The sequence below is a fragment of the Colletotrichum orchidophilum genome (assembly GCF_001831195.1).
Source record: "Colletotrichum orchidophilum strain IMI 309357 chromosome Unknown Scaffold_50.1, whole genome shotgun sequence".
NCBI classification, from domain to species: Eukaryota; Fungi; Ascomycota; class Sordariomycetes; order Glomerellales; family Glomerellaceae; genus Colletotrichum; species Colletotrichum orchidophilum.
Window position 1 is genome coordinate 1 of NW_019173006.1, and position 144179 is coordinate 144179.

The following is a 144179-nucleotide window of genomic DNA, read 5'->3' on the forward strand; positions in this document are numbered from 1 at the left end:
CCCTAACCCTAACCCTAACCCTAACCCTAACCCTAACCCTAACCCTAACCCTAACCCTAACCCTAACCCTAACCCTAACCCTAACCCTAACCCTAACCCTAACCCTAACCCTAACCCTAACCCTAAGTTTATTATTCTTAGGATATTTATTAATATATTTAGTTTAAAAATATTAATATTTTTATTAAAAAATATTAAGTCGTAGTATAAGTAATTAAAAGGGGGGAAAAAACGTAGAGCTATTAAGTTTTTAAAAAGGAGGAAAATATAATTAATATATAGTTCTTTAATTAAAAAGGTACCGTTTTTATATAACTTATATAAGGTAGTAAAAATAAATATTATTAATAGGATTTTAATTAAAGAGAATTTTAAAATAATAAAGGCTTTAAAATAGATTTATAAGGGAAAAACTAAAGAGGAGGTAATAGAGTTACTATTATTAACTTTTATAAAAAGGATTAAAATAGGGGATATTATTAAAATTAAATAAATAAAGGTTTCTAAGCGTTAAGGTCTTTTAATCGCTAATATTAATTAGAAGCGATTAAAACCTTAAGCCGTTAAAGTAGGCTATAGGTCTTTTAATTGCTAATATCGATCAAAAGCGATTAAAACCTTAGGGCGCTAAAATAAGCTATAGTTTATTTTTTATTATTATTAATTCTAAATAATTATAATTTTAAAATTTTAAATTAATACTAACTTTTTATATATAATTAAATATTTAATTTAATATTAATTTAAATTATATAAAAATTATTTTTTAATTTTTAATTTTTTTTGACTTTTATAAATTAATTTTTCTTTTTTTTTCTTAAAACCTAACCCTTTGGGTCTTAATTGATATACTACGGCGAATTAATGTATTTTATAAATAGTAACTAAGTACTCTTTATTAAATATAAACGGTTCTATTATATATAAAAATCCTATAGAAATATATAGCCTATTATATAATAATCGTAAGATAATACGATAATAAATAATATAAATCTTTAAAAATAATAAGCTATATTAATTATAATTAAAATTAAATACTATTAAGCGGGTAATTATCTTAGCTACGGCATTATATTAAACGTTAAAACTATTACTTTTCTTAATTATAATAGTAAGCGTTATTTAGTCTATAATACGTTAAGCCCGCACCCTATTGCAAAACCATAGCAATCTTAACTATTATTTTATAATAATAACTTAAAAAATAAATACTTATAACGTTATAAACGTTATAAGTTGATTAAAATAAATCGATATATATTAATTTCGTACTATTTACTCCGGAAAACGTTTATTAACTTTACCCTATATATTCTTTATTAACTCTACCCCTTTACTTTTACGCCCCATATTTATTTTATTAAGTATCTTTTACTAACTCTACTACAGTTCGTCGTATTCGCTATGTTAGGCGGCGAGGAGCCGCTCCCGCTAATGACTTTTCCACTAGAAGAGACGAACATATGGCCGCGCACGGTGGAGGGGGTTTGGGATGTAAGTTCAGCTTTTCGTGTTGTATATTCGATGTCTTGATGTCTAACATAACCGACCACCCTAGCTCAAAGCTCGTCGTAACTCCTACCGAGCCATGTATAACCAAGTTTGGCTCGACACCGGCAAGAATGACGGCCACCCGGTTGACGCGATACTGGGCCCCGTGGGCCCCGGCTGCGCACCGCCGCATGACCAGGCCAAGTACTGGAGCTATACGTCCCAATGGAACTTGTTAGAATATCCGGCCATCTCATTTCCAGTTAGCCATGTCGACCAGAATCTGGATCTTGCAGACGAATCTAATATTCCGAGTAATCCCGATGATGCGTTTAACCATGGGCTTTACACTGGCCCTGAGAGGTACAGAGACGCACCCATTTCGCTACAGCTGGTCACTCGGCGGTACCAGGACGAGAAATGCGTGGAGATCCTGCGAAAGGTCGAAATAGCTATGGGGAAAAGTCATTAACGTGTAGAGAGGTTGTATGGTACAGCAGAGACGTCTTCACATATAAAAGATTTCGGCGTGAGCTGCATATTTGGCACACAAAAGATGCAAGTGTAAATTGGGTGTCAAATCCATGTCAGTAAGAGATTTCAGTAGGAGGCTTATCTCCTCCTAGCCTCCCCGATTTGAACGCCGAGAGCGCGAATAGGAATTCAATGAGGTGCAGCGCAGTGATTCAGTCAGGTAATGTTCCCGTAGAAGTCAAGCGCGAGGGCGAGGCAAACAGCCACAGGCGGAGGCAGACACACTGTAAACGACAATAGCGGTAGCGGTTACGAAGAGAACAGAGCAACATGAGCGATAGACAGTATGATCGAACAAACTGAAAGTAAATACTGTAGAGATTGTTTGACTCGAAGGCCTGCATCAAATTACACAGATCCACGTCGCTCAGAAACCCGAGCAGTATGGCCTAGTTTGACCCGGATCGCATGGTTGGTTGGATTCAAGAGGAGATTCGAAGACACACATGATGAAAGATCAGCATGGAAGAAAAAGAAGGACATCTACGACGAGGTTTGATTTTCTCCAACTATTCTGACCAGATTCTCTGTCGTCCTCTGACAACTGTGCCTTTCATCCCTAGTTCAAACTCCGCAGATTGCATTGAGGGCCTGCGATTTCAAGCGAGATCTGGGGAGAAAGGTCGAAGTCTGAGAGCTTGACAGTGGACCAGACCACTGGAATTTATGAAAGCCGTGTGTTTAATTTCGAATTCATGGAAACAAACGCACCCCAAAGCCGAGACATGAGGCGTCTCCGCTTTAAGAACAACCACTCATGAGAAGCCAAATCCACTAATGGAATACACCGCATAGGTCGGCAGAACGCCTTGCGGCGACAGCTCTGCATGTCTCCAGCTTTCATCAGTGAGCTATCATCCGTGAGGCTCCTCTGGGATTTCGGCCAGAAATTCTTCAAGCCGTCTGTATGACTCTGCGCGCACCTCTGCCGCCTCCTCGACCTGGCCGGCGCGTACAAGCACGTCCTCAAATTGCCACATCTCATACACAATCTGGGAACCCAGGCGGCCTTGGCCGTACTCTCTGAGAGCCAAGATGGTTCTCATCTTGCCAGTTGGAGAATCGGCATCCTCCCTCCATTGAGTCTCAAAATCCATCATTACTCTGGTGATATAAGCCATGATACGGGCTTGCAAGCGAGGGATATCCATGCCGGGATGAACCGGCATTGAGGCGTCGTCTTGAAGCACTTGACTTTTCAACCAAGCCGAGAGGACACGCACCCTCATTGTCGAGTCCGCGGGGACCTCGTCGAGCATCTGGGTGACCCCTGCAAGACTTTCCTGCTTCAAGTGGTTGAAGCTAGCAGGCTGTGAAGTTCCATCGCCACGCATACCAATGCCGTTGAATATCAGCTCATGCTTCGGCCAGAGCTTGTCAGTTGCTACTTCGACGTCATTATGGACTAACGTTCTGTTGACCTTGTCATGGATTTTGGCGAACCATTTGTCCGAATGACGCGCGATCTCAGGATCAAGTTTGACAATATCTGAGTCCCAGACGAGCTGGTAGTAGAGCAATAGGTACTCCGGGTCGAAGCGGGTGAACGTCAGATCCGCGTTTATCGACCACGCTCGCTCGAGCACTTCCGGCCGGACAGGAATGCTGTCGTGCTGCCATGCCTGCAGCAGGTCTTGCAGTCGAAGCAGTACCTTTGACACCGGTCTCCTGCCAGCAAGACTTATGAGATGGTGCAAAAGTATATGGCCGAGATTTGCCTGGCGGAGGAGGGCGATATTGTGGAAGATCTCGAGGGTATTCCAAATGAAGAGCGGCCCTGCTGCGTCAAGCAGAGTTTCTGCCTGGAGGAACGCCTTGCGAGCTAGACGACCAGCCAAGACACCCTGATCGCGATCAAGAAGGCCCAGTATAAGTTTGAAAGCGAAACTCAGCTGCTCGGGGTTGTTTAAATCGCGTGGCGGGGGCTTAATTGACGATTCAGGCGAGAGACTTGATGCCCCTGGGGGTGATGGCAGCGAATGTTCAACCGTGCCAGGTTCGGCCCTGTCGAAAAAGGAAACAGTCCAATTTCTGATACTGGAAAGAAATGCTAGTTGGGCCGCATCAGAGGTACTTAGATGAAGGATACGAGGGGCCCTCGAGACTGTAGCAGCCTCGACCAGTGCAGTTGACGGCGGCCCAGAATCTCGCGGCAGTTGAGGACCGACATCCTTGCCTCGCCGGTCCCGACGAACATTCTTCTGGAATCCCCATTTGGTGAAGCGTTTTTTGTACATTTGCACTCTTTTTGTAGGACGCTTGTCAGCTCACATGGGGTCTCTTTGATGCCAGAAGCGGCAGACCAGTCGCAGGCATCCAACAAGGGCCCTGAAAAAGGTAATGTCCGCAACATGTGCGGGCGCAACTTACGTGGCTCTGAAATTGTAATTCTCCTCCATCGCTCTCATTAGATACTTGAGACTTCTGCGCTCTCTGACGTACATGCGCTCAATAATTGGGTATACGGCCGTCCATTCTCTTTCATCGTGTTGTATCGGCAATGCGGTGCATGCCGAAGCTGGGCGCAAGTGAGTATCTGACTGGGGCATTCTCGGGAGCAACGGTCGCTGGCCTGGAGCCATTGAAGCCGGGGCGGTCATCGTGATAATACGGTTATCGCAGCATCAAATCATGCCTCCGTCACAGAGGTCATGGACGAGATAAGACAGTCAGGTGTGTCAGGGAACTTTTCCAGAGAACACCATTCGTCCGCAGGGGGCGCAGCGAAGGATCCAAGCTAACGAATTTCAGAATGAATACCCATGTCAGCGCCACAGGAACTACGGTGAGCCTGTCCAATGACATTGTAAGAAAAAGTTCTTTGTCTCACGACGAAAAAGGTCCCCCGGACGCTGGGATCTACATAGCTTGGAGGTGACGAATGAGCGTAGTGGGAAAAGTTCCGCATCGTTGCCGGAACATTGCTCAGCGATCTCGGGATCCGTAGCTCTAAAGACGGGGACGAACGAGATGGACGAAAAAAGTTCCCGGTTGTTCCTATTTGTGTCATTGGAAGTTTTATCCAACGGACCATTGCAAAATATAAAAGGGTCGTGAGCCCTCATGTTGAAAGATGTCCCAGAAGAAGACATCTTATCAGCAGCATTATCCCCATCACCGCCACCATCAGCAGCAAATTTTTATCATTCGCAGCACCAAGCAAGAATTTCTTGTTCCAATTATTCCAATACACAATTGCTGCTGTTTTGGCTTTATTCGGCCTTCCCGATTCATAGTCGTCATGTCCGCGCAAATGCAAGACCAAGCCGCATCGGAGACGAGCCTTTTGACATCTTTCCGCAAAGCTGTATTCAGCTCCGTGCCCCCCATCCCCGGAGCCATCAACCTCAAAGGCCAGTCCGGCATTATTACTGGCTCTAATGCTGGTATTGGCCTCGAAGCCGCCCGACAATTTCTTCAAAAAGGCCTTACTCACATCATACTGGCAGTCCGCTCACGGAGCAAGGGCGAGAACGCGGCGGAGCTACTTGCACGCCAGTTTCCTGCAGCCGACATCCAAGTCTGGCTGCTAGATATGGAATCCGATGCATCAGTGCGAAGCTTCGCTCGCCGCTGCGAGTCTCTTGAGCGGATCGACTTTCTCATTCTCAATGCCGGTGTCGGTAAAATGACGTTCGAGAAGAGCAACGAAGGCAGGGGTCGCGAAGTGACTCTCCAAGTCAACTACATCAACACCATGCTTCTCGCCATCCTTATGGTTCCGGTTCTAAAGGCCAAGGCTCAAGGTCGGCCCAATCGCTTGACCGTTGTCGGCTCCGATATGTCCTACTGGGTTACATTGCCGGAGACATCTGGGTCTCTCCTCGATGCACTCGATACCAAGGAGGGATACAACGGAATGCAGCACTACGGCAAGACCAAATTGCTTTTAGTAATGGGAGTTGCCAAGCTAGCGCAGACCGTCACGGCAGACAAGGTCATTATCAACTACCTCAACCCTGGCGCTACCAAAGGCACCGGTCTAAACCGCGAGGCATCGGGTGTCTGGAAGATCGTCCCGTTCGTTATGGATCGCGTGATCGGGCGAGAAGTTATTGATAGTGCCAGGCAGTACCTTCACTCGGCAGTGGTTCTGGAAAAAGAGTCACATGGTTCCTTTACCGACTTTGTCATCCGGCCGTAAGTTCCTGCTCCACGAGACTTCGCGCCGAAGTCTTCCACATGTCTTATTAACGCAGCCACAGTTATCCTAAGCTCATGTACACTGAAGCTGGTCGAAATAAAATGAACCGTCTGTGGGAGGAGACTTTGTCGGAGCTTGGGTTGAGTACGCACTCCATCTAGTATTATTTTGAGGAACAGAGTGGCGAGGGTTACCGTTATCTCTGCATGCCGGTTCTAGAAAGATATCAACCGTAGGTTCTGGTGGAATACAAAGGCCTGGTTTGATCATGTGCACCATAGACTTCTGCTGCTTTTCAAACATCAAATATATTTAATTCTTACCTCAAGGCGTCCCGTCGTAATATCAGTTTTTCTTGTTGCAAAATTCCCCTAGTGATCTCTGGCAATTTATTTACACAAAGTGTAGGGATGCCGTTTTCGGAGCCATGCTGGTCTTAGGACCAATGCTTTCAGACTTCTGCGGCAGTTTTGAAAGAAATCTCAATCGAAGAACCAAGCGTATCAAAGTTACTTTCTAATGTGGTTTTGCTGTCGGGGTGGAAGGTGGGCACAGACGACGACGAGGGCGACGACGAGGGCGATGACGAGGGCGACAACGAGGGCGACAACGACGGTGCCAATCACGATAGTTGCGAAGCTAATAAGAGCGATCACGATAAGGATGACAGCGAGGGGGACGATAACGAAAAGTATATTACCTTATCGAAAGGAATTTACATATTATAAAGAGAAATGATGCTGTTAAAACAGGACGATAGGTGTTTGACTCAATATACATAGTTATCCGCCTGGACAGAAAAGGCTTTCTAATATTTGGCAGTTTCACACTTGCTTCGGCGGCGAATGTTTCGGCCGTACTTGAAAAATTCCCATGGCCCGGGAAGTAAGATGAGTCAGACGAACCCTAGAAGGCTCGTGGCCCAACCTATGCCGAGCCTCTGGTACACTACATGATACATGTATCAGTGGGAGGTCTTCAATGAAAATGAAGGAATGAGTGAGTACTCACTTTGGAGAGAAAAGAACGGGAAGGCGGCAGCAAGGGTATACCTTGCCAGGCTATTAGCACTCGCTGCAGTTGCGACATTGGTTCGATGATGTGTGTCTCCAAGATATTGAATTGAGCTGACGGTCAATGAATTATTACCCCAGCCAAAGACTGCAACTGCCACAATTGATAAGGCAACATGCACATCTGAGCGATCCGTCCATCCAATCCAAAACAAGCTGATAGGCAGGCCCAAAGATCCCATCATAGCAGGGTAAAGTCGAAGCTCTGGTGGTATCTCGCCTGGCGGAAAGCTTCGAGCTTTAGGCTGGTAGAGATATCGGTCGCAAAGGACCAAGGTCACACAACCAAGAACACACCCGAATGCAATGGCCTAGAAGACTAGACCTGACTCTGTGAGACTGAAGTTATGTGTCGCCCCGAAAACGTGGAAGAAAGCCCCAAAGAACATAAACAGTGTTCCGAACATGCAGCCACATACAAAGAAAGTATTGACACGATGGGTTCTGTGAAAAGCATCCGTAGGGGTCGAAATAGACGGACAGTGACGAATTGCCGAATTCATTGTTGAGGTGGGGATCGGTTCGGGTTTATCGAGGCCGAGTTGCTTTCGACGGCGTCGTAGTAAGACGGGGTGATACGACTCGCCAGCGACAAAAAGCCACATTGCCGAAAATACGGAGAAGAACACTATGGTATACTGTGTCCAGCGCCAATCTTTCCTGTCAACTATTAAAGACCCCAGAACTAGCCTTCGACCTATTATGTCAGCACCCCTCAAGTTCGCGAGTTTTGCTGCGTCTTACCCGAGGCCAGGTCCCAGAAACGGACTCAGGATGAAAATTGTTGATGGTAACCCCTCTCAACAGGCAAGTAAGTTTCATTCAAGACACCAGAGCCTACGGCCAAAACAGGCCCGTAGAAGAACCCAGACAAGAATCTGAGTATGCACAGCCCCGGTAAAGGTTTCGGTGAATCCTGCGCCCAGGGCGAAAAGACCGCCAAAGACTACGGCGATAATATGGACAGCCTGTCTACCGGCCGTTTCTGATAAGGGCCCGCCGAGTACGGGACCAAGTCCTAGTGCAAGCACGTAAAATGATAGTGGCAGGAAGGCAGCCGTGCTCGAGATATTGAACTCGTCCATGAACTGTGAACGAGCTGGGCTGACAATCGAGGTGCCTAAAGAACTAGAAAAATCAGTTAGGGAAAGGAAATTTGTAACCAAACATTGCTTCACCCACCAAGTAAAGCCAACGATGGAAATCATTGCAAGTTGCACATTCTTTTTCCACGAGGGCCAGTTGTATGGATTTGATGGGTTTTCTTCCCACTTCCATTTAGGAGATGCCTGCCTGCCCCCTTCGGGTTTGCCATCATCAGAGGTAGCTACGTTATCAGCCATTTCTGTCCTGTTAGAAGCGACAGAATCCGGTCGTATTATGATGGAAGGTATATCTAGCCCGAAAAACAGTTGTATGTCAAGACTTGTTTGTAGCAAAGAATGTCAGTCGATCTGGCGCAAGGACGTCATTAGCTTTCAACCCAACCCTGAACCAAAGTCGATGCCTTTGAATGATTGGGTCACACTGATCGTGTCTTCATACCATTTGATTATCAATCACCTTGATATGCAAGACTTGCCGTCAAAGACTACCGATTATGTCGACCGTTTAAACTTTATACGGTTGTCAGTAACCAAAGTCCAGGGTTAGGTACTAATAGAGCATGCATTTGACACTCCTGCCCAAGTGGGCTGCACCCCCACGCAGATATCAGTTCCCACCATCGGCACCCTGCCGTACTATTTCGAAGACACAACCCACTTCACGGTTATCCTGTCGCTTCAGCCAAGGAAATACGGCATCGTTTCTCGGACACACGTCTTGTTTAAACTCACAAGCGAATAGGCGCTCTCAGTAACCTTGAAAGAGGGACTCACAGGGGCCGCTTTCTCACAGGGTTGCAAGCCCTACAGTTCGGGGCAGCTACGTCAAAATTTCGTCTTGCGCCGTCTGAGTTGAATAAACATCGACACTGAATTTGTCAGCTTTGTATAACGGAGGGATTGATTGCTCCAGATACCATGAAGAGAAGCTGTATGTAAACCACTACCAATGACCCCCCAGCGACTATGAGAGCAAGCATTGCAGCAAGCCGTTCTATTATAACCACACGTTTCTGTCCTCCACTATCTTCTCCTTTACCTAGCGTACGAAAGGCGCCGCTAAGACTTTTTCGATATAGCGCATAAAGAAATACTGGAGTCGACAAAGATTCCGCCTTTTGCATCGACTCCTCTGGCAAGCATACCAGCTTCTGTCAGCGCGGCCAAGGCCACTTTCAAGTCTGGCAAGACAAGGAATGTGGAATACCGCCTTGTCCAACTTCGAAAATTGTACTGGGGACTTAAAGACAGAACTGACCTGTTTCGGAAGGCCCTCAAATACGATCTTAACCGCCCTCCCTACGACGTCCATGTTTCTGACATTGACTGAAGCATTTCCGACTGCATGTTCGCCATTCAGAACTTGACGACGTGAGTACAGGATGACAAGAACATTGACATGTTCCTTCCCTTTTCGCTTCTTCGACCGCGGATCAGAAAAGAACCCCTGGGCACGGTTCTTATTATCGGAACATACAACTTTCCGGTGCAGCTGAACATTTGTCCCCTCATTGGTGCGATAGCCGCCGGCTGCACCGCTGTTGTGAAACCTTCCGAGAACGCCCCCGCAACGGCTACGGTTCTCAAGGGTATCATCGACGACTACCTGGACACCGACTCTTACAAGGTCGTTAACGGTGCCGTGCCTGAGACCACTGCTCTCCTGGACCAGAAACGGGACAAGATTCTGTATACTGGCAAGGTCAACGTTGCCAAGATCATCTCCAGAAAGGCTTCAGAGACGCTTACGCCCGTGTGCCTCGAGCTTGGCGGCAAGAATCCAGCATTTGTCACCAGCAATGCAGACCTTCGTCTTGCTGCCCGAAGGCTCTTGTGGGGAAAGACGCTCAACGCCGGACAAGTATGTCTGTCCCACAATTACGTTCTCATCGAGAGAGGACTAGTCAAGAATTTTTTCAAGTTTGTACGAGAATCCTACGCCGAATTCTTCCCCAAAGGCGCCAAGGAGAACCCAGACTTCTGCCGCATCATCAAAACCCAACATTTCGATAGGATGAAGAGCATATTGGATATCACGCGCGGCCAGAAGGTTTTAGGGGGAGACACTGACCGCAATGACTTCTACATCGAGCCAACGGCCGTTCTCGTCGATGATTTCCATGACATCATGGTTCAGGAGGAATCCTTCGGTCCGATATGGGCGATCGTTCCATTCGATAGTCTTGAGGATGCGATTGCTATGGCAAATGAGACCGACTCTACGCCACTTGCACTGATGGCCTTTGGCAGTCCATCGGAAAGTGAGAAAGGTAAGCAATCGTGTCTATACTAGGAAAAGGTCTTGATGGACACAACTAATATGTTGAGAATAGTACTGTCCAGTGTTACATCTGGAGGGGCGACACCCAATAACGCCTTCATGCACGCCGCAGTCCACACCTTCCCCTTCGGCGGCGTAGGTTACTCTGGCTCTGGCTCTTACCGTGGGAAAGCGTCGTTTGAATGCTTCACACATCGTCGCAAAACCGCAGAGACTCCCAGCTGGGCGGACAAGATCTTTCGTGTTCGCTACATGCCCTGCTTGGAGTCGGAACTGAGGATGTCACAGTGGCTAAGTGATGTCAAGCCGGATTTCAATCGTCGCGGAAGACAGGTCTTGGGGTTGAGATCATGGGCTTGGAAGATATTCAGACTGGGAAGTGCTTCTGGCCGAGGTACACTGCTGCGCTGGATTATTGTTGCGGCGAGTTGCTTTGCTGCTGCCAATGCGACCGGTCTTGGGCCTAAATTTATAATCCCAAAGGTATCAATCGCATAGGATAAAATGCAGCAACGTGTCTTCGTCAAAGACATAACCCGCAGCCTAATTATCACGATTTGTTTGACATAGCTAGTCCGCTAGATTATCGACTGGTCTCAATTCCGTCGAAATACCCGCTCCACATTGTTCGTTGCAGAATTGCTGAGTTAAATTGCACCACATCTCAATTGAAATAAATTTTGATGCTATGAGAGGACCGACACAAGTGGGCCCAGAGTGTCGTTCATTCGATGAGAGCTGAGATAAAGTCATCGGAAGTTCTCATTCATGACTTTGAGGCGCTCAAGACATGTACCAGGGTATCACTTGCCGTGCAACAGTCCCGAAGATAGAGTCAGAACTTGGCAAACCCAAACGAAACTGACTCAACATGGTTTAGTGGCATGTAAAAAACTGATTTGACCCAGTAGATCCACGAGGCGAGTGGTCCTGGTCTAATGACCACCCTGGATACTACCGGGGTCCGGACAGCAGCATTGTTCGAGCCGACCCGCGATAAGTAGCTGCATGGTGCCAGATAGAGTTCGCTCGCTAGGTAATCACGACGGCTGAGCCCGTGGTTTCCCGTCCTTTCACGCGCTTTCTGATCGACTTGCCGTCCAAGTGTGCTTGGACAAGTAGCTCGGGACGAAGGCAGACCCCGAATATCCTGCTTGCCGCCCGCTTACATACGCTCTGAATTGACGAATTCGGACACGGTTCGGCATCGCATCACTACAAGCCATGATAATGCAAACTTATTACCTCGTTTCGTAGGCAATGCTCATCACGGAAACCATCGCGGTCGTGTCACAATCATGGTAGATACTGTACCCTGTCTTGCCCTGCAGAAGCAACGCGGTGTTATGGAGCCAGAGGAATCAATGCTCAGTGAGGGAGGAAAACAATATAAAATTTCATAAAACGCCCCTGAAGAGGAAGGGAAAGAAGAAAGGACAATTTCTTTGATCATCATTTCCTTTGGTCATCCTCCAAGCCATTATTGATACACTCCACGTACCCAAAATTCTTCATTATCCCCAGTCATCATGGGCTCTCTCCCAGTCAGTGCTGAGCTCCTCGTCATCGGCGCAGATCCTGTTGGCCTCTTTGCCGCCTTTTGTCTCGGTCAAATAGGGATTCGCGTCACCGTCCTAGAGAAGGAAAGCGGCCTCTCCCAGCTTCCTCGAGCCTGTATGTTCTATCCCCAGCCACAGTTCGCTCTGGCGGACGCTGGAATATGGAAAGCCATCATCAAAGGCGGCGGTTTTCGATCCACTGGGATTGACATACGTCTTCCGCCAACTCCAGATGGGAACGATCGAAAGGTTCCAGGCCAGATTGTTGGGTCTTTCCCCAAAGACCCGAACCATGACCCTCTTGGCACATCTGTCAGACCACCGGCAATCAGCATGCTCAACATGGCCCAACCCGAATTCACAAAGATCTTGATGCAAAGCGCTCTCGAGACTGGGTATGTGCAGATGGTCTTCAACAAAGAATTAGTTACAATTTTGGACGACGGCTCAACCGGTTCAAACGTGGTGGTTTCAGTCAAGGACATCTAGACGGGGCTTCTCGAGGAACAGACAGCATCTTTTCTTGTTGGATCGGATGGCGGCAGATCACGGATAAGATCCCTGCTCGGCATATCCTTTCCAGGCCACACCTGGCCCGAGAAGCTTATCGCGACTGATGTCTGGCTTAATAATACCGAAAATAGTCCTATAACAACCACTTTGCTGATGGAGCCGATACATTACACCATTATTACCCCATTTACGCCGCCTGTCATCGGCGAGGTGACCAAGTGGAGGCTGACCTTTGCCGTCGACCCGAAAGAGCTTACCCAAAAGACCGACTAAGAGCTGCTGTCGGAGGAATACATATCCTTTCACTACGACCCCGCTTTGGCCGGCCCACGCCCAATCGCTTACAAGATTGAAAGAGCAGCAACTTACACCATCCATCAACGCTTGGCTTCTAAATTGAGACATGGAAGGTGCCTCTTGGCCGGGGATGCGGTACATGTGAACAATGTAAGCAACACTCTTTCTGGGGGGGGGGACACAATACTGATTACCTTGTCTTCGAATAACAGGTTATTGGTGGTCTGGGGTTGAGCAACTGTCTGATGGAAGCTGTGGCTCTCAGCGATGCTCTCATCTTGGTCCTGGAGGAGGGCAAACCTGCCAATCCTGTGCTGACCATGCACTCTGACGAGCGTCGTCAGGTCTTTCAGTTCTTCATCGACCCCGTGTCGTCGTGGGTAGTTCCATCCACCTTTCTACCACATAAGATTTGTCAAAGTAGACTGACGGGAGTCATATACAGAGCAAACTTAGAATACAGGCAGGCGAGCATGATGACTGGTTCTTCCGCTGCTTGAAAGATACTTCGAGTGCTGCGTTCGAGAGATGGATCGATATGATGGAGAATTTCTGGCCCACGCGAATAAAAGATATGGCCAAGGTCATGTGACACCTCAGGCAGGTTTCAGATTATCTGTGAGAGACGGGCACAGTCAATCCGCATTTGGAGACACAAGGCACATACCACTACAGGCGGTTACACCAAATGCCTCCGTACTAAGAAGGCCCCTTGTATGATCCATTCGTCAGAGACCGCCTACTTGTGTTGTGCTATGGTCATCACCTTTTCTATAGATTGGGCATAATCTAGGTATGTAACCAGGATTGCCGTCGTCGTCGTCGTCTTCGTCGTCGCCGGTGTCGTCATCTAACCTTTCTCATTATTATTTTCCGTCCTTCTAATGTCGATAGCCATTTGATCGGAGTAATATTACACAGAAAATAGTATCACACTGACAGAAGAGAATTAGGTAGCCACATGTGTCAACCATGAACGTCCTGTAGGCCAGTCTAAGAACATAGTCTGGTCGAAAATCCGGGCGACAGGTTTAGGTTCACTTCAGAAGCATCAAATAACTTCAAGTCAAGATGCACTAAATAAACATGGGTACTCACTCCCTCAGGCTATGGCGAACTAACTCGAATTTTCTATCAAGACAACAAAGCCCACAAAGCATCCTCGGCATTCTCCTCCTTCACACCTCTAGGTTACCTGTCAATTCCGTAGTAATAATCCAACAGCGATCTCATCCGCCCAAGCTGAATTTCAAAACGATCGCCACTGACGGTGACGCAAGGGGCTGTGATTGTTCATTCCACCCAGAGACATGAGGCCCGACATATAAGGTAGTTCTTAACTTTGTCTGTTACTCGATTGACATTGTAGACGTCGCCGTCAACGTTGCCGCATCGTCGAGCCCTTAATATTTGGAAGCAGACATCCTCGACTATTCCCATCAGATCCGCCATGTTGCCGGTGTGAACCGGCAGCATGGGAGAACTGCCCATACCTCCGGCATTACAGGCGTCAATGATCGTTTTCACGCAGCTCACCTCACATCTTCCAGCCCTGGGCCTAGTGCACACAGAGTGCTGGCTAGCACGCGCCATGTCCTCGTGGAAGATGCGGTGTACGTAATCGACTCCTCTCTGCCTCAACTGCGAAATTGTTTCTGAGACCTTCGGTCAGAATGTGCCAAACGAGACACGACGTGGGTTCAAGGTTGAACTTACTCATGATCTCGTCGGTGTTCCAGGTACCTCGAAGTTGCAAGGGCAGACCATTCAGGCCCAACAGCTCACTTTTTTCGTTGACGCGATACCAGTAGCTCATTCATAACATGATGGTTTCGAAATCTGCCTTCGTCCGAGTTTCCCAAGCAAGCCAGAGGAGGAGATCCACGTTCGGCAGGCTCATGACAGACCACCCCCATGAATTCCACCAGGCAAACCGATGGTTGGCCGTCCAGTCCAAGTACCATGGTAGAAAGATTTCCATCATGTCGTACTTGTCTGCCGTAATTAGGAGGTCATGCAACTCGTCAATGGAAATTTCTTTCGGTATGTTCTCCCATCGGCCATGTATCATGGACAGGGGGAAGAAAAGCGGCTCCACGGGGTCATCTGGTAGGTTGACGACCCAGCCACCCTGGCTGTTGTTGACTTCCGATTTGCTTCTCACGCAAAATTGCCATGTGGTATACTTCGTCAGATGGCCCTATGAGTTGATCCAAGGATTGCCACATATCGTTGTCGTCGCTGTTTGGGGATCCGTTGCCATTGCTGTTGCCAGAGTTGGCGTGCGATGAAACAATCTCCGGCACGGCAGCGTCCTGAATGCTAACCATGCCGATAGTGGAGGTCGTAATGTCGATTGTGTCCCAAAACTTCCCCAAAAAACGATTCTTGGTTGACGGATTCATGCATGTGGTCGTCCTATGCTCGTCAGAATTAGAATGGGGAAAACGCGATGCCGCCTGCTGGATGCCTACCTTCGCATGGCTGGATCAATCTCCAAAGTGCAGGTACCGCTTTGTCGTCTGTGGGAACTGGAGTTGCTCCAATGCGTTCTGCGTTGTTTTGCGCAGAATGGAGATGTAGGCTGCCCAGCCCCAAAGTTCAACCACAGCCGTAATCACCCTTCCGGTCATTCCACCGCTTTCATAATGCCAATCCACTGATCAGTGCATTCTTTCGGAGGCGCTCTCGGATCCCTGGCTTCAAGGGTGAGCCAATGGTGCGCTAAACATTCCTAGTTAGTTCATCAATGTTGTAAAACGGGTTGGACCCATGTGTCGACACAACCGACTTGGATATCGTCTCAATGGTGTCAACGAGCTCCTTCACGGTGCCTAAGAATTGGGGTTCTCCAGATAATTGGGTCTCTCGAATAAGCATTAAAGATGATACAAAGTGTGTGATATTGGCGTCGTCGCAAGCCTCTATTAGAGATCCTACTATCATCGCGTGGCAATCCTTGTCATGGGTTTCGCACAAATTCCAGCCTCGAGACGTATGGACTTGAGACGTGTTGAGTGTTGAATTTAGATATGATATCAGCTGGGAGATGAACAGCCTTCTAGTACGCTTGATAAATTCTGTAAAGCATGTCAGCCTAGAGCTCGAATGGGGCTTGTCCAAAATCCATTAACCTTCCTGATCGAAGCCTTCAATAGTAGCGTAGTAGCATGGAGTGAGCGACAATTGGTTAGTGAGGTCTCCTCGTTCGTTGATGCAAGCAATTTCGCAATCCGCCTTGACGTGATCGGTGAGGATTTTTTCATGGCCAATGAGCCACGCAACATCTTGGCACAGAGACAGGTGGTCGGGACATTGGGAGATCCATTTCTGCAGCCAATGGGCCAGAATGAGCTTCACGACGTACTTGTCCATCAGACGTAACACCATGTAAAGCTCATCGGCGCTAAGGTGATCTGGCAGGTAGTTGGCGTGCCCATGAGCGGCTGCAATAATGAAGAACATGGCCCAAGGGTTGTCGTCGGGCAGGCTTACGACCCAAGCTGCGGCGGTGGTCCTACAACCAGCGTCAAGTCTCCCGCGTACTGCGAGAAGATCTCTGCGGTCGCCGCGGTCGGCGAGGTGGTCTTCTGCTTCAGGAACTGCCACATATTGTCTGCCCCGTGGTAGCTATGTTGGTCTGCATCGGAACTCTCGGATGCCATGATTATGACCTTCTGCGGCTCGTGTCAGCCTAAAGTCGACGATGCATGGAACGTTGACGAACCTTGGCTTCAAGCTGCTCTCTATGAAGGCTGTTTCTAACAAGACTTGGGATTTCTGTAGTCGTGGGAAGATAGGTCGTCCTGTGGTGGTGGGATTTTGCGAGTGGAAAGATGGAAGTTGAGGTGGACGAAAGGAATAAGCGCCTTCAATTTTTCGCATCAATACTCCGGCAAAAGGTGTTCAAACTTCCATTCTTTGTTATTCTTCACTGGTATATAAGAACATTGATCAATATTACCTGCGCACTCAATCGCGTTTAAATCCCGAATCCGCCACGCCGGGAGGTTTGCCGTCGTCAGGAGCCAACAGCCCAGCGCTTCGCGGATCCAAAGAATTAAACTATTCTCTCTCAATTTAAACTCTCAGAAACCTACAATCTCACACGCAGCGAAGACGGTTTGGCAGCTTCTGCGAAGAAACGTTAAACACCAGTTTTCTTCGCTTGGGCTCGCAAGTATTCCAAATGCTTATCAGTCACCGGGGAGTCGATATTGGCCACGAGACTCGTGACTTTATCCTTGATGTTTTGCAGGGGGTTGCAAGTATTGTGATTCGGATCGTCCAATGAGAACTTAATGGATTTGATCGCTGACAATAGGTCGTTGATACTTCCGAGATACTTAGGCGTGGCGCTTTGCAAAAGGGCCACATCCTGCAGGCCAATTTTGTGAACTTGCTGGATGAGGGAGCCGAGAACCAGCCTGATGCATTGATCCGGTGCCATTGAACGTCTATTATGAGAGCCGTAGCTGCCATAATAATCACATCCACCGTTATCTGGGCATTTGCACTTGCCATCCTTCAATGCGTTCTCGACGGCGTCATAAAGCATTCTGGTCATCTCGTGAATGACAGTTGCTCTGGTTGAGGCGATCGTTGCTATCGTCGTTGCGTATCAGCATACAACAACCCAAGAGCTCTGATCGTAACAAGCTACTTACCGAGGATTCCTGGAGGCTCCAGGAACGTGTAAGTGCTGAGAGCGATGCCATTGCCGTCAAGTGGCTCTCCCTCGTCATTGATCTTCGATTTGAGCAACAAGCTTTTCGCATGAATACGAAAGGTTTCCTCATGACCAAGTTCCCATGAGATCCACATGACGATCTCCTTGCCCTCGGTTGCCGATATTCCCGTGGCAGCGTATGGTCGGAACCATGTTGAAGCCCATGGACTCAGAGTCTGCGTCATGTCGTACTTCTCAGTCAACACCAACAACTGGTACAGGTGATCTTTTCCAAGGCTTTTGGGTATGTGTTGAAAGTGTCCATGTACAATACACAAGACCAGGAAGACGGGAGAAATAGAATCCTCCGGCATCTCAATTGTCCATGGAGCCTCATCCCTTGGCCTCGATTCAGCGAAACCAGTGAACAGCATCGCACGGAAGACGGATGACCACCGTGCAAGGGATCTCGAGCACACAACGGACTCGTACACACGCAGCTTCTCATCACTGCTGTCTCCAACCTTGAGAGTCAAATCACCACGAGAGTCAAATCACCACGAGAGTCAAAGTAGAAAGCAGGCCCGCCAGCGAGTGATTCCATTGCCGGTTTCATACATTCCCAGACGGCTGCATCTTTCGTATAACCACAGTCCACTGGCTTGTGTCTGGAAGATAAAAGGCATCAGCACTGTGTAACTCACGGCATTCCACGGTATTTGAGTACAGACGAGATGTTTCCGCCTGGCGGTATCTTTTCCACAGGGATGTAACAAAGTACACGCAACTTATTTTAGTACTACTTACGGAATCGATTTCTTCTTGCTCTTCTTACCCCTCGTGGAGGCTGATGGTGGAGCAGAGAAGATCCATTCGCCGACTTGACTCATGGTACCTGGTCGTACACCGGCAGCAGGAGTAGGATTCGGGAGATGTAGTAGTCCGTGCATCTCATGGCAGACTTGAGAATCATACAACAGTGACCATTTGCTCCTCTTTATATTATGCCGTAATCTTTGGGGCCCTTGCTGAGCAACCTGTTGGGAATAGGAGGGCTTGGTTCTATGAGCCAATCAATAGTTCCAAAACTAGATGGATTTTGAGCTAAAGCAGGAGGCCTACCATCGTTGATCAAGCTTTGTAATCGAGAGTGCGACAACCAATCGATTACAGTTCAATGATTAATCTTGTCCGTATAGGGGAACACGCATGCACTATGCTGTCATTCCCGCTGGGGAGGCTAAGCAGCCACAACATGCAATTCTACATTCGGCATCTGAGGCAGACCACAATGAGGTGCGTCTAATTCGCCCTTTGACATTTGCACTTTCCTAAGTACCACAGGGTGATGTATGCATTCTTCTCAAATCAAATCAGTGATGTGATCATGCAACTGAAGACTGGTCAGCTAAAGTTGTAGTTGTTGGATTTTAAATCAAAGGGTCTCATTAAAAAACGAGTATTAGTATAGAGAACACAGTGTATTTTCCCGCGTTGCTTTTACTAAGTAGCTCCCTCCTTGTTGAGAGCTACGGATGGGTCATCTTTACAGGTTTCTACTTATCCAGTCGGAGAATAACATTTATTGCTAGCTACAGAAATCAACGAGGGATATTCGCCCTGGTACTCGTCATTGTGATTCGTAGCGTCGGGGCAGAAAAAGGACTCCCTGGAGAGAAAGCAGCTAGCTGTATAGGCCTCTTGAAAGACGAAGCCAAGACGTTGTTATTCTCATTTTTCCATTGCTGCGATCCGTTTCTACCAAATTTCCTTTCTTGGACAAAGTCTACTCTGTGTTAACACTTGTCTGCTTGACCCGATTTCGTAGGTATTCAAGGTGCATCCCCGTGACCGGGGACGACAACTTGTCGAGCATCTCTCCTTGAATATCAATCCACGGGTCGCACATATCGTGACCATTAACGCAACCTTCGATGAGCTCGCTTTCGAACAAATTTGATAGATCATCAATACTTCCGAGATATGAGGAAGATGTGACCAACGGCAGAACAAACTCCTCCAAGCCCATGTTGCGAATGCGGCGAATAAACATGCCAAGGAAGAGGTCGTCGCAATTCTCTCTTGTTATGAAGTCGGATCGATCATGGAAGTCAACTTCAGAGTATCGGCGTATAATATCAGCATCTCCCAAGCAGCAGGCCCCTACGACGTATTTCTATATTTAAAATTTTCCTCGCAACTTGGTTAACATCATTTTTCAATATCATCACGAAACTAAAATCCTACTTGGTCAGTAGTTAGTGGCGAGCATTGTGGGGTAGCCGGCCAAAAACGAGTAACAATAGGCGGCCCGCGCAAATCGTTCCACGCGGAAGCTGTTCTTTAGTTTAGTACCAGCATAGCCGTGAATTACCACCGCCCAATTCAAAGGCCATAATGAACATAAGAAGCCCATATCGGCGTAGCCTGCGTTTTATCGTTCTCAATCCCCCCTTGCTTTCTTGGGGGGCTTCCTAGTCCGTCCTGCCAACCCAAAGTAGTCCTCTCTCGCTCATAAACTCATATGTCATCCTTGCCATGAAAACACACTGCGCATCGTCAATTTCCTCAAGCGCGCCTAGCACATGCCGGAACCCCGCGAACTGGAAACATACTTATGTGTTAAATACTCTCATCGACGAAATTATCATCAAGAATCTGGCCCATGCCTCAAGCTGAGAGGTAGGCGACAAACGGCGATTTGAATTGGATTGTAGGTTGAACTTGTCAAACATATACTCAACAGATAGTAAGTTATCTTGTCAATCCATAATAAACAAGTGATTCTACGGTGGATAGTTATTGCCTTTGGAAGCTTGAAACGACAAGCCTTGGAGGTAATATATTCGCGGGTAATTTGGTGCAACTCTAAAGCCCAGATATCGTGATGCTTACTGATGTTGATAATGATGATGGGGCCTTGTGCTGCAACCTCTTGCATCTGCGCCTCAGTCGCGGCCATGAGAAAAGTCTTGAAACCAGGCTGGCGGCGGATGTCGCAGAGCAGGGCGCCTACCTGGCTGCTTGCCTGGGGTGATATTAATTAGCTATGGCGGAGGCGGATGTCACTGGCGAAGTCGTATCAGGAGAACGAGATACTACGAACGGCCGAGCAAGTTAAAAAGGTCGGTTAACAAACGTTCCATCTCTGGATGCTCTTTTGCAGCACACAGGAGTTGAGGTAGCCGAAGCTTTGATTGCTGCTGTCTTTGGAATATGTCCTCAGCCCACACTTGATCAAGACGATTGCCAAGGTCGTAGCATCTCAGCGTAGTTATCTGGCTGTCTCTGGACACCCTGAATGAGTTTGATGGGGTACAATGGGCGGCCGCCGGTTCGTATGAGCTCGTGGTAAGTTTCGGTTTCGAGTTCCGTCGGGTCATAAGGTGGTGTAGGAGACCTGGATTGAGCCCTGATTCCGCTTTGTCGTCGCGATGAGAAACTTTCGTTGGGCGAAACTCGACGTAAGCGTACATTGAGGTCATTGAGATCAAGTGGTCGAGAGCACGCCGTAGGGCTCAAGCTCAGGCTGCCTTTCTTGAGTTCTATGGTGTTGTTAGTCGAAACCGGTGAGAGTGCGGGAAGAGCGTGCTAGCAAAAACTCACTCTAACCTTCCGGCGAGACGGCTGCGATCGTCTCTGCCTTCCGGCTAGATTCGTTGAAATTACCATAACTGATAAAGGCCTCATTTTCGGTTCAATCTCCAACCGCGACGTTGTTCTGTGCGCTCAAGGTGTCTCGAACATCCATTTTAGCCTGACATTTGACGTTTTCAACCGCCCCATCGTCGGCGGCCATCATATCCCTCAGGAGAAGAAAAGCATCATTGTCACGGTGCTGAACGCTGTGTCGTCATTCTACCTCACGACGTACGATCTTTAGAATACGTTGACAGCGTCAACAGGTTTCGTCAGGGAACCGCGACCACTGAGGATCTCCTCGAGAATCTATGTCTGTCATATCCGCCGACGAGAGGAGGCCAGACACCCGGCACTGGAGAGATCAACTTGCGAAAGAGACTTGGAGAGGCGGCTTATGGCGTCGTGACTCATCTCTAGAACGTCACCACAGGGGAGGAGCGCGTCGTGAAAACGCCTAGCCCCAGGACTGTTGCGGCATAGTTCTGAGTTGATGACTTTCTGTGGCACATACCTCTATCTCGCCCCGGACTTCTATATAGACATGCGATCACACGTTGGCTATACTGAGGCTGTTGATATCTGGTCTCTTGGTGTGGTGGCATGCTGAGTACTGTACGGTCTACCACGATACGAGGACGAGTACATGCAGAACGGAGTGGCTTGGTGTGAGAAGGTCATTACGGTAATGCAAAGGAATGTTGTTAGACAACCGATTGCGCTGGGATTGATTCCGGTGGAAAGTATGATGGTTTTATCCTTAGAGTCGCAATCTTCGGCTAGCGATTGCTACAACGTATCAGGAAATCTACTTGGATCTGAGCCGGAATCGTTTGATGGGCCGTCCTTATCTTCATACTCTGGGGAAGGAGACCAAGAGAGTTTCAGGTGTGCTCTGCAGAGCGACGATGCCGATAACTTGTCGACTGTTATCTACCGGCCAAGGTCTACGGGAGAGGCCACCCCCTCGCTAATGATCATACAGTACAACGACGGGGAATCGGACCATGAGTTGACCCATTTGGTGGAAGACTACTCGGCAGACCCGTTGAATCCCCCTTGCTTTGGATCGTCTTTAGCATCACAACTAGGTCGAGGCAACTCGAAAGAATGGGAAATCCAATTCCTGGCGGGCGCGTCTTGGGAGAATCAGGACAGGGCTGAGGGTCTGGAGAGTTTCACAATACTGAAATCGAATATCCCACGAAGCGAGAACGCAGGATGGCAAGCAGCTAGTGGACCTGGTCCAGTTGATGAAGGCAATGCAATCAACATTGGCGAACACAACAGCATGCTGCATTGTTGCTTCAGACTCTTGGCCAGGGGCAGTGGTAAAACAGTGGCTTGTTCAACTCAGCAGCACGAGTAACGGAATGTAAATGGTTGGGTTAGCTGTGACTGAGAAAGCGGGCCAAAGGCACAATGTTCGGTGAGGAGACTGAACCCTTAGTTACTACATGGCCGACCTATAACACACATTTGGATATCTGACTGCATCTCTGATCTAGCTCGTCGTCAAGAATGAAAGTCGTCGCGCCTAGGTTCGTTATCGTCCATATACGACACGTTCAAATACGGGTGCAGACAAGACTGATTTGGATTGGCAAGGTGTCCAAGAGTCGACTTATTAAGAAGACGGCTGTGCATCGAATCCATTCGATTCTCTCTACGTTAAAACTGCTTTGGTTTCGCCGTTAAGCGACGACGGGTAAGTAAGCGAGTTCTCGGGCCATATTACTAGACAGAACCAGGCCTGTTGTTTACAGGCCAACACAGGCTCACGAAGAGGAGAGACAAGCCTAGAACCGCGCGTCGCAAGAGAGGGTTCGGACATATCCAAGACTGCGAGTGAATTCAAGACAGTGCTTCTCCAGTTAACCGATTAATTCGAGTCAACGCAATGCCGCTTCTGCCATACAAAGGCGTTATTACATAGTGCAATAGGGTTGTCGCCCTTACTAACACCATTACTAGGATATCCCATATGCAGTTGGTAGTGTTAGAAGGGACTTAGCTTAAAAGAAACCTTTTACGAATTATCGACAGGGCTAAGTAGTGGGGGTGGGGGAGGAGTCCAAAGATCATTTGCTAAGTTAAGTCCCAATGCCGATGGATTAGCATAGAATCTATGGATCGTTATCAAACGCAATACGGTCGAGTGCGTATTCTATAGCGTCGGTAAAAGAAATTGTTTTTATAATAGACGTAAAAATCGTAGATAGGCCCCCCTAAGCTGTCCTAATAATGGCACTAAGGCTGAGGTAAGCGGCTTAGACATATCTTGGCCAATCAGCACAGCGTGCACATCTAGTCTAGGTGTGGTGGCACATCTGCCTAACGTACAGGCCATTAGATGTGGCGCCGCATCTGCACCCCACTCCTGCCCGGTTGGCACAAAACCAGATGTGCGCAGTGATTTGATTGGTGTACATCCGTCGTCTAAGCGGTGTGGTAATTAATCCCAAATTCAACCTACTGATAACAACACCTTACACTAACACAAATCCTCAATTAATTTAATTTAGCAGGTTTCGTTCGGAATCAAGCTAAGCCCGAGGCTTTCGTGCTAACGTAATGCGTTACTAAATAAACCGATAGGGAATTAACCTTAGTTCCGAGAGCGCCTTATTTGGTGCGAGTGAGGGTAAACGAAAATGCATGCAGCACGAACATCGGCAAGGAGATCGGAGACTAGCGCGTCTTGGCAAAATTGCCTACACCAAAAAGGCGTTAGCTCTATATAAGCTCACAATGCATACAGCATTCGCAGAGGGCTGCTAGATTTCTTCAAATTGATTTTACCTTCTCATAATCCGGATGCCTCTAATTTTTGTCACCAAAACGGCGGGAGCAAACCAGGAATATATCATCTTCAAGATATCACCATACAGCCTACCTCCAAAATCAAAGCCTACGTCGAGCCTCTCGGCTATGTTTTAAATAACATTCGCTAGAATACTATAAAACAAAGAACCGCTACTAAGAGTATACTTAATAAAAAAAACTTATTTATATATAAACATCTTAATAAATCGAGCGTATTTAAAGCCATTAAGAGACCTTAAATATAAATAAGAACAGGGATAAGAAGCCGCATTAAAAAGACTAACAAAACTTAAGAGTAGCTACGATACCGCTGTCCAGGAAAGGCATAAAATGTCAGCTTTGCCTAATACTCAAAGCCTAGTAGGTAGCGTTTATGTCGTTTTAGAAGTTAGCGTTAATACTTATTAGGTCGATTTTGTACATACGTGGGTGTCAATTTCATTGAGGCGCGGATCGCCAGCGCCGCCTCCTGCAGCACAGTTTTCTCCAGTCTTGCGCGAAGACGGGCAGATCTACTGAGCGACCGCTCTGTGCGACCCGGATCTCTTGCCCTCTCATCACGGAAGAGATCAGCTGAAGAGGAGCCTGAGATGTCGATAAAACGACCTTGCAGCAGGAGTCTCGCTATGAAGACCTCCAACAAGAACGCCGATGCGAACGAGATTGACGGCGGCGGAACCGCGAGATGCAAACGTGCAGTCAGCGAGCCTGGCGGTGCAGGCTTGATGTCGAGCTGCGATGGGCAAGGATGTCACGCCCCGTTGCAAGCAGTCACCGCGGCGCGGTCCGATCTAAGTCGCCGTGCTCACAACGGAGGACCTAAAGTGCCCCCTTCTAGGTGCGGACGGGCGGTGGCTGCTTTGTGGGTTCCTCTTGGAGCTCCTGACATTGCAACGCCTGGCTGCGACGAAGGCAATGCGAAAGCAAGGAATGGTGACTTCAGAAAGGTGCCGGGAAATGAAGAATCATCAGCCGCCGGCGACCACGACGCCGTGCATCAGCAGACCGATACGTAGTCTCAAAGCACCCTATCTAATAGTCAATAACTTATCCTCGCCATCAGGAGACAGCAGCGTGACTGAAGAGCCTGCAGTGACTTGTTCGAAAGGCTTCGGCTCGCTCTCAGACGTGTGCAAGAAGGCCATCACCTCGTCAAAGCCTATCTCGACACCAGATAACATTGCCAGTCCTCACGAGGAGGTGGTGGACGTCGCCTGTGCCCTGCAAACTGGCTCACGACGACATCCGGGCTCGCGCGGATTTCAGTTGAAGTCTATACCAGCGTCCGCCGCTCGCATCACGTTGCTGATTGCAGAGTGCAGACAAGGTTCCGAAGAACCCGCACCAAGACTTGGACGGAAATCGGCAGAATACGATGCCATCGTCTATCGTCAGGATGAAGGGGCTGGAGTAAGCCATGCTAGTCAAGACGACAATACTAGCGATCCGCAGCACACTCCCGGCCGCGATCCGACACAAACCCAACCGTCACCTCTACCATCTGCATCTAACGCGGGTCGCCATTTCAACGCCCTCCAATCCCCGGGACCGCTCTCAGCAACGTTGTCGCGTTTACGTGCTAGAAACGGCTGCGGCGACGAAAACAATTCGAACGGCACAGACTGTACTGCGGATGTCGCACATATGGATATTTTCAAGTTGCCGCATCTTTCAGACGTGCCGTTGCCCTCGCCAGATTGTTTGTATAGTCACCAGCGTGTTTCATAACGCATCTGCCCATTCTCATTCTACTCGTTGATCAATAACCCCAAAGATGGACATCACTATATTTCCGCATATTCCCAAACAGAAGAATCGTGCAATTTTCACATACGTCACTGGACTTTCCACACTATCCCTCCTGTCATCCTTCTTTTACATTACATCACGCCATGGCGAATGCTTGTTTCCTGTATCAGATGGCCCTTTGGGCTGTCAAGCAAACTTTGGCTGATCCAGAGGCACATAGCGCGGCCGCCGTTGCGGACCGATGCAATGGCAATGCCAACTCCATGGTTTTACATAAACGACCAAGAAGAACGGAGAGAGGACAGGACAGAGGCTCTGAAGGAGTTCGAATAACCTAATGTCGATCGAAAACCAACAACTGTCATCTCTTATGTCAATCCGCTCCCATGGCGAAACATTCTAGTTGCTCCGCATCACAGAGAGCGAGGTGGAAGTTGGATATAGTCCATTACTAGAGTCGCTGGTGGGGGCCTCCACTTTGTAGTGGGTAGGCATGGTCCACGTCTATGTTTTCTTCTCTCTGCTCGCCTTTGTACATGAAAATTGATACTGTCTTGGGCCCTAGTTCTCAGTCACACCGGAGTCTCACCAAAAATGCACCCTGAACAGTTCGGAACCATTTTACGCAAGACAAAGGATCTCACCACACTGTATCAAGACCTCAGCTCGGCCCTTGTGGGTCAATACTGGGCACCGAAGAGGTCTCAAGAGCATGCACCACGCGCACAGTGATTTTTGACCAGCTTATACAATTATTTAAACCAATGGATGGTCATGCTCCTCGTCCTGAATTCAATAGCGATCAGATCGATTTTTTGACATGTGTATATTTCTCAAATCCGAGTTCACTGTCTGTGGCTATGCGGAGGAACTCGTCATGATATGCCAGCGCGCCAAGCGGCTAGAGACAGACACCCGTTCACAAGCCCACAGATATCGTGAGCTCTATGGTACCCAGAGAAGAGGGCGGTTCCAGAGAGTAGGATTTTGTGCCATGTGCATCAAATTCTTTAAACCGTACGACATCAGTCACTCGGCCAGCATGGAGAAGTACCGGAGATACAAAGCGGAAAACGGATAGACCCAAGCCATTCACCCGTCCAGAATACCCCGCGACTATCTCTTTCCTTATAAAGTCATCGTGGTGCCCCGTTCAGCCCATGCTCTTAGCCCCCAATCTAGTGCGAAGCTGTAACTCATCTCTCAAAAATACTACAAAGGTATTCATGCACCGACGTCGACGGACTTTCGTCGCTACCTCGACATGTTTCACTCAGATGAGATTGTACTCCAGAGATCAATACCCAGGAGGCCACCAAAGGCGTTCACACCCGAAGTCTGTATAAAAGAACTCCCGCCCCTGCCAAAGAGTGAGGCCAATGGTTCAGTTCGTCCTTCACGGGTTTAGTGCTGAGGATGAGTTGATGTTTCTACACAACAGAGACGCCCTCTTCAATGATTTCATGCATAACGCGTCAGTGCAAGCAGGTTCCAGCTCGACACCTCTCTCTCCGAAAGGGCAGATAGTCCCGCCGAAGCTATGACTCAAAATACTAGCAGATATGCTCGAGGGAGCGGAATGAACAGAAAGGGCAACCTTGCCGCGAATTTGTAGTCTTAGCTGGTTTTTTTCATTTAGGTCGAGCAGTGATTTGATTATTACCATAGAGATATGGTGTGGCGACAATGAATGGAAATATATCGAGGCTGAGACGAAATTCTAGACCTTAGTTTGAGTGTATCCGAAAGGGCTTGCCAGGAGCCTATCAAGTGCGATCAGTCTATTTGGAAGTCCAGGACAGCTGCAAAGCGAAGCAGTAAACGCCCAGGCCCTTGTAATTATCACATTCGACTTCAGGACAGTGCGACATATTGTCAAGAGAATAAATGAGCGAAGGCTCTTCGGGCCAAAAAGATGTTACCAATTTAGACGCCACTTAGCTTCGTTACGCGGAAATAAACTAGAAACTTGTATAGCTGGGCCGCAACAGCTCGCCTCATTTCAGCACCAACAAATCATGACACTTTCCAAACGCACAACCTCGTAACGAAACCGTGACCTGCCCGGCGGTGTTCCGTACGATGTTGTTTTTCAGAAATGCCCTAACACCGTACGCCTCAGCGTACGCCTGGCCCGATGACGTGATTGTGGGCCCGTAAACGAATCGACCATCTCTGATCATGTAATAAACGTACCGCTCAAGGTAATCCATCGCGTCCAGATGTGGAAGGACGGCAGTAATGAACGCGACATGCTGCTCGTCGCTACCGTGGTCGACAGCAAACTCGGTAAGCCAGACGGGTTTACCGTGGCATATCTCGTAAACCGACGACACAAAATTCAAAAGACTTCCCACAGAATCACCATACCAGTAGGCAACGCAAAAATCATACTCGCAGCCCAGGCTATCGCATATCCACACCCATTACTTCAACCAGCTAGGACCTTAGCCGGCAACAGCGCTGTTGCTAATCGCGGGCGACCCGATATTGACTCGACCAGCGTACCAATTAACGAGTTTCACATGGGCGGCGGCGGCAGATTCAGCGTCCAGGTTGCACTGGTTGGGCCTGTCGCACTCGTTGAAACTGATGTGTATAGATCCACGCGATATCATTGCATCCGCGTTCTGCGGCCAGCGCCCGGTGTGTTCTGGGGCGGGGCTCCACAGCATCAGCACTTATTCAAGCGAAGGCTGGAGGAGTCCGTTATCGATGGAGTCCCAGTTATATACCCACGAACACTTAGAGCACTGCACGCTATCCGTAAATTTATTGACAAGGCTTGCGTCGTTATAGGCAAAACCGCATTTAGCTACTTAAGCGTCGACGCTGAATCGTGGAGGGTGGATGCTGTTTAAGTGAGCCACAGTAAGGCTGGTCGGCGCAGCCTCTTGTCCCGACGTGTACAAAGTAGCGGACAGCCCCTCTGATATGGGACAAGGATATTGATCGTGACTCGCCTTTTCATCTAGGAACGCAGAGTCATGGCACGTTTCCTTATCGCAAGCTGAGATATGCTTGTTAGGACTGAGAACAGTAAAAAATATGAGAAGACGTATCACGGTCATCTTGCTATGAAGATGGATAAGAGGGAAGATCTTAGGCACGCCGGATGTGAAATCATTGTACATATACGGTTGACATTGAGGCAATCAGGGTCGTTGGAAAAGCTGACTTCCTACCGAGCAATCTCACCAACTTGCGCTTAACCGTTCAAAAGCTATAACGAACCGCCGCACTTGTTCCACAACCTTTCACATCCCACTGGACTCACTACCTCAACCTCGTTAGATGTGACCAAACGATCCTTCGAGAAGGTTAGAGCGATGTGGAAAGACATATTGAGTTAGCGACAAGTAAAACTAAAGGCACGGATAAGCATCGCGTAAACTCGCGTGATTACAACTTTCATCTCTGCTTTGCTGGTTTATATGCTATTAGAAGCTTTAGCTCATATGCCGCACGTCGTAACAGTGGTATAGACTATGAAGACGGCCCATAGCAGAGGTACCTTCTTACCACAGCTTGTACGCTGCGATGCAATCGTCAAGACGCCTCAAAAGAAGAACCGAACTGAGACCAGGCGGCCTCGACGGTATTTGGCAGCCATACAAGTAGTTTCAACAGCGACATACAGAACTAGGCTCATTTCGACGAATGGGGCTTTCAACGACCTGACTCCCTCGTATTCCGTTGCATTTCCACAAACACTAGCAAGCTACAAGACGGAAGATGCCGTCGGTTGGCGTCGAATGGTTGGCAGTTTTGATATTGAGCGACCGTTCAGTCAGCTCCTATAGCCTCAGTCGCAGAATCGCTGGATGGGGATGGCATAAGGGTGCGTTGCGGAAATGGATCAGGGTCAGAGATCAACGAGGCGTGTTCAGGGGCATGTGCCGGTCTTGACTAAACAATAACAAGATGACCGAAAGGCGGAATGGTTCAAAAGTGGAGATAGTGGAGCAAATCTTTGGCAATGGCCTTACTGTAGCTCGTGCGTGGTCACTGTGGGTGCGGGGCCTAGGCAATTGCTTCGTCAAACAGTTAGCCACTTTGTACATGATCATGCTAACCAAAATTATAACATAACCTCAATGACATACCTAGCTAAGCCTGCTTACGTGAGACTTAATTGACGGCCGTTTTGTGGACTGCGAAGGACTGGAGCCCTGCCTCGATCCACCACCAGAGATTGACGCGCGAATCGCAGGGTTTATAATCAAAGCATTGGGAGCTGGTAGCCCCCTTCCTTGTCAAGATGTTCTTTGTCCTGCGTAAACAACTTCATGCGTGTCTGTTCTGTTTCTGATGATTTGATGGATAGTAAAGTCTTAGACTTAACTAGTCTCTCGTAAATGTCAATTTTATTTTCAGTTGACAACCCTCAGGTATCTCAAGGCGCGGACAGGCGACAGTGGACCGCGTTATTATTGTGAACGTGACAAAAGTTGCTTGCACCGAGTCACAGCTAAGATAACTAGCTAATAATTGCTGTTGTCTGTTGAACCATCTGAATTGCTTCTCTGAACAATAAAGAGATTGTATCGGGGACAATGACGTATGTTAGATATTAGCTTGGATTGTTTAGTGCTTTGACTATTACCCAGCCATTGTGTATCTTCCGGAAAGGTCCTCAAATATTGTATAGATCTACTTCATGTAAGCTTTTGATATGGCTAGTGTCGTGCTACCGAGACAGAACGGTCGCAACAGGCCCTGGTGCTCCGCTGTATCGATTACTCACTAGAGCTTAGACTTGCAGGTTGAGACAAATAGAGTGTTGTTGTGGTACTGATCAATACAATCTTATCCTTTCTACATTGAAATATTGGCCGGTGAAGATGAAACACAGAATTCCCGTTTGATACTGCCCGTAGCAGGAGAAACAAGCCAAAAAAAAAAACCTTGCTTGGAGTCTCGAGTATACCGTCGGTCGACGCGAGCGATCCATTTTGAAAAGACGCTAAATGGCTGTGACTTGGCTACGTTTGATCTAGATGAAAAGCTGGACTCGGCGGAGCTAAGATTTCTTGGTTGAGAAGGTCTTGGAATGGATGTTTGAGCATTTGAATCACGCCTTGGCGGTGTAGTCGCTGGCTGGTTTCGGGAGACGTAAGAGATGGTATTTCAGCGGAGAGATGCCAGGTCATTTTCGAAGCCAGTGGCGTCGATGATGCCTGAATGGACGCGCTGGGTGGCTCGTTGCCTTCGGGTTGGCATCCCAGCACCGCGATAGCATACTCGGCGCTATTAAAGCCAGGATGTATCAGATCATCGTAGCCGTCAATACATAGTCGGAGAGAACTCTCATCGGGCTGATAGAGTACTGAAGGATTAATACATATAGTTCCGCCTGGAAAAGCAGTCTCCCACCGTGCTGCGTAATCGAGGAAAGATCCCCGCGAACGGGTGACAAAGGAGGTAGAAGACAATAATCGTAGTCCAGAGTCTAAGGTTGCTGATACTCTGGCCCGGCCGACTCAGAGTCTAGAAGTGCCACATCGGATGAAAATACGATGGCGACTGTGGCTGGAGATGGAGGGAGGAGCCAAAGCAGGTCTTAGTGGGTTCCAAAGTCAAGAACGGAGGCCAATTCCTGACCATTAATTTCGGCCGGCCTGAATGACAAAGGTATTTCGTGGTGCCCCCCCATGTCGTAATAGGCTTCGTGAAAGCTGAAGATATTTTAACTGTTATACCAATTCCGTTCCTTCACAAACAAGGATGTCCACGCATTAGAACCCATCATGGTGAGACTATCAGTGTGTATCTGGTTATTATAGTCGACGAACGGCGGGAATATTTCAAGGCAAGACAGACCGCAGCCGCGTAAGTTGAGTATCTCGGCTAGGTGCGTTCTAAAAATTGGGGCGGCTTCCATTAGTTCTCGTTTAGCAGATTTCGTAGCCATACTAATTTGCTTAGAGTTCACCGCGTATAGCGCAAAATAATAGCGGGGAATGCAGGATTTCCTTTCCGAAAATATCGGTAATATTGGTGGCTGGCTTAAAGGTCTTAAGATTGGATGTGATCCTTATTACTTTGTTGTAGTTTCTTTGGTCGATGTCGCCTAGCGATGAATACAACGTCACGTGATATTACTCTGTCACTAGATATGAAGGAGGTGAATGCTGCCTGCGTTAGCGGTTTCATTTTTACGTCAAATATTCCGACGTCAAACTTCTGCAAAGTGCTCCACAGGGGACACGCCTGACTAGGAAATGACCGACAATGCGATAAGATCTCTGCGCTCATTATATGGCTTTAAGACCTACTACTCACACGCAATGTGGCTGCTTGAATTATCCTATGCTGTCGTTTAAATTTCCTGTCTTTGGTAATCAGATGCGTAAACGTAGACTGGTACATCGGATCTATTTGCCCAGCCAATCAGCGAATAATTGCGTATTAATTTGGACACTCTTGCATTCGTGTTGCCTACCGCGGTAAAGGTCTACAGCACTTGATGTTCATCATCATAACGAATTTCAGTATCGATAGAAACAATAATCATTTCTAATTTTTTGCTCATCTTTGAACCTTTTTCTACCACTCAACGAAAACGCATTGCATAATAGAGGTATGTTGGTGTCAGCTTGATGACGTGAGTTCTAGTTGATGGTGTCTTGCCGTACTGATTCACAAATAAGTAGTGCGTTCCTAACTGTTTATCAGCGGCAAATGGCTCGGAAAAGAAAGCTCCAGGATGACGGGCAGCTGGATGAGGAGGCATCAAAGCTGGCCGCAAACCGCAACCCAAAAAAACGACGAAATGTCTTCACTAAGTAAGGCTAACAGCCAAAGAGGAAATTAAGGAATGATCGAAATCAACAAGAACGCCGGAACGAAACAGGCCAGAAGCTGTCCGGCCCAATCATGAGTCTTCTATCGGAGAACATACAAGCGTTCCTGAAACAGGCGGAGCTCCTCAATGAGATAGACCGAGACGCTTAAAGAGACTTCGAGTAGAAAACCAGGAATCACATTGCCAACTTCAAACTAGAACGCCTGTTCATATGTGTTGTTGATATTGCACGACATATTTCACTTGAACACCTTCAGTCAATCGGATGGCAACCACCCGAGCTACTCGATATCGTGCTTTCGACTTCGAAAGAGGTACGAGAACATGAGGAAGTAAACTTAAACAGCAAGATTATATCCTTAGACCTGGAAGACACCGAGAATCTTATATGTGGAGATGACGAGTCGAATAGACTTGTTTTGCGGGCTTGGGACACATCTTTTCAGCATCGCGAACCGCTGAACGTCATGGGCACCGTAAAATCGTAGGCAATGCATGGCATCAACACACCACCAAAAGTGCAGAAACCTAGACAGATATGTTACGAAAAGCCTGACCCAGAAACCCAAGTCCAGACTCTACAAGCCTCAAAAGATCTCCAACTTCTTGTCACTCGTGAGATTTAATCCAAAACTACCGAGATGCAGGCTAAATTAGAAGAGAGTCTTACCAGGCGGATGGAGAAAAAGGAGTTTGTTTTGATGGAGACCATTAGGGACATTTGTATCTCAAGAAATCCATCAGGGCATTCAAAAGCAGATTCCGATCTTTGAAATAGCTGCAACCAAGGTTTCGATTATCCAGAGTTCGCAAAGCAATAGACTTGAGGCCATTGAGGACTCCATTGCCCATTTACAAAAGGAAATTAACGAATTCAGAAATCAAAACGCATCCTAGGCTTTGGACTACAAAAAATTCCAAGACGGTCAACACGATTGTCACAGTCAAATGAAACAGCTTGCGATACAAATAGGCGACCTCAATGAACTCCTTCATCGAACGAGACAGGTAGAACACAATCTACAGGAAATAGAGAGCGCACTTACGGAACGAATCGCCCAAGCTGTCCAGGATGTAACGTTCATGGTAGAGTCTCTTGGTTACAAAACAAAAAAAGATACGAGACTATAGCAAAAGGATATAGCCGAAGTACAAGATAAAACAGACCAGATAATAGCACGTATAAGCCAGGCAGACCTGGAGAGGCATATGGTTATGCAGCCGAAGGCAGCAAAAGTCCGAGCCAGACACGACGCCGAGATACAATATCTGAAGCTCATGGCCGAAGGAAAGGCAAAGGGTATCATGGAGCGATTGGACTTTGTCGAAAACACGAACAGTGCCCTTGAGGTGGGACTAGAAGAACAATCAGGAAAATTAGCGCACGTCACCATCGAGTTGGGTGAGCGTATAGAAAGAGGAAATGAATTTACTAAAATAGATCTTCAAACTAAGTTCGGCGGCAGCTAAGAAAAGTACAACGTTTAGATTATTAGAAGACTAGCGCTAACTATTTAGATCATAAAGGATCGACTTAGGTGCCTTGAATTTACGAAAATAAGTATAGAAAATAGTCTAGAGACGTAAATCGCGGAACTGCTATAATCTTTTAAGCTAAAGACGGTATAAAACGTTAAGTCTATAAAGGGTTTATATCGCAAGAAAATCACGACATTGAGCAAGGAGATACAAAGTCAGCTAGAGGAGTTTCAGCTACTAAAGCAAACCACTAAATTACTAGCTGGCAGGGCCGATACGATCCAGAAAACCGCCGAGGAGTAAACACAAGAACTACAAATTATCAAAGCTCAGTCGCAGGCATTTTTCCTCTAAACGGCCGAGCTTAAGGAACTAAAAACCACCGGAAACCTCTTAGAAGAAAGATCGATGGCGTCGCTGGCCAACATTGAGAAAGCAGGAACCCTGGCCTGGAGGACTTTATACGCTCAATTAAGCAGAATCCGGCGGCTATAAGAAATATTCACAGAGTCAGGGACCTTCAGAGTGAAGGAATTGAACTCGGAGACCACTCGAGAGAAACTAAGTGAGGAGAGTGCCAAAATAGACTTGTTCATTCAAGAGACAAGAAGGTCACTCGATGAACAACTAGGAGCGGTTCTACTGCGGTTGGCTAAGGCTCAAAAGGAGATTTAAGACTGGAGCGAAAACTTAAATGGAAGACGCAATGAAATTACCGAAGATATAGAAAGGTTCAAGCACGAAACCAACATGCAATGGACAAGTGCAGTAAAACGTCTAGACGATCTCGCTAATGAAACATCAATCCTCAAGCGGAATCTGCACAGCAAAGCAACTACAATTGAACCAATCTTGAGACACCATCAGGATGGTATGAGAAGAATCGCGAATGATTTAGAGCAGCTACGAAAAACAACCGAATCCCAGCCGTCAAGGCGGGAGGAGCTCCGAGACCAGTCGGGAAAGCTTGCGCTGCTTGGAGGACAGATGGAAAAGCTGGCCCAACAATTCAAAGACTTCGAAAGCAAAATTGAGACTCAACTACATCAGAATGAAAGTCTACGAGATCACGTTCAAGATCCGAAGAAATTAGCCCAAATCTCTCACGATATAAGTCAACTCAGGCTAGAACTCCAAGGTGTACAGAATACTTTGCAGGACGAACTTACTACGAGACTCAATATCGTTGAAAGTGGTGTGGAAAAGCTCAAGCATGTCACCGAAGCGGAAAATGAGACGACGAAGAGCCTGGGTCAGGATCTTCGCCACGCAGTGTTCAGCGTGGAGCACAGCTTCCGAAGCCAAACAAGCGCTCTAGAGGCCCTTTCGAGGCAGACCCATACTCGCATAAAACAGCTAGAAAATTAAACGACACATTCGATATCTACAGCAGACGAGCTCCGAGTTCGGTGCGAAAATCTGGAAATTACAATGGAGAGAATAGTAGACAAAGTCTTGACTTACTCCAATCCTTCAGTCAGCTCTCCGTACCTTGTGAAGGAAAGGAATACGGACTGTGGCCAGCTGGAGCAAGGAAGAAGCAACCCAGACAGCCAAGTAAAACGTCTAGAACCGAGAGGTGAATTCCACAATTACCGCGAAGGACAATTAGAAGCTCACAGTCGGAGTTCCAATGATACGACAGATTCAAGCGCCGATGCTGGTTCATCACCAGGTCAACTTCCAACATGTAATGTGAATGCAGCAGACCAAACCACTCGTTTGGAAGGTTGCCCAGCTACTAGTACTCCCCCAATGAGAGAACAACCAAGTAATGCGGAAAACCTGCGGAACAGGACTCACCAGCCGATGGGAGTGCGGGCAGAAGAGGAGACAATGTCAATAAACCATAGCAAGGCAGCCATAGAAATTCAAGCAGACGGGGTAACTACAGCCATGACCAAAGAATTGCAAAGCCCAGAACGACAAACGGAATCTTTGAATCTCAAAAAAGAAGTTTCGGACGAGCCAAACAAAACTACAAAGACTAAAGAAAGGGCAAGTAGCCACCCAACATCCAAGAGTGGAATCTACCCTCAAAGCGAGGATGAGGATACCCTAAAACAATTTTTTCCAAGAGTCAGTATGTTGGATTCATATGGGCTATCCAAAAGCTTAAGGGAAAAGACGACGAAATTGCACGCCTTATCAGCCACTACGAAAGGCAGCGATCGAAACACCTACAACAGTGCCAGGCTTATTTTGACCAAACAAAAGCAAAGAAAGAGCGTCTCGAAGACCAAGTCAGGCAATTGAATGAAGATTTGCAGCATGCTATTGGAGAAATCCAGGACAGGGACGACTATATTGCTTCCACCTTGAAGCCCGAGGATAGCTTCTCCTCGAACAGAGGAAAGGATCAAGACGGAAGCAACCAGGCCGCAATGGATTCTACACAATCTTCGAACAGGAAGCAGGCTATCTCAAAGCCGATGACTGATAAAACATGGTCTGAAATTGACATTGTAGAGACTAACCCTCGCTTGGAAGAAAACAATAATGCTGCGACCGCGACTAAGGTACTGCCTAGAACAAGGGTGGTCAAGCACACGCAGACATCACTTGAAAGCGCTTCACGAACCAGAACTAAAAAGTTCAAGCGCGAAAATGAGTCTCTGGGGACTTCGCGTTCTGTACCTTCGAGAAAATTAGTAATCACACCCCCTTTGGAGACCATCCCGAGCCTTAATAACAACGTCGATTCTCTCCAACCAGAATTCAATGCCAACTCCATCACTGTCAAAGAGTTGATAGAGATATTTGTTGCGTACAAAATTAAGTTCTACCACAATTCAAAGAAAGAATCTCTTATCGCTCTATTCGAAAAGGAAGTTGAACCCCGAGCTAGTGCTACATTAAGGGAACGTGCAAAAATAAAACGCTCGGCCGAGGGTATCGTTAATGTTAGATCCTACGAGCCCGTGTATCAAGAAACAAACCTGATCATGCATTAATTTGATGGGAAGTGCAGAGGCCCAATCAGACACTTCTCGACATCGTGGCCGAGCACAAAGTGAATAGAAGCGTTATACGTCAATGATCGAATTTGAGCCACACATAGGTCGAGATAGCATTGGCTGTTGTAGTAACTTAAGATACCTTACCATTGCTGTGTGCGTTACATTAACAAGGAAGCAAATCAAACTGCCAAATAGATACTATTCCCGCAGTGATGAACTACAAGATCTATCTTCTTGATGAAGGAAACTCTCTTTTGCCGTTTTGCCGTTTTGCCTAGCGTTCTGACAGGAATACCCCGATTTATTTCCTTAGTCCAGTCACAATTGAAAGACTCGGGACCTCACAAATAGTGATGCCCAAAACCTTCGATCCGGCTTCGAGAAGAGTCAAGGCCGCCCTACCGAGTCTTGCTCTCCTCCACATGAGACATTGTGCAACTTGCTCTTGAAATAGCCCAGAACGTTCTCGATAGCAGCGAATTTGGCATGAAATTTGGCATAAAGAATGAAGAGGCATACTCTGGCACTGTTTAGACCCGGGTTAGCGGGCCATCGGCTCCATAGACTTGATGCCTGGCTTAATTGCATCCTCTGCCACAAAATTTCCGGCCAGAGTTCAAGTATTCGTAGTTAGATTGCCAAGAGTTCAGTCTTAGAATCCACCAAGCTGCTTTTTCGCCAGGGATCTTCGGATTAGCGCTCGTATCAAAACTTCCCAATTTTATTAAGTTTGCTATATATATCTATTGTTCCTCCTTTTTGAGAACTGCTTGGAACCGACTCATAAATAAGGTTCAAAACGTTTCTTCACTACAAAAGATAGAAGTACTATTGCCACCAGTGAAACGACAGCACTTGAATTGATAAATTTTCTACTCAATAGCGTCCTTTCCACTTCATTACATACGCTTACATCCGTCTCTTTTTCCTCGGTCGAGGGAGCGACATATTTCTCACCCTAGAGCGCTTCATCTTTAGCGTTGGCAGGTCGCCAGCGATACTACTACAACTATGAGCTTGTAACTTAAGTAAGGCGTCGGCTATCTGCGGGAATCCCGTGATTAAAGAGGATGTATCATTATATTTTAGCCTCATGTCGAAAGGAGCACTCCATGATGGCAACGTAAAGTTCACGACGGTCCGCTCACCCGCAGCCGTATCATACTCACTGCCCGCTATTATGAATGAAACGCTTTCGAATCGAGCCGTAAGAACTTTCATAATCGATAAGTCGTCTTCGTACCGACATGCGACGAAGCCTTTGCATAGTAGCTTACCAAGTCTGGTTTTCCGGGGTGTGGTCTCGAATAAGAAATAGAACAAAGAGGTAACCAAAACCAGCGACAGCTCTTCTATCCGCTGATGTAGCTCTCGATTAACGATTAATTGCCGGTCCAACTGTCTGACCAGTCTGCCTATGGCATCTGCGTCGTACAGCGCCACCGCTTCCATATCAAGAGTGGGGTCGATGCGGAACTCATTAAAAACCTCGCCCGTCGACACACCAAGTCTCTGATACTGCCGGTGTCCCCACAGAGATTCCAGGCTAAAGTGGGCAAACCGAGATAGGGAGTTCGACATGGTGTTTAGGGTTGCCTTCATGATTCCGTTGCCGGCCGAGAGGATATAATCAGGAATCCTTTTGCGAGGACACAGCCGTAGCGCTTCGGACCGCGCGTGTAGTAATGGAATCTCTAGCCCATCATAGTATGACGATGTGGACTATCCAAGACGTTTGGCCGGAAAGTACCTGGCACATGTCAGCTCGTCTTTTACAATCTCTTTCACGATCTCCTGTGGGTACGACGTGCACTTATATAGGAGCGGCCGAAGTGATTTCGGCCCTATTTGTTGATCTAAGTCAGCTTGAATACTCTGTAGCAAAACTTTTGCAGATACTTACGCCTCTCGGACCAGGAAGGACCTCGACCTGCCGAACTCTGCCCGTCGATTCTCGTGGCCCGCATACGTGGTGAACAGCTTCGACATACTGGTTTTTGAGTCGATGGACGTTACAGCCACCTTCATCTGCTCGTATGGCTTCCGATCATGTAGCGACTTTCGCGGTCCTCTAAATCTCGCCTAGCCCGTAATGGAAGTCAAAATTGGTCCGCTGGGGCTGTAGATGCTGTCTTTGCACACAAAACGAATGCATTGCGACAGCTTCTGGCACCACTGTCCGATCTTCGTAGAAGCTTTGGGAAAGATCTTGCGCGCCAGCTGTATGAAGTTCTTTTCGCAGATATCCAGCGATGATTCCAGTACACCGATCGATAAGGCGTTGATGCCTCCTGAGAAGTCAATTCTGAAGCTGTCCTCTCTCGCGTGCATGATAGAGACAGCATACCGACGCTGGTCCCTACGGCCAAGTCAAAAAATATTTGAACAGGTAGTCCGGTCATCTTCTGAAGCATTTGCAGGATACGTAGCTGAATGATGCCCTTCACTCCGCCCCCATCAAGGGCTAGGACACGACATCCTGCCGCGGGCGGTTTGAGACGCACGGCGTATCCAGAAACAAACGCTGTCGCGCATAGAACGCATCTATCGAATATGATCACCGTTCCGGTCGTCTTCATATCGCCGTATCCGCGGTAGCACGTCTCACACAATGCACATTCACAAGGAAGAAACACCTCGGGAGACTGTACAAAATACACGAGACATTAACGGGAGGACCTGGTTACCGCGAGGCTGGCACTGTGCCGACTCAGGAACTTCACTCGGAATTTTCGCCTTTTTCTGGGTTTGTGAGACGGAGTCGGCCGACTACTACTTTTATCTCTGAGGTCACGAGTGCCTTTGCATCGGCCGTCGGCATTAGTTGTTGGTAGAAGAGCACTTTCGTTAATGCATTATGATATATTTTACTAAAAACTGTTTTTTGCAGAATCCTGTTTAGGCTAATTAGCTATAGGCACTAGAATGAGGAAGATAGTTAAATATTATCGTAAGAGGCCGCCATATCTAGTGAAAGGGCATTAGCTGGTATGGGCAATCTGATTTGTCGAAGATCGTCCATAGACGAAGCCTACTGGATCCACTCTCCCCAGACCTCTCTTAGCTAGGGTCTTATCTGCCTTAGAGGTTAGGGTAACCGGCTGATGTCGAATGCCGACGCGTAGCTGACGTCTAGATCGATGCCCGGTGTCGCCTCGGGCGCACTGGCTAACTGCCATAGAAGTCCGCGAGAGACCCGGAATAGCGTATATTAATCCTATAGTGTTTTTTTTATATTCCTCTTTTTTTTTCGTATCTTAAACCTAGGAGAGGACATTATCAGGGATCTTTCTAGACGTATTTCTATTTTGGTATACTTTTATATCGCCTAAATAGCAATAGGATTGATTTAGATGAATATATAGGCTAGATCCTTAAGATTAATGTTTTTACTAATGTTCCCGACTACGATATTTGTTACCGGATAGTGTATTGGTGGTAAGCCCTTGTATTCTGAGTTCTATATATAAAGGAGCCGACGCATAGACAGAACGTCTTTGGCGAAGAAATAAATGACGTCGCTTATAAGCATAGACCATCGATAAATCACTCTATCCGTGCTACTGCATCGCACCGGGTCCTTCTCATAGCCATGGACGCTGGCCGACTAGGTTTAAGAAAAGGTATTGTAATGGAAGTTGACTTTATTAATGATGATATGTTTCCTAGCGCGAATCACCTCGACTCCTTGACGCTTCCTAGGCGAGGGCTCGTTGTTAACTACATTAATCACGGAGGGCCTTTTTGATTGCTATATTGATGAAGGTAGACTGATGGCGGCCGACGGTGGATTTCCCTCGATAATTTGAACCCATGGGTACGGCATGCTATGTTAACATTAGTCGATCTTTGCTTTGTTTATATACACTAAAACGATAGACTCTCGCTTCTCTCTATGACTTATAGTGCGAGAGATTTGGTAACGGGAAAGGAAATTCGTAACGCAAAGTATACTTTTCCCCTGGGGCGCTGAGGATCGCAATGAACGTCGCTTCCGTTTGACTAATGCACAGACATACACAACGAGTTCTAACGAGTACCTGAGCGGGGCAGTAAGGGTCGAGGGATCTTTCCAACCAAATTGAACGCTCATATTATTTTACCGTCCTTATGTGCGCAGTATACCCAGTTTTTCCTTAATCTTCCAATCTTCTTGGCTTTCAACCCAGTGTTTGAAAGCTCTAGTCCAGGTAGGCCCAGGCTGAGCAATCATCGTCGGCGCGGGCAACTAAACATAATACTCATAATGCTGACGCAGGCGTCAGACGGGATGTAAAAGACAGATGATATGAAGGAATGGCAGACTGAAGCTAACGGTAGCCGCGTAATGACGACTAACCCAGGATGAATCTCAATACAAACCACTTACGTAATAACACAAGTGTGGTTCTACAAGCGAAACGGACATATAGAGGGGTTCAGAGGAAACCCCTATTGCGGATATCGAACTACGTGTTCTTCAACACCCTTCTTCCAAGACGTAATGAAACTATCAGATTTATGTAAATTTTGGGGGTAGCTGGAACACCACCGCTAAGTAGCGCCGGATTAGCAGGCGCTTTTGACGATTGACTCACAGTGGCTCCTGACCAAACTACAGGTGATTCTTTAATGCACTAACGAAACTGTTAACAATGCGTTGCTCAAAGTACAAACAAGATACAAAGTGAATTTATCAAACCGAATTCGGATCTATGATGTGGTAAACAGGGAGCCGTTTTAACTTTGCTTTTTGATCCTGGGTTGACTATTTCCTCATGGTGATAATCACCTAAGTACTCAAGAGTCTCTAATCTTTCCCTTTCTTTAACAATCATAGCTAGGCAAAGATTCTAGAACTATTGAAAATAGAAACACTACAACTACCTTCATCCCTTATCTTATGGGTCTTTCGTACGTGGGTGCTCAAGTAACACTACCGGAACTGACAAAGACTTAAGGGGAAGACATTAATATATCCAGCCATATTGAAACTTGCAGTTACGTTAACAAACGCCAGCATTTATCAACCATTAAAGGACACTGCCACTGCAATCTTATCTTTAAAAGAGCGGTCGAAATAAATTTAGTCGCGTTATAGCTCAAGAAATACCATGCTAGAAAGAACCAAGAAGCACCTTTCGGTTTAACGTTAAAGCTTCCTATTCCCGAGATGACGATTCCACGCAGCCCTCTTGGCATGTAGGCCCGTGCTTAATCTGGCACTGATCTCGTGCCTCTTGGGAGCAGTACGAGTGAGTATCACTTGTGACGGCTCTCAAGCGAAGCTCAGGTAGAATTGCATCATTGCGACTGTAAAGATATTTGCAATGACCCAAAGTGCTGTAGTCGAGTAGGAAGAACAAGACATCCGCAACCCCGCATCCTCTCCGCCGATGCCCCTGGGGTATTACTGATACAATCACTGATACACAACATGCAACATGGCATAATAACAATTGCCGCCACAAGCAAAAGCCGTCACCCGTAATCTCCATCGCACAGAGTTAACCCCCGCACTTGACTATGTTCAAACTGCAAATGTTAGCTCCAGCGGAAGTCGGGAGGACTTTGGGAGGCACGTCAATCATATCCAGGTACGTATAGCGACAGATCGACCATATCTTGGTCATAGGTTGGTTGAAGCGGAGGCAGTAAACTCGCCAGGCATACTGTGCCCGAAACATGATGCTTACCCCATTCTATAAAGCGTCGATCTAAGAAAGTGCTGTTGGGAACGCAGTTATCGGAACGCAGTATTTCCACTTTCTCTAGAACAGGGTGCGTCTCGCTGGTAGGATTCACTGCACGATGTCTCACATAAAAGACAAAGATCGAGGCACAAAAAGTACATAAGCCACTAAGCCACTTAACGTATTACAGCAGTCTTTTTGTTGGAATATTATGCAGAAATCTACGTCGACATTAGAGTTCAGAACATGAGTGAGTCCCCTCTATGCGGCCGACCTCAGCCGTCGACCTTTCCGGCCCGCGCCGCCGTGTGAGCGACAGGCAACCTACCTACGATCCCGTATTGCATCGTGTTTTTTAGATCAAAATCATTGTATTGAGTTGAGCGCGTGCTTGGGGCACATTGCGCGTACTGTATAGTTGAATTGTGTGCCGTATTGTGTGATTTCCCTTGCAAGCTTGATCCCGTTACGGTCTACAGGTTCTTGCACGCTGCAAACAGCGCAATCTCGACTTCTCCACAGTCCGATTTCACAATGTTCCCGTCAGCAGATTGTTGCGTCAGGATCGTTCCTACGACAGATTGTGGGACTATTACGAAAAACATGTCACTATCATGACTCCATTTCAATGCACTGTTTTAAAAGGACTCGACAGTACCGTTTGCCTTCTTCTGAAAAACGGATTCCAGAAGGGTAGTCTCCTCGATCGGTGTATCTGGAGATGTCTACTTTTCCTCAACGTGCAAATCGACGAGCCCGAACATGAAGCCGACGAAAATAATCACTCCTTCGACTGCGAACATATTGCAGCTGCTACCGGGCTTCTAACGGTCATGGTGCGCTATAGAGGGGTCTCCGTTGTCGAAGCCCACCCCTATGGACGGAAGCGTCGTCTCTAAGGATACCCTACCGGAGGGCCTCGCCCTATCAGCTAACTCAATAGTCAAAGTGGCCCTACCTCCAACAAACTGGTCCGATCGGCTCTGGACGCGCCACTACTGCTCCGCAGATAGAACAGGCTGTATTCCGAAGATTGTAGCGGTCAAAGCTGCTGGGGTCGGTCCTCGACGTTGACAGCATTATTCGAGCTGACGGTCCTCGGCGACCAGAATTTCTACGACGTCAGCCTCGGTGAGTAGAATGCGCGGTCTCTTTACTTGAGAACGACTTGTAAACGACGCTCGGTCGACGGATACAACTACGGGATCACAGTTAAGCCGGACGACAACGCCTGCGAGCCCATCACCTGTGTCGCTCCGCCTCATCTCGAGATAGAAGATCACCAGAACTGCACGGTGTGTTCCCAGTCCAATCTGATTGCTGACATGCGGACAGGTAGCGCCCCCATCGGCTATAAGTCTGACTATGCAGTGTACGAAATAGAGGAGTACTGTTGCAGGGGCGAGATTGACGCGGGCCGTTGTAGAGCAAGCAACCCTTGGTTCAAAAAGACGTGTCCGACGGCGTACAGCTTTGCGTTTGATGACAGAGACGCCACTTTCACGTGCATCTTAAGCAACATGACCATTCATTTTGATTGTGTAGATTCGGTGGCTCGATAATAAGCACGCGATTGTATTAACTACAAACACCGACAACGCACTCAGGCAGTTATGCGTACAGTGACCTAGGAAGAACGTACGTTCTTCGATCAGACACTGTGGGATCTCGATGCCTTCTTTCTAGCTGGAGAATGATGTGCCTATCTAGTAAACAACTTGTTGATCATGATCATTGTTATGGCTGTCCCTTTCCGTGCCATCTGTGGAGTTGCCTCCGACGTGGCTCACAACTTCCTTCACGCAACGCTCCTACTGCATTCCACGTGCTCGACTCCAAATTCTCACAATTGCCTCGAGGTCATTCGAGGCTATCATCCCGTCCGTCTGTGGCTGTATCAGGAAGTCGAGTAAAACGCTAGCCGCGATGATGGCTTTTTCTGCTGACGCGCGGTAGTGGGGCGTATTGCAATTACTGCATTGCGCTTTTTGTGCGTGCTCCGGAGGACTCTGGCTCCATTCCCATTGATGCCGTTCCCCGGCATCAACGTCTTCCATACACGTGGTCCCCTGACTGTCATGTCTGGGATCTCTGCGTTCCTTGAGAGGTTGTTTCGTCGGCGTTTCTGTGGGTAATGCCAAGAAACCTTGAGTCTCGATGATCAAGTCGATTTATTTCGTTTATCCAGACAGGGTTTGACGCAGACGTTGATGCGCCAGCAAACGGGACGCGCACAGTTGTTACGGTAGGCTGGTGTTGACCGTCCTGACCAGGCTCGACAGCTGCTCGGCCACGTTCGCCTGTGCCAGAATGACTGAGCAGCGATGGGTTGATGACTGGCTCCTCGATTGGAAGGGGGTTTTGGTGTTCAAGAAGGAGGACGTCGCCATTCAAGCTCAGACCCGTTGTGTCGGAAGCTTCGTACATTCCTCCGGTGTGAAAGAATTTTCCATGTTGACTGCCGTCGTGCTGACTTGGAAAGCCCTGTGACTGAGATGCAAAATGGTAGGAACGCTGTGGTAGAAGAATTGACCTTCATCATACTATCCGAAAATGGATTCCACCCCGCCTCTACCGATGGGGGTTTTTTCCCTCTGAGAATCTTGTCATTGCCTCTAGTCACTTACCGTTGCACGGCCTGATGGACCGAGACTAACCCTCTTAGCAAAAACCTCTCAGCAATCCACACGACAACATTAGCAGCAATTGGCCGGATTTCACTTATGGGACGCCGAGGCCGAGAAGGCTCTTGTTCTTTCTATTCTAAGCACTGCCCACAACAGCGCGGCTCCGAAGCCTGACTGGGCTCGCGTCACTCAGCGCATGAACCGTATTAGGTACGACTTCACAACCGCTGCTCTCAGGTAAGATACTACCTCTTCTTACCAGCTCTAACAGGACTAATGATAATGAACTTTCATAATCGGCGCTGCCAGAAGTCTGTTCTGAAGCCTTATGGTGCTCGTGTTAACAAGACCACTAAGCCGGGCTTACCGTATCGGATAGAAGCAGGTTACCTCTTTGGTCGTTAGTAGGGTAGAGGGCACTATTAAGGGGTACATAGTTAAATAGCAGACCGGGAAATCGGAGTAGATTGGCCATAGTCTGCAAGATGACATGCACAGCACGTAGCTCTTTGGTGACGAAGTAAAAACCGGAGAAGGTCAATAAGGGCACGCCATATTAAAAAAAAGAGAACAGAACGTTTAACAGGAATTAAATAAAAACTAAAAGTCGTCGTTATTTTGATCTCCTAAGCCAAGAAGCCGGACATTTTTCCAAAACATCATATCGACAGGCCGATTAAGATGTAAAAAGCCATACCCCACGGAATATTAAAGCCGGGCATAAACAATTCACTTCTCTATCTAATAATATAATTTCGGCAGCCTACATTCGTGGAGAAGTTCTTTAAGAAAAACCCCGATTTAAAAATGGAAAAAGTCCAAACTCTTAATCGACCAGGAAACCGAAAACAAACAGCCCATCTAAGACAATAATCGATCCACTAATAGGAATCAAAAAGACCCTTCTCACTAACAATCGATCTGTAACATAAAAGTCAACTTATTAATTTACGAGGTATCGATAGCTAAGTTTCAAGTAAGAGGATCAAGGAAGGAAATACCTACGGACATCTTATATTACTCTAATAATATATTATAAATTAAGTTTTATATCTTACTTTAAGTTACAAAAACTTACATTTTTTACTTCTTAAAATAAGGTTAATAATTTATAATACTTAAATTACTTTATAAAGCACACTTATTTTTTATAGAATTCTTATTATTAATAATTATTATTAAAAGCTTATATAGGACGCTAACCTCTACTATAGTTAGCGAGCTCTACTTTAATATTTCTAAACTAAAATCTATTAGCTATCGAAATTTAAATTTTATATTTCCTTTAACTAAGTCTAACTAAAGACTATATATTTTATGATATAAAAAAACTCTACGATATACTAAACTTCCTTTGAAAGATATGTTTTTAAAAGAGCGGGAATCTTATAAAAGTGGCACTTACCTCTAACTAACGCATGAGGAGGTATTTAAGATTCTCGATTAGCTAGGAAAAGGGGCATCAAGAGGATTATCAAGCTGAAGATACGAGATCGTCTAACCAACCCTACGATAACGCAGAAATAGCAAAAAGATTAAGCGAATTCCAAGTCAACATTCTTGACTAGAATATTCCCGATCTATCTACATCGGCTGTCGACAGAAACGTAAAGGAGAATATAAGAGGGCTATCCCTTTACTCCAGCGGCAATCTAGGCGTAGTAGAGCATCGGTTCAGCAACGACGGCATATCCTCGCTGAAAATGGTAAACGGAGTTCGATTGCCCGCAAGTATTTGACTGACCGTTTTCTGCAATAGCTCCAGCGCCTGGAGATCAAAGTTGTACGCGTATGTTATTATATGAAACTTCCCTCAGCTAGCATTGCACTGAATAGTACTGATCAAAGGCTCTAGTAGACATGTACTTTGAAGCGCTCTCGAACCATATGCAAGGAGATCAAGAGAAGATGCACGATTTTAGCCTCGTCAAGGAGGCCCCCTATTCGCATGCTATCTAGTGAGTAAACCGTTTCAATCTCATGGTTCCTCGCGGAAAAGTTTGCAGATTTGACGGAAATATGAGCAAATTTGGATCGGATTAAGTTTCTAAACAGATGGAGGGTCCAGGGGAACATCGAGCATAAAAGTAACCTTGGCCTATATACATAGCGGAAGCCGATTATCACTAAAGCTTGCTACATTTCTGAACCGTCTCAGAGGCCCTGTTGCTTCTCGCGAAGAAAGCCCGCAAAAAGACAAATTGAGACATACCAGGGTAGCTATTCTGCATAATGGTGTTCTGGACGTCTTTCCACAGTCTTTTCATAATAAGGAAGACATGAAAACCGGGATAACGGCATCTGGGACCCATCCCAGGGCTAACATTGACAGGGAAGGCCTCATAGATCGCATCAGAGAAGGTCATTTTTTCCATGGATGAAGGCGCTACACAGCGCTATTGGCTTTTCGCTTCCGATCCTCATGGGACGCAAATGGCTAATCTCCGTCCGGGTCATCGGCCGCACATCAGACGCACCGCCCTATTGCTTGGTAGGCCCCTTTTCTATGAACGTAGGGAGGGAGAAGAAGGAGGCAAGGGAGGGCTGTAAGCGTCGAAGATGAATCGTGCTTGGTAGAAAAAGCGCCACCATGCATTTTCGACGACGGTCTCCCGCATTATCACACCAGGTGCGGACTGGTGTCATTACAAAGAATTACGTACTTGTTTAGGGTAACGGCGAATGATACATTGATCCGTCTTCATTCGCTTATATCCTCGAATCAAATCATTGCGATGTTAGGAGAATTGGAGAAAACGGATAGTAGTGTACTTGTGTAGACATACTTGTCGCTATTCAGCACCTAATGGAACACGTAAGAGTTTTACCCGTTCAAGCTTCCAGTACTCTCTCTCTCTCTCTCCACACCATTAACGAGATACCTGATCCTTATACGGAACCTTATCAGAACTACAACTCTATATCACCACAGACGGCGCCGCCAGCACACCTTGCTATTATGCCGCGATAGAATCCAGCAATAGATTCATCAGCTACTTTGGCGGCGTATTCTAGTAAGACTGTACCTGCTCAAACGCTGTAGAGAATCGACTTCCTTGCAGTTGCCAAAACTATATACACCTGCTCTTCCCCAAGAATGAAACATGAGGATTTCAGCCATCAAACCTGCAAACGCGCTCCTCTCCAGCATTGCCCTCAAGCCACCCCATTAAATCATGCTTCCCAAGCATGAATTCGAAGAAGTCGTGCGCCCAGCATCTCCCCAAGAGGATGGAAACGTCGCCCCCGAAAGACAGTCCATCTTCCGCCGTAGTACCTATCACGGCGCACTCGCTTTCAATATTGCCGTGTTTGTGCTCCCCGCCCTCTACGGCACGCTTTCCAAGCTCTGGATTGTCAACGTCGACTCTTCCTTGGTTATTACCACGGATATGTACACTTACATTGGTGTTGTGGCCGAGGTCCTCAACGAAGGTCTTCCACGCGCGGCATGGGTAATAACTAGCGATAAGGCGTCCTGCTCCTTGGCGCAGAAGCTCTAATTAACGCATACATTGATTTTATTCCAGTCTATTCTAGGGCTTATCATAAGTATCGCATTCGTGACCGGCACAGAAACATTCGCCAGAGGCTTTATCCCAGCCGAAGTCCGCAACGTAAGCATCACCTACGTCCATATCGGAGCATTAAGCGCGCTAAGCAGTGCGATAAAAACTACTATCTCATCGGCCACGAGAGCACTGGATCTTCCTGACGTGCCCCTCATCATCAGCTCTATCAAGTTCGCCATCATCATCGTTCTGGACCTGCTGTTCATTCAATTCCAAGGTGCACGTTGGATCGCACTGGCCGACAGTCAATAAGCAGGCAGGGATCCAACTCGCATGCAACCTCGCCTCGGCTTTTCTCGGTCTTGCGTACTTCCTGTGGAAGAACAGCTTTTCTTTTCAAAAACGCAGGCGTAAGAACCACGATAAAAACGGGACGACATGCCCAAGTGCGAACGCGCTTTTCATCCTCCTCCGTTCCGGCGCCTTAACTTTTATCAAGTCGGCGATCCGCAACGCACTCTATTTCTAGCTAATTACTAATATCGTCTCCATAAGATCGACTTATATAACGGCGTAAGGCCTATTCAACACAACTCGATAGGGTCTCATGATGGTTCCCGTTTAAGCCATAGAACAGACGTCCTTAGCCTTTATCGGCTATACATAGGGCGCCTAGCGATCGAGCATAGGCGTTAAGACTATACAGCCAAAGGCAAAGAGGAGCACTATCCTTGAGATTACCAGACCGGCTTTTAATTCTCTCGCTATAATAACCGCTATTAAGGTATCCATGTGTTTGTTCCTGACATACTTCGGAGCTCGACCATTCGCGCGGTATTTCAGCGGCTCAGACGAAGTTGCTGGTGTGACTACGATGATATGGCGAACAATTGACTAGTGCTACATCTTCTACACCATGTCGAGGATGCTGGCGACCATCCCACTGGCTACTCGACCGCGATGGTATCTCTGGCAGAGTCTAGCTAGTAACATATTGTACGTGCTACCGTGGGCGATTGTGTGCCACATTTCTGCCGATCGAGCGCAGACAAATCACAGTCTAGTATTCGGCGGAAGTCTCGTGTTTAGTTTCGTTAATATCGTCATTGTTGATGGTCTCTGGGTCTGGACCCTGATAACGGGTTAGATAAAGCTTGATGTGTTCCGTGGGTGAGTGCCTGTTTCCTATTAATGTTGTATTCACCCCTGGGAGCCAAAATCTGAGTCCATATTATTGAAAGTAGTAATTGACCGTGGGTTTGCCGTGTCTCTCGAGCTCTGGTTTAAGGAGAATATTCTGGTCAGGTATATGTTCCCCCATGAATTATCAAAGGCCGAAAACGACTTTCTGCTCCCTCGACCCGCCACAATACTTCAATAATATGCACTGTAATATCTTGCCGGGCTTCTGGCCTTTAGCGCTGGAATCTTGTCTTCTAGGAGTTGTCAAGACCGATTCTAAAGTCTGCCAAAACAAATCGTTCGAAACTCTTGGCTGGTGAAGCTTCTCGTATACACACTATGTCATCTAAGGTAGGTCCTCGGCAATAATAGGATTCCTGTGCTATAGTGATTAAAGTCAGTAACAAGAGTAGTAAAGCACCGATTGTTACCTCACGACAGTTTCAGACTACTGTAGGAATGAGATCTATAATTAAATTTGCGAGACCGATTAATCTGGTGTGACTGAACTGTCTGGCGCGACTGAACTGTCTGGCGTGACTGGGCTGTCTGGCGTGGTATGCCAAATAAATTAGTTTATTACCGACTACAAGATAGCAATTGATGGAGCTGAAGAGATTTTGCATCGGTTCCAGTCGGGAGACGACTGGGTAGGAGCGTAGTAATTCGCTTCTACAAGCTCCCTTATGCACCACGTAAAACGTTGCTTTGTCGCCAACACCGGGCCAAGCAGCATTTCTAATACATCGTGCCAATTAAACACAGTCGTGATGCAGCAGACAAACAGCCGAGTTAGTCGCTCTTGAAATATTCATGTTAACTCGTCGGTCCCGCCACTTGCTACCGTTTTCCATATAGGCTATGCGAATCACACTTCACTAACTAACCACTGGCACGCTTTGCCCCAAGCCGGACGAGACCAAGATATCTTGCGTGTGCATCGGTGCATCTTCAAATAAACACAAAAGTGGCTCGAAGTTGACACGCCGATGATAACCTGTCCCGGAGCGAAGAATCTGCGCCTCTTGCGGTCGGTCTGGCTGGTATGTTCCTGGCAAAGACGTGATCGAAGTCGAGGCGGGGAGCTCTGCCGGGGTGGGGATAACGGGATAGTTTATTAAACTAGTTAGACGAATAGTCCTGTTGCATCATGCAACATGGTCATGCATCTATAGGGATAGAGGCCCGTGCTCACATAGGCACATAGCATTGCAATACTAGGGTGTGCACGGTAGAAAAAAATAGTAGAAATGGCGCGCTCAGCCACAGCCCAGTGGGCCCACGGGCCACATCAGGTGCCCAGCCACACTTGGCTTGACAAGGTCTTTGGCAGCATAGAAGTGATGGACAGTGGTTCGAGGCACTTGTAGCGCAAAAGCAAAGATAGCGGTGCCTTCATAACGTCATTGATGGGAATGGGTTGATCACACCAATCGCATACACTGCGAAATGTCATTAAGAGCATCTGTGGAGAGTGAAGAGGAACTCAGACCGACGGCGTGCTTTGAGGGCTAGCGTGCATCACACAGCGCGGCAGAGATAACGCACGGCGGAGGCAATGACTGAGAGAAGGGTGCGTTCACGGGTTCGTAATTGCTTCGCGTTCCCGGGAGTGGGCATGCTAAGGGTCCTCCGCACCTGAGTAGTGTAGACAACTTCAGCTCGGCAAACGAAAGACTGGAAAAACGTGCGAGATCTGCGAGCAGGTGGGGTGGGCAAAGGCAGGAGGTTGGATTGAATTCCAGAGCAAACTGTTATGGTGGGCCGAGCTCCAATGTCCTAGGTTGGTACAGTGGCACTTGTCCGCGTCGGAGTTTCCCAATCGAGGCAGGCCTCCATATGCGAGATCATAGTCACGTGCTGATACGATCGAAGGGATGGGTGCCTTTTTATCGATAAGCGATAAGGTCCGCTTTTGGGTAACTGGGCAATTGGTAACAAGATGGAACCCTCTTGTTCTTCAAACTTTGAAAGGTGTGTGCACTTGAGATGCTCATCTCATGAACATGCCTTGCACCCGGATCTCAAGTGTACGAAAATGAACCCGTTCGTTTCAACATCGGGATCTCGTGTGGAAGAATAGAATGGTGTGGTGCAGAAAGCCGAGCCTCCTGAATGCCTTCCAGGGCAGCGGGGGGCCGAGCTGGCGCTCCTGCGGCGCTCATTCAGTATTTGTAATCGCCACAAAGCACGCACACGCATCCAATTCCAGCATCACATCATCTTGCATTGCATTTCGTCCGCCATCTCTCTACCTCCTTCACAGATCGCGGACTTAAGAGCACTCATCTGACTTGAACTCCACCGCAGGCATCGACGACGGTGGAAAGGGGCCCTGCACTTAAGAACGACGAGCGCACCTTGAATGCAGGATAATCACTTCAAGTGGTCACAGTATTTGAACGCAGCGCATGCATCCCTCGGTGCTCAGACGCCCGTAATCAGGGGATCAAGTACCTACCAGGAGGCTCCTAGCTGGCCGTGGGGGGAAGGCGGTCGTGGACGGTAAAACCAGGCAGCATTCCGCTCAGCTCGACGTTTCTGGATGGCGAACCAGCACGGTTCATTTTGATGTGCCCTGATAAGATGTATTGAGATGTTCCACGCATCAACCTGAAGGAAAAGCAAACACACGTCGCGTACAAGCTTGTATCGAAGCTCTGAATTCAAGTACCGAGGCCTGTTGGAAGCGCCAGACGTTCCGGCCCCGGATCGGTACAAGCATGGGTCCACTATAAATCGGCACGGACTCACAGCCGCAGCATATGGCGCACACGGTACATGAACGGGCCGAACCGCACTAAGGTCGCGACTGAATCAAGGTGTTCGTCAGCCCTGAGGGACACGAATCCGAGTGCGTATGTTTATTCTGTCACAACACACCACACGAGAGCAGCGAAAGCCTATGTGACCCCCCTCAATCCCGCTCCTGTCATTAGCCAGAAGGCGCCCGTCTAGTTCAATAGATCAGGTCAAACTGGCTGGGTAGGGGAGTGTCCAAGGTCAACAACCAATTACACGCCCAGAGCCTACTCGAAGACAGGCTCCGAGTTCGAGTTCAATTCCAAGCATACGCACCAAGAGACGTGGCATACCTACCGAGGTGGAATTCTTTTTGCTCCGTCTTCATCTACCTTTCCCCCCCTGCCGCGACCAGCTTCTCCTGGACGCCACAGCCCACTTCATCACTGAAGCCGTCGCATCATAAACAGCTACCAAATCTGAAGACACATGCAACGACTTAATCTCCGGGCATCGGCCAAAACAGCATAAACAAGACATGTTGTCGTCTCCCTTGTGTTACGTCTGGACTCTCCTAGCGGGCACCCATCCCTCACTCACGGAATGAGTGGCAGCCAGTTTTTGACAGTCTCGCTCTATCACGTCTCTAGCTCACTTCTGCACGTCCGGTTCTTTGAAGTTTTTTTATCCATGTTTTGTCCATGTTTTGTCCAGAAGTGACCTAAGTAGGCTCGGCTATGTGATGGTAGATAATTGCTCCCAAGAGCAACGCGTTGATTTCTGCATTGAAATTGACGGGGCAATTAGATCAAGAAAATATGGCAGCTTCGAAATAAGCTGCTGCTTCCTCCTGATGGCCCAAAAGTCTCTGGTCTCTCCTACAGTTACCTGCCGAAGAATGAGAGACCTGAATACATCAAAGTGATACCACTCTATGGTGGGGTACCTCGAGCGAGCCATCCTCTTCCTGCACACTTTCCTGCAGCCTGCCATCGATCTTCTAGCCCCCTTCCTCTTGTGATTACAGCACCTTTCATCTTATCTTCTCAAAACCTGGAGCCTTAAATCTAAGCTGGAGTGTATCATGGGTGAGCATCTCTCAAAATCGATGCGCAATACTGTTCCAAGTTGTGTGCGGATGCGATGTTGGGGGGTAATGTTGGCCCAGGTGCAAAGGTGCAGGTAGTCTTACCTCTGTTTGGGCTCCTTACACCCATAATCTCAAGTCATGTTACTTACGACAAGAATAAATTTCATGAAATCCACCTCTAAGAAAGTGCCTGATGAATCGTTGGACTGTAATAGTCGCCAGAGGTTGGGGATTTGAAGAAATCCGGCCTCGAAAAGTGAGCGAATACTAGCCTCGATGTCGCAAAGAACAATGCATGAGAGCAGAGATTTTGTCTTTGTACCTCAATCCGGGTCTTAATACTGTTCGGCAAGGGAAGAAGGTAGGTAGAACATGATTCGAAACCGAGCCAGACATTCCGAGCCAGGGTAATCGGAAGCAGGCCTGGTTTCTCCTACCTTCTCAACAATACGCTACGAATAAGTAGAGCATTAGGTAGATCACTTAACACTTATCAAAGACTCAGTTTCTATGATCTGGACCAGTAGGTCGCCGTGGCTAGACGCAGGTCGCAGCATGCCGACTAACACGTGTTGATCACAATAGTTCGGCGGGGCTTGAGAGAACTTAGTCCCTATTTCATTGTCTTGTCTTCTGTACCAAGTTGTCAGTTTTTCTTCGTACAATGCAGTAGTCTTCCTTCAACATCGCAACTCCAAAGAGCCTGAGTCAAGTTACGTCATGATCTATAGTTCTTAATCTTGGCCGGCGTTCATAGTAGTCTCCAGTCCCATCCGGTCCCAACCCCAATCTTCTTTCTATGCTCTTTTCAATAATCTTGAAGTCACGATGGGAAAGAGATAATGACCTTGTTCATAAAGTATCAATACGAGTCGGCAGTTTCATCTTTTCTCAACGCCTTATAGGGGACGGGGAATACTCTGAAGGATGAGTAGGAAAGGGAAACAAATCATGAGGAATCTAGAGCTCGCACAGATAAAAAGATTCAAGAACGCGACAACATATGGTTCTTCCCTATAACTAGAGCTTTTTATAATGATTCGAGTTATGCTAATAGATGTTAAGTGAAATTGAACATAGGCCTCCCGTTTATTGCGCGTCTCGGCTCAGAGTGGAATTGGAATGCAGGATATGTCCCCGAAGTTGAGTCCGCTTATGCAGAGCAGCCGAACTCAAGTTCAGTCATATGGAGTCGAGTGGGAATGCTAAATATACGCTTGAACTCAAGCCCACTACTTGAACTCAAGTTCACTTATTTAGAGAGCCCGAAATCAAGTTTACTCTAAATGAGTGGACTTGAAATGCTGGGTGGATACCTAACTGTAGATTTACTTATTAAGAGTAGGTAAACTCAAGCTCACTCGTTTGGAGTGAACTTGAAATACCGCGTGTGGACTTGGACTCAAATCTACCCATTATGAGTGGACGTGAGAACTCGCCTGAACTCAAGTCCTCTTATATGGGATGGACTTGAAACCTTAGCTATGTGCCTGAATTTGGGGCTTATAAAGATTTAAGCCGAGCATCGGGCTATTAATGCGTTGCTATTATATGGTGGACTGTTATGTTTTATTTAAGATTCGGCTGCTCCTGTTGACGGCTGGCTGCGCGAGGCGAATGAGATTGAAATGTGGACCGTGATTTCTGTAAAAGCATTAGTTTGAAAGCCGATTGCGAGCGATTTTGTCATCCAAGAAAAAATTCCCTTACCACCTTGTATGAATTACTAAGTCATGGAAGTTCGAGTCACCCGACTGCCATCCCATAGAGTGTGTCGTCTTGGTTACGGAGACTTTTCCGGTCTGCTGCTTGGGTATTGAAAAGCTTGTATCTTAACCTTGTAGGTTTTGTAAGTGTGCAAGGCTTGGACCTCAGGGACAGCCATAGCTTTTCGTTGACTCGTCAATGTCCATTATAGCGGATCACATTCCACTATATCGTGCATTCGAAAACGGTGTCATCTGCGGTGATCGATCTTGGTAACTATGTTTTAATCCTTCCTAATTATGAAGCCACCCTTAAAGCCGAACGCTAAGTCGATCTTGTAATGCGACTGATTACCAAGCCAAGAGCGACCCCGAGATCGTCGAAAACTTGAAGATGATACTTCCAGCCCCCACCAAAAGTCCTAAACAGTTCATTAACCACTTCATCATGGCTTCTTCACCACTTCAAAACATCGTCGTCCTCGCCGCCAGCGGAAACATTAGCAAAGCCGTTGTCAGCTCTCTTGCTCAAGAAAACTTTGCGGTAACCGCTGTGACACGCATAGCCTCTACGGCCACGTTCAAGGAGCCTCAAAGTCAAGCACCTCGAGAGCAATTATTCCGAGGCATCGCTACTCCAGATTTTTAAATAACAGGATGCCGTTATCAGTAATCTTCCCAGTATCACTGCCGGGGAGGCACTATCGACTCAGAAATTTCTTATCGACTTGGCCATCAAAGCAAACGTCCGCTTTTTTTGTCCCCTCCGAATACGGGATCGATACTTCCACAGATTCCGCTGCCGAATATATTTCGTTTCTGCAAGACAAGATAGAGACTGTAAAGTACCTTCAAGCACGAGAGGAGAAATTTTCCTGGTTTGCTGTGATCTCTGGTGGCTTGTTCGATTGGGGTCTGAATATTCTTGGGTTTGGTGGTTGGAATGTTGCTGCCAGAACGGCGACAATTTTTAACGGCGGCAACATTTCTTTCGAAGCAACGACCGTATGTCAGGCCGGCAGAGCAGTTACTCTAGCTTTAAGACACCCCAAGCTAGTCCAGAACCAATTTATCTTCGTAAACAGCTTCACAACCACACAGAATGCTGTTTTGGAGTCTCTAGAGAGGCACATTGGTGCTCCGTTCGACGTTATTCCTAGAACTGTGGAAGAATTATAGGATTTAGGCCGAGCGCAGGTTCAAGTTGGCCAGTCCTACGGGGTATTAAGAATAATTGCGGGTGCCGTATACTGCAAGGGTGGCTTATATAAATACTCTACCTTGCAAGGCTTGTGGAAGGCGAAACTGGGCCTTGAGGGCGAAACCTAGATAAAGTCATCGGTAGCTTCCTCGCATACTATAATGAGAAGTGGTGTGGATTCCTCGTTAAAAACAATGAAGGGAATGTTGTCGGATGCCTGCATCACGAGTTACTGTAGTGCAAATAACCAGCATGACCTAGCATCCTCGCTCATAACCCTATTCCCCTTGGTGAGCCACAATGAAGCACATGCTACAGACTTATGAATGTCACAGTCGATTGCGGCTAGTATCAGGCTACCTAAAGTGGTGCCACGACAGGGCGGGCCTCTTTGCCTTCGCGTACCGACAACCTACATGCTATAAGGTATTTATGCATTATTACGATTGCAGAAGCGCCGTTGTTCCCTTTCCTCAAAATTCTCTATTGGTAGATGCTTACCACTAAACGACCTTGCTGATCCCATGAAATCTTTTCCGAAAACGTTCTCTGCACCAGCTACCTTCGATATGCTCTACTCGCATGTCATTGCTTTAGATGAAAGCCAGCAACGAAAAGCCGTCGAGAAAGCTCCAGCGACCAGTAGGGGCCGGCATTGTTCTAGAAATGACTGGACTGGAGTATGTCAAGAGCATGAAAGGAAGAGACATGTCAATAATGAACGCCAAGGCAGCAACTTGCTCAGAAGTTTTGTCCGGCACCTCCCTAAGCTTATTACAGTCTACAGAACATCGTTTCATGTAAGCCAAGTCATCTTGCGTAGTACGCGAAGCTTTGGAAAGGCCGATAAGGTTCTGGGTAGAGACACCCCCGGGCACACCTCTCTGCCCAAAGTACGTTGTAAGTGACAGAAAGACCTGCCGGTAGGATGGAGCCAGTTCAACCAATACGGCCCTGCGCGCGATAAAGTCCTCGAGAAGAAGATCCCAGTCTGGGCATTGTTCTGTAATCGAGAGAGAGTTGACTAGCGGTACAGAGTATACGAATAGCGACGACTTCGCGGCATGGAAATCGATGGGCCAATCGAGACAGTTCCCCGATTCTAACTTGGGAATAAGCTGGGTGACATACACACGGCGCGTTACTTAAGCTTTGAGTATGCTAGACATGACACCTTCGTCGTTTCGCTTTGGTGGCTGGCCCTAGATAATGTCCAAGATACCAGTAGAGTTTGAGCAAAGAAGGTATAGTGCACACGGCTGTATGTAAAATAACGCCGAGAATCGAACCCATAAACGCGATTAGTGCCGTATCCCCGAGGCGGAGAGGATTGCCAGTGGTGTCCTAAATATCGGGACTGACTTGTACAATTTCGAGCTGTACAGCCCCTGTGGGCACAAAGCCAGTGGTCTGTGGTTTAGTGAATCATGTCAACAATGAAGAGAACAAAATAGCTGGAGATAAGTTGTTTTGTGAATGAATATACGAAAACATGACGTAAGGGCGTTTCAGATGATAAAAAATTAAAAGCAGGCTGTTTCCGAGAAAGTTTATGGTAGCGGCATGCAAAAGAAAGCTTGAAACAAAGTCCTATTACTACAGTAAGTGTCATCTGCTACATGCTTCCTCACACATGATACCAGGGATGTTCGCATTGGTGGGTTGAACGAAAACAAACCGTCTGAAGGTAGTAGTGTGTCTCTATCGCCCGATTAGGTACAAGAAAGACCAGTGATACGTTAAGTATAGAGAATTGTGTTTCAGTTTACTCCAACTCAAGAGCACTTCAATTAGGTGGACTTGGGTTCGGTTTCAAGAGAGCTCCATTAAAATCCACTTGAGTCAGGTGAACTTGAGTTCGATTTAAGATAGTTAGGATACCTTAGATAAATTTGAGTTCGCTTAAGTCGGGTGGACTTGAGTTCAATATTTGAGGTGCTTAACTTTAGGAAATAATGACGCAAGTTCTCAGCTTGGTTTGGTATCTATTCACGTTCACCCGAGTAGTGATCTTGGGCTTTGGGATAGCTAGAACATGTAATCAACTATGACTACGCACATATTTGACAAGTCGTTGCGAAGGTGCCTCATTATACAGGAATAATATCCCCTATCAATTCACCTAAACCTGCCCAGGCGTTGACCCAAAATTTGAACGACAAAGGTAGAAACAAGCCTAGTGTCATTGATCTCCATCAGCTTCTCCAAGCTTAGGCTCCCCACGACTAAAAGAGCTTGCGTGGGCTTGATATCGAAAAACGCTTATTAGTACCTTGCTAAGATTGTTAGTACTGTTTTCCCTTTATAACATTAGGAAAGCTGGATATGTATAAATGGTACGGAATTGAAATAGAGTGTATCGAACTTATCCCTTGATAAGCGGTATCCGTGGGCTAATTATGACCTTCAGATTTGGCGTAGTAATTGCCCTATTAGAGACTGATGGCCAGCAGGCAAGTATAATGTCGATATAACAGAACGAGCTCAATGAGACTTACCATCATCAGCCAGGGGAGCTTATGGCTAACCCCGAGAAGTACCATTTTCTCCTTTAATCATGTGCCTCTGGAGCCAATATATCTATGACATTTTAGCTTATCGACTGCACCTATCCAGTCGCCTACAAGTTATTATGTGACCCCTGAGCCCATCTCAAGTGAGCCTCCATGACGCCTCCGGAGGTGCTGATACCTCACTCTACGGCCTGTGTTAATGCATCGACGGGGATTTGAACTTTTAGAATGGTTCTTAATTCTTTATTGATGTTGGTTAAAATCCAACTTTCTAAGCATGGCGTTGTTGACCAGGATCTATGCAAGATCAAACATAATCTTGCAAACTGCTTTTCATGTGGTGGCATACCTGAGAGTTTCAAGGCCGGATCATCAGGGGAGCTGTTGGTATTACTTTCATAGGGTAGTTGGTTCGAACCACGTGGTCGTCGAGGGAGACCACAGACGAAAGGTAATTGATCCACATTGAACTCTACGTAGTGAAAAGGAGAGTTGTAACCATAGGTCTGTTAGGCTGTTAGAAGTTGGTAAAAGGAACCGTTCGTGGCGCCGGTGGCGGCCCTGACTCACGATCGGCTCGGGCTTCTAATCCTATAGGAATCGTCAGGTCAGTGCTGCTGGTGGTATAGAATTTAAGAACGACTTTAAGACAATTATTGGTTTACATCTGGCCTCCGTTAGGCGCTGTTTTCGGGCAGTTCAACACCCATCTCGTAGTCCATTGGCCGATTGTGTCACCAATTGTCGCGGCCCGTAGCAGCTTGTAGCATTAGGCGGCCAAAGAGGAATCGCTGGTCGTGCGTCATATTATACTAGCAGTAGGCGGGGCTCTATATGGAATACAAGGAATCTCCATCGGGTGTTCAGTCATAGTGGAAGTCATCATCGGGTCATTGCCGTTGTGCGCCTTCATCTATCAAATCCTGCATTGAGACATTTTACACAACCCAAGAGGTCATCCAACTCTCGTCACGAGTTTTTCCCATTTCTTTCAAAAGGCTAAGCGCTTAGTCACGATCGGGCAGAGTCATCACGTCAAGCTTATTGTATGGACGGATATTATTAATCGAGTCCGGTCGGTTGCAGTTATGAAAGGATTGAGTTACTGGTCGGCACTAGCACATGGGTAGTCAAAACAGCCGGGCTCACCAGTGCACAAAAGTTAACTTTTGGCCGACTAAGCGGGGCCGCACCGGTGAACGGCACCGGTGAACGGATCGGCCCAATTGCACAAACTTTAACTTGGATACGGCCGACCACTGGCAGTTGCCCACTTGAGGCACGGGCTCCACTACACAACCACAGAGGGCTGTACTCCGTAGCATTTCCCAAAGAGTTGGCCTCGGCCACAACGCATGCTTATTACAACCATAATCATTTACCGCTCGTTCTGAGATTCCGCATGAATGAGAAACTAGCCTGAAAAGTTCTTGCTGTCATTTGCTGAACGTCATTCACATTGCGCTGAGGCAGGTGGGATGTTTGTTGTGCAAAAGTGAAGGAAGGAGAGGTGGAACGTGCCCCCAAAACTGCTTACATAATGTGGCTCAGGCGGTGCAGCCATAAGGCCCATAATTCAGGCCGTCAGCCACGTGCGCCACAATGCCATTGGTGCAGCTATGTAACCCGGCCAACGGCCCCGCGTCTGTCGCATGCTCCTTTATCCATACCTGAGTTAAGTCAGTTGTCACACTTCAGTAAGCCGCGTTGCAGGGCGCCCTCCACACATCTACTGCACGTCGTCTCCCGGAGCGTTTACTAACATATGCGTCGCAAATATTACAGTTTTTCTCGACACTCCTCAATTCTCAATCCTTCTCACACGCAGTCGCCGTCGTATTTACCATCGCCGTCGCTCATGCTAGAAAACAGCGTCATTCTCGATTGGCTGTGCACACTGCCACCAACTCCCGCTACTGCCCCTCTGCCTCTGCCTCTGCCAGAGCAGCCAGGCGTGATTAGCCGCAAACGCAAACGAAGCTCACTGCCTTCGTCCCCTCACCGTCTGCCGTCGCCGCCATTGAGCTTTTCTCAGAAAGAATCTTGCGCCGGCATCCATGTCCAGGGCACGATGGAGGTCTGTCCTGACCAAGGTGCCATGAGTTCCCACGAACCCGATATTTCTACCCCTCGTCGCAACTTGGCTACCCATTTACCACCGAACCCCGATGCCGATCCTCCCGATTCTGACCTCGAGCCGACCCCAAAGGCTCCGCGACTTAATACCTCCTCCCGAGCTACTCGCCAGATTCCCCAGTCCGACACAAGCAGCATTGCTTCTTCCTCCGCCGCCAGCCAGTTGTCATTCCAGACAACATCGTCGGCGTCCAACGCGTCAAAGCGGAAACGGCAAGCCAGTCCGCGGAAGCACTCGAACCTCATGGCCATCGAGAATTCCATCTCCGAAATGAGTTTCGACGGCCTCACCGTACCTCCGCCTGCGCTCAACAACATCCTCAACAGCATCGAGATTCTAGGTCGGGGCATTGGAATCGTTTCACGAACACAAGAGGTTGTTGATCCGCCCTGGACCTAACCCAGTCCTTTCCCAAGCTTCTTACTGACTTTGCGAATCGAAATAGGCAGCTCTTCGCTCCAAGGCCGAGTCAAACCGCCAGTTTCGTTGGGTCCGAGACGACACATTTGCCCCGGATCTGGCCAGCCCCACCTCGACATTACCCTCGTCCATCGGAGCTCAACCCCACCGCGACCAACTTGGTCCGACCCCCGACTTTGACACAATCAACGAGATCTGGTGGGAGGCCTTTGATGCAGAAACGGTCCGCCACGAGGAAGGCCAGTGGAACTCCGCGGTTCACCGACCGCTGCTACATAACGCGTTGAAACATATTCAAAGCATCGGGGTATGCAACTGGTAGGTTCGCCCTTGTTTATGACGTCCCAAGGCACTTGTCTCGTGGGCTCGGGCTTGACTGACAGCAAGCAGCACATCGGCGCAGATCCACTCTAGCTATACGAGATCCGATAAATCCGCCCATCATAACAAGAAGGTGGACTTTTGTGTGTATGTCAAGGAAGAGTCCGAGCAGCTCAAGGCCAAAATCCCAACAACGCCCGCGCAATCAATCAATCACACCGACTATCCCGGTCTTCTCCAGAGACCTATCGGGCTTTCAATTGAAACAAAAATCACCGGCCATGAGTGGGCCAAGGCCGTTAATCAGATTGCAGTCTGGCTCGTCGCCCAGTGGGATGCTTTAGACGACCTTGCAGCACCGTCAGACGGCAGCCATAGTACGCCTCGCAGCGTTTCTTCAGCAGCAGCAGCGGGTCTGGTCTTTCTCCCTGGCATTATTGTACAAGGCCACGAGTGGTGGTTCATTGCCGTCACAAGGAAGCCCGACGGCAAGACAGAACTATGGACCAAAACGCCGATCGGGTCGACTACCACCATGCAAGGCATCTACCAAATCTCGGCTGTGATCCAGCTCCTCGGACGCTGGATTGAGACGGAATATTGGCCATGGTTCCAACGCGCCATTCTTAAGCAAACATGATTTATTAGATACTCCTGTTTTCTTTTCAAAAAGAAAAAAAAAAAAAGTCTTAGATGCCAATTGGGTTTCTTTGCATTCTGGCTACGCATTCCATTGCGGAGTATCTTTTAGACATGGGCCCCAACTGTTCCTTCGTGCACATTGCGCATCTCTCTTTAGCATGCGTATGAACAAGGAAAATGCATCTGGGACAACCTATAAGTCGTTGTGATGCCTCCTGCACACACGCATGTGCTGACGCCATGCTGCACTCGATGAAATAAGGGTCTTCTTAGGAGCCCATGACGGAGTTGGTGATTACACTGTCGATGTCGGGGACCCGAATCATAATCGGTGCTGGTGGTGCGGGCCTCTGGCTGACGTTCTCTGGGCCGTCAAGATGCGCTCTATTCTCTCCTGCTTCATTCCTTTTCTCAGGTTCATGGCCGGACTAGACAGTTCTTAGCGCGTGGATTGGTGAGTACCATTATCAAGGGCAATATCAAGAGACGTTGGAATGTGACATTACTTTGTTTGATTCTATGATGCGTGACAAGACATCGAGATAAACTCAGTAAGACGCAGGCGCACCACCTACCGCAAGGAAGACCATTGCCGAAAATGACTAATTTCTATACTTTCAATTTTATCGCCGTCACGTATTGAACAATCGTCTTGGAAGAGCTTAAGAATCGTCTGAAAGGGTGGGGAAAGTGCCTTATTATGAGTTAATACCATTCCGGAATTGCCCCATATAAAAGGCGATGCAGGTTACGAGTACCGCTTAGCACAACTCAAAGTAAGCCATTCATATTAATTGAGGTTACGCCTCGAGCGATTTCTGGGAGGAACAGAACACGTAAACAGCCGCTAGAGAAAAGTAAAGATGAGCTTTATAGTACGCCATATTGGTTCCCATCGTTCAATGCACCGGCGGCTGACCTTAATGCTCTGAGCTCGCCTACCCATCACCCAGTGTCCAACCAGCATGCCAAAGGTAGGCACGGACAAAGGTGGAATTTATTCTCTAAGCGCAGCGCAAATTTAGATATGCTCGGAAAGGGGCATGCAAGGGCCATGAAAGACAAGAGGTGATTCTTCCATTTCCCATTGTGCGCAAGACACTCCTGTCTAGCCTTTCTAAATATCACTGGCACAGATTTTATCGCTGCGGCTCCAGAAGCTCCAAATACCTTTTAAGGTAGGAGCAGCTTCGCGAGTATGAATCTTCGAGTGGTATGTAAAGTCGATTGTTCTCGAGATGGCTCTCCTATAATAAAGTAATTAAGATCGCCGCTACTTAAGATATGCACCGGTCCAAACCACGAAGTAGCTAACTTCTGAGAAACTGTGACAGTGCCAGCAGACGCAGTAGCGTGATGACTGGATTATCTTCAGTAATAGAATTCGCACCGCGCCCAGTCAAGAACTCGAATGCATCCTCACGATTATAACCAAGAGCCAAATGAAATATAGCTTCACCACCTGGATCTGTCCCTCAATCTATTTGTGTCGTTGTCGAGAGACAGAGCTTGAAGATGGTAAGCGCGTCGTAGGCTGCTTGTATGGGCGCCCATTCGCTTTCGTTGTGTGGCTGAATGCTTCATAGGCGATTGAGTACGCAACGGCTACGTTGTGGTCGTGATATGCCAATGTATCCAAATATGAATTCGTCGCTACGCTTGCCTACTAGACTTCAGATATAAGCAGCCACAGACGCAAAAAGTTTCTCGATTACGTTTAGCTGACTATTACCTTCCACTGCCGCGTGCAGATATGTTTAGTGTTTTGTATTATGCTATACGGAACAACGGTAGAAATAGCCTTGTGGAAGGTTCTGCGCCGCTTTCTCTTATGCCCAAGCTGCGGTGAAAGCCTCAAGTTCGACTGGCTCTCCCAGTTCTGCTAGGGTGGTACGTTCAATACCCGGTCGTATCTTTTATTTTAGAGCGAACCTCGCTTCTATTTTACATTTTTAAAGAATAATCGATCTCTTTTACTTGTGTCGATGCTTATATTGTGATCTTACTACAGAGTACTAATGAGGTAGTTATTTAAGTTAAGTGAAATGTAGTTTAAATTGAAGATCTTCATTGATATTACTTTTTGAAGAATTTAACATCGTGGACACAGGAACCTAGACTGTACAATCTTATATAGATTAAGACGAAAGGATAGAGCATACCCTAGGCTGACTTTGCCTGTGCCTGACCACGTCGTCGAGCCCGTTGAGAATTAGGAAAAGTAGTCGCACCGGGATGATTAATTGATTCAATCAAAGCTGCAACGGCGGGATGCAAACCCGCTGCAATAGCCTTCCTGGTCCAATCTCCCATCAGAAGCATCTCATAGTCCTCGCCATTATCAGGCAACCGGTCCAGGGGCAGTACAAAATCACCAACATTGTTAGTATAGGTAACTTTGCGTTGAGACGGCTCATCGTCTTCCACTAAGGGGCGGATGATATCCGCGCAGATGGACCAGACGTAGACGAAATTGAAAGCGCCACGCGTGTGCTCGACCTGAGGGACAGCCTTGATGCGGTGCGCGTAGCGTAGGAGCGAGTTGACCCAGTCAAACTCGGCCTCGGCCGTTTCGTCGTCCGTGTCCTCTCGGAGGATAGTTGACGGACGATGGATGAAAAACGGTAGCCCGTACATCTCACTCGCGCGTTCCAACATGCATTCGCTGGCCCATTTCCCGCACCCGTAGCCGTGGGCACCGTCCGGAGCTGGGCGGGGCCGGCGCCAGCCCTCGCTACCGAGGACTCGGGGAAGTCAAATGGATCGGTTCGCCCTTGGCCTTCGAACAGGGCTATGCCGGCTGATGAGACGTAAAGGAACGGAATTCCACGCGGCAGACACAGGCGTAAGAGTTGATACGTGGACCCGACGTTGGCATCGCGGACAGAATGGTAATACTTGAAATGCGACGTGTCGGAGCCGTCATGGATCACCGCCTCTACTTCATCGAAAATGGCGTCTACAGCCTGTTGAGAGAGCCCTAGAAGGGGTTGTCGCAAGTCTCCCTCATAATAGCCCAGTCGTCCGCTGGGTGGTGGTAGTTTTCTGGTCTCCAGTCGTTCGGTCAGCCTCCGCACGGCCACACATATGATCTTGCTCGCCGGTAACGTCTCGAGTAGCGTGTCGAGTAAGTGATGCCCTAGCAGTCCAGTGCTGCCAGTAACGAGAATCCCCTTGGGTGAATTGCTGCGCGGCGTGCTGGAAGTGAGCTGAGTCGAATTGTCTGGCGGGCAAGACTCTGCTTCCCAATCAATATTGTCCATGGTGGTCTTGTCGGGTTTAGAACCATCCATCGACCTGTCATTGATAACCGTCAATGATCCAGTTGAGACAGAACCAGCCGTTCCAGTTTCCTCTGGTGCAGCTTGACTGCTTTGGCTGCTGGAATCTACCACGCTGTCCTTTGGTTGGTTCTCCTTCTCACCTTGTGTTACCCTTGGAATTGGCTCTTCCGGGATGCTTTCAGCTGCAAACTCGACCAAATGCATCATACCCTGATTGCCCATGATTTTCAATACAGGGATGCCGACCTGGAAATTCTTAAGAAACCAAGTTCGGATGTCCACCGATATAAGAGAATCGAACCCAAGTTCCTGACTGCGAGCGGACAACAACTCATCATCTAATGCCGATGTCAAGAGAACTTTGCTCAGCTGAGCGACGCAACATTCTCAATAAAATTCAGTGTTTTCTTCAAAGGCTACATAGTTGCAGAGGGGGAAAAAGAAAAAGGCTCAGCTGATCGACAGACCACGAGATAGAAGACATACCTTTTATAACCTTGACAACATCCTGTCGGGAACGACATCCTTGACGTTGATTTGGATAGTCGTCGCTGCTGTCTGTTCTTTTGTGTCCCTGTTGCTAGCGGTCTTATGGAAGACAAAATGTGAGAATTTGGGATGGGAGAACCATTTCGGAGTTGCAGTCGACTTTGGCACAATGTCGAGGAGCCCCGTTGATATCTCCGGCCCATCAGGAGAGTCCAGATTGCCGGTTTCTACCGCTTCCGCAAACATCTGGTGGAGGTCTTCCTCCGATAGCGGCATTATGGCTACTTTGTGCACTGTGGCACGGAGCGTGCTATCCCTCTGCCTCTGGAGGTAGCCAGCGCCGATGATAGCTCCTACGTTGGCAACGGACGATGCCAGGCCACGCTTCCTTCGATTAGAAGCGATGCCGCATAGGCCCAAGTAAGCCGCCCCGTAGTTAGCCTGCCCCGTATTTCCAAAAATATACGTGATGGATGAAAGGAGGACGAAGAAGTCGAGGTTGTTATCGTGGAAGATTCGATCAAGGTTCTCACTTCCTAAGACTTTCGGATAGATGACATCTGGTAGTTGCTCAAACGTCATGTTTGCAATTGAGACATCTCTCAACACCATTGCCCCGTTCAAAACCCCGACTATTTGCGGCAAAGCTATAATAATCTGTTGGGGAACGACTTTAAGAGATTTTTCGTTTGTTACGTCATTAAAATGAGCGTTAGTGTGATTTTGAGGAAATATATTATCATCTCTGCATACTTACTATGACATGAGCTTGATAGTAACTCTATTACGTTCGTGATCTTCTACCTAAGCACGGTCGATCTTCGGGTTCCTGCTGGTGATGATAAGATACTTACTTCCCCTCTCGATCATCTAGTCGTAAATCGAGATGCCCCACGGACCAGACATCCCACATACCTAATAGGTCTTGTCGCTTTTGAAAAGGGGCTTACTGTCGAGTCTGGTGACCCAAGCTGGCAACGATATCGCACTCGTCCAATTAATAATCGTCATAGGATCATCTGGCCAGCTGTTGCAACCAAATCTTTCGAGGCTAGCCACTGAAAGCTCGAATTGGGCATCTTGGCTTTGTCTGAGGGTGGAGCCTTTTGCGAAAGCAACAACATTTTTCAGGATCAGGCCGAGAATGCCAGCCGAGGTGACGGTGCAATCAACAGCATGTGAGCCAAAGAGAGTCTCGGCAGTTTCTCTGCGGCAGTGCAACGGAAGACTGGAGAGGACAAAGCGCTCGTTCTCTGCCAGAGAGAGAGGCAAAGCAAGCTATGCTGTCGGGAAAGATTTCTTTGAGTTGTGAACGACTCAGGTATGGTGCCAATGCGACATGATCCGGTCCTATGCGCCATGAAGCACCTTCAGGGTGATCATTTGTGCGTAGCACGCTTATGTTCTTGGCAAGAGCCTGTGCATCGATAGCTTGCGAGATGAGGTTTGGGAAGTTGTGAACCGCTGCTCGATGTCTAGCAACGAGAGGATCAAGAATCGCGAGAGCGACAAGCTGAGAAGCGGAATTACCGAGGAAGGCAATGGCATCTTGGAAGTCCGCCAAGTTGTAGGGTGCAGTCGAGGTCTTGGGAATGATTAAGCGTGACGTCACGGAGGAAGCGAGAGCTAGATGATGAGCGCCCCACGAGTCCACACCTAGAATTATTAGGAATTGATGTCCGATAGGTGTTCTGATAGTGGACAAGACGCTATGGGTGACTCGCAACTCCACCATTGTTGTGTCTTTCCCCTGCTTGAAAGCATCATAAAGTTCAAACCTCGACAGTTGTCTGACAGGGGAGCCACCATAGGGGTCTGGCTGTAATTCAACAACCGACTTGTCCATGTCAATCTGGTGGGTGATAGGGTGCTGAGCAGAGTTATAACGATCATTCATGGCACGGATGCCATGCAGCCGGGGCACATGCTGTCGGCCTTCGGCATCCATAATGATCTCGGGTTCAATGGTGGTCACCACTGTACTCCCATCATCAACGTGGGTTTCATGCAAACGAAGGAGGGTTTCGGCTATCATCCGAGGTTCGTAGTTCCCGACATCCGGGATATCCAGAAATTGAAGGCGGAGATCGGGTATCTCCTGCACCGCGGACCGGCCGAACCCCACCGTCATGTTCGACCACGGATTATCTTCCAGTCGACCACGAGTGACCCAAAGGAGAGTTTTCTCCTGTTCAAACATGCCCCTAAAGCCATACCATCAGTCCGGTGTGAGATTTTTGAATATCGGTGCGTCGAGCTCCGTCAAACTCACGACCACGGAACCAGGAGTGACGATATCATAATCGACTTGCTCGAGTGATGTGTATACAATAATCTCATTGGCTTCGTGGTGTAATAGCTCCTCGAGTTGTCGGATCACGGTGCTGACTGAATTCGTCTTACCCCCTACAATTACCAACTTTTCAAGTCCAGACCCGGCAGAAAGCGGTTCGCGAAGAAGCGTGATCCGGTTTTCAATGGCCTGTGACACAAAGAGGATGATGCCCAGGCTCTCTTGATACTCTGGTGGCGAGATTGTATCTATTCCCGAGAAGCCAGTGTTTTTGAGAATGCGTTCCCATTCATCAATGTTGACTAATGGCGTCAAGATACGGCCTTCATCAACTCCAAGCCACCAGCCTGGGAGGGAAGCGAAGATAAAACTATCTCTAGCTAGAAGCAGGCCGTCACTGCTACCCTCAGCGACAACCAGAAGACCGCCGGGCTTCATGAGCCTTCTAAGGTTGTGCATCGTGTTTTCCAGCCTGGTCGTGGCGTGTAAGACAAATGATGCAACCAAGAGGTCGAATGAACCTTCGGAAAACCCTTGTTGAGTAGGACTCTTCTCAGCATCCAAGACCTTGAAATCCATATGCTCTTTCCATTTGGAGAACAAATCACCAGCGTTCTCAAAAAAGCTGGATGATACGTCGGTGTACGTGTATCTGTTGAAACTTTGGTCTATGGCGTTAAGGATATGCTTCGTAGCACTCCCGGTGCCAGCACCTATTGAATGCGAAAAGAACGATCAGTGAGTGCGCAGGAGGAGAAGTGGTGCTACTACCAATCTCTAGGATGTCCACATGCGGATGGCGGTCAGTTATCTGTTTGACAACCTGACCGAGCCATCGGCAAGACTGGAACATGCCGAAACCATCAGCATAGTATTGATCTAACAGGCCCGATGAGCGCAGATGCTCTATCGCCGAAGTCTCCCCGGGAAAGACCTGGGGCATTTTTTCGCCTACAATGAACATAAGCTGCACGTCGGGGTTGTTCGATAGTCTGGCAAGAGTTAACTGTGTTAGATGTGAACGGATTTCGGGGGGTGAGGTGTAGAACGGTGAAATATTTGTCACATACCCTTTGATGTCGAGCTCCTTCTTAATCACAGCAGCAGTGTCATGAATCCAGTCTAGCTTGCCGTATTTGTGAGTACCCGCACGGAGCGATGCTGTCATGTGTCGAGCATAGGCAAGATAGTAGCGGAGGTATCCGTCGGACCTCACTGGTGAGTCCTCCGGGACTTCCTCGTCAAATTTTCTGAGGTAGTAAGCCGCAATCCGACTCAGCGCCCACGTCAGGTCATTATCTTGTTGCGTGACAGGAAAGTCCTTTGCTGCGATAGTCCCGTCAGGCTTGCTCAGAACCCAATGCAGCCTATAGAACACATTCCTATCTTCGTTGATGGCGCCGGCAAAAGGAACGAAGCTGATGCCATCTGCTTGGATAGCTGCAGATTGACGGCCTTCGCTATAGATTCTCACGTGGCCCGAAAAACCAAGACCTTGTTTTGACCGGTCTTCTCGTCTACAAAACAAGTCTGTTTCGAGCTGGGGCCTTTGAGACGTGCATAGGGCGGGGTTCAATCTAGGCGTTCTGATTCCTGTTGGTAGGTGCAATGTGCGTAATTGGCAATCTCCTGGGTAGCTATAGGCGAGCATAACCGATTGGAATGCGGCATCTAATTCTGCAGGATGAGCGAGTAGTGACTCGGGATCTTCAGCCGGTGCTTTGGTTAAACTGCAACATGCTTTGCCTAGCTTCCTTCTGAGCGTTTCCAGGGAACGGAACCGACCGGAGAAGTTATATCCCAGACTTGTCATGAAATCGTACAGTCGCCATGGCTCAACGTCTATCAGATGGGTCGGTGTTGCTTCACGTTTGGGAAGCAGGTCGAGCAATGGAGTTCCTAGCAGGACAACTACCTCTGCTTCAGCTGTAAGGGATAAATCTGCATCTTGACCTCCCACGTTGGCTGAGTACGTGAACCTGGCTTCGATCCGGTTGGTCTGAACTGTGGAAATATTTGAAAGTTCTATCAAGACATCAATTTCGGTGTCGCCTGCGTCGAACATGATGGCTTGATGAATCCTAAAATTGCGCAGTTCTATAAGCCGAATTGGCTACTCACTGTTTGCCAGAGAGCGGGCAGCTTCAAACACGGTAAAGGCGTATCCAGCGGCTGGAAAAACGACTTGGTTCTGGAGCTTATGGCCCTCCAACCAATCTATCTCATTGGGCTTCAAAACGTTCTTCCACCACAGGTTATGAGGCGCACTGTCTGGGCTGACATGTCCGAGCAGTGAATGGGAGGTTTGCTGTCGTTGGCTTATATGCCTGGATGTTCGAGACTCATGCCAGTACTTAGTCTCGTGCTTCCACTGGTAAGTTGGAAGACCTTTGATGAGATTGAGACGTTCTTTCTTTGTCTCTTTGCCACCCACGGCCGTGTTGTAGGTATCCAAGTCAACTGCTCCAACATCAAGATGAGACCACACAAAGCCAAGACTGGCAGAGACGGATTGGATAGCATCTGCGCCATGAAAGAGCGTTCCGTGGTAAACGATGGACTCTCCTAGCGTTTCGTCGATTGTTTGTGAAGCAGGTCCTTTGAGAGCCGGATGAGCGCCGAATTCGAGGACGGCGCGATACTCTGTGCTCGCGGATAGGGCACTCCCAAGTGCTGCGGAGAACAAGACCGAACTCGTCATATTCTCGGCCCAATACAAGTTACTCAAGACAACATCCGAAGAGCTAACAGGTTGGCCATCGTAGACAATAGAAAACCAACTGCACTGAGACGAATGTGACTGAGTTGTGACGCCTGCCTGCTGCATCGCCTCGACGTACCGGACGACACATGGGAGCATATGTTTGGAATGATACGCTTGATCGACCTTGAGGAGCCGATTGAACTTTTTCTCGTCATCCAAAATGACCTGTAGTTCCTCAATGGCGTCCTTGTCCCCTGAGATGGTTACGCTCGATGACGAGTTGACAGCGGCGATGCTGACACGACCTGCGAATTCTTCCATCTCACTCAGTGCCGTTGCATCCTCAAAAGTGGTTCCGACAGCCAGCATGGAACCCTTGATGGGGCCGTTGGGGCTTGCTGCGTATTGACAATGCAACCCGCGGTAATAGGCAACGCAAATGGCGTCGCGAGCTGAAAGATAGCCAGCGGCATATGCTGCGGCAATTTCGCCAGATGAATGTCCAATGACTGCATCAAACTCCACATGGGCCGCCCGCAAAAGATCAACCAGCATAATTTGAATAGCCGTACACAATGGTTGTGAAATGGCGGCCTCGTGTACGCGAGAAACTCCATCTCCAAAGAGCAGCTCAGACTGGAGCGACCATTTTGGGGCATCTTTGAGTTAAGAGAGATTGTACTCAAGTTTATGTATGATCTGCCTGGCGAACGGGGATTTTTCAATCATTTCAGACCCCATGCCAGCATATTGAGCTCCTTGACCGTTGAAGATTGCGAGTATTATGGACTTTCTTTGCGCCCTGGTACCGAGGGGACTTGCACCATCGTCATTGTCAAGTTTGGCGGTAATCTGAGATCTGAGATCCTCAGATGATGTTGCTGGGAACGAAATCCGGTATTTCAGGGCCGATCGCCTTTGCCGTAGTGTGTAAGAAAAATCCAGGGCAAGGGTCGCCGGATGTTCTTCCAGATACGCAGCATAAGCTAAAAATTTCGCTCGGAGGGAATGCTCGGACGAAGTAGAAAACGGGAAAGGAGTAGATAAACAATTCATAGAGGCCTCGCCAGCTGCGATGTCGGCCGCAAAGTCACGCGAGACGCTGTTCTCGTAGCTTTCCAGGATGGCGTGAGCTATGATATCGTCAGTTTCCCACGCTATGGTAGCCTCGGTCATTTGGAGACTTACCGTTGGTGCCTCCGAAACCGAAACTGTAACACTAGCTCGTTTGGGTTGTCCCGGGGCGACTTGCGGCCACGGTTTGGCTGTTTTTAGGATCTCGAGATTCTTATAGAGCGGTGCTACATCAGGGCTCAGATTATCGAAAAGAAGATTTGGCGGGAGATAGGCATTTTGGAGGGCCAGAGATGCTTTAAGAATAGCTGAAATGCCTGCGGTGCCTTCTGTATGTCCATGTGTCGTCTGTGATAGTTATGTTGGGTTAGACTATCATACAAGATACAGGGATAAGGCAAGGCTTACCTTTATCGATCCGATACCTTTATCGATCCGACATACAACGGCTCCTGAGATCTGTCGGGGGCTTCATTCCCAAAGAAGGACTTGCTGGTGGCCTCGGCTTCGGCAGGATCTCCCGCTGGCGTTCCCCTGCCGTGGGCCTCAAGAACTGAGGACGATGGACTGTAGCATCAAGACCTGCTCTGGCGTGTGTACTCCGAATCAGGTCTGCCTGTGCAGCGGCGCTGGGCATGGTAATGCCAGGAGTAGCGCCATTTTGATTGACTGCGGTCTGCTTGATCAGACACTCAATATGGTCACCATCAGCAAGCGCCTTGCTGAGAAGCTTGAGAACCACTGCTGCCACCCCTTCTCCTCGAGCGTACCCATTAGCATCCCTATCCCACATCTTCCCCACACCGTCAGAGGAAAGCATCTTCAGCTTGCTCTCAAGAATGTAGTTCTCGGGTCCGAGAATGACATTGGAGCCACATACTAGCACCATTGCCGTCTCTCCTGCGCGAAGTGCGTGGACTCCATGATGCATAGCAACGAGACTGGAAGAACACGCCGTATCAATGGTGACAGAAGGGCCGTGCCAGTCAAAGAAGTACGACACTCGGTTGGATAGTATCGCTCTCGATGTTCCCACGGCCGATTATGTGAGAATAGAATTTAGATCTCGAAGATTCATAGCCTCGAAATCACCACACATGACTCCAGCCTACACACTGGTATCACTTCCTTTGAGTCCCTCGATAGTCATGCCACCAGCTTCGATAGCCTCATACACCGTTTCCATGAGGATGCGTTGCTGCGGATCCATAGCTTTCGTCTCCATAGGTTTAATGTTGAAGAATTCTGCATCGAAAGCTCTGACATCTTCCTCCATAAAGTACGAATATTCGCATTACATTGCTATGCCCATGGTATGCTTGGGAATGGTGATAGAATGACTTGGCATTGAAACGACTGCTTTGGATCTCAGAGCGGATGTCTCGTGGATCGCGTAGGAGCTCCCACAGCTTCGAAGGTGAAGTGGCATCACCGGCAAGATGGCAAGCGCTGCCGACGATAGCGATCGGCTCGCCTTGGCCTGCATGGAGATACATGAGGTCTGTATACGGATTTGACACACAATGAGGTCGGAAAATAAAGCTAGAAGCTCTTCGTAAGTCAGAGATAATGATGGATGAGATGTTCTTATAGCTTTTCGACAGGATCCCGAGGACAGAGTAGCTCTATAAGTCTGGAACTGAGTCAAACCCTCAGCAAGTTGTTCCGAGTCTGATGTCTATTATGAAAGTCCATGCCGCTAGAGACGATAGAGTTAAGCGACTGCCCTTGTCCGAACTGCTCGGATCAAGGTCGGGAAACCTTATTGTGGGCTCGGAGACGATTTACAGACGTCTGGACAGATTACGAGGTCCGAGAACCTTGACGATTACGGAGTACTCCGAGATAATTGACTGAGGAAAGGCCACCAGGTCCGAAAGAACAGCGAATGCAACGAACGGAGGCTAATGCTAGCATGAATTTTAGGTAATTCCGCGGAAGGCAAGACGGTGAACTTGGGTTTGTCGTTTTCGAAATCATTAAACGGTAGAGCATTTCATGTTTTTCATGGTGTGCGAAACCTCAACACTATATTGAAGGGACACATGTGTAAATAATTATGGTCCGGTCTAAGCTTTGCTCAACGGCTGTGATGATTACAGTGTGAAGTAGGACCGAATGAACCAAGGAAAATCTGTTTTCATCGTCAAATACTACATTACTATCGACCCAGATCTCCCTGTATCTCTGGCTCGATCTATCTAATGCTAGCGATGGTGCAGAGCCTCCGCACGACTGGCTCTTCTTGACAGGCTGATATATAATGGCGACTTCTCCCAAGAGAGGTAGGATCGTTGTTCAGCGTTCTTCAATATTTATATTGAAGTTGAAAAGTAGGCGGGCAAGAATTAGGCGAAACTCAGCATATGCCAGGCTGCATTCATCAGCTCCGCCCAGGTCGCATCAGTCGTCCAGGTTGACTTACTTCATACCGAGGCAATTACGCGGTCCAACTCCGAATGGGTTGAAACAGTCTCGTCAATCAGATGCGAACTCGGGATCGTTCATCCAACGCTCTGGGATGAATTCATGGGCACGCTTGAAGTTTGCCTCGGTATAGTACATTGCATGATGTGGGATGCCGACCACAATCTGACGATTCAAATTGAAAAGTGGTTAGCAGGGCACATCTTGGATCCCTCCTTGGGACGTGGAAAAATCAAAGCAGCCCTTCCACTCACATTTCCTGGAATATGATCGCCAAGAATGACGTTTCCTTCTGAGGGTGTACTGCGTGGTTGTGTGTTCGTCCCGGGAGGAAAAGTGCGGAGCGACTCCTCCGTCACGGCACATAAATATGGAAGTCCGCCAGCACTGACTAGTGTAATTTCGCCTTCATTCTTGAAGGTTGCTATGATCTCGTCTACGAGTTTGGCCATTACCCTTGGATTTGTCGTGAGTTGGTACACTGCACCACCAAGTAGACTTGCTGTCGTTTCAGAGCCGGCCATGGTAATAAATTCACCGTTATTCTCGAGCTGTTCCCGACCAAGACGCTAAAAAGCCTACTTGTTAGTCCTCTGTTGTAGTTGAATAGCACTACACTAGAGGAGTTCTCGTACCCAATCACCTGTGCCGGTAATGAGGCCCTGGAAGAAATTCGGTCGGGGATCCTTGAGGGCAAGGCGTTTTCCAATTTTCTCTCGAGTCAGTCTCTTGTGCTCGAGGGCCTGTTGTTGCATTTCCGCGGGACAAAAAAGGGCAGGACAAGATGAAGGAGAGGAAAATGATTAAGTGCTATACCCAAAGACATGAACCTAATGTTCGCGAATAAAAGGTCCAAGGGTGTAGAGCTGAATCACGCAAGCATCTGAAGGGCTCGCCCAGAGCTAGGTCGCCTATGGTGTCAAAAGAACAGTACATGACCCAGGCACTGAGATCCACAACTGGTTCTCGAATGTCTGCATACTCACCAAGTCTTTTCATAACTAAATCGATATGTTTCCTTATCATAGGTTCCTGGTGACGCATCGCGACGGACGAGAATCCCTGTGACAGTAGACGGCGGATCCGTGTGTGTTCTTCACGGGGTGCTGTGAGGAGATTCTTGTCCTTTGGGTTACAGAACCATGGAGCTCTGAGATTTTCGGCCCGCCCCTTACGATAGCCCCATATTGGCTCCCAAGCTTCTGGAACAACGTATGGAAGCTCATTAGGACTGATTCGAATGATAGGCCCATATTTATTATGAAGCTCCAAGAGCTTGTAGTGAGATTTTTCCAGAGACGAACATCAAAGTCCATGGAATAATGGAGGCTTTCCAAAGTGCCGGGTCAGGATATTTTCATAATGGATGAAAAAAGATATTGTAGGTAGGGAGCAATAGGAGGTAATACGTAGGAATCTTGTGCGCTGGTCAACACTGAACGTTCCAAAAATGATCCAAGAGACCTACCAGTACGACCAGAATGGAGCCCAGTTCCATTAAAAGTGCTTTGGCTGTTATTGCGACCATCTTTGCAAGATGAAAAGACATGAAGGAGATAACTAAACACTGAATGGGTTGTGGCAATTCACCTATTACAAATGTATGTTGTCGGGCCTAATCAGCTTCAAGCGGTGCCTTTTGGCAACTGAAGTATTGCCAAAAAGTTTTGCTACTGTACGACTGCCGACAGTCGGCATGATGCTTTTTTCATGAAAGCTATCTGTGCGCTTATACTCAGGGGTTCACAGGTAATAAACTCTGAACTCCGAAAGCCTGCTATTCCGGCAAATGCCACTGTCCCTGAATGCTTCCCGGTCCGATAGGGTATGGCTCTGATTGGACGTCACTCCGAGACCTCGGGTGAACACGGATATGCTGTAGTACCAATAAACCTTGAGTTGATTTCAGCTCACATTCCCAGTAATGCCAAAATACACTTTTCGGTCTGGTTGGGACTGCGTCCTAACGCTGTTAGGAACTAGTCAACAATATTGGCTGGTAATATCACGGCATCAACCTATTCGGCGTGGCGAATTCTATAGTAGGATACCGGAACCGAGCTCAGGGCAGCCGCGATCACCGGGATCTCCGAGCCGATTCTTCAGCCGTTGTGGCGCGAGGGCGTGTAGCAGAATGGGTCCTACTGTAGATAATCAGATAGATTGCCCAAGACGTAGCTTGTGGCGCTTGAGCAGATGTGTACACTTATAAAGTGGCAGTACAGACTCCCAGTCTACAACTCCATTTTCAACTCCACAGCACCATTGCCTCAGATGTCCCCTAAAACTCAGACAGCCGTTTTATAATGCGCATCTGCAGCATCAGACGGAGGACTTCCCCTCGTCATTTCTTTTTCAGCGCCCGCAGTAACAGATTTGCCATCACCCCATCACGTTCTCGTGCGTGTCAAGGCAGTGGGCCTCAACCCAGTCGATCACAAGATGATCACGCACTTCTTCATGGACGGCTATCCTACCGGCTGCGACTTTTGTGGCGTCGTGGAATCAGCGGGATCATGCGCTGCTGTCTCGGTGGGTGATCGAGTCTGCGGCGGAGAGTTCCCCTACCATTCAGATAACCAGAGCAACGGCGCGTTCGCGCAGTGGAAAATTGCAGATTCACGCTCAATGCTGGTGATTCCGACTGGATGGAGCGAAACAGAAGGTGCCGCAGTCGGGGGTATCAGTTGGGGCATGGTAGCGATGGCCGCCTCGGATCCAGAAGCTCTTGGTCTCACCGGTACGCCATCGAAGCCCGTAACGAAGCCCGGTTCTATCTTGGTATACGGTGGTGGCACAGTCACTGCTAAAATGGTCATGCAGATATTCAAAATGTAAGCTGGCAACTCCTCGCTGTTCCCTCCCTGGTTTTGGGCGTGTGTCGATCACGAACCGAGGAATACTGATGAGATGCTGCTTTGTGTCCAAGGTCGGGCTACTCCCCTATCGCCGTATGTTCACCTGCTTCTGCACACTTGGCACTGAAATATGGTACTGTTGGGACGGCATCGTATACGTCGGCAAATTGCGTAGAGACAATCTTGTCAATCGCCGGTGGTGTACCTGTTAAGTATGCGCTTGACTGCATCACGGATGCTGATTCAGCCACCATCTGCTTCAGCGCTCTATCGAGAGCGGGGGGTCACTACGTCTTCCTGGAGAGGTTCGACGAGCGCTGGCGAACGCGACGCGCGGTCAAAGTGAAGGAGGTGATGGGCTTCGAAATGCAGGGCATCGATGTCGATCTGGGCGACCCTGTATACTCACGTGCTGCTGATCCAGTCAGAAAAGCAGACTGCGCCAGATGAACGAAGGAGGTACAGTCATTAATCAACTAGGGTTTGCTAAAGCCTCCGCCCATCTGTGAGATGGAGCAGCGCTGGGAAGGAATTTTAGATGGACTGGCTATGTTACAAAGAGGTGAAGTCAAAGGTCAAAAGTTAGTTATTAGGCTTCCTGCTTAATCTGACTAGAATATTTGCGGCAAGCTGATCCTGCTCTGAGTAATTCAATATTTTATGAGGTATCAGCACTTCAGATTCTGTCAGGAGTAAAACTGCGAAGCGCTTTAGGATTCTCGTGTTCAATGAACCTTAGGCAAGTCGCTGGTATTTGTATGTATCTTTTATCCTGACCCAAAGCTTCACAGCGGGCGCTAAGTTTGATCACGGTCCAGGTTTCCCCGAAAAACACAAGGCAAGGAGTAACAGGGATGTTGTTTAGACTCTCGCCGTACAGCTTGCGCGCTGCTAAGAAAATGAGATTTAAGATATCATAAGCTGGAAGGGCGGTGCGAAGCAGTCGACGTCATATTCTCGTCTGCAATCCAGGAATGAATCGAAGGGTGCCCAACAAGCAGCGACGGGTTGATAGCGGGAAAAGGACGCTATCTGGGCCTTGACATAGAATAAGCCTGCGTGATTAAGTTCACGACATTCATTCATATCAGTATCCCAGCAAGTTATCAACCGTGGAGCCACAACACTAGAACAGAGTTACCTGTACCGCAACCTGCCTCACGTGGAGAACCGAGCATGGAGTAAACTGGGAGTCAATGCCTTCTATTCTTGGCTATGACGTTGACTTTCTACATCTAGATCTGCAAAAGTTCCAGGCTCGCGCTTCCAGATGCATTCGTGCTCGAAGCCAAACCGGTCAATGAAACATCAAGGCAAGTCGTAGAAGTTCGATGAAAAAGAGGATGTGGACAATGCACCCATGTAACGTACGATAGCTATCACAGTGCTATGACCCTGCTGGCCAAGACGTGGGAACCAGCCAAACGTTGATACCGATCAGCCATTGAATCCGCAATGGCTCGTATTTAGATTACCTACGCTTGCCCCCCCCCCCCCCCCCCTCACCCCCCACCCCTCGGCCCCCCCCGCCTCCCCGCGCCCCTGCGCCCCCTCTTTCTTTTCCCCCCCTCACCCCCACCGACACAACTGCCTCTGTTTGCACCCCCCCCCCCCCCTGCATGACCCCTCACCCTGCGGCCCGTCCCGGCTGCACGTGCCTCTGTGCACGACTATTGATCTGCTCCCATAACCCCAGATGGCAATTTAGTCTGGATTGCAACCAGCTTCTTCGATGGGATCTACTGAAGAAGACCTTGAAAGTATCCTCAAAGGAATTGTGTTTTATAACCCTTATTGTGAGACCGTCATCATTGTCAAGAAAAGATGGCAACCCAGCCATCACCAATCAGAGACCGTCTTCTTAGCGAAGATAACAACGTCGATGCAATAGCTGAACTTGGCCAGCGCCTCAGAAAGGCTCGCCGGGATCCTTGTACACGCATTGCCAGCACAAATTGTCGCAGTAAAAAGGTGAGTGATTATTACGAATATATCGTCAGACATGGAACCATTAGGTTTCCGTGCAATTTCTTATACGACTGCCCACCCCCTCTTCCATATGGCTGACTTGGTTACAATATTCCATGCTAGTACAAGGAGTTCATCACAGCTAAAGTGCACGGGTGAACAAGAAGGCTGTCAACGTTGTCACTTTAAGGGACATGACTGTTTCTACGATGGCACAGGGTCTCGTTCTTCACCAATGGTCAACATGGAAAGAGTAGCGTCGTCTTCTCAGCGTCCAATATATCCTTCGCCACGAAGCACGTCGCGCGACATTCAAACGGAAAGTTTTAATTTTGCTTCCAGCGAAATGCATTGCCTGAACTTCGAACCTCGAGATTCCTCAACCGGTTCCCAGGCTCTAGATGCTTTACCCATGGAAGGGTTTGACGACTTCTTTTCCAGCTATATGTAGATCCGATTTTGAGGCAAGAGTAAACTACGAGGAGATTCCGTTGAAATACGTCTCGTGCATATTTATAGACATTCAGGAACCAGCAACATCATATTGCAACGATGCGATTGAGATTGATTCTGACCTTGCCACATCTTTCCTGTCAACAAGGCCCAGTTGTACTAGTTACGAGGGTACAGCTCAAAGTACGGGAGATATCTACCACTCTGGATCGGACCGCTCAAGAAATGGCGAGTGCGCGTGTTAGCGGAAAGAGATGCTGACACATGAGGATGTCTGCATCAATGTGCTTTGGAGGATGCGCAAGATCACCAAATCCCAATTGGAGGAAGCCCGAGATAGTGAGATCACTACATCAACGGTTGCTGAAATATTGCAATGCATCAAAAGAACAACGAGGAGCAACGAAGAGCTTCTTGGTTGCCACATTAGCTGCCAAAGCTTCATCATTCTAATCATTACGATATGCGAAATAATGCTTCATGGACTGGAAGGTTTGCTCCAGCAGCTTCACCACGACAATTCAAGTGGCGGCACGAAACACGACAAGCACAATTCTCACATCTACCGACGTTTCATCAGAGTCCCTGGATATTTAACAAAGAAGACGAGCTGCGAGTTATTCATAGCCTAACAGTTGCGCGGATAGACAATTTGAGTAGCTTCATTAGGAAGCTACGAGACGTTAGATATAGAAATCAACAGCAGGTCTGTAAAGAGACAGTTATCGACCTGTATAGGCGACTTTTAAGACTATACTCTAGACTGGCTAGTAATAGTTATATTGAAAGATAGATTTAAAATTACAACAAACATAGAATTATATTTCTCTAAATTCTTATAAAGAAAAGTATTAAAAATAATACATAGTCTAATAAACAAGTATTATAAAATATTATTTAAATAAAATATAAGTTTTTTAACTATTTTAGGTTTTTTTAATTATTATATAATCCTTTGTAAAATACTAAAAATTAATTTTACTTAAAGTTTAAGCTTAATATTATATTTAATTAATTCTTTTAATATGTTTATTTTATACCGCTAATAAAAGTATTATTTTAGGCTATAATATAAAATATATATTATATAACGTATTTATATAACGAGCAAGCTATTATAACAAACGGGCTATTTTTATTACTATTCATATTTCTTTTTTTTATAATAACTTTTTTTTATATATAATAATAGTTTTTTTTTTTTTAAAAAAAAGCCGTATTGTTTTTATATTTTAAACTATAAAAAGAAATTTGAAATTATTTATATAAAAAGCCGTTATTATAATATTCCTAAAATAATATTTTAATACCGACGTATCGGACGACTATTATAATAAAAGATTCATATAAATTTAATTAAAATAACTTTTTAAAAAGAAATTATAATTCTTAAATAAGTTTTTAATTTAATTAATTAAAAATTTTTATTACGGCTTAATAATATATAAAATATAATCAGTTACTTTTTTAATAAATACGATATAATATATATTAAATTATAATAAATAAAAGACTTTAAACGATATCAATTATCACTTAAAATACGTTTTTAATATAAAATTAATTATTAAAAAATATTAATTAAAGATTTTATGATTATTTTAATTTAGTTAGTTTCGTATGAAATATAATTATAAAATGTAAAGTATATAATAATAATATTTATAATTTTAATAAAATAGGCTTTTTAATAAAAATATTTTTATATATAAAAATTATTATAACTTTTAATTATTATAAAAGGCTTTGTACGAAATAGCTTAATAATATTATAGCTAACTAATTATAATAAAAGTTTATATTAACAAAAATCGGGGCTATAATACTTATAAACAATAATCGTTATTAAAATAGCTTTAAAAAAGCTATTATTTACAAATTATAAAATAAATAAAGCTTCGATAATTAATCGTAATCTTATCAAATAAGTTTTTAATAAAAATAATTAAAAACGATTATAAAATTTAATACGAAATTAATTATTAAAAAAGTTATAAAAGTCTAAATTTAAATTTAGTTTAAATTTATATTATATATAAATCCTATATATTATTTAAGAATTCTTTTATATTTTAAACCGATATTATAAAATCGGTTTTTTAAAAATAAACTTACTTTTATTTTATTAATCTATATTTAAAAACTATTTATCGTCCGTCGGTTCTTTTTATTATTATATAACTTTTTTATAATTTTTCTAATTTATTAAAATAATATATATATATTTATTAATTAATTATATATATAATAAAATAACCGCCGTAAAATAATAAGGTAAGTTTTTAATTTATTATATATATTAAATTATAATATTAAATTTCTTTTTTAGAAAGTCTAATTTTATAAACTTATAAATAAATAATTATAACCTAAGTTAAGGCTTATTAAGTTATTAATTCGTTATGTTTTATAATATTAATATTATATTAAATTGTATAAAAAAATTAAATATTAAAATAAAGTTTAAAAAAATCAAAATAAAAGATCGTAAGCGTTTAATATTTTTAAAATTTATTAAAACCTATTTAATTAATATCGATATATTTTAAACTTATTATTTTTGTATTAAATTTATATATTAATTTAATAAAAAGTCTTTTTATTATCGGATTTACGTAAAAATAAAAAAATTTTATAACGGGGTATTGATAATATTAATTTGTAAATTAATTTTTATTTGTTATTATATTTATGTGTTGTAAGCTAGGAGCGTAGAAACGTAGTTCTCATAGTCTAAAGTGTTTATCTTTCTGAGAGGATATTCTATAAACTAATTAAATAAATATACCGTTTAAGGGCGCTTAGGAAGTAAATTAATAAGCGTATTTAAATAAATATTACCTTAACTATACGTAGCTATACGCTAGACCTTTTATACCCTTCTAATTATAAAGCTATTTATAATTAAATCGCGTATATAAATCCTTTTTGTATTTTTTTTTAAATAAATATAAAAATAATTAATAAAAAAAAATAAGTTTAATAAAAAGAACTCATTAAGAATAATAATTTTATATTATTTTAAAAATAATAGTATTATAATATATTTATATAAACGTATTATTATTATTATTATATATATTTATTAATAAATAAATTATCGCGAGGTTGGTTATTAAATTATTATTTAAGTAGGCTAATAAATAATAAAAGCATTTTTTTTATTATTTGCCTTTTTATTAAATCTCTTTTTTTTTAACTTTTTTATAAATCGTTTTTATAAGTTTTTTAAATTAGTTTTTAATTTTATATAACCTTTTTTTAATACTAATAAATTATAATATAATAATTAAATATATATATATATATATATAATAGCCGGTATTACCCCTATTAAGAAGGGCGCCGCCGAGCGCGCTAAGGCCGCCTACGCCGCTAAGGCTAAAAAGGCCGTTATTTATATTACTGCCGCTATTAAATGTATTGCTAACGTTATTACCGTTAAAAAGTACGCCGCCGAGGCCGTTACTAAAGCTACCGCCGATAAAGAGGCTAATGAGCTTATTAATAAGGGCCTTAAGGACCCTAAAAAAGAAGTAAAAAAGGGGAAGGAGTTGAAAATTTTTAATAATCTTTTCGTTATCGATTTTAAAAATAAGGGAATTGATATACCGGCGTCGTAAATTAATACACCGGCGTCGCTTTTATACTAACGTCGCTATTCGGCTTCCTAATTAACTTAAAAAAATATTATTAATATAATCAAATTCTATTAAATACTTACAAAATATCTTAACCCTTTTATTCTATTAATCCCTTTATTTTAAAATTATATTATTAAGTTTTTAAATCTAATTTATATTATTTATTTCTAATAGCTTTTTTAACTAAAGTTAAAAATATTTTATAAGGCTAATTTTAAAGTAATACTTATATTAATAAACCTCCCCTTTTACGAAAGCGATTATTAATTAATTACGGCCTCTTATTATTATTTAACTAACTACTATTATTTCCCTTTTTAAAAAATAGCCGCCCGAGCGTTAATTAATTTTATAAAGTTAATAATTTTTAAAAGTAACGTAATTTTATTACCGAGCTCTTAGCCGGTATATTATAAAATACGCGACTTTTTATAAACGATTATTTTAATATAAAATCTAAATTATATTTTATTTATTATTTTTAAAAAAAAATAACGAAAACTTAATAAATTACTTTTTAATAATTTTTTTTAAAATATAGCCTTTTTTCTTTTAATAAATAATCTTAATAAACTTCTTATTTTATAATAAAATAATTTAAAAATACTTTTTAACTTATTTTATAAGTTATTAGAATTAATTAATAGTTAATAACGGTACTCTTTTAATAATAAAAATATATCTATTAATAATAAAAAATATAAAGTCTTTAAGTTAACCTATTATTTTATTTACCCCTACGCTAATCCTCTTTTTAAAACGAAGCGTTTTTTTAAATTATAGCTTTTTATTATATTTTAAATAACCGATCTTCTTCTTTTTTTATAATTAAAATCCTAAACCTATTCATTTTTAACGATTTAAAATAAACTTATAATACCCTCTTTAACCGAGTTAATATTTTTATAAAAATTAATAAATTTAATATTATAAAACGGAATAGGTATAAAGTTTAAAGCTAAATTATTTAATATATTTTTTAATATAATCGGTTTAATAAGCCTAGGCTTATATAAAATATTAGTATTTAATAACGTAAATCTTATAAATACGGTTATAAATAATAAATTATTACCGAAGTTTAAAAAAAAAGTAAGTAATTTTTATATTATTATTTAGACCTTTAGTATAATTAATAGAATTATAGCCTTAGTTTTAAAACCTTTATATATTTTTTATATTATAAGCTTATTTATATAGTTTAGGATATTATTAAAATTATAAACCGATAAGTTAGGATTTAGGCTTATAATATACGTATTATTATTTAAAAATAGTTTTTAAAATCCTTATTTACTTAGCGAGATATTTATAACGCTAAAGCTTATATAAATTAAAAAAAATTAATTAAATATTCGTTAATTATAGCGTTAATTAAGTTATTTAATAAACGAAACATTTTATATATAGTAAAATAAATAAACGACGAGCTCAACCGCTTTATTAGCTTTATCTAGACCTTTTTTTACTATTTCTAAATATAAAAGCGATTCTTTAAAGTAATTAGTTTTAATAATACTTATAATATTAATCGTTTTAAACTCTTTTTTTTTTTAAATTATTAGGTAGACCTACTTTAAATCTATTTATAACGCTACGTTTAGCCTTATTAATAATAAAAAATTAAAAGGTTTTTAATTTCTTTTAGTAAATATCCGCTAACTTATAAACTAACACTTAGTTTATTACTTTACTATTATTATTATAAATTATAATAAATAAATAAAATCTATACTAAATAAATAGTTCCTAAACGTTTAATAACAACTCTATATCTACTATATTAATTTTAATATTATATTTAAGGCGAAGTAAAAGTAGGTTAAGGAACGTAGCTATAATAATAACAATAATAGGTCTAATAATAAAGGATATTAACTATTAATATAAATAATAACTATACTAAGTGATAAGGATAAGGCCTATATTAACATACTTATTAATAAGCCCCCCTTTTATATATATTATAAGGTCTTTATAATATAAAAGTTTATTATTTTTATTAAAATTAAGTACGTTTTTAAAAAAGCCTAGATTAAGCTTTATAAAAAGTTTAATAATTAACGCCTAATCTTTTAATACTTTTATATAATATACTTACTTTTAAAAGTATAATAAGCCCGTTATTTTATTTAAAAATATTAAAACTTTAGTATTTATATTACCTTTAATATTAAATTAAATAATAATAATATTAAAAGTTATTTTTTAAATAGTTTTAATTATTTATATCGACTTATCGATATTATATAAAACATAATTAATAACTAAAAGATACGTTTTAAATAAGCTTATATTAAAAATAAAGTATTTATAAGCCGGGAGTATATAAATACTCGTTTTAAATACTTAAATAAACCTTTAATAATATTTTTTTTAAAATATTTTATATTAATTAAAAAGTAATATCGGTTAATAAAAAAAGTAATACCGTTTAATAAAAAGCTATTCTTAGCCCTTTTTAAAAACTATAATCTAAACTATATTATTTTAATTAAGTTAGGTATCTTATATTATTATTAGATCTATTTTAAAATAATAAATTTAATTATATTTAGTAAATAAAAGGTATACCCTTAGTAGCGTTTTTAAAAAACGTTTTTTTTAGATTTATATTAACGGATTTTTAATTTTAAAATTATTATATCTTTTTATAATAAGTTAAAAAATATAACGTAGCTTATCCTATTATAACTAGCTTTATTTAAAAAAGGCTAGTTAGTTAGTTAAGCTTATATTATTTATAATAACTAAGGCGTAAATAATAAATAACGAGGTCGCTTATTTAAAAATAAAAATAAATCAATATTAATTAAGCTTATATAAAAAATATATTAATTAAATTAAAACTAAATATTAAGTTTATTTTAGCGATAAATAAAGAGCTAGTTTAGCGTTTTTAATAAAGAGAGGATAATAAAGGATTATATAAATAAACGGCTAATATAGCTTAGTATTTAAAAAAAACGGAGTTAATAAAAAATAGTTTATAGTAACGATAAATCTTTATAATTACGTTATAAAAATAATTAAATAATAAGCTTTTTTAAAAATTATATAGTATTTATTTAAGATTTATAAGATTATAATATAAGTAAGCTATAATACGTATTTTTAAAAATCTTAAATGAAAGTTTAAATTAAAAAAAAGGTAAAAATAGTTATATTAATATAGTTATTTTTATCGTTTTTATAAAAAAGTATTGTTTTTTTAAGCTAATTAAAAAGCCGAATAGTGACGCCGATATAAGAGCGATGTTAGTATATTAATTTGCGACGCCGGTATATTAATTTTTAAAAATAAAAAGCTTTTATATTAATAATTTAAAAAATAAAAGGTTAAAAAAATAATTAATAAAGACGTTTTTAATAACGTTATTAAAGCCGCTATTATTAAATTTAATAAGTTTTTTTTTTAAAACTTTTTAAAATATTATTTTTAATATATTTAAATAATCCGTAAATAAAAAAATAGGGAATTAATATAAAAGCATACAGAATTAATATAGAGGCATACACCTTACAACGGCATACACATCTACCATCCTAATTAGCTTAAAATTTTATTATTAATACATCCAGATTCTACCGGTCTACTCTTATATATTCTCCTTATTTTAAATTTCCTTTATTATCGTAGTCTTTATACTTAATATTAATATATATTATTTTTAATAGCTAAACCCCGGCGTAATCTATATTACTAAATTATAAAATATAGCCCTAGTAACGTAATATATCTTTTAAAACACTATTATATAAATATATTATTATTTCCTTTTTTAATCGGTAGCTATTTTAATATTAGTTAATTTTATAAAATTAGCGATCTTTAATTATATAGTAATTTAATTAGCGATTTACTAACCGAGTTATTATAAAAAACACGACTATTATCTTATTATTAGCCTTATTACCTTAAAATTAAATTAAAACTTTACCTTAGGCGCCGTTTCTTTAATAAAACCGACTCCTTTTAACTTATTATATTACTTTAACTTTTATTTAACTATAGCGCCCCCCCTCTTAATATTAAATATTTTAAATCTACGCTTTATTTTATACGCCGTTTTTTAAAAAAAATATAAAATATTTAATATATTATTTTCTTTTATATCTCGTTAAAACGGAGTCTATTATCCTTTAATAATAATTATTAAAACCTTTAATAGCGTATTTTAAAATATTTTAATAATATTTTTAAACTTATTTAATAAGTTATTAATATTAATAAAAAGTTAACGACCGCCCTTTTTTAATAATATAAGCTAAGCCGTTATTAATAAAAAACATAAAGTTCTTAAATAAACTTATTACTTTTATATTTACTTTTATAATAAAACTTTTTTTTAAATTTATTATCTTTTTAAATTATAACTTTTTATTATATTTAATTTAAGAAATCCTCTTCCCCCTTTTTAAATGTTATCCTAAACCTATCGATCCTAAGTAGCCTAGAGCTTACCGTAAAAGCCTTTTTTAATTAATTTAATATATTTATAAAGGTTAACGGATTCGGTATTATAAAACGATATAAATATACCTTTTAAATAAATCGGCTTATATAATATTCGTTTTAATATAATTAATTTAATAAACCTAATCTTTTAAAAAGCATAGGTATCCGATAATAAAAGTCTTAAAAGTGCGGCTATTAATAATAAATAATTATAAAAGCGTAAAAGGAAAAAAAATAGTTTTTATATTATTTATTAGACCCTCGCTATAGTTAATATAATTATTAATTAAGCCTTAAGGTATTTACTTATCTTTTATACTAAAAGCTTACCTAACTTATTAAAAACTTTATTAAGAATATAAGCCGTCGTATTAATATTTAAGTACGTAACATTTATATTATTATATAAAAATAATTCCTAGATTCCGTATTTACTTAATACGATATTTATAATATTAAAATACGTTTAAATTAAAAAAAGCTAAATAATTATTTACTAACGGCCGTATTAATTAAATTATTTAATAAGCGATAGATTCTTTATGTTATTAAGTAAGTTAATAATAAGCCGGACCGCCTTATTAAGCTTATTTAAACTTTTCTTTATTATTTTTAAATATAAAAGCGATTTTTAAAAGTAATTAGCTTCGATAATACTTATAATATTAATCGCTTTAAACTTTTATTATTCTAAATAACTAAGTAGACGTGCTTTAAATCTATTTATAATATAGTATTTAGTCTTATTAATAACGAAAGGTTAAAAAGCTTCCGATTTCTTTCTAAAAGTATAAAATAACTAGTTAAATAATACTTAATTCGTTACCCTATAATTATTATTATAAACTATAATGAGTAAATAAAAACTATATTTAGTAAAGAGTTTTTAAATATTTAATAATAGCTTTGTATTTATTATATTAATTTTAACGTTTTATTTAAAATTAAATAGAAATAGATTAAAACCGGCGGTAATAATAATAATAATAATAGGTTTAATAAAAAGGATCTTTATTTAGTAATATAAATAGTAACGGAGCTTAATAAAAAAGACCGCGTTTATATTAATACGATAATAAATTAAACTATCTTATATACTTACCGTAAGGTATTTATTATATAAAAGCTTATTATTTTTATTAAAATAAAATAATTTTTTAAAAAAGTGTAAAAAAAGCTTTATAATAAGTTTAATAACTAACGCCCGATTTTATAATACTTATATTTAATATACTTACTTATAAAAATATAATAAGCTCGCTATTTTATCCGCTAATATTAAAACTTTAATATTTATATTATTTTTAATATTAAATTAAATAATAATAATATTAAAAGCTATTTTTTTAACGGTTTTAATTATTTAAATCGGCTCGTCGACGTTATATAAGATATAATTAATAATTAAAAGCTATACTTTTACTAAGCCTATATAAAAAATAAGGTATTTACCGACCGGGATTATCTTAACCTTTATTTAAAATACCTTAGTAAACTTTAAATTATAGTTTCGTTAAAATGTCTTAGATTAATTACTAAATAATACTAACTTATACGTAAAATAATACCCTTTAAAAAAAGGCCGTTTTTACCCCTTATCAAAAAGTATAGTAATAACTATTCTATATTAATTAAGTTAAATATCCCGTATTATTATAAGATTTTTTTAAAAATAACAAAATCGTCAATTTTTAATAAATAAAAGGTTTATTTACGGTAATAACTTTAAATAACGTCTTTTTTTAATCCTTACCGTCGGATTTTAAATTTAAAAATTATAACGTTTTTCTATAATAAATTAAAAAACGTAATATAATAAGTTCTTATAAAACTTACGCTATTTTAATAAAACTAATAATTTTAATATTAAATTATTGTAATACAGGATAGCTAAGGCTTAACCGGCCGTAAATAAAGCCGCCCGCCGGGAAGCCGTAATAAATTATTATTAATTCAAAACTTATAAAGGGCCGGCTATTTAATTTTTAATTAGGCTTTAAATTAATCTTAACGATAAATAAAAAGTTAGTTTAATATTTTTAATAAAAAAAAGATAATAAAGGGTCGTATAAATAAAAAGCTGTTATAATTTAATATTCAAAAATAATAAAATAAATAAAAAATAATATTAAATAATAGCGAATAAAAGAATTTACGATTATATTATTCTATTTATTATTTAAATAATTTATTATAAATTAACGCTATAATTAAGGTAAAAATAATTATTTATTTATTTTTTATTACCCTTAAGGACTTTATAAATATTTTATAAGGAATAACTTAAAATATATATTATTTAGTAAGAGTTTTAAAATTATTAAATTATCGAAATACTATTATAAACACCTTTACCGCTTTTATAGGAATATATTATAATTTTAAATTAATTAGGATAGTAAATGTGTATGCCGCTATAAGGTGTATACTTTTATATTAATTCTATATACCTTTATATTAATTCCCAAAAAATATATTAATATTTATAATATTTTTATTAAAATAATTAAATCTTTATTTAAATTTAAAATCAATACGGCTTTATTTATAATTATATTTAAAAATAAAATTAAAAATAAAATTAATACAATAAAAAAAAATATAAAAAAGGAATTTAATATTTTAAATTTTATTTTTTATATTTTTTATTTCGTTTTAGTAAAGTTGAATAAAAATACCGGCGTATATTATATATATTATATTATTATAAAAAAAGCCTTTTATATTAAAAATAAATTTACTAAATATTTTTAAAACGGTCGTATTTATATTATTAATTTATTTAATATTTATTTATTTATAATTTATTTAATAAGTTTATTAATTAAAAACCCTTTTTATAATTTTTATATAAGTTTTTAAAAATCTATTTTATAAATTTTAATTAATAATTTTAAGTTTTTATTTATATTTACTTTACCGTTTATAAAACTAAAAGCTTTAAATGTTTTTTTTATTTTTAAAAAAATTAAAGAAAAAGATAAGTTTACTATTATAAATAGTTTTTTTTAATAAAATAATAATAATAACGTTTTTATATACTTTATTTATTTTATTATTAAAAGCCGTTGTATTTTTAATAATATTAAAAAAGAGATTTTTTATTTATATTATTATTGATAATAATAATTAAATATACCTTTTAGGGCTATTATTTTTATTTTTATTATTTTTTATTTTTAATATAGTTTTATAAAATAGTTAATTTTTATTTAATATAGCTTTATAAGGTAAATTATTTTTTAATAAGTATTTTTTAAAGTTTAAATTATAATTAAATTATTAATTTTTTATACTTATATCTTTTTTATAATTATTTTTTTATATATTTATTAAATTTAAATAAGCTTTAAAATTTAGGAATTTTTTTTTAATTAAGTTCTTTATAAAACCGTTTATTAATATACTTTTTATAATTATATATTTAATTTCTAAATAGTTAATAATATATTTTTAACGGAGCTATATATTTTAAATATTTATATAATATAAATATATAAAAACCTTTTCCGTATTCATTATTATTAATTTAATTATTTATTTATTATTATAATAAATTATATAAAAAGCTTTTAAATTAAATACGAGGTTATAAAAAAGTTTTTATAACGTCATTATCTTTTTAATAATTTTTTATAAATAAAAAAGCTTTATTTTAATTATAAAGGTCGTTATTATTAATTATTTAAACGCCTTTTATTAAATTAAATTATTAAAAAGTATTATAATATATTTTTATAACGACTTTTTTATAATTTTATTATTTATAAAAAAGGTATTACCGGTTATAAATAAAAGTAAATTATAATTAAATTCTTAACTTATCTTATCTTTTTTTATATTATAATAAATCGTTAAATAACGTATTTTATATAAATATTTAATAACCTACTTTATTATTTAAAGATATTTAAAACTTAAGTTTTTAAAATATTTAAATAATATTAAAACTATTTATATATAATCCGGACGTATTAATATTAAAATATAAAAAACTAATTTTATTTTTTTTAATATATTTTTATTTATATAAGTATAAATTAATTTTTATACGCTTTTAAATCGCTCGTAAATAATAACGTAATTAAATAAATATTATTTATAAAATTAAACTTTTTAATTTTTTTTTATATAAACGTTATATATAAAATAAATTTTTCTATTTCTTTTATTTTATATAATCCGAACTTTTAAATAGTATTTTATAAATCTTTTATTTTATAATTAGTATATTATTTTTATAATATTAATAATAATAGCCGCGTATTATTTATAATCTTTATAAGAAAGTATAAAAATATTATTTATATAAAAAATAATAATAATTTTATAATTCGGATTTTAATATATTTAAAAATCCTTAGTTATTAAAAATAAGCCTAAACTTTTAAATATATTTAAAACCGTTTTATATTATAATTAATATACGTTATAAAGTTTATATAAAGCTTTTTTAAATTAAAAGTATTTTTTTTTGATTTTAAATTTATTTAAAAGTTTATAAATAATTAATTTATTATATTTATTAATTTCCGTATTTAAAAAAACGTTTATAATATCGTATTTAAATAATTTTAAATCGAATTATATTATTAAGGTTATTATTAATTTAAAATCTCAGTTATAAGCGTTATTACGTATATATTATAAATCGTAATTAGTTATAAATCGTTATAAATATAAATCCGCGCTTTATAATATTTAAATTTATTATATTAATCGAATTAATATATAAATATTTATTTTAATAAAAATAGCTTTATATATGCTTTTAAATAATTAATAACCGTTTAGGTTTTTTTTTTTAATTTTTTTAATTTATTATATATATTTTAGTAAAAAGCTCTTATAAATAGTTTAAAAATTTAAAAAGTTTTTTTTAATTTTTTAAAATATTTTTAAAAGATAGTTAATATATATTACTTTTTAATTAATAATTATATTACGTTAAACTTAATTATTTTATATTATAGTTTATAATATTTTATAAAATATATAATATATAGGATTATAATTATAATATTATATTTTTTAATTAAAAAAGTAAATTTATAAAAGATTTTAATTTAAACTATTTCAAAATCCGTTTTTTATATTTTTTAATTACTTAGCGAAATTATATATAATTATAAAGTTTATTATTATTTTTTAAATCCGTACGCTTTTATATATAAACGGCTTAGATATTTTTATTATTTTTTTTTACTTTTTTTTTAATATAATTTATTAAAATAATATTAATAATTATACTTTTAGTTTATTTAGTTTTTTTTATTATATTAAATCCGGGTGCTCGGCTTTATTATTATTATTAAATATTATTTTTAAATTATTAACTATTTATGTATTTTATAATTTAATTTTTAAGCTTTTAAATTCTATAATAATCCGTTTTTTATTTATAATTATCGATATATTTTTAATATTAAAAGTTTATTTAAAAGTTATTAATCTTTTTTTTTAAAGTTATTTTAAACGTTTTAACGTTTTTTAATATAAAGACTACGATTTAAATTAATTAAATAAATATTTTAAATTTAATAATTTTTTAAATAAAATCGCTTTTATTTATATTTAAAATATTTAAAAACTTAAAAATAATATTTATAATATTTATAAATTTTTAAATATTTTAAATAATTAAATTAATTATAATTATAATTAATATTTATTTAAATATAAAAATTTAAATTTTATATAAATTATAAATATTTATTATATATTTAATAAAATATTTAATATATTCTTACGGAAATATTTTATAATAATATTTTTTTATTTCTTTTTATAATCTTTTAAAAATAAATAAATTTTATAATTATAAATATAAAAAGTTTTTTTAATATAAATATAAGTTTTAAATTATTTTATAAATAAATTTAAATATTTATTATTTAAAATATTATTTAAATTACTTTTTTTTATTTAATTAAATGATTTTTAAATTATATTTTAATATAATAAATATTTTAAAAGAATATTTTTATTAATATATATTTATTTATAAGTTTTTTAAAAGTTTAATTATTAATTCATTTTAATACTTTTAATAATTACTTTTTTTTTATATATTTCCTTTTATTAATTCTTTTTTATATATATAAAAAAACTTAAAATCGATTTTTTTATTTTTTATTTATATTTAAAATAAGGTTTTTTTTATATATAACGATTATTATTTTTTTATTATTTATATAAATTTTATAAATTATTAAGCTTTTTTAATAATATATTTAAAATTTTATAATTTTAAAAATTAATTTTATTTATTTTTTTTAAAAAAACTTAAAAAGCTTTATAAAACACTTATTTTTAATTATAAATAATAAAAAAGAATTTTAAAAGTTTTTAAAAATTAAAAAAGTTTTAAAAGTTTTTAAAAATTAAAAAGGTTTTAAAATATATAGTAATATAATTTTAAAATTTAATTTTTTAAAAAAGATTTAAAAATTATTTTTTATATATATAAAGATATAATAATTATATTTTATTTTTAATAATTCTTTTATATTTATTTTTTAAATATTATAAATTAAATTTTAAAAAGTGTTTAATTTTAAATAATTAATTTAAAAATATTAAATTATTATATTATTTATTTTATTTATATAAATAATATTATAATTAGGTTTATAATATAATAAAATATTAAATTAAACTATTATTATAAAATATAAAAAGCTTATTAATATCAAAAAATAGATTATAAAATAATAAATAATAAATTAATATTAAAATAAATAAAAAATTTTTTTTAAATAGTTAAATTATTATTATCTTTTTATTTATATTTCTAAAATATAAAATTATATTAAAACTATAATATTAATTTTTAATTTTTAATAAATATATTTTAAAAATAATATTAATATAAAACCTTTTTATAATAATAACGTTTTTTAAAATAAAACTTTTAGTATTAAAATTTATTTTATTATAAAAAGCTTTTTTAAAAATTTTAATATTTATTTTTGTAATATTAATATAAATAATATTTATTTTTATAAAAGCTTTTTTAAATAAAATTTATAAAAACTTTTTTTAATAAAGTTTTAATATTAGTTAAATAACATATTTTATAATTATTATAAACTATATTATTTAATAAAATATAATATTTTTTAAAAATATTAAAAATAATAAAAAATTTATAAAACCGTTTTTTTAAAGTTTCTTATTATTATTAAAAAGAATAATTATTATGATTTTTTTAAAATAATTTTTTAAATAAGTTTTATTATTTTTTTAATTCTTTTAATATGTATTGTTAATATTATTAATTAATTAACTTTTTATAAAATATTTAATTTAAATATAATTAAAAATTAATAATATAATTCGATTTTTTATTTTAATTATTTTTTTATTTATAAGCTTTTTTATATATTTAAACGTTTTTATAAAAGCTTTTTAAAATTCTTTATAATTTTATAAAAATAAATAATAATTATTTTATATAAATAAATTTTAAATATTATTTTTAATTATTAAATTTATTTAAACGTTTTTTAAAAATAATAAAAAAGTTAAAGCCTTTATTATTACTTTTTAAAAAATAATTTTTTTAAAAAGAATTTTAAATATTTATTTATATTTTTTTAAAATTAAAATAAAATATTTAAAACTTTTATTTATAATAAATTTATTAAATATTTATATTATTTAAATCAATATAAAATCGGTTTTAATAGTTTTAAAAAGCTTTTTATTATTAAAATTCTTTAAATTTTAAATATATTATAAATTTAAAATTATTTATATATTTATATTAATTAAAATATTAAATAATTAAAAAAACGTTATTTTAAAAAGTTTTAAAAAATACGTTATTATATTTTTTATAAATTATTAAAAAAGTTATAAAGTTAAAAAATATTAAATTACGTTTTAATTTATATATAAATTTTTTAAAATTAATTTATTTTTATATAAGAATTTTATTTAAATATTTATAAACTTTTATAAATTAATTATTTAAAAAATCAAAGATTTAATTATTTAATAGTTTATTATAATCGTCATTTATATTTCGTTTTAATTAATATAATTTTTAATAAGTCGTTTATATTCGTTTTTAATATTATTAAATTTAATAAAATATAGTTTTATAAGTTTATTAATTAAAAGAATTTAAATTTAATCGATTTTATTATTATTAAATATTTAAATTTCGCTTTTATTATTATTATTTTTTAAAATAATTAATTATTTATAATAATTATTTTTTAATTTAATAATACGCTTAGCGATTAATTTAATAAAATTTAGTTTTTTTAATAATTATATATTATTATTATTAACGTTTTTTATATTTAAATTAATAAAATTTTAAATAAATACGTTTTTTATATATATTTAAAAATTAATATATTAAATTCGTTAGTTTATTTTTATATTAAAATATTAATTATTATTAAATATAAAAAATTAAACGGTTATTAATATTATTAATAAGTGTTTTATATTTTTATAAATTTTAAAATAATAAAAATACTTATCCGTTTTTATATTTTAAAAGAAAAGTTTATAAAAATTAAGTTTATAATTATTATAAGTTAAGAGCGTAAAAACGTAGTTTTTATAATTTAAAATATTTATTTTTTTAAAAAGATATTTTATAAATTAATTAAATAAATATACTGTTTAAAGGCGCTTAAGAAATAAATTAATAGGCGTATTTAAATAGGTATTACTTTAATTATACGTAGCTGTGCGCTAGACCTCCTGCGATATTATAATAATTAATAATTTATAATTCAAAAATTTAATATTTAATAAGAAAACTAAAATAAAAAAGAAAAAAGAAATAGGTAAAAAACTTTTAAAACCTTATAAAAGTTAGCCCGTTTTTAATTACTAATAACGATTATTATTAATTATTTATTTTATGTTAAAAAGTCTTGAAACTTAATATAAGATTATTAAATTAAAACTTTTTTTCTAAAAAATATAAAAAATAAATAAATCCGATATTTTAAAATTTATATTAAATATATATAAACATAAAATAGTTAAATAATTATAATTTATATAAGCTTTTAATAATATAAAGTAATTTTTATTTAAATTTAATAATAAGTTCGCGTTTTTAAAATTATTAATTCAGTTTTTTAATAATTTTTAAAAAGTTATTAAGAGTTTTAAAAGTTTATAACGGGTTTCTATATATAATCTTTATATTTATAATCTTTTTATTTAATACAATATTTTTATATTCTTTTTTAAACTCGGTAGTTAATAATATATTTAACCTCGTATTTTAATTTATTAAATTTAATAATAATATGATTCTTAATATATAGATTTTTAAATACTAATTTAAAAAATAAAATATAAAAAACTAAATAGTATTGTATTGTATTTAAAAGTTTTAATTTAAAACTAATTAATAAAACTTTCTTAACAATTTTAAAAAAGCTTATTTTTTTATAATTTAATTTATTATTTAATTACTTTATTTTAATATTATAATAAAGAAAGTATATATTATCCCCTATTTTGAAAAGTAATCCTTTTTAATTTTTAATTCATTAGCGTATTTCTTTATATATTATTAAATAGAATTTAAGAAATTTAAAACTTTATTTTTAAATTTTATTATCTTATTAATATTTATTATGACGTTTATGATTTTTAATTTTAATTTTAATTTTATTACAAAAGGTCCAGCGCATAGCTACGTATAGCTAAAATAATACCTACTTAAATACACTTACTAATCTATTTCTTAAACGCCTTTAAATAATATATCTATTTAATTAATTTATAAAAACTCCTTTTAAAAAGATAAATATTTTAAATTATAAAAACTATATTTTTATATTTTTAATTTATAATAATTATAAATTTAACTCTTATAAACCTTTTTTTTAAAATATAAAAACGGACGAGTATTTTTATTATTTTAAAATTTATAAAAACATAAAACGCTTATTAATAATATTAATAACTATTTAACTTTTTATATTTAATAATAATTAAATTTTTAATATAAAAATAGATTAATTAATTTAATATATAAACTTTTAAATACGTATAAAAAGCGTATTTATTTAAAATCTTATTAATTTAAATATAAAAAACGTTAATAATAACGATATATAATTATTAAAAAAACTTAACTTTATTAAATTAATCGCTGAGTATATTATTAAATTAAAAGATAATTATTATAAATAATTAATTATTTAAAAGAATAATAATAATAAAAATAAAATTTAAATATTTAATAACGATAAAGTCGTTTAAGTTTAAATTTTTATAATTAATAAGTTTATAAAATTATATTTTATTAAATTTAATAATATTAAAAGTAAATATAAATAATTTATTAAAAATTATATTAATTAAAATTAAATATAGATAACGACTATAACGAGCTATTATATAATTAAATCTTTTATTTTTTAAATAATTAATTTATAAAGATTTATAAATATTTAAATAAAACTTTTATATAAAAATAAAAATAATTTTTAAAAGTTTTTATATATATTAAAATATAATTTAATATTTTTTAAATTTACGATTTTTATAATAATTTATAAAAAATATAATAACGTATTTTTTAAAACTTTTTAAAATAACGTTTTTTTAATTATTTAATATTTTAATTAATATAAAATATATAAACGATTTTAAATTTATAATATATTTAAAATTTAAAAAGTTTCAATAAAAAAAAGCTTTTTAAAATTATTAAAATTTATTTTATATCGATATAAATAATTTAAATATTTAATAAATTTATTATAAATAAAAGTCTTAAATATTTATTTTAATTTTAAAAAAAATATAAATAAATATTTAAAATCTTTTATTAAAAAACTTAATTTTTAAAAAATAATAATAAAGATCTTAATCTTTTTATTATTTTTAAAAAGTATTTAAATAAATTTAATAATTGAAAAACGATATTTAAAACTTATTTATATAAAATAAATTATTATTAATTTTTATAAAATTATAAAAAAGTTTAAAAAACTTCTATAAAAATATTTAAATATATAAAACAACTTATAAATAAAAAAATAGTTAAAATAAAAAATTAAATTATATTATTAATTTTTAATTATATTTATATTAAAAATTTAAAAAAAAACAGAATTAATTAATAATATTAAAAACGTATATTAAAAAAATTAAAAAAATAATAAAACTTATTTAAAAACCTATTTTAAAAACGTTATAATAATTATTATTTTTAATAATAATAAAAAACTATAAAAAAACGGTTTTATAAACTTTTTAATATTTTTAATATTTTTTAAAAAGTCTTATATTTTATTAAATAATATAGTTTATAATAGTTATAAAGAATATTATTTAATTAATAATAAAACTTTATTAAAAAAGAGTTTTTATAAATTTTATTTAAAGAATCTTTTTATAAAAACGGGTATTATTTATATTTATATTATAAAAATAAATATTAAAGTTTTTAAAAAAGCTTTTTATAATAAAAAGAATTTTAATATTAAAAACCTTATTTTAAAAAACGTTACTATTATAAAAAGTTTTTATATTAATATCGGTTTTAAAATACATTTATTAAAAATTAAAATTTAATATTATAATATTAATACGATTTATATTTTAAAAATATAAATAAAAATATAATAATAATTTAATTATTTAAAGAAAAAACCCTTTATTTTTTATAATATAAATTTATTATTTATTATTTTATAGCTTGTTTTTTAATATTAATAAGCTTTTTATATTTTATAATAACGGTTTAATTTAATATTTTATTATATTATAAATTTAATTTTAATATTATTTATATAAATAAAATAAATAATATAATAATTTTAAATTTTTAAATTAATTATTAAAAATTAAAAGCTTTTTAAAATTTAATTTATAATATTTAAAAAAAAGATATAAAAAGATTATTAAAAATAAATATAAATATTATATTTTTATATATATATAAAAAATAATTTTTAAATCTTTTTTACAAAATTAAATTTTAAAACCGTATTATTATATATTTCAAAACTTTTTTTATTTTTTAAAAGTTTTTAAAAATTATTTTTAATTATTTATAATTAAAAAAAATATTTTATAAAGCTTTTTAAATTTCTTTAAAAAATAAATAAATAAAATTAGTTTTTAAAATTATAAAATTTTAAAATTTTAAATATATTATTAAAAAAGCTTAATAATTTATAAAATCTATATAAATAATAAAAAATAATAATTATTATACAATAAAAAGCTTTATTTTAAATATAAATAAAAAATAAAAAGATTAATTTTAAGCTTTTTTTTATATATATAAAAAAATTAATAAAAGGGAATAAATATATAAAAAAAAAAGTAATTATTAAAAATATTAAAATAAATTAATAATTAAACTTTTAAAAAGCTTATAAAATAAATATATATTAATAAAAATATTCTTTTATAATATCTTATTATATTAAAATATAATTTAAAAATTACTTAATTAAATAAAAGAAAATAATTTAAATAGTATTTTAAATAATAAATACTTAAATTTATTTATTAAATAATTTAAAACTTATATTTATATTAAAAAACCTTTTATATTTACGATTATAAAATTTATTTATTTTTAAAAAATTATAAAAAGAAAATTAAAAAAAAATATTATAAAATATTTTTATAAAAATATATTAAATATTTTGTTAAATATATAATAAATATTTATAATTTATATAAAATTTAAGTTTTTATATTTAAATAAATAATAATTATATATAATATATATTTTAATAAAATTATTTTTTATTTAAAAAAAATATTACGGAAATACTATTTATAATTATAATTAATTTAATTATTAATAATATTTAAAAGTTTGTAAATATTATAAATATTATTTTTAAGCTCTTAAGCGTTTTAAAAATAAATAAAAATAAGCTTATTTAAAAAACTATTAAATTTAAAATATTTATTTAATTAATTTAAATTATAATTTTTTATATTAAAAAATATCGAAATACTTAAAATAATTCTTTAAAAAAAAAGATTAATAACCTTTAAATAAACTTTTAATACCGAAAATATACTAATAATTATAAATAAAAAACTAATTATTATAAAATTTAAAAACTTAAGCACTATATTATAAAACGTATTAATAGTTAATAATTTAAAAATAATATTTAATAATAATAATAAAGCCGAGTACTTAAATTTTATATTATAAAAAAGGCCGAACGGGTTAAAAATATAATTATTAATATTACCTTAATAAACTATATTAAAAAAAAAACGAAAAAGGATAATAAAAATATATAAACTATTTATATATAAAAATATATAGATTTAAAAAACGATAATAAATTTTATAATTATATATAATTTCGCTAAATAATTAAAAAATATAAAAAACGGATTTTTAAACGGCCTAAGTTAAGATTTTTTATAAACTTACTTTTTTAATTAAAAAATACGATATTATAATTATAATCTTATATACTATATACTTTATAAAATATTATAAGTTATAATATAAAATAATTAAATTAAATATAATACGATTATTAATTAAAAAATTTTATATATTAATAATCTTTTAAAAGCTTTAAAAAGCTAAAAAAAACTTTTTAAATTTTTAAATTATTTATAAGAGTTTTAATTAAAATAGCTTATAAAGAATTAAAAAAGTTAAAAAAAAAAAAACTTAAATAGTTATTAATTATTTAAAAGCGTATATAAAACTATTTTTATTAAAATAAATATTTATATATAAACTTAATTAATATAATAAATTTAAATATTATAAAGCGCGGATTTTTATTTATAACGATTTATAATTAGTTACGATTTATAATATATATATAATAATATTTATAATTAAAACTTTTAAATTAATAATAATTTTAATAATGTAATTCGATTTAAAATTATTTTAATATAATATTATAAATGCTTTCCTAAACGTAAAAATTAATAAATACAACGAACTAATTATTTATAAACTTTTAAATAAATTTAAAATTAATAAGAAATATATTTAATTTAAAAAAGCTTTATATAAACTTTATAACGTACTTTATTTATAATATAAAACGTTTTTAAATATATTTAAAAACTTATTATAGGCTAGGAGCATAGAAACGTAGTTCTTATAATCTAAAATACTTATCTTTTTTCGAAAATATTCTATAAACCGATTAAATAAATATACCGTTTAAAAGCGCTTAAAAAGTAGGTTAGTAAGCGTACTTAAGCGGGTACTACCTTAACTATATATAATTATATACTAAACCTTTTATAATATACCCCCCTAATTATAAAGCTATTCGTAATTAAATCGTATATATAAATCCTTTTTATATCCTTTTTAAATAAATATAAAAATAATTAATAAAACAAAATAAGTTTAATAAAAAGAATTTATTAAAAATAGTAATCCTATATTATTTTATAAATAATAGCGTTATAATATATTTTTATAAGCGCGTTATTATTATTATTATATATATTTATTAGTAAATAAATTATCGTAAGGTCGGTCGTTAAGTTATTATTTAAACGGGCTAGTAAATAATAAAAATACCCTTTTTTATTACCTACCTTTTTATTAAATTTCTTGTTTTTTTTAAGTTTTTCGTAAGTCGTTTTTATAAGTTTTTTAAATTAGTTTTTAACTTTACATAACCTTTTTTTAACGCTAATAGATTATAATATAGTAATTAAATATATATATATATATATATAAATATATATATATATATAATAGCCGGCACTACCCCTATTAAAAAAGGTACTGCCGAGCGCGCTTAAGCCGCCTGCGCCGCTAAGTCTAAAAAAGCTATTATTTACGCCGCCGCCGTTATTAAATATATTATTAACGCCGCTACTGTTAAAAAAGCCGCCGACGCCGCCGCTAAGGCCGTTATTAAAAAAAAGGTTAATAAGCTTGTTAATAAAGGCCTTAAGGACCCTAAAAAGGAAATTTAAAAAAAAAAATTATAAACTTTTAATAACCTTTACCTTATTAATTTTAAAAAAAAAAAAGCTTTTATATTAATAATTTAAATAATAGGCTGAGAAAGCGAGCCGTAAAGCTATTTTTAATAACGCTTTTAAAAAGGCCGTTACTAAGGCTTATAAATTTTCTTTTTTTTAAATTTTTTAAAATATTATTTTTAATATATTTAAATAATTTATAAAAAAAAAGAAATTAATATTTATATTATTTTTATTAAAATAACTAAATCCCTGGTTAAATTTAAAATCGGTACGGCTTTATTTATAATTATATTTAAAAATAAAATTAAAAATAAAGCTATTATAATAAAAAAAATAAAAAAAAAAAGCTTAATATTTTAAATCCTATTTTTTATATCTTTTATTTTATTTTAATAAAGTTTAATAAAAGCATTGGAGCGTATTATATATATTTTATTATTATAAAAAAGGCCTTTTATATTAAAAATAAATACGCCGAATATTTTTAAAACGGTCGTAATTATATTATTATTTTATTTAATATCTGCCTTTTTATAGTTTATTTAATAAGTTTTTTAATTAACGACCCCCTTATTAACTCTTATATAAGTTTTTAAAAATCCGTTTTATAAACTTTTAATTAATAATATTAAATTCTTACCTATACTTATTTTATTATTTATAAAGCTAAAGGTTTTAAGTCCTCTCCCGTTTTTAAAAAAGTTAAAAAAAAGGCTAAGCCTATTATTATAAGCGGTTCTTTTTAATAAAATAATAATAATAACGCTTTTATATATTTATTAGTTTTATTATTAAGGGCCGTTATATTTTTAATATTATTAAAAAAGAGATTTTTTATTTACGCCGTTATTAATAATAGTAGTTAAGTACGCCCTCCGGGGCTATTATTTTCGTTTTTATTATTTTTTTTTTAATATAACCTTATAGGATAGTTAATTTTTATTTAATATAGCCTTATAAGGTAAGTTATTTTTTAATAAGCGCCCTTTAAGGTTCGGGTTATAATTAAATTATTAATTTCCTATACTTATATCTTCTTTATAATTATTTTTTATACGTTTATTAGATTTAAATAAGCTTTAAAACTTAAAAATTTCTTTTTAATTAAGTTCTTTATAAGACCGTTTATTAATATATTTTTTATAATTATATATTCGATTTTTAAATAACTAATAGCGTACTTTTAATAAAGCTATATATTTTAAATATTTATATAGTATAGGCGTATAAAAACCTTTTTTATATTTATTATAATTAATTTAATTATCTATTTATTATTATAATAAACTATATAAAGGGTTTTTAAATTAAATATAAGGTTATAAAAAAATCTTCGTAACGCTATTATTTTTTTAATAGTTTTTTATAAATAAAAAAGTTTTATTTTAGTTATAAAGGTCGTTATTATTAATTATTTAAACGCTTTTTATTAAATTAAATTATTAAAAAGTATTATAATATATTTTTATAACGACTTTTTTATAACTTTATTATTTATAAAAAAGGTATCGCCGGTTATAAATAAAGGTAGGTTATAATTAAATTCTTAATTTATTTTACTTTTTTATACGCCGTAATAAATCGCTAAATAGCGTATTTTATATAAATATTTAATAATTTAATTTACTATTTAAAAATATTTAAGATTTAGGTTTTTAAAATGTTTAAATAATAGTAAGACCGTTTATATATAATCTAAACGTATTAATATTAAAATATAAAAAACCGATTTTATTTTTTTTTAATATACTTTCGTTTATATAAATATTAATTAGTTTTTATATATTTTTAAATCGTTTATAAATAATAACGTAACTAAATAAATATTATTTATAAAATCGAACTTTTTAATTATATTTTTTATATAAATATTATATATAAAATAGATCTTTTTATTTTTTTTATTTTATATAATCCGAATTCTTAAATAATATTTTTTAAATCCTTTATTTTATAATTTATATATTATTTTTATAATATTAATAATAATAGCCGCGTACTACTTATAATTTTTATAAAAAAATATAAAAATATCGTTTATATAAAAAATAATAATAATTTTATAGTTCGGATTTTAATATATATAAAGATTTTTAGTTATTAAAAATAAGCCTAAGCTTTTAAATATATTTAAAAACGTTTTATATTATAAATAAAACGCGTCGCGAAGTTTATATAAAGCTCTTTTAAATTAAATATATTTCCTATCGATTTTAAATTTATTTAAAAATTTATAAATAATTAATTCGTTATATTTATTAACTTCTGCGTTTAGGAAGGCGTTTATAATATCGTATTAAAATAATTTTAAATTAAATTACGCTATTAAAGCTATTATTAATTTAAAAGTCTTAACTATAAGCGTTATTATATATATATTATAAATCGTAATTAATTATAAATCGTTATGAATATAGATCCGCGCTTTATAACGTTTAAATTTATTATATTAATCAAGCTTATATATAAATACTTATTTTAATAAAAATAGCTTCGTACGCGCTTTTAAATAGTTAATAACTATTTAAATTTCTTTTTTTTTTTAGTTTTTTATAAACTACTTTAATAAAAGGCTTTTATAAATAATTTAAAAATTTAAAAAGTTCTTTTTAACTTTTTAAAGTTTTTAAAAGATTATTAATATATCTTACTTTTTAGTTAATAATCGTATTATATTTAATTTAATTATTTTATATTATAGTTTATAATATTTTATAAAGTATACGGTATATAAAATTATAGTTATAATATCGTATTTTTTAATTAAAAAAGTAAATTTATAAAAGATTTTAATTTAAGTTATTTAGAAGTCCGTTTTTTATATCTTTTAATTATTTAAGGAAATTATATATAATTATAAAATTTATTATCGTTTTTTAAGTCCGTACGCTTTTATATATAAGCGGCTTATAAATTTTTATTATCCCTCTTCGCTTTTTTTTTAATATAGTTTATTAAAATAATATTAATAATTACGCCTCCGGTCCGCCCTGCCTTTTTTATAATATTAAATCTAAATACTCGGCTTTATTATTATTATTAAATATTATTTTTAAATTATTAACTATTTATACGTTTTATAATATAGTTCTTAAGCTTTTAAATTCCGTAATAATCGGTTTTTTATTTATAATTATCGATATATTTTTAATATTAAGGGTTTATTTAAGGGTTATTAATTTCTTTTTTTTTAAAACTATTTTAAACGTTTCGACGTTTTTTAATATACGGACTACGGTTTAAATTAATTAAATAAGTATTTTAAATTTAATAGTTATTTAAATAAGCTCGTTTTTATTTATATTTAAAACGCTTAAAAGTTTAAAAACCGTACTTATAATATTTATAAGTTTTTAAATATTTTTAATAATTAAACTAGCCGTGGCTATAAATAATATTTTTATAATTTCTTTTTTTTAATAAAAGGTAGTTTTATTAAAATATGTATTACGTATAACGTATATATATAGCGAGTCGCTTATTATAGCGAGTTACCTACTTTCTTTTTTTTTTATATTTTCTATCTTAATAACTATTTTTCTTTACGTACGATTATAAATTCTTTTTTAAATAAAAATCGTATTATCTTTATATTTTAAATTATTAAAAAAGACCTAAATTTATTTATATAAAAAATAACTTTTATTTATAATATTTTAAAAATAATATTTTATAACCGACGTATTAATTTATTACCTTAATATAAAACTCGTACGAATTTAAAAAAAAATAACTTTTTTAAAAAAAACCATAATTTTTGAATAAATTATTAACTTAATTAATTAAGGATTTTATTATAATTTAATAACGTATAAAATATAGCCGATTACTTTTTTACTAAATACGATATAACGTATATTAAACCGCAATAAGTAAAGAACTTTATATAACGTTAATTATAACTAAAGACGTGTTTTTAATATAAAATTAATTATTAAAAAGTATTAACTAAGGATCTTATAATTATTTAAACTTAGTTTATTTTTATATAAAATACGATTACGAAATACGGAATATATAATTATGATATTTATAATTTTAATAAAACGGGCTTTTTAATAAGAATATTTTTATACGTAAAGGTTATTATAACTTTTAATTATTATAAAAAGCTTTGTACGAAATAGTTTAATAATTAAGAATAGGTTTTTATTGTTTAAAGTATATATATAGATAATTAAGCGCTATTTTTATACGTTATTATAAAAAGTAAATATTTTTTTTTATAATATATTAATAGCTAATTCCCCCCTAAATAGCGTATCTACTTTAATAAAAATAAATAAATTATAAATAAAATTAGCTTAAATTAGTTAAAATATTTTAAAAAATATATAAAGTTTCGTACGAAAGGTATTAAACGGCTTTTAATCCTCGATAGCTATAATAATTATAAATTAACTAAATTCGATAATTATTATAAAAAGCGTAATATTATCGCTTTTTATATACCTCCCTATTTATTATACGAGCTTTAACTTTTTAATATTAGTTATTTTAGTTTATTAAAAGCTTTAACTAGTAAAAAAATTAAAAAGATAATACGGATATAAATTACGTATATTATTAAAAACGACTTTTTTTTTATTTTTAAAATAGCCTTTTTTATTTTAATAAATAAAAAAAACGTATAAATTAGTTTTAAATAGGCTAGAATTATATCTTTTAATCTAAAAATAATTATTTCTCGTTTAAATTTTAAGTTAAAAATGTTAATATTATTTAACTTACGCCTAAATAGCTAGGGCTCTTAAGACTTAAAAATATTAATTATAATATATAACGCTATACGAAGCTTTATTTTATTTAAGAAACGGATTTATAGCTATTAATATAGCTTATTAATATATTTATACGAAATTATTAATTTATAAACTAAAAGTATTAATAAATTAATATATAAATTAACTCTTATTAAAACTAAATACCGCGGGCTTTATATAATAAATAAAATATTAAATAAGCGCTAAAGGGTTAAAAAAACACAATTACGTTTTAAAAACTTATTTAATATTATTAAGGCTGAGGTAATTTAAATAAAAAAAAAGGTTATTAATATTAAAAACGAAAATATATATTAAAAGGATATTTGTATAAAAGGAGTTAAATCGCGCAGGCGGTAATATAATAACTACGGAAAAATTAAATATAATACATAAATATATTAAATAGTTTAAGAGACTTCTAAAGAAAAGGCTAATAAGTAATTTTAATTAATTTCGTACGATATAGCTTAATTAATTTATATAAATAGTAGGAGGGTATTTAAAAGTAGGCGACTCGTTATAATAGGCGACTCGCTATGTATATACGTTAATTATTATTTATTTAAATATAAAAACCTAGATCTTATATAAGTTATAAATATTTATTATATATTTAATAAAGTATTTAATATACCTTTATAAAAATATTTTATAATATTTTTTTTAATTCTTTTTTTATAGTTTTTTAAAAGTAGGTAAGTTTTATAATCGTAAATATAAAAGCCTTTTTAATATAAATATAGGTCTTAAGTTATTTTATAAATAAAATTAAGCGCTTACTATTTAAAATACTATTTAAACTATTATTTTTTTATTTAGTTAAGCGATTTTTAAATTATATTTTAATATAGTAAAATATTATAAAATATTTTTATTAACGTATACTTATCTTATAAGCTTTTTAAAAGTCTAATTATTAATTTTATTTTAATATTTTTAATAATTTCTTTTTTTTTATACGCTTACCCTTTTTTATTAATTTTTTTATATACGTAAAAGGGAGCTTAAAATCGATCTTTTTATTTTTTATTTATATTTAAAATAGGGTTTTTTTACGTATAGCGATTACTATTTTTTTATTATTTATACGGATTTTATAAATTATTAAGCTTTTTTAACGGCGTATTTAAAATTTAAAAACTTTTATAATTTTAAAAATTAATTTTATTTATTTATTTTTTAAAAGGAATTTAAAAAGCTTTATAAAGTATTTATTTTTAATTATAAATAATTAAGAATAGCTTTTAAAAGATTTTAAAAAATCGAAAAGGTTTTAAAATATATAATAGTACGGTTTTAAAGCTCGATCTTTTAAAAAGAATTTAAAAATTACTTTTTATATATATATAAAAGCGTAATATTCGTATTTTATTTTTAATAACTTTTTTATAATTACTTTTCAAATGTTATAAATTAAATTTTAAAAAGCTTTTAATTTTAAATAGTTGATTTAAAAATATTAAACTATCGCGTTGTCTATTTTATTTATATAAACCATATTAAATCGGGTTTATAATATAATAAAATATTAAATTAAACCGTTATTATAAAATATAAAAAACTTATTAATATTAAAAAGTAGGTTATAATATAATAAATAATAAGCTTATATTAAAAAAAAAAGAATTTTTAAATAATTAAGTTATTATTACATTTTTATTTATATTTTTAAAACGTAAAGTCGTATTAAAGCCGTAATATTAAATTCTAGTTTTTAATAAACGTATTTTAAAAACGATATTAATATAAAAGCCTTTTATAATAGCGACGTTTTTTAAAATAAAGTCCTTAATATTAAAGCCTTTTTTATTATAAAAAGCTTTTTTAAGGACTTTAATTTTAATTTTTATAATATAAATATAGGTAATACCTGCTTTTATAAACTCGCTTTTTAAATAAAATTTATAAAAACCCTTTTTTAATAAAGCTTTCTTATTAATTAAATAATATCTTTTATAACTATTATAAATCGTATTATTTAATAAAGTATAGCGTTTTTTAAAAAGTATTAAAAATATTAAAAAGCTTATAAAACCGTTTTTTTATAATTTTTTATTATTATTAAAAATAATAATCGTTACGACGTTTTTAAAATAGTTTTTTAAACGGGTTTTGCCGTCCCTTCGGTTCTTTTAATATACGTTTTTAATATTACTAATTAACTACCCTTTTTTTTAATATTTAGCTTAAATATAATCGAAAATTAATAATATTATTTAATCTTTAATTTTAACTGCTTTTTTATTCGTAAGCTTTTTTATATATTTAAACGTTTTTATAAAAGCTTTTCGAACTTTTTTTTAATTTTATAAGGACTAATAATAATCTTTTTTATATAAATAGGCCCTAAACGTCGTTTTTTAATTATTAAACTTATTTAAACGTTTTAAAAATAATAAAAAGGTTAAGGCTTTTATTATCGCTTTTTAAAAATTAATTTTTTTAATAAAGGATTTTAAAAGTCCGTTCGTATTTTTTTAAAATTAAAATAAGGCGCCTAAATCTCTTATTTATAATAAGCTTATTAAGTATTTATGTTACTTAAATCGGTATAAAGCGGGTTTTAATAACTTTAAAAAAGCTTTTTATTATTAAAACCTTTTAAAGCTTAAGTATATTATAAACTTAAGATCGCTTATATACCTTATATTAATCAGAATATTAAATAGTTAAAAAGACGTTACTTTAAAAAGTTTAAAAAAGTACGTTATTATACTTTTTACAAATTATTAAAAAAATCATAAATTTAAAAAGTATTAAATTATACTTTAATATATATATAAACTTTTAAAAATTAGTTTAATTTTTATATAAAAATTCTATTTAAGTATTTATAAGCTTTTATAAATTAATTATTTTAAAAATAAAAAATTCGATCGTGCGATAGCTCGCTATAATCGTTATTTATATTTAATTTTAATTAATATAATTTTTAATAAGTCGTTTATATTTATTTTTAATATTATTAAACTTAATAAGACGTAGTTTCGTAAGCTTATTAATTAAAAAAATTTAAATTTAGTCGACTTTATCGTTATTAAACGTTTAGATTTCGTTTTTATTATTATCGTTTTTTTAAACAATTAATTATTTATAATAATTATTTTTTAATTCGATAGTACGCTCGGCGATTAATTTAATAAAGTCTAATCCTTTTAATAATCGTATATTATCGTTATTAACGTTCTTTATATTTAAATTAATAAGATTTTAAATAAATACGGTTTTTATACATATTTAAAAGCTAATATACTAAATTAATTAATCTACTTTTATATTAAAGCGTTAGCTATTATTAAATATAAAAAGTTAAACGGTTATTAATATCGTCAATAAACGTTTTATACTTTTATAAATTTCAAAATAATAAAAATACTTATCCGTTTTTATATTTTAAAAAAAAAGTCTGTAAAAACTAAGTTTATAATTATTATAAATTAAAAACGTAAAAATATAGTTCTTGTAATTTAAAATACTTATCTTTTCTTAAAAATATTTTATAAATTAATTAAATAAATATACCGACTAAAGGCGCTTAGGAAATAAGTTAATAAGCGTACTTAAGCGGGTACTACCTTAGCTACACGTGGCTGTGCGCTGGACCTCTTACGATAAAACGTAAGCCTATTTTTAATAACTAAAAATCCTTATATATACTAAAATCCGAATTATAAAATTATTATTATTTTTTATATAAATAATATTTTTATACTTTTTTATAAAAATTATAAATAATATACGGCTATTATTATTAATATTATAAAAGTAATATTTAAATTATAAAATAAAAAACTTATAAAATATTATTTAAAAGTTCGGATTATATAAAATAAAAAAAATAAAAATATCTATTTTATATACGATATTTATATAAAAAATATAATTTAAAAGTTCGATTTTATAAATAATATTTATTTAATTATATTATTATTTATAAATAATTTAAGAATATATAAAAACTAATTTATATTTATATAAATAAAAATATATTAAAAAAATAAAATCGGTTTTTTATATTTTAATATTAATACGTCTCGATTATATATAAATAGTCTTACTATTATTTAAATATTTTAAAAACTAAAGTTTTAAATATTTTTAAATAATAAATTAAATTATTAAATATTTATATAAAATACGCTATTTAATAATTTATTATAACGTATAAAAAGGTAAAATAAACTAAAGACTTAACTATAATTTACCTTTATTTATAACTAACGATACCTTTTTTATAAATAATAAAATTATAAAAAAGTCGTTATAAAAATATATTATAATACTTTTTAATAATTTAATTTAATAAAAGGCGTCTAAATAATTAATAATAACGACTTTTATAATTAAAATAAAGCTTTTTTATTTATAAAAAATTATTAAAAAGATAATAACGTTATAAAAGCTTTTTTATAACCTCGTATTTAATTTAAAAGCTTTTTATATAATTTATTATAATAATAAATAAATAATTCAATTAATAATAACGAATACGGAAAAGGTTTTTATATATTTATATTATATAAATATTTAAAATATATAGCTCCGTTAAAAATATATTATTAACTATTTAGAAATTAAATATATAATTATAAAAAGTATATTAATAAACGGTTTTATAAAGAACTTAATTAAAAAAAAATTCCTAAATTTTAAAGCTTATTTAAATTTAATAAATATATAAAAAAATAATTATAAAAAAGATATAAGTATAAAAAACTAATAATTTAATTATAGCCCGAATTTTAAAGGGCGTTTATTAGAAAATAACTTACTTTATAAAATTATATTAAATAAAAATCAACTACTTTATAAAACTATATTAAATAAAAATTAACTATTTTATAAAACTATACTAAAAATAAAAATAATAAAAATAAAAATAATAAAAACAAAAATAATAGCCTTAAAGGGCGTATTTAATTATTATTATTAATAATAATATAAATAAAAAATCTCTTTTTTAATAATATTAAAAATATAACGACTTTTAATAATAAAGCTAATAAATATATAAAAATATTATTATTATTATTTTATTAAAAAGAACCGTTTATAATAATAAGCTTAGCCTTTTTTTTAACTTTTTTAAAAAATAAAAAAAGATTTAAAACTCTTAGCTTTATAAAAGACGGAGCAAATATAAATAAAAGTTTAATATTATTAATTAAAAGCTTATAAAACGAATTTTTAAAAATTTATATAAGAGTTAATAAGGGGGTTATTAATTAAAAAGCTTATTAAATAAACTATAAAAAAACGAATATTAAAAAAAATAATAATATAAATATAACCGTTTTAAAAGTATTTAGCGTATTTATTTTTAATATAAAAGGCCTTTTTTATAATAATAAAATATATATAATACGCTTTAATACCTTTATTAAATTTTATTAAAACGAAATAAAAAATATAAAAAATAAGATTTAAAATACTAAGCTTTTTTTTTATATTTTTTTTATTATAATAACTTTACTTTTAGCTTTATTTTTTAATATAACTATAAATAAAGCTATATTAATCTTAAATTTAACTAAGGATTTAATTATTTTAATAAAAATAATATAAGTATTAATACTTTTTTTTTATAGACTATTTAAATATATTAAAAATAATATTTTAAAAAGTTTAAAAAAAAAAAAACTTATAGGCTTTAACAACGGCTTTTTTAAAAGCGTTATTAAAAACGGTTTTATAATTAGTTTTTTTAATTTATTATTTAAGCTATTAATATAAAAACTTTTTTTTTTAAAAATTAATAAAATAAAAATTATTAAAAGTTTATAATTCTTTTTTTTTTTTACCTCCTTTTTTAAGTTTTTAAGACTTTTATTAACGAGCTTATTAGCCTCTTCCTCGATAGCGGCCTTAGTAACGGCGTTAATAGTTTTTTTAATAACGGCGGTATTAGTGATATGTCTAGCGGCGGCGGTGGTATAAGTAGCGGCCTTCTTGGTTTTAGCGGCGTAGGCGGCGTAGGCGCGCTCGGCAGCGCCTTTTTTAATAAGGGTAGTACCGGCTATTATATATATATAAATATAACGTACTTTATTAATTAGCCGCGCATGTTAATTAGCCGCGCACTTTTTCTAACTTTTTAAATATTTTATAAATTTATATAATTATAATATAAAATACTAATTAACTTTTATTAATATTTAAATTATTAAATAATTTTATATTTTTAAAATACGTTTATATATTATAACTTATTTTATTATATATATTATAACGCCGTTAAGCCGACCGACTTTTTTTTAATAGACTTTTTTTTTTATTTTTTTAAAATATTAAATATTTCTTTTTACCTTTTTTTTTTAATATAATTTAGGATTTTTTTATATTAAATACTCTTTTAAATTAAACGAATATCCTTTTCGCTTTTTAGTATTTAATAAATATTATATTAATATTTTAAAATATATATATTTAATTTATTAAAATTATAATTAAGTGCGTTATTTTTTACGTATTTTTTATTAACCGGTCAACTATTTTAATTATTAATATTAAAAAGCTTTTTTAATAAGCCAAGATCCGAGTTTTAATAAAATTAAATTATAAAAGCGTTTTATAATAATTAAAAAGTGTTTACGATTATTAAATTAATAATATTAAAAAGTCGGTTATAAAAAGTATAAACGTCCGTATATATATATCGAGTTTTTTAATTATATAATTTAGGTTTTATAATAAAATTTTAACTCTATAGAAAACGGATTTAATATTTCTATTTAAAAAGATTTTATTATAAGCTTTATAGAAAATAATAAAAAATTCGGATTTTATAATATAATTAACAAAAGATTTAATAAATAGGTTAATTTTATCTCTATATATATATTTTAAAATCGAGTAAAACGTAATATTTAATAACTAAAATAAATAAGATGAATATGGGGGTATATTAACGGTTATGATATTATTTTATTTATAGTATTTATCGAATTCGGCTAATAAATAGTTTTCATACTTATTGATTATAAATATTCGATAGATATTTTTTATATAGGCCTAAGTATATTTATTAAAATACTTAATCTAGTTTAGGCTAGTTTTATTATCGATCTATTTATTAATAATCGGTTTAATTACTTAGTCGTTTAAGAAACCGGATTCTATCGATTAATTAGTAAAATAATAAGACCTTCAAATAATTACGAAAAGTAAAATATATTACCTTTTTAAATTAATATATTTAATAATTATAGCCTATTTATAGTTATTAAACTAGACGGATTTCGCTTTTTTATATTTATTAATATACATAACGACTATTAACTTAATAATAACGCTTATTATAAAACTAGTCTCGTTAAAGTTATATAAATCCTTATTATTAATACCGTATTTAATTATTATATTATTTAATAACGTGAATTATTTCGAAATAATTTTTAGATCTTTTTAAAAAGCTTTTTAATAATTATATAAACGATTAAATTTAATCTTTAAAGTCGGCTATAAGTCGATAAACTTTTTAATTTAATACTTTTTAACGGGCGTCCTATTTCATATTTAAAATAAAAGATTAATTATATTTTTTATATTAATAAGTTATAAAGGAAATTTTTTAAAATCTTATTTAATAACGTATTAAAAAAGTATTTTTTTTAATTAAATCGAGTTTATATCGTTAAAGCTAGATTTAATCGCGGCGTAGTTAATTATTTGTTTTATTATATAAAGTGCTTTTAAGGATATTATATATTTTTATAGCGCGTTATATATTAAATTTTTAATTTATAATGTATATAGCTCGGATCGCTTTAATAATAAGAATAATTTAATTTTTTTAAATATAGATTAGTATTATAGTTATTAAGTTATTATGTATTAAAGGTTTAAATGGTTAGGAATAAAGCGCGTTGTGGAAAAAGTGCGCGGCTGATTGATATACACGGCTAATTAGTAAAGTTCGTTATATATATTTATATATATATATTTAATTATTATATTATAATTTATTAATATTAAAAAAGGGTTACGTAAAACTAAAAACTAGCCTAAAAGATTTATAAAAACGATTTATAATAAGATTAAAAAAAAGAATTTAATAAAAAGGTAAATAATAAAAAAAAAGTATTTTTATTACTTATTAACCTACTTAAATAATAACTTAATAACCGACTTTACGATAATTTATTTATTAACAAATACGTATAATAATAATAATAACGCGCTTATACGGGCATATTATAACGCTATAATTTATAAAATAATATAAAATTATTATTTTTAACGAATTCCTTTTATTGAATTTATTTTTTTATTAATTATTTTTATATTTATTTAAAAAATATATAAAAAGGAATTTATATATGCGATCTAATTACGAATAGCTTCGTAATTAAGGGGGTATATTATAAAAAGTTTAACGTATAGCTATAAATAGCTAAAGTAATACCCGTTTAAGTACGCTTATTAATTTACTTCTTAGGCGCCTTTAGACGGTATATTTATTTAATCGGTCTATAGAATATCTTCTAAAAAAAAAATAAGCACTCTAAACTATAAGAACTACGTTTCTACGCTCCTGGCTTGTAATAGTAATCTTATAAAAATTAATAATAATTTTCTTTATATAAATAAGCTTTAAATATCGGTTTTTAATTATTAAATTTATTTAAACGTCTTTTAAAAATAATAAAAAAGCTAAGGCTTTTATTATTATTTTTCAAAACTAATTTTTTTAATAATAAATTCCGAAAATCCGTTTATAGTCTTTTAAAATTAAAATAAAGCGTTTAAAACTCTTATTTATAATAAGCTTATTAAATATTTACGTTATTAAGTCGGTATAAAACGAGCTTTAATCGTTTTAAAAAAGCTCTTAATTATTAAAACCTTTTAAATTTTAAATATATTATAAATCTAAGATCGCTTATATATTTTAAATTAATTGGAATATTAAATAAAAAAAAAACGTAACTTTAAAAAGCCTTCAAAAATATATTATTATACTCTTTATAAATTACTAAAAGAATCGTAAATTTCAAAAGTATCAACTTATATTTTAATATATATATAAAGTTTTAAAAATTAACTTTATTTTTATATAAAACCTTTATTTAAATATTTATAAGCTTTTACGAATTAATTATTCAAAAAATATAAAATTCGATCGTTTAATAGCTTATTATAATCGTTATTTATATTTAATTTCGATTAATATAATCTTTAATAAATCGTTTATATTTATTTTTAATATTATAAAACTTAACAAAATATAATTTTATAAATTTATTAATTAAAAAAACTTAAATTTAATTGACTTTATCGTTATTAAGTATTTAAATCTCGCTTTTATTACTACTATTTTTTTAAATAATTAATTATTTATAATAATTATTTTTTAATTTAATAATACGCTCGGCGATTAGTTTAATAAAATTTAATCTTTTTAATAATTATATATTATTATTATTAACTTCTTTTATATTTAAATTAATAAAATCTTAAATAAACGCGTTTCTTATATATATTAAAAAACTAATATACTAAGCTATTTAATCTATTCTCGTCTTAAAACGTTAATTATTATTAAATATAAAAAGTTAAACAGTTATTAATATTATTAATAAACACTATATATTCTTATAAATTTTAAAATAATAAAAACACTCGTCCGTTTTTATATTTTAAAAAGGGGTTTTTAAAAGTTAAATTTATAATTATAATAAATTAAAATTGTAAAAATATAGTTCTTTTAATCTATAATATTTATCTTTTTAAAAGATATTTTATAAATTAATTAAGTAAATATATTACTTAAAGGCGCTTACGAAGTGGGTTAATAAGCGTACTTAAACCGGTACTACCTCGGCCATACGTAGTTATGCGCTAGACCTCCTGCGACAAAAGATTACTTTTTTAAACGTATTAACGTATCGTTATCGCTTTTAAAGCTCTAAGTACGGTATAAATTTCAATTAATATTTATATTAAAAACCTCTTTTTTAATATAAATAAAGCGTATTCTAAATAAATTATAGTTTAAAAAACAATATTTATTTAAAAATATTTAATATTTTTAATTTAAATATTTATAAATTTATTTAATAAGCTCCCCGTATATATTCGCTATTAATTTTTATTTAAGTCGGTATAATAACTAATCTTTAAAAAATTACTAACCGGCTAGTTTTTATATAATTAATTTATTTCTAAAATAATAATAAAACTTTTATTTTATTTAAAAATATTAACCGATATTATTACTAATAAGTTTTATTTTCGGAATTTTAAAAGTAAAACTATATATTTATTACTACGATTTAAAACTAAAGCTATTCTTTATATTATTATCGCCGACTATTTTAATAATTAAATTCTGATTTATATTATAATAATTATTAACTCCGTTTTTATTTTTTATAATATTTATACTTAAACCTTTTAAAATATATAAAACGTTAAATAAAATCCAATTTTAATAATAATACCGTTGTCAAAAAGCCGGTATTTAAACATTAATATAAGGCTTTTAATATAATCTCGTTTTATTAAAATATATTTAATAATAAAGATTTGTTTAATAATAAAATATCTTTTATTAAACCCGATAAATCGAATTTTTATAATATTTTTATTGACCACGTTATTAACTTTCTTTTAAATTAAAACATTAATAACCTACTTTAATATAATTTTACTATCGGTCTTAATAATAATTTTTTATTAAACGCTCGGTAGTCCATTATATAGCCCCTTTTCATTATTTTTATTAATTTTAGCGAAATTTATAATAATAATTTCGACGTATTTACTTTTAATATTATCGTCTTTAATAATCTTTTTCCTTAGGCCGCTATTCCCTTTTTTAAAAAGAATTTACGCCTTTATTTATCCTATTAAGCGTTTTATATTAACTATTAAATTAATTAATAATATTATAACGGGATTTAAAAAGCCCTATTCCTATGGCCTTTTTATTAAAACTTTTATTAAACGCCGCTATGTTAATTTTATTAACTTACTTTTAGGCGTTACTTTTAATTATAATATGTTTTTTAATAAACTATATAAAATTAATATAACTCTTGTTATTATTACGTTTATAAATAATCGTTATAAAAAATACTTAGCTATTATATATTTTATTAATATATTGTCGTAAGAGGTCTAGCGTATAGTTACGTATAGCTAAGGTAATACCTGCTTAAATACGCCCACTAACTCACTTCCTAAACGCCTTTAAATAATATATTTATTTAATTAATCTATAAAATATCTTTTAAAAAAGATAAATATTTTAAATTATAAGAACTATATTTTTATATTTTTAATTTATTATAATTATAAACTTAGTTTTTATAAACCTTTTTTTTAAAATATAAAAACGGATAAGTATTTTTATTATTTTAAAATTTATAAAAACGTAAAGCGCTTATTAATAATATTAATAACTATTTAACTTTTTATATTTAATAATAATTAAATTTTTAATATAAAAATAGATTGATTAATTTAATATATAAACCTTTAAATACGTATAAAAAGCGTATTTATTTAAAATCTTATTAATTTAAATATAAAAAACGTTAATAATAACGATATATAATTATTAAAAAAACTAAATTTTATTAAACTAATCGCCGAGCGTATTATTAAATTAAAAAATAATTATTATAAATAGTTAACTATTTAAAAAAACGGTAATAATAAAAGCGAAATTTAAATATTTAATAACGATAAAATCGATTAAATTTAAATTTTTTTAATTAATAAGCTTACGAAATTATATTTTATTAAGTTCGATAATATTAAAAACGAGTATAAACGACTTATTAAAAACTATATTAATTAAAATTAAATATAAATAACGATTATAATAAGCTATCGAACGATCGAATTTTTTATTTTTTAAATAATTAATTTATAAAAACTTAAGAACGTTTAAATAAAACTCCTATATAAAAATAAAATTAACTTTTAAAAGCTTATATATATATTAAAATATAATTTAATACTTTTTAAATTTACGATTTTTTTAATAATTTATAAAGAATATAATAACGTATTTTTTAAAGCTTTTTAAAGTAATGTTTTTTTAATTATTTAGTATTTTAATTAATATAAAATATATAAGCGATCTCGGGTTTATAATATACTTAAGGTTTAAAAGGTTTTAATAATAAAAAGCTTTTTTAAAATTATTAAAACCCGCCTCGTATCGACCTAAGTAATATAAATACTTAATAAGTTTATTATAAATATAAATCTTAAGCGCTTTATTTTAATTTTAAAAGAATATAAATAAATCTTTAGAATCTTTTATTAAAAAAATTAGTTTTTAAAAAGCGGTAATAAAAACCTTAGCTTTTTTATTACTTTTAAAAGACGCTCGAATAGGCTTAATAATTAAAAAACAATATTTAGGGCTTATTTATATAGAAAAAATTATCGTTAATTTTTATAAAACTATAAAAAGGTCTAAAAAGCTTTTATAAAAGCGTTTAAATATATAAAAAAGCTTATAAACGAAAAAACGGTTAAAATAAAAACTAAATAATATTATTAATTTTTAATTATATTTAAGCTAAATATTAAAAAAAAGGGTAATTAAGTAATAACGTTAAAAGCGCGTATTAAAAAAATTAAAAAAATAATAAAACCTATTTAAAAAACTATTTTAAAAGCGTTATAATAGTTATTATATTTAATAATAATAAAAAACTATAAAAAAGCGGTTTTATAAGCTTTTTAATATTTTTAATATTTTTTAAAAAACGTTACGCCTTATTAAATAGTATAGTTTATAATAGTTATAAAAGTTATTATTTAGTTAATAATAAGGCCTTATTAAAAAAGGGTTTTTATAAACCTTATTTAAAAAGAGAATTTATAAAAGCGGGTATTATCCGTATTTATATTATAAAAATAAATATTAAAATCCTTAAGAAAGCTTTTTATAATAAAAAAGGTTTTAATATTAAAGACTTTGTTTTAAAAAACGTTATTATTATAAAAAGGTTCTACGTTAATATCGTTTTTAAAACGTACTTATTAAAAACTAAAATTTAATATTATAGTTTTAATATAAATTTACGTTTTAAAAATATAAATAAAAATATAATAATAACTTAACTATTTAAAAAAGATAATTTTATTTTTTTTAATATAAGCTTATTATTTATTACTTTATAACCCGCTTTTTAATATTAAAAAGTTTTTCATATTTTATAATAACGGTCTAATTTAATATTTTATTATATTATAAACCCGATTTTAATATTATTTATATAAATAAAATAAACGATATAATAATTTAATATTTCTAAACTAATTATTTAAAATTAAAATTTTTTTAAAATTTAATTTATAACGCTCGGGGGGTAAATATAAAAAAATTATTAAAAATAAAATACGAGTATTACGCTTTTATATATATATAAAAAATAATTTTAAAATCCATTTTAAAAAATCGAGTTTTAAAACCGTATTATTATATATTTTAAACCCTTTTTAATTTCTTAAAATCTTTTAAAAACTATTCTTAACTATTTATAATTAAAAATAAATATTTTATAAAGCTTTTTAAATTCCTTTTAAAAAGTAAATAAATAAAATTAATTTTTAAAATTATAAAAGTTTTTAAATTCTAAATACGCCGTTAAAAAGGCTTAATAATTTATAAAATCTATATAAATAATAAAAAAGTAATGATTGCTATACGTAAAAAAACCCTATTTTAAATATAAATAAAAAATAAAAGGATCGATCTTAAGCTCCCTTTTGTATATATAAAAGAACTAATAGGAAGGGGTAAATATATAAAGAAAAAAGCGATTATTAAAAATATTAAAATAAAGCTGATAACTAGACTTTTAAAAGGTTTATAAGATAAATATATATTAATAAGAATATTCTTTTATAATATTTTATTATATTAAAATATAGTTTAAAAATCGCTTAATTAAATAAAAAAAGAGTAATTTAAATAGTATTTTAAATAGTAAATACCTAAGTTTATTTATAAAATAACTCAAAACTTATATTTATATTAAAAAAGCCTTTATACTTACGGTTATAAAGCTTACCTACTTTTAAAAGACTATAAAAAAGGAATAAAAAAAACATTATAAAGTATTTCCGTAGGGGTATATCGGATACTTTATTAAATACGTAATAAATATTTATAACCTATATAAAATCTAGGTTCTTATGTTTAAATAAGTAATAATTATATATAATATATATTTTAATAAGATTATTTTTTATTTAAAAAAGGATATTATAAAAATATTACCTATAGCCACGGCCAGCTTAGTTATCGAAAATATTTAAAAGCTTATAAATACTATAAGTACTATTTTTAAACTCTTAAGCGTTTTAAACGTAAGCGAAAACGAGCTTATTTAAAAAATTATTAAATTTAAAATATTTATTTAATTAATTCAAACCGTAGTTTTTATATTAAGAAACGTTAAAGCGTTTAAAATAGTTTTTTTTAAAAAAAAAGAGGATTAATAACCCTTAAATAAACCTTTAACACCGAAAATATACCGATAATTATAAATAAAAAACCGATTATTATAAAATCTAAAAGCTTAAGAATTATATTATAAAGCGTATAAATAGCTAATAATTTAAAAGTAATATTTAATAATAATAACGGAGCCGAGCACCCGGATTTAATATAATAAAAAGGGTTAAGTAGACCGGAGGCGTAGTTATTAATATTATTTTAATAAATTATATTAAAAAAAAAGCAAAAAAAGAAAATAAAAATATATAAGCCGCTTATATATAAAAACGTACGGACTTAAAAAATAATATTAAATTTAATAATTATATATAATTTCGTTAAGTAATTAAAAAATATAAAAAACGGACTTTTAAATAGCTTAAGCTAAGATCTTTTATAAACTTATTTTTTTAATTAAAAAATATGATATTACGATTATAATCCTATATATTATATACTTTATAAAATATTATAAATTATAATATAAAGTAATTAAATTAAACGTAATACGATTATTAATTAAAAAACAATATTTATTAATTATCTTTTAAAAGTTTTAAAACGTTAAAAGGAACTTTTTAAGTTTTTAAATTATTTACGGGAGCTTTCAATTAAAATAGCTTATAAAAAATTAAAAAAGCTTTAAAATTTTTTTTTTTAAATAGTTATTAACTATTTAAAAACGCGTACAAAACTATTTTTATTAAAATAGGTATTTATATATAAGCTCAATTAATATAATAAATTTAAACGTTATAAAGCGCGGATTTACGTTCGTAGCGATTTATAATTAATTACGATTTATAATATATATATAATAACGTTTATAATTAAGATTTTTAAATTAGTAATAGGCTTAATAACGTAATTTAATTTAGAATTATTTTAATATAATATTATAAACGCTTTTTTAAATACGGAAGTTAATAAATATAATAAACTAATTACTTATAAGCTTTTAAATAAATTTAAAATCGATAAGAAATACGTTTAACTTAAAAAAACTTTATATAGACTTCATAACGCGCCTTATTTATAATATAAAACGTTTTTAAATATATTTAAAAGCCTAGGCCTACTTTTAATAACTAAAGATCTTTATATATATTAAAATCTAAACTATAAGATTATTATTATCTTTCATATAAACGATATTTTTATATTTTTTTATAAAGATTATAAATAATACGCGGCTATTATTATTAATATTATAAAAATAATATATAAATTATTAAATAAAAGATTTATAAAGTATTATTTAAAAGTTCGGATTATATAAAATAAGAAAAATAAAAAGATTTATTTTATATATAATACTTATATAAAAAATTTAATTAAAAAATTTAATTTTATAAATAATATTTATCTAATTATATTATTATTTATAAGCGATTTAAAAGTATATAGAGATTAATTTATATTTATATAAATAAAAGTATATTAAAAGAAAATAAAATCGGTTTTTAATATTTCGATATTAATACGTCCGGACTATATATAAATGGTTTTAATATTATTTAAATATTTTAAAAACCTAAATCTTAAATACTTTTAAATAATAGATTAAGTTATTAAATCTTTATATAAAATACGCTATTTAATAATTTATTATAACGTATAAAGGGGTAAAATAAACTAAAAATTTAATTATAATTTATTTTTATTTATAACCGGCGATACCTTTTTTATAAATAATAAAATTATAAGAAAGTTATTATAAAAATATATCGTAATACTTTTTAATAACTTAATTTAATAAAAGGCGTTTAAATAATTACTAATAACGACTTTTATAACTAAAATAAAGCTTTTTTATTTATAAAAAACTATTAAAAAAATAATAATGTTATGAAGACTTTTTTATAACTTTATATTTAATTTAAAAGCCTTTTATATAATTTATTACGATAATAAATAAATAATTAAATTAATAATAACGGATACGAAAAAGGTTTTTATATACCTATATTATATAAATATCTAAAATATATAATTCCGTTAATAGTACGCTATTAATTATTTAGAAATTAAATATATAATTATAAAAAATATATTAATAAACGGTTTTATAAAAAATTTAATTAAAAAAAAGTTCTTAAGCTTTAAAGTTTATTTAAATTTAATAAACGTATAAAGAATAGTTATAAAAAAAATATAAATATAAGAAATTAATAGTTTAATTATAATCCAAATTTTAAAAGGCGCCTATTAAAAAATAACTTACCTTATAGGGCTATATTAAATAAAAATTAACTACCCTATAAGGCTATATTAAAAATAAAAATAATAAAAACAAAAATAATAGCCTTAAAAAGCGTATTTAATTATTATTATTAACGGTAATATAAATAAAAAATCTTTTTTTTAATATCATTAAAAATATAATAGCCTTTAATAATAAAATAAATAAAATATATAAAAGCGTTATTATTATTATTTTATTAAAAAGAACCGTTTTTAATAATAAGCTTAGCCTTTTTTTTAACTTTTTTAAAAATAAAAAAAGTTTAAAATTTTTAATTTTATAAATAGCAGAACGAATATAAAAAAAAGCTTAAGGTTATTAATTAAAAGCTTATAAAACGGATTTTTAAAAATTTATATAGGAGTTAATAAAGGGGTCGTTAATTAAAAAGCTTATTAAACGAACCGTAAATAACTAAATATTAAATAAAATAATAATATAAATACGACCGTTTTAAAAATATTTAATATATTTATTTTTAATATAAAAGGCCTTTTTTATAATAATAAAATATATATAATACGTTTTAATACCCTTATTAAACTTTATTAAAATAAAATAAAAAATATAAAAAACGGGAATTAAAATACTAAGCTCTTTTTTTATATTCTTTTTTATTATAATAGTTTTAATTTTAATTTTAATTTTAAATATAATTATAAATAAAGCCGTATTAATTTTAAATTTAAATAAGGATTTAACCGTTTTAATAAAAATAATATAAATATTAATACTTTTTTTTTATTTATAAACTATTTAAATACGTTAATAATAACGTTTTAAAAAGTTTTTAAAAAAAAAAAACCTATTAAGCTCGGTAGCGGCGGCCTTAATAGCGTTATTAAAAGCGGTCTTATTAACTATCCTCTCGGCCTTTTGCTTTTTAAACTACTAACGTAGGAGCTCCTCGCCTTCGGAGTCGGTAGCGAAGGGATTATTAAAGTCTCTCGACTCCTCCCCCTCCTCTACCTCCTCCTTAGGGTCCTCAGGGCCCTCACTAGCGAGCTCGTCAGCCTCCTCGTCGGCGGCGGCCTTGGCAGCGGCCTCGGCGGCGCGCTTCTTAGCGGCGGCGGCGGCGGCGGCGGCGCGGACAGCGGCCTTCTCGGCCTTGGCGGCGCAGGCGGCCTTAGCGCGCTCGGCGGCGCCCTTCTTAGTAGGGGTGGTGCCGGCCATTGTGTGTGTGTATGTGTGTGTATATGTATATAAGTATATGTGTATTTATATATATATATATATATATATTTAATTATTATATTATAATCTATTAGCGTTAAAAAAGGGTTACGTAAGGTTAAAAACTAGCCTAAAAGATTTATAAAAACGATTTATAAAAGGGTTAAAAAAAAGAAAAGATTTAATAAAAGGGCGGGTAATAAAAAAAAGGTATTTTTATTATTTATTAACTTATCTAAATAATAGCTTAACGACCGACTTTATAATAATTTATTTACTAATAAATATATATAATAATAATAATAACGCGCTTATATAAATATATTATAACGCTATTATTTATAAAATAATATAAGATTATTATTTTTAATAAGTTCTTTTTATTAAACTTATTTTTTTTATTAATTATTTTTATATTTATTTAAAAAAGATATAAAAGGGATTTATATACGCGATTTAGTTACGAATAGTTTTATAATTAGGGGGGTATATTATAAAAGGTCTAATATATAACTATATATAGCTAAGGTAATACCCGTTTAAGTACGTTTATTAATTTATTTTTTAAGCGCTTTTAAACGGTATATTTATTTAATCGGTTTATAAAATATTTTTAAAAAAGAATAAGCACTTTAGACTATAAGAACTACGTTTCTACGCTCCTGGCCTGTTATATATATTTAATACGTTTTTTATTATAACTATAAACGCTTATATTTCGTTTATTTTAAATTAGCTTTTTACACTTAGTACACCTCTTTTTAATATATTTAGAAAGAATGTTAATTATATTTACTATTTTATTAAGTATTATACTTTTCTTAAAAAGTATTATATTAATATTAATAATATTATTAAGTATTTTTAATAGCTCGTCGTAACATTTAATCAAAATAACGTAATATATTAAATATTTAATAATATATCGGTATAAGCTTATTATATCGCCGCCTTATATATCAAAATTGAGGCTAATACTATTTATAAATATAAACGTCGCCGTATTTTACTACGTAATCTAAATCGATTAATTAATTAATAAAAAAGATTTTTATATTTTTAATATCATTAAGGGTTTTCTTTTACCATAATACCGACGTATTTCTATTATTTTTATTACATTATTATTTTTAACCGTACTTTATTTATTAATTATCCTATTTATTATAAAGTTTATATACTTATTTTTGAAACTCTTAGACGTTTTTATCGTGTTAATTAAATATAATAAAGGCTTTTATATATTATATTTTATTAATTAACCTTCTTATTTAATTAAATAATATCCTTAGTTTTTTTAATTTTATTTATTTATAATTTCTTTTTATTTTTTTAAATCGTTTTTTAACTTAGATAGTTTTATATTATCGCCGCCGATATTTTAATAAGCGTTTCAAAACTCAATTGATATTATTAAAAAAACGTTATATATTCTTTAATTATTAGACGGACTAGGGGGGGATATATATACAGATCCCGGTAATAAGTTAGTAATCAAAGAAGTAATTCTATTCTATAATACTCTTCCTAAGCTCGTATAATAAAGAAGGCGTTTCGAAATATATCCTAATACGTAACTAGAGCTAATTACGTGTCGGAATATCTACGTAACTAAATAAAAGTTTAGTTACTCTTATTATACCGTACGTTTAATCCCAGTTATTATTATTCTAATATTAGGAACTTTTTTTTTATTAATAAACGTACGCTATCCCTTAAGTTAATAACTAAGTTAAATTAATTATTATTTTATAAAGTTAATTAATAAACTAAATAAATAAGTTATTGTACGACGATAGTTACTTATTTTTTAAAATAATAAACTAAACTCCTACGCCTTTAACTTAAATAAATATAATAATAATCCGTTATATAATTAGATAAAAATAAAATAGTTATTTATTAACTAATAGATAAATCGATATTAAGATTAAACTTATTAATAAATTATATATACGATTATCGTATTAATTTACTTAATCCGAAGTAGTTATAATAAATCACCCGTACGGACCTTCTATATTGATTTACTATTTTTATAAATACTTATTTAAGTATTTGTATAAAAGGGTATATAAAAGCAACCTTTACCCCCCTTTTAGCCCTTTATTTTCTTATTTTTATATTAATTCCATAAATAACCTAAATAACAAAGCTTTTTCTATTATATATCAATAATAACTTTTTATATTAACTTTATATAAATTAATATATTTTTTATTTTTATTAACTAGCTCGTTCCCGATAATTAAAATACTCGGTTTATTATTTTAATAAGAGCTATTAAAGTTCGTACGGATCTTTAAAGTATTCGTTACGTCATTTTACTTATTAGGTTTAGTCCGAATCGTAACTTTATAATCTCTCTTTATATTAATATTTATACGGTTTTTTTTTTATTATTTTTTAACTTATATTAATATCTTTTTAAAATTAAAAACGTTAGGTTATTTAAATACCCTCGTACGATATTTAAATACGTTTTTTTATTAATAAGGATCTTTATTTCTTATTTATTCGTATTATTTATCGTAAGGGTTATTTCTAAGCTATTTTAGTTTAGTCCCGTGGCTTTATCGTACGAGGTTATATTTAAAAATATTAATAATTTAATACTTAATTCTATAAGTATATACGAGTCTATAATTATTAAAACGGAGTTTATATTAAATACGTTTAGTAATTTTATAATACTCGTTGCGAGTATATTAATCGTAATTTATATAAAAATAATAATAATAATAAAGGTAGCGGTCTTAATAGAGGTCGTTTTAGTAGAGGTCGGTCTAATAGAGGTCGGTTTAGTAAAGGTTAGTTTAGTAATAATCGTCTTTATAGTGCGATTAAGGGTCGTCTTGCGATTAAAGGTGTTAGAATTACTAAAGAGTATCTTATTATATTAGAGTAAGGGATCTAAAGTTTTTAATTTAGTTCGTATAATAAAAAAATAATAAGAAAGGATTGATAAAACAAATATATATTTAGGCATACAATATAAATAATAAAATAATTTTTAATTAAAATAAAAATAATTTCTATATATATTAGTTATATCGTATGACTAATAGTATATTCTTCCTCTTTTTTTACCTTATCTACGTATACCTTAATTTTAATCTTTAAATAGTTAGTTAAAATAAGTCGTTTAAATACTATATTTAAAAACTTCTTTATAAAAGCGTTTAACGGATTATCTTTCCTATTAATCTATCTCACTTTTAAGATTTTTTTTTTCGTACGATTCCCTTAATAATATTATATCAATTATAAATCTTTTTTTATTTATAATACCTAGTTTAACTAAGCATTCGTATAGCGACCGAGAATTAAAATAAATAACAAAAAGAATCTTAAAATACATAAAAGTATCTAGGATATTATTTAATATCGTACGAATAGTAATAGTACTATCGAACCTAGCTATTATTCTATAAAACTCATTTATTAAAACGCTTTATATAACATATTTATATTTTATAAAGCTCTAATAAATAATATTCCTTTTAATTTCAAACTCTATCGTCGTACAAGAAGTTTCTTTATTAAAAATAATTAGAAATTTAAGTTAAAAAGAGAAGTTAAAGTTATTAATAAATAATCCATCGGTAAAGACATAGATATTTATACGAAATATATCTAATAGTATATATTTTAACCTTCGGTCTAGGTTATTAATTTACTATTATAATTATATATTTAAATCGTTTATATTTTTTAACGTTAGTTTTTTAAATTAAGCCGCTATTAAGAAGTCGTATATAGCTTTAGGTTAATATATAAAAGATATATATACCCTTCTTACTTACTATATAATATATTATTATAAAGCATCGGGTACTATCCTATCGATCGTATAAAGCTATTTAATCTATCCCTTTTAGCTAAATAAAATATTTTTATTTAAAATTAAAATACGGCCTTTATTAAATTCGATCGGTTAGTCCTAAACTAGAATTATTTTAAACTTTATATAAAGGTTATAAAATTTAAATTATTCCTCTTCCTTTTCTAAAAATCGTATAATAACAAAACTAAAAATATTATTAGTTTATATTATTATAAGCCTAAAATCCTTTAAGTTTTTTATTATGTAAAGTAAATATAGGTCGTACAATAATTATATTATATTAAGATTATCGATATGATAAGTATAGTAAGTTTTATATTAATATAGCCTTAACTTTATTAATTTGTATAAGGGTTTAAAGATATATAATAGCGTTCCTTTAAGGTATTTATTTTAAAGTTCTTTAAAGAGTTAGGCGACGATAGTCTTACTAAGCTTATCATACGATTACGTATAAACTTAAATAATATTTCGTAATGCGCTTTATATTTCGAAATCTCGTACGAAAGTAAAATTAAAAACTAAAACTAATTTTTAATTTATTCTCTAAACGGTAAGTATTTATATAAAAATACTTTTCTTTTCTTCGTCCCTATACCCTTAAATAACTAATCTCGATTTTTTAATTAGTTTTATAGATTTATTTTTAATCTTTTATACTATTTTAGTTTTATAAATATAAAAAAATCTATATTATTTTTAGTCGTATCGTATAAAAGTAAAGACCTTTTAAGTAATAAGGGCGTCGATTTTAATAGTATTAGATTCTTTATACGGTCCTTTAAAAGTCGTAATAATATTATTTTATTATAATTTAATAATTAAATCGTAATTAACGTACATGCATAGCGAGTCGCCTATTATAACGAGTCGCCTACTTTTAAATACCCTCCTACTATTTGTATAAGTTAATTAAGCTATATCGTACGAAATTAATTAAAACTACTTATTAGCCTCTTTTTCAGAAATCTCCTAAATTATTTAATATATTCGTATATTATATTTAGTTTTTTTATAGTTATTATATTATCGCCCGTGCGATTTAACCCCCTTTGTATGAGCATCCTATTAATATATATTTTTACTTTTAATATTAATAACCCCTTTTTTTATTTAGATTATTTTAGCCTTAGTAGTATTAAATAAGCTTTTAAGACGTAGTTATGTTTTTTTAGCCCTTTGGCGCTTATTTAATATTTTATTTATTGTACAAAGCCCGCGGTATTTAGTTTTAATAAAAGCTAGTTTATATACTAATTTATTAATACCTTTAGTTTATAAGTTAATAACTTCGTATAAATATATTAATAAATTATATTAATAGTTATAAATCCGTTTCTTAAGTAAAACAGAGCTTCGTACGGCGTTATATATTATAATTAATATCTTTAGGTCTTAAGAGCCTTAGCTATTTAAACGTAAATTAAATAGTATTAGCGTTTTTAATTTAAAATCTAAACGGGAAATAACTATTTTTAAATTAAAAAGTATAATTTTAGCCTATTTAAAACTAGCTCGTACGTTTTTTTCGCTTATTAAAATAAAAAAAGCTATTTTAAAAGTAAGAAAGAAGTCGTCTTTAGTAATATACGTAATTTATATTTATATTATTTTCTCGATTTTTTTATTATATAAAGCCTTTAATAAGCTAAAATAACTAATATTAAAAAGCTAAAGCTCGTATAATAAATAAAGAGGTATATAAAAAGCGATAATATTACGCTCTTTATAATAATTATCGAATTTAATCGATTTATAACTATTATAACTATTAAGGATTAAGAGCCGCTTAACACTTTTCGTATAAAATTTTATATATTTTTTAAAATATTTTAGTTAATTTAAGCCGATCTTATTTATAATCTATCTATTTTTACTAAAATAGATACGCTATTTAAAAGGGAATTAGTTATTAATATACTACGAAAAAAGGTAATATTTACTTTTTATAATAACGTATAAAAGCAGCGCCTAGCTATCCGTATATATATTTTAAATAATAAAAACCTATTTTCGATTACTAAGCTATTTTATATAAGGCCTTTTACGACGATTAAAAGTTATAATAACCTTTATATATAAAAATATTCTTATTAAAAAGCCCGTTTTATTAAAATTATAAATATTATAATCGTATATTTTATACTTCGTAATCGTGTTTCATACGAAAATAAACTAAGCTTAGATAATTATAAAATCCTTAATTAATACCTTTTAATAATTAATTCTACATTAAAAACGCATCTTTAATTATAATTAACGTCATATAAAGTTCTTTACCTATCGCGGTCCGATATATATCGCGTTATATTTAGTAAAAAAATAATCGGCTATATTTTATATATCGTTAAGTCGTAGTAAAAATCTTTAATTAATTAGGTTAATAACTTATTCGAAAATTACGGCTTTTTTTAAAAAAAATTATTTTTTTAAAATTCGTATAAGTTTTATATCGAGGTAATAAGCTAACGTATCGGTCGCGAAGTATTATTTTTAAAATATTATAAATAAAGGCTACTTTTCGTATAGATAAATTTAGGTCTTTTTTAATAGCTTAAAATATAAAAATAATACGATTTTTATTTAAAAAAAAATCCATAATCGTATGTAAAAAAAAATAATTATTAAGATAAAAGGTATAAAAAGAAAAGAAAGTGGGCGACTCGCTATAATAGGCGCCTCGCTATGTATATACGTTATTTTTTTTTTTTAAATTAAGTAGAGTCGTACCGATTATTATACGGGGCCTTATTATATTATTTTCTTTTTTAGACTCCTTTTTAGCTTTAGTTAAGTTAATAGTTATAGTAGTTAAACTTCTTTTTAGTCTAGGTTTTAATTTTTATATATAGCTTTTTTTTAATAATATAGCTTAATATATATTATACGAAACTAAATAGGGCTATTAACTATATCCACCGTAATTATCGTACGGTTAATATTTATAACCTTATAAAATCCTATCTATCTTTAGTTTTCTTTTTAAATAAAGACGTCGTTTTAAAAAAATAACGAAAAGACTTTTTAAATATTAAGTCTATTTTGGGTATTAATCGTACGATTAATCTTAATATCTATTTTAATTATTCTAAGTATCTTTATAACCTTTTAGATTACTTCTGCCTGTTATATAATATTTAGTAAGGGTAATAAATCGAAATTAATCCTTAAGTATATTCTAAAGACTAGTAAGGTTAATATAATTTTATTAAGTCTAATAGTATCGTTTAAAGTTTTAATTACTATTTAAAAAATCGTTTTTTTATTCGTATTATAACTAAGTTCTTTAAATAGGATTTTATACGCTTGTCGTAAGGGTATATATACTTTTTCTATTTTTTTTATTATTTAATATATTTTAATTAGTATTTCTTTATACGATATATTTATAATCTTTGCTTATATTTTAAACTTCGTTAACATAAAGTTCGTCTTAAGGTTATATAAGATATAGTTTAATAGTCATATATATATATAAATTTAGTATTTATATAGTATATTTTAAATATCTCGTACGGAAAATAATTTTAAAAATATTACTTTTTAAAAACTAATTTTAATATTAATAACATATAGGACATTCTTATCTTTTAGTTATACGATATCTATAATAATTTCGTAATTAAAATAATAATTATCCTTTAAAAAAAACTTAAATTTTTTTAGCGCTAGGTCGTATAATTAATAATAATAATAAAAGGTTTAAATCTTTTAAAAGATTAATTTGTTTATATTATTATACTTAATATCTTTTAGGAGTCGGTATAGTCGATCCGTATAAAAGTATTTAAAACGTCGATATAATTTTCAGAGCTAACCTTTTATAAAAAACACTCCTATTTCCGTACGACTAAAGTTAAAAAATAGATGTCCTTATTTCTTTAGGACTAGGATTATTATACTATCTCGTTATATAATAATATTATTTATATTATTAAAATACGCCCTTAGACGGTTTATATTTTATAATAAAAATAGAAAAGGCGTTAAAATTTTTAAAATATAGTAAATAACTTGTTTAATAAGGTTTTTAATCTTAACCGACCTTATAAACGTTACACTTTTAGTCGTACCAAATCGTACGTTTATAAATCCTAAATTCTAATTAATTTTCGTACGAGGGTACTTTCTTAAATATATTTAAAACTAAAGTTTCCTTACTATTAAAAACTTAGCTATTCTTATATTTTATAGTTCCCTTTAATACGTCGTAATATATATATTATATAATAAAAAAAATTAAGTATTAATAGTTTTAAAAGTAGTAAACATATCTTATCCCGTCGTACGATATAAAAATATTAATATTATAAGGTATATTAAAATAGATTCGTTATTATTTTTTTTTATTATACAAAACGTCTTTTAATTAGCCTTTATATTTTAGTAAATATATTTTAAACTCGTCGTACGTATTTTATTATATTTATAAATAGTTTTAGAAAAATTATTCTCTAGTTTAGTTATGTTCCTTTATAAAATAGTTCCGAAACTAGTACCTTACTTTTTTACATATAAAGCATTTTTTATTTAAGAACCCTTAGTATTAAAGCGTTAAGCTAAATAATCGTACGAAAAGTTTTATATTATTCCTTAATTCTTAAAATAGCTTCTTTAAGAAAAGTAATTTTAAATAATTATATAATAGTTTTTAAAAATAGCGAAAGTTTAAAATATAGCGGCGGTCGATATAATTAATATCATATAATATAAAAATCTTATTTATAGCTATTTAAATAAATACTTATAAGTCTAAAAAAAGCGCTTTATATATTAATTTTTAAAAAATTATCGTTAATTTTAATTTTAAAATACCGCGATATATTTTAATTATTATTATATAAAATATAACTTCTTTTTAATATCTTTCTCCTAGGGCATATTATATAATTTAAAGTTTATTTAAGAGCATCTTTAGGACCTTAATAAGTATCTTATTTAGGTTTTCTTTTTTCATTCGTATAAATATAAATATTATCTAATCGGTTTAGTAAAAATTATAATTGATATTAGTATTAAAGTAGCTATTTAGTATATTATAAATCTAGTCCTATCTCTTATTTAGTTTAATATAATATAAATAAAACTCTTCCGTACGATCGGTAAATATATTTAAAAAAACTATATAGTATTAGTCCTTTATAATTCCAAAACGACGGCAAAAGCTAATAAATACTTAAACTTTATTATAAAAGATATTATACGGTTTCCTAATATAATTCCTTTCTTTTTTTTATCCTTTTTAAAATAAAATAATTATAATAAAATTATATAAACTATTTTAAATTGGTCGTCTTAATAAAAAGTCGTATACGAATATAAGTTCTTTTTAATTTAGGGTTATATAATAAAGTATTTATAGAAAAGTTTTGACTTCTTAAAAGAACCTTACTTTTAATAGGGTTTATTATACGACTCGTTTAGGAAACTCGCTCGGGGTTAATTAATTAGTTATATTTAACCTAACGGGTTTTAATTTATATATTTATTCGGTTCCTTTTTAAACTATAGTCTATAGCGGTAGAGGAGTAAGTGTAAGGATTATCGATATATAAAAGATTAATTTCTATATATTTTATTATCGTAAAGCCTCTTCTAACTCTTCCTTAAGGGTACTTATAAGTTATATAAATCGATTAATATAGTTCCTACTTATTAATATAAAAAGATTATTATTTTTTAAAAATTCGTACGAGTTTTTTTAAAAAAATACGGTTTATTTAAAAAAAGTAATCCCTTATTTATCCTTTAAAATCTTTAAAAAGCGAAGTTCGTAATAATCTTTTTATTAAGTTAAGTTAAATAATATCTATTAAAGCTCGTACAAAATAAGTAGTTATTTATAAGTTTAATAAGTTTATACGGAGGTCGACGGGGTCATCCCAAGATACTAAATTAATAATATTAATCTAATTTTTTAAAAAGATTATACTCTTATCGTTAACATTTTCGTACGTCTATATCGCTTATAATTCAAAGTCTAGTTTAGTTAAAGATTCGTTTATTAAAGTATTAACTCTAATCTCTAGTTAGGCTAGTTTTATCTCTTTCCCTCTTAATAATTAAAGGTCTAAAAATAATACTAATATAATCTTAATAAGTAATAATCGTATTAAATCGTACAATATCTTATTAAATTTATTATATAATAGCGCATACTATTAATCCTCTTAATTATATAAAAATAATTCTCTATTTAGTTCTATTTCGAAGCGATAATAAAAAATTCTTTTTATATAAAAATTAAAATTAAAAATCGTTTTAAATTTCTTTTACTTAGTTCTATTAATAAGGCAATATAATTTTAGTTTAAAGATAAAATATAAAAAGCTCGCACGGCTTAATTTATAAACTTAAGTTTTATCTCTTCGTATTAATTAATTTATAAATTATTTAATATAATCTATTAATTAGTATTAGACGGACTAGGGGGGGATATATATATAGATCCCGGTAATAAGTTAGTAATTAAAAAAGTGATTCTATTTTATAATACTCTTCTTAAGTTTGTATAATAAAGAAGGCGTTTTGAAATATATCTTGGTACGCGACTAGAGCTGGTCACGTGTCGGAATATCTATGTGACTGAATAGAGGTTTAGTTATTTTTATTATACCGTACGTTTAGTCCTAGTTGTTGTTATTCCAACATTAATATTATTTTAAAAAATAAACTTAATAAGCTTAGAAATTTATCTTTTCGGTAATTATAATTTATATAAAACGGAGTATTATTTTTTTATTTTTAAAACGGAAGCTTTCTATTAATAATCTAATAACTTATTTTTAATAATATTTTTAAATTTTATAGTTTTAATTATACCCTTTTATTTATATCTCGACCGTTTTTTATTAATATTTTTACGCTTCGCTTCTTAAATTAATTATAAAGTTTATTATTTTTAAAAATTAATTAAATATAATTAATATATTTAAAATTATAATTATATAAAACTTTTATTAATAAAACTCCGGTCGTTAAATATCGGTTATTATTATATGTAAATTTAGCTTTCAAGAATTATATAGCCTATTTATTTAATAAGCTTTCAATATAAATATATAAATACTTTCTAAATATTTAATAAGTTTTTTTCATTTATTTATATATTTAAAAATAATAAATAATAAGTAATATATCGCCCGCTTTTTAATAAATTCCTTTTAAAAACGGTTAATAATAAACTTATTTTTATTATTAACTATCTTTTTAAATATACCGAATTTATATTCAGCGTTTTTATGTAAATAATATATTAATGAAAACGTTATAATATTTTTTTTAATTTTTAAAAATATTACGGATTTTATTATTTTATATATTATAATAAAAATATTATTATATTTAAAGTCGTTATTATAAAAACTCGGCGTAAGTTTTATAATAAAAATTATACTAATATTTAAAATAAGTATATTAATATAGAAAATACTTAAAATTATTAACATGATTTATATTATAAAATACGTATTTTTGAATATAATTCGTAGTTTATTATATATTTTTTAATACTTTGAAAAACGTTTAATTAATAAAACCTTTTTATAATAAGATTTATAATTTTATTTATTTTTACATACCCTGATTTTAAATTATCGTAATATTAATAAAAGATTTCCTTTTAAAAAGAGGCTTTGTTTTAAAATAATTAACATTTTTTTACAAAATAAAAAACTTTTAGCGTTTTAATAATAACTCTTTTTTTATTAGCTAACTTATTAACTTCAACTAATTGTATTTAATAATTTTTATTTTTATTTTAGAAACTCCGTACTTAATCCTTTAATATAATAAATAATTATTAAAAAAATACAGTCTTTTATCCTATAAATCTTTTTATAACTTTTTTAGAACTATATTAAATTAAAATATATATTTTAATTTTAATAAGAATTTATTTTTAATATAATACTATTAAAACTAGTTTTTTATCTTTTTTTATTTTTATTATAAATAGTTATTACTATAATATTTATAATATAAGTAATTAATTCGGAGGACGATTATTAAGTTATAAATATAAAGCCTATGTTCTTAGCCGTTTATATCACGGCAATAAACGCTTTTATTATTTTAAATTTCCTTTTTAATATTAAAACTTTTTATTATATCTTTAGTAATAGTTTGTTAATAACGTTTAATTTATTAATAAAAGTTAATAATATATCGTTATAGTTTACTTTCTTCTTTATATAATTCGGTTTTTTTAATAGCCTATCGGCCGGGTTTATTATATTTAATCGGTACTAAATATTGAAATTAAATACTAATAGTTTATGTATCTATTTAATAAACCTTTTATAAAAATTTCGCCCTAACGTATTAAGTACGCTCTTAAACGCCTAATAATCCATAAATATAATAAGTCTTTTTAAAATATTTTACAAATAACGTACTTAATAATTTAAGCTTTTTATAATAATAAAAAGTTTCTATTATTTGGTTACTTATTCTTATTTTATATTAATAAGCTTTTGGTTAAAATATATTATAAAATATTATTACGTTTTACTAAATTATAATAAAATATTTAATAAACATTTTTATAATATATTTATCTTAACCCTCGTTTTTTTAATAAAATCTTAATAACGTAATATAATTATTAAAAAAAAGCGATTTTTAATTTATAAAAAGCTTTTTATATAGCAATAAGTCATGAAAAATTCTTTAACTTTTTTTTAATTTACTTTCTTTTTAAAAAAAAAGTCGTCATAAATATTATTATTTTTAAATATTTAAATCAAACTCTTTATAAAAATTATAAAACTTTAAAAATATTTAAATTTTTTTATATATGAAAAGTAACTTTTATTTAATAATAATTTATATTCTTTTTTTTTATTAATATACTTTTTATAAAAATTACGTATTTAAAAAACTTTACTTTTTATTAATAAAAACTATATTTATTAGATTTAAAATTAAAATTGAATCGCCGTAAATATTAAAAAACTTCTTTAAAATCGTTTATATATTTTCTTTTTATTTTAAAAAAGATAGAAATATCGTTTATATATATAATATGATATATATCTAATAAGTAAATAAACGTTTAGTAAATATATATTTAAAACCAAATTAATATATCTATAAGCCTATATTGTATTATTATATATTTAAAATATTTATATTTAATATAAAACGTTATTTGTTATTAATCAATTAGTTTAAAATTAATTGGATAACATGTATTGTAAATATCAATTTTAAAATTTATTAAGCTCCTTATAATTTATTTACTAGTTCGCTAATTAAGAATATTAGCCCCCCAGCGCTTATTTAATTTTTATTTATTATATAAAACCTACGGCACTTAGTTTCAATAAAAGTTAATTCATATATTAACTTATTAATACTTTTAATTTATAAATTAATAATTTTCTATAAATATATTAATAAATTATATTAATAATTATAAATCCGTTTTTTAAATAAAATAGAGCTTTATACAGCGTTATATTAATAATTAATATCTTTAGGTCCTAAAAGCCTTAGCTATTTAAGCATAAATCAAATAATATTAGCGTTTTTAACTTAAAATTTAAACAGGAAATAACTATTTTTAAATTTAAAAGTATAATTTCAGCTTATTCAAAACTAGCTCGTACGTTTTCTTCCTTTATTAAAATAAAAAAGGCTATTTTAAAAATAGGAAAAAAGTTATTTTTAATAATATATATAATCTATATCCGTATTATCTTCTCGATTTCTTTATTATATAAAGCCTTCAATAAGCTAAAATAGTTAATATTAAAAAGCTTAAGCTCGTATAATAAATAAAAAGGTATATAAAAAGCGATAATACCGCTTATTTTATAATAATCGTCGAATTTAATTAATTTATAATTATTATAATTATTTAAAATAAAAAGCCGTTCTATACCCTTCGTACAAGACTTTATATAATTTTTAAAATACTCTAACTAATTTAAACCGATTTAATTTATAATTTATCTATTTATATTAAAATAAATACGTTATTTAAAAGGGAATTAATTATTAATATATTACGAAAAGAAGTAATATTTATTTTTTATAATAACGTATAGAAATAGCGTTTAATTATTTATATATATACCTTAAATAATAAAAACTTATTCTTAATTATTAAATTACTTCGTATAAAGCCTTTTATAATAATTAAAAATTATAATAACTTTTATATATAAAAGTACTTTTATGAAAAAGCCTATTTTATTAAAATTATAAATATTATAATTATATATTCCGTACTTTATTATCGTATTTTATATAAAAGTAAACTAAGCCTAGATAATTATAAAATCCTTAATTAATACTCTTTAATAATTAATTTTATATTAAAAACGTATTTTTAATTATAATTAATATTATATAAAATTCTTTATTTATCGCGGTTTAATACGCGTCGCGTCGCGTTTATTAAAAAAGTAATTAATTCTATTTTATATATTATTATATTATAATAGAAATCTTTAATTAATTAATTTAATAATTCGTCTAAGAATTATAGGTTTTTCTAAAGAAATTATCTTTTTTAAATTTATATAAATTTTATATCGAGGTAATAAATTAATACGTCGGTCGTAAGGTATTATTTTTAAAATATTATAAATAGAAGCTATTTTTTATATAGATAAATTTAGATTTTTTTTAATAATTTAAAATATAAAAATAATACGATTTTTATTTAAAGAAGAATTTATAATTATATATAAAGAAAAATGGCTATTAAGATAAAAGGTATAGAAGGAAAGGAAAGTAGGCGACTTGTTATAATAGGCGACTCGCTATGTATGTATGTTATACTTTTCTAATAAATAAAAGCTTAAAATACTTCTTAAATAGTTTTTTTTAAAAGGCTTATTTACTAGTTTTCTTATTAAGTTTAAACTATTAAAATAATTTTAAATATAGCCTATTTAATTTTATATCCTACTAAAGCTCCTAGGCGGAGGTTATTTATTTGTTAATAATTTTAATTTAATCGTTTATTTATATTATTATGGTATTTTCGCTAGGGAAGCGGTAATTATAATTAAAAAGTTTTTTATATTTTTTATATTCTTTTTTAATAAATTAAATAATTATAGTTCTAATAACTGATTTATGAGAGTCTTTATATTTTTTTTTAATATCATTATCAATTATAAAATAATAGCGTTTTAATTTATTATTTAGGTTTTTAATATAACAATATCCTTTATATCGTTTTACTAAGGTAACAATAAAAAGCTTTACGGGGCGTATTTATTATTGAAGCTTCCGACATTATATTAATATTGAATAATAAGATCGTCGATCGGATCTTCATTAACCCTTAATATTTTTCGTTTTATTAAATAAAACGTTCCTCCAATTATCCTTTTATTAATAATACGTCGATCTCGGCTTGTTATAGTAAATAATACTTATAGTTCGTCGATATTTATATTCATTTAATTAAAAAATTTAAATATACTTTCGTTATTCCATTATTTATTATATTTATTATTTTTAAATTATATCGATATTTTATATTTAATATTAATAATATTAATTTATAAAGGCTTAAAAGTTATAATAATATAACTAAATATATAAATTAAAAAAGAATTATAAAAGCAAATATATCGTAATTTTAAAATTAACATTTAAAAATTTATAAAGCTATCGTTAGATTTTTAAAATTTAACTTAGTTTAATAAAGCTAAAGATTAGCTAAGCCGTCGCTATTTAAGCGTAGGGTAATTAAGTTAATATAGCGCGCGGCAGCGGCATTCTTAAATAATTACTAAAGTCTTCTTACTTTACGACTTATAAATAATAGCTTTTTTTAAAGTTATTTTAATAATAATTATTATTTATAAATATCATAGCCCCGACTTTTATCAATATAAACTTTATTATAATTAGTTAATTATAATATTTCAACTCCTTTTGTTTCATAAATCGACTTTACAGAAATTTATTAAGTAGTACGATGATATTTTTCAAAATAAGCCTATTGATTTCTTTATTTAAGTTTTTTTTTTAAAAAGCTTATTCCCCCCTAAAGCTTGAATAAAAAAATAAAAAGTATCGAAAACTTTAATCTAGAAATCGACTTTACTTTAAAAGTCTAATTTAAAATAAAAAACGGTTTAAAAAGATAATAAAATATCTCTTAAATATAGGAAATATTTAATAAAATTATAAATTATTTAAAAATAAAATTTATAAAGCCGAACGTTTAATTAAACAAGTTAATTTATTTTAAAAGGCCGTTAATGATATTAGTATACTTCTTAGTAAAGAATAACAAAAATTTAAACTTAATACATTTATTATTTTAAATAATGCCTTTAGAACTTTAAAAAGATTTTTAATTTAAATTGAAAAGTTTTAAAACTTTTATTATAAAACTTTAGTAATAAAATATTAAAAACTATAATCATCATTAATGTTTTAAAAAAACGAGCGGTTAAATAGTTTAAGTTTTTTTAAAAAAGTATTTTTAAAAAAGTATTTTTAAAAAAAACCTTTAATGAATGAATAGTTCATTAAAATACCAGATAATTATTATAATTTTTAAAAATCCAAAAAAGGTTTTAAATTACTCCTTTAGAACTTAAATAAAAAACGATAAATTAAGTATAATATAATATAATTTTAATAAACTAAATCGATAAAAAACATTTAGTTACATTTAAACGTTTTAATATTTAATTTAATCTTATCGACGATATTAAAGTTTTTATATTTTATTAAGGATTAAAAAACGAAATTAAGGACGAACTTATTAAAGTTAATAAATTCAAAGATTCTTTTAATATATTAAACTCGTAATTAAAATCGATAATCGTTTTTATAAGAAAAGAATAATAATAAAAATTTAATTTGGGACGCAAATATTAATAATTATTTTAATATAATTTTAATTAAAAACACTGTTATAACGAGAATACTAGTTCTTAATAAACTGTTATTTATAAATAATATAGCAGACTTATAAACTGTAGTATTATAAAATAAAACTAATTTTATTAAAAAAAAGAGATTAAATATTATAATTATAATATACTAAGATATATAACTAAGAATTATAAATAACCTAAGTGAATTAAATAACGATATATTTTTAAAAAATAAATTAATATTACTTCTAAGAAAATACTTTATGAATAATTTTTTTAAATTTTATCTTACGACGATAATTACTTTATTTATTAAAATGATAAAAAATAATTAGATTAATATTTTCAAAAAGCTTTTAATAAAACCTTTATTATAATAAATAAATAAAAAATACTTTAATATTTTAAAATTATTAAAAAATTTAATAAAGAAAATATTTAAATACTATTGATAATATATAAAATAATTAGAGTATAACATATTAACTACTTTATATAAATATAAATTTTTGGAATAATAAAAAGTAAATTAAAGAAAAGAATAGTAGTTAAAATTAAAAACGATTTATTTAAATTTAAAAACGAGATTTTAACTTATAAAATACGAATCTTAAATAAGTTTATTTATATAATACGACGATTAGTTAATAAAATAATTTGATATTATGAATAACGCTTTTTAATATTAAAAAATTACAATTATAATTATATTTATATATTAATTAATTATTATAAAGCCGGTCGATTAATTAAATCATTAGTTATAAAAGCAAGACTCGCTTCATTTTAATAACGACTTTAGAAATGACTAAAAGTTAAAATAAAAAAAAGACCTCTTTTAGCTAAAAAATGAGATTAATAAGGAAAAAAAAATTATAAATCTAACTTACGGACCTCAGATATTGAAAAAACGTTATTAATAACGTATTAAATACTAAATAAGGCTTATTATATAATAAACGCTTATATTTATTAATAATTAATTACAAAAATAGTCCTTATTATTTTATAATAGTAAACAAAAAAATAATTTAAAATAATAACGAAGGACAATATACTTTATTTAAAATTAAACTAACTTCTTTATATTTAATAGAAAAAAGCCTTATGTAAGCTTATTTTTATACTTTTATTAAATTTAAATAATAAAATTAATATATAATAATATAGCTAAGTGCTTAGACTAAAACAAATATAAAAATAAGTTTATCGTAATTCTAAAACTTAAACTTAAAGATTTATAAAACTATTGTCAGTTTTTTTAAATTTAATTCAGTTTAATAAGGCTAAAGATTCGCTAAGCCGTTGCTATTTGAATATAAA

The 144179-nt window shown here is 34.1% G+C and overlaps 30 protein-coding genes across 30 annotated transcripts; 15 read left to right on the top strand and 15 right to left on the bottom strand.

Annotated features, from left to right (window-relative positions):
* Positions 1–1466: 1466 nt before the first annotated feature.
* Positions 1467–1966, top strand: CORC01_06573 (acetamidase; the record flags this gene model as incomplete). Its single annotated transcript, XM_022618213.1, has 2 exons — positions 1467–1497; positions 1569–1966. The coding sequence occupies 2 exons, from the start codon at positions 1467–1469 to the stop codon at positions 1964–1966; spliced, it is 429 nt and encodes a 142-aa protein (XP_022475211.1).
* Positions 1967–2882: 916 nt separating this feature from the next.
* Positions 2883–4628, bottom strand: CORC01_06574 (uncharacterized protein; the record flags this gene model as incomplete). The annotated part of the gene is made up of 2 exons (XM_022618214.1): positions 2883–4272; positions 4399–4628. 2 exons carry the CDS (start codon positions 4626–4628, stop codon positions 2883–2885), a joined length of 1620 nt encoding a protein of 539 aa, XP_022475212.1.
* Positions 4629–5269: 641 nt separating this feature from the next.
* Positions 5270–6333, top strand: CORC01_06575 (uncharacterized protein; the record flags this gene model as incomplete). The annotated part of the gene is made up of 2 exons (XM_022618215.1): positions 5270–6168; positions 6234–6333. The coding sequence occupies 2 exons, from the start codon at positions 5270–5272 to the stop codon at positions 6331–6333; spliced, it is 999 nt and encodes a 332-aa protein (XP_022475213.1).
* A 1223-nt stretch (positions 6334–7556) lies between these two features.
* On the bottom strand, positions 7557–8330 carry CORC01_06576 (major facilitator superfamily transporter; the record flags this gene model as incomplete). Its single annotated transcript, XM_022618216.1, has 3 exons — positions 7557–7935; positions 7990–8042; positions 8112–8330. The coding sequence occupies 3 exons, from the start codon at positions 8328–8330 to the stop codon at positions 7557–7559; spliced, it is 651 nt and encodes a 216-aa protein (XP_022475214.1).
* A 1420-nt stretch (positions 8331–9750) lies between these two features.
* On the top strand, positions 9751–11636 carry CORC01_06577 (yellow-1; the record flags this gene model as incomplete). Its single annotated transcript, XM_022618217.1, has 3 exons — positions 9751–10621; positions 10685–10965; positions 11544–11636. The coding sequence occupies 3 exons, from the start codon at positions 9751–9753 to the stop codon at positions 11634–11636; spliced, it is 1245 nt and encodes a 414-aa protein (XP_022475215.1).
* Positions 11637–12161: 525 nt separating this feature from the next.
* On the top strand, positions 12162–13593 carry CORC01_06578 (uncharacterized protein; the record flags this gene model as incomplete). Its single annotated transcript, XM_022618218.1, has 4 exons — positions 12162–12586; positions 13061–13151; positions 13214–13381; positions 13447–13593. The coding sequence occupies 4 exons, from the start codon at positions 12162–12164 to the stop codon at positions 13591–13593; spliced, it is 831 nt and encodes a 276-aa protein (XP_022475216.1).
* Positions 13594–15725: 2132 nt separating this feature from the next.
* On the bottom strand, positions 15726–16466 carry CORC01_06579 (uncharacterized protein; the record flags this gene model as incomplete). Its single annotated transcript, XM_022618219.1, has 2 exons — positions 15726–16081; positions 16136–16466. 2 exons carry the CDS (start codon positions 16464–16466, stop codon positions 15726–15728), a joined length of 687 nt encoding a protein of 228 aa, XP_022475217.1.
* Positions 16467–17148: 682 nt separating this feature from the next.
* CORC01_06580 (uncharacterized protein) lies at positions 17149–17915 on the bottom strand (the record flags this gene model as incomplete). Its single annotated transcript, XM_022618220.1, has 2 exons — positions 17149–17606; positions 17669–17915. 2 exons carry the CDS (start codon positions 17913–17915, stop codon positions 17149–17151), a joined length of 705 nt encoding a protein of 234 aa, XP_022475218.1.
* A 14-nt stretch (positions 17916–17929) lies between these two features.
* Positions 17930–18178, bottom strand: CORC01_06581 (uncharacterized protein; the record flags this gene model as incomplete). Its single annotated transcript, XM_022618221.1, has 1 exon — positions 17930–18178. One exon carries the CDS (start codon positions 18176–18178, stop codon positions 17930–17932), a length of 249 nt encoding a protein of 82 aa, XP_022475219.1.
* A 6583-nt stretch (positions 18179–24761) lies between these two features.
* CORC01_06582 (uncharacterized protein) lies at positions 24762–25863 on the top strand (the record flags this gene model as incomplete). The annotated part of the gene is made up of 2 exons (XM_022618222.1): positions 24762–25147; positions 25206–25863. The coding sequence occupies 2 exons, from the start codon at positions 24762–24764 to the stop codon at positions 25861–25863; spliced, it is 1044 nt and encodes a 347-aa protein (XP_022475220.1).
* An 8038-nt stretch (positions 25864–33901) lies between these two features.
* CORC01_06583 (uncharacterized protein) lies at positions 33902–34230 on the top strand (the record flags this gene model as incomplete). The annotated part of the gene is made up of 2 exons (XM_022618223.1): positions 33902–34094; positions 34220–34230. The coding sequence occupies 2 exons, from the start codon at positions 33902–33904 to the stop codon at positions 34228–34230; spliced, it is 204 nt and encodes a 67-aa protein (XP_022475221.1).
* Positions 34231–36067: 1837 nt separating this feature from the next.
* On the top strand, positions 36068–36427 carry CORC01_06584 (uncharacterized protein; the record flags this gene model as incomplete). Its single annotated transcript, XM_022618224.1, has 1 exon — positions 36068–36427. The coding sequence occupies one exon, from the start codon at positions 36068–36070 to the stop codon at positions 36425–36427; it is 360 nt and encodes a 119-aa protein (XP_022475222.1).
* A 128-nt stretch (positions 36428–36555) lies between these two features.
* On the top strand, positions 36556–37125 carry CORC01_06585 (uncharacterized protein; the record flags this gene model as incomplete). The annotated part of the gene is made up of 1 exon (XM_022618225.1): positions 36556–37125. The coding sequence occupies one exon, from the start codon at positions 36556–36558 to the stop codon at positions 37123–37125; it is 570 nt and encodes a 189-aa protein (XP_022475223.1).
* Positions 37126–38944: 1819 nt separating this feature from the next.
* CORC01_06586 (uncharacterized protein) lies at positions 38945–39462 on the bottom strand (the record flags this gene model as incomplete). The annotated part of the gene is made up of 3 exons (XM_022618226.1): positions 38945–38975; positions 39035–39213; positions 39274–39462. The coding sequence occupies 3 exons, from the start codon at positions 39460–39462 to the stop codon at positions 38945–38947; spliced, it is 399 nt and encodes a 132-aa protein (XP_022475224.1).
* A 3802-nt stretch (positions 39463–43264) lies between these two features.
* CORC01_06587 (uncharacterized protein) lies at positions 43265–43702 on the top strand (the record flags this gene model as incomplete). The annotated part of the gene is made up of 1 exon (XM_022618227.1): positions 43265–43702. A coding segment is annotated over one exon (438 nt), but the record flags the coding sequence as incomplete, so codon positions are not given.
* Positions 43703–44128: 426 nt separating this feature from the next.
* CORC01_06588 (uncharacterized protein) lies at positions 44129–44365 on the top strand (the record flags this gene model as incomplete). Its single annotated transcript, XM_022618228.1, has 1 exon — positions 44129–44365. The coding sequence occupies one exon, from the start codon at positions 44129–44131 to the stop codon at positions 44363–44365; it is 237 nt and encodes a 78-aa protein (XP_022475226.1).
* A 514-nt stretch (positions 44366–44879) lies between these two features.
* CORC01_06589 (uncharacterized protein) lies at positions 44880–45335 on the bottom strand (the record flags this gene model as incomplete). Its single annotated transcript, XM_022618229.1, has 1 exon — positions 44880–45335. A coding segment is annotated over one exon (456 nt), but the record flags the coding sequence as incomplete, so codon positions are not given.
* Positions 45336–48606: 3271 nt separating this feature from the next.
* On the top strand, positions 48607–49254 carry CORC01_06590 (uncharacterized protein; the record flags this gene model as incomplete). The annotated part of the gene is made up of 2 exons (XM_022618230.1): positions 48607–48885; positions 48961–49254. The coding sequence occupies 2 exons, from the start codon at positions 48607–48609 to the stop codon at positions 49252–49254; spliced, it is 573 nt and encodes a 190-aa protein (XP_022475228.1).
* A 7065-nt stretch (positions 49255–56319) lies between these two features.
* Positions 56320–56841, top strand: CORC01_06591 (uncharacterized protein; the record flags this gene model as incomplete). Its single annotated transcript, XM_022618231.1, has 1 exon — positions 56320–56841. The coding sequence occupies one exon, from the start codon at positions 56320–56322 to the stop codon at positions 56839–56841; it is 522 nt and encodes a 173-aa protein (XP_022475229.1).
* Positions 56842–61234: 4393 nt separating this feature from the next.
* On the top strand, positions 61235–62894 carry CORC01_06592 (uncharacterized protein; the record flags this gene model as incomplete). The annotated part of the gene is made up of 3 exons (XM_022618232.1): positions 61235–61888; positions 61959–62251; positions 62324–62894. The coding sequence occupies 3 exons, from the start codon at positions 61235–61237 to the stop codon at positions 62892–62894; spliced, it is 1518 nt and encodes a 505-aa protein (XP_022475230.1).
* Positions 62895–65059: 2165 nt separating this feature from the next.
* On the bottom strand, positions 65060–72842 carry CORC01_06593 (polyketide synthase/peptide synthetase; the record flags this gene model as incomplete). Its single annotated transcript, XM_022618233.1, has 11 exons — positions 65060–65482; positions 65539–66493; positions 66683–67340; positions 67620–67922; positions 68038–68857; positions 68942–69675; positions 69791–69954; positions 70033–70479; positions 70786–70966; positions 71084–72325; positions 72431–72842. The coding sequence occupies 11 exons, from the start codon at positions 72840–72842 to the stop codon at positions 65060–65062; spliced, it is 6339 nt and encodes a 2112-aa protein (XP_022475231.1).
* Positions 72843–74034: 1192 nt separating this feature from the next.
* CORC01_06594 (uncharacterized protein) lies at positions 74035–74169 on the bottom strand (the record flags this gene model as incomplete). The annotated part of the gene is made up of 1 exon (XM_022618234.1): positions 74035–74169. One exon carries the CDS (start codon positions 74167–74169, stop codon positions 74035–74037), a length of 135 nt encoding a protein of 44 aa, XP_022475232.1.
* A 1049-nt stretch (positions 74170–75218) lies between these two features.
* CORC01_06595 (cytochrome P450 ClCP1) lies at positions 75219–75922 on the bottom strand (the record flags this gene model as incomplete). The annotated part of the gene is made up of 3 exons (XM_022618235.1): positions 75219–75332; positions 75422–75736; positions 75803–75922. 3 exons carry the CDS (start codon positions 75920–75922, stop codon positions 75219–75221), a joined length of 549 nt encoding a protein of 182 aa, XP_022475233.1.
* A 267-nt stretch (positions 75923–76189) lies between these two features.
* Positions 76190–76483, bottom strand: CORC01_06596 (uncharacterized protein; the record flags this gene model as incomplete). The annotated part of the gene is made up of 1 exon (XM_022618236.1): positions 76190–76483. The coding sequence occupies one exon, from the start codon at positions 76481–76483 to the stop codon at positions 76190–76192; it is 294 nt and encodes a 97-aa protein (XP_022475234.1).
* Positions 76484–77609: 1126 nt separating this feature from the next.
* Positions 77610–78475, top strand: CORC01_06597 (alcohol dehydrogenase GroES-like domain-containing protein; the record flags this gene model as incomplete). Its single annotated transcript, XM_022618237.1, has 2 exons — positions 77610–78001; positions 78097–78475. 2 exons carry the CDS (start codon positions 77610–77612, stop codon positions 78473–78475), a joined length of 771 nt encoding a protein of 256 aa, XP_022475235.1.
* An 11623-nt stretch (positions 78476–90098) lies between these two features.
* CORC01_06598 (uncharacterized protein) lies at positions 90099–90251 on the top strand (the record flags this gene model as incomplete). Its single annotated transcript, XM_022618238.1, has 1 exon — positions 90099–90251. A coding segment is annotated over one exon (153 nt), but the record flags the coding sequence as incomplete, so codon positions are not given.
* Positions 90252–97770: 7519 nt separating this feature from the next.
* CORC01_06599 (uncharacterized protein) lies at positions 97771–97995 on the bottom strand (the record flags this gene model as incomplete). Its single annotated transcript, XM_022618239.1, has 1 exon — positions 97771–97995. A coding segment is annotated over one exon (225 nt), but the record flags the coding sequence as incomplete, so codon positions are not given.
* Positions 97996–107295: 9300 nt separating this feature from the next.
* CORC01_06600 (uncharacterized protein) lies at positions 107296–107685 on the bottom strand (the record flags this gene model as incomplete). The annotated part of the gene is made up of 2 exons (XM_022618240.1): positions 107296–107397; positions 107578–107685. Coding segments are annotated over 2 exons (210 nt in total), but the record flags the coding sequence as incomplete, so codon positions are not given.
* Positions 107686–114951: 7266 nt separating this feature from the next.
* On the bottom strand, positions 114952–115137 carry CORC01_06601 (uncharacterized protein; the record flags this gene model as incomplete). The annotated part of the gene is made up of 1 exon (XM_022618241.1): positions 114952–115137. A coding segment is annotated over one exon (186 nt), but the record flags the coding sequence as incomplete, so codon positions are not given.
* A 357-nt stretch (positions 115138–115494) lies between these two features.
* On the bottom strand, positions 115495–115644 carry CORC01_06602 (transposase; the record flags this gene model as incomplete). Its single annotated transcript, XM_022618242.1, has 1 exon — positions 115495–115644. A coding segment is annotated over one exon (150 nt), but the record flags the coding sequence as incomplete, so codon positions are not given.
* Positions 115645–144179: the final 28535 nt, after the last annotated feature.